Source organism: Dipodomys merriami, unplaced genomic scaffold (genome assembly GCF_024711535.1).
Source record: "Dipodomys merriami isolate MVZ:Mamm:240054 unplaced genomic scaffold, mDipMer1.0.p SCAF_271, whole genome shotgun sequence".
In the NCBI taxonomy this organism is placed as follows: Eukaryota; Metazoa; Chordata; class Mammalia; order Rodentia; family Heteromyidae; genus Dipodomys; species Dipodomys merriami.
In genome coordinates, this window is record NW_027204171.1 from 737,365 (window position 1) to 877,640 (window position 140,276).

The window sequence follows — 140,276 nt, forward strand, 5'->3', positions numbered from 1 at the left end:
GTTTTGTCAGTTGTTTTCATTCTTGCTAATACATGTGCAGTGAGAGTGTTATTTTGCCATTCCTTCTTTCCTTTTTTTTCCCTCCCTCCATCCCTTCTTTTTCTTTTTTTTGTGCCAGATCTGGGGCTTGAGTTCTGTTTCTTAGATTCTTTGCTCAAGGCTAGCCCTCTACCAGTTGAGCCATAGTTTTCCTTCTGGCTTTTTGCTGGTTAATTGGAGATGAGAGTCTCATAGACTTCCCTACTCAGGCTGGCTTCAAATTGAGACCCTTAGATCTCAAACTCCTGATTAGCTAGGTTACAGGTGTGAGATAACAGGGCATGGCTTATATACTTTTAATATTGATTTTGCATGTTACTTTCTAACATATGTTATATGTTATATGTTTTCTTGCAGGTTAAACTCTGACAGGCATGAGCTACCAGCATCTGGCACTATTGTGTAGAATCTTAATGTTTGGAATAGCAAAATAGCACATAGTTATTAGTTCAAAGTTTATAAAAATCAATTAGAATCATAAACAAGTCTAGTTAAGGTCAAAATTTGGCAATTGAATTCTTATGCCAGAATAAACACATTCTTTTAACTGGTTATTTTGGCATAATTTTAGATTTTCATTAAGGTTGACAGATCAACATAAAGAATTCATATATACCCTTTGTCCAGAAATGGACAATGTTCTGGAAATGAAAATTTCCAGGTTTCTAATTTACTCCATTAGCTTAATATTTTGTTATGTTTCACGTCTCATGTAGATGCAGTTTTTTTAGTCATTTGAGATCAAGTTGCAGACAAGATGCCACTTTGCCAGCTGAAGACATCAATGTTTTAAAAACAAGGCCGGGGCTGGAAATGTAGCTAAGTGGTAGAGTGTTTGCCTAGCATGCATGAAGCCCTAGGCTCAATTCCTCAGTACCCATATACACAGAAAAAGCCAGAAGTGGTGCTGTGGCTCAAGTGGTAGAGCGCTAGCCTTGAGCAGGCCCTGAGATGAAGCCACAGAACTGGCAAAAAACAAATAAACAAGGACGTTTCTGTGAGACTTATCTCCAACAAACTACTCGGAAAAGACAAGAAGTGGTGGTGTGGCTCAACTGGTAGAGCACTAGCCTTGAGTAAAAAGAACTTAAGGACAGTGCTCAGCTCGAGTTCAAGCCCCAGGACTGGCCAAAAAAAAAAAAAAAGGACATTTGCATAGACAATTATCAGAGAAAAAATTATAATTGATACATTATTAATTAATCTGTTGACCTTATCCAAATAGTTTGTTATGTGTCTCTATAGTGTCTTTTTAGAGAAAGAGCTGGGGAGTGTAGCTCAGGGGTGGAGCAATTGCGTAGCATGCTGTAGGCCCTGGATTCATTGCCCACCATTTCAAATAAAAACAAAACATCCTACAAAAGAAAATTCTACGAGCTGGCACCACATAAGCAGAAAAAGCTGGAAGTGGCGCTGTGGCTCAAATGGTAGAGCGCTAGCCTTGAGCTGAAGAGCTGAAGGACAGCGCCCAGGCCCAGAGTTCAAGCCCCACAACCAACTGAAAAAAAAAAAAAAGAAAATTCTAGACCATATTATCTTGCATTCAGTTGTTTTGGCTCTTTCTTGAATTTTTCTCATTTTTTGCCTTTCACAATATTGATGCAAAGAGTGCAGGTTTTTTTTTTTTTTTTTTTTCAGTCCTGGAGCTTGAAATCAGGGTCTGGGCACTGTCCCTAAGAGCTTCGTTTGCTCAAGGCTAGCACTCTTCCACTTGCGTGAAAGTGCCACTCCAGCCTTTTCTGTTTATTGAGACTGAGGAATCGAACCCAGGTCTTCATGCAGGCTAGACAAGCACTCAACCACTAAGCCACATTCCCAGCCCAAAGAGTGCATATTTTATAGACTATCAATTTGAATTGCTGTGTGTATGTGTGTGTGTGTACACACATATAGCCAGTCTTGGGGCTTGAACTCAGGGCCTGGGCGTTGTCCCTGAGCTTCTTTTACTCAAGGCTAGCACTCGACCACTTGAGCCACAGCGCCACTTCTGGCTTTTTCTGTGTGTGTGGTACTGAGGAATCGAACCCAGGGCTTCATGCGTGCTAGGCACCGAGCCACCTTCCGAATCAAATTTCTATTTTGCCATGATTAGATTTGACAGGAGAAATATTCTGAGAGGTCTCCATTTTAACGAAAAGCCTGGAGCATGGAAGGCCTCGGGAGAAATCTCAAGCCAGGAAGACCACCACGTCAGGTTTCTTTTCTTGTTTGGTCCGTTGTGGGGCTCTGGGCCTGGGTGCTGTCCTCTTCAGCTCAAGGCCAGCGCTCCACCACTTGAGCCACAGCACCACTTCCGGTTTTCTGGTGGTTCATGGAAGATCAGAGTCTCACGGACCTTCCTGCCTGGGCTGGCTTTGAACCGCGATCCTCAGATCTCAGCCTCCTGAGTAGCTAGGGTGACAGGCAGGAGCCGCCAGCGCCTGGCCGTGCGTGTGTGTGTGTGCGTGTTACTCAGTGTAGGGCTTGAACTCAGGACTTCACGCTCTCTTTGGGCCTCTTCTGCCCCCGGGGTTGGTGCTCGGCCGCTTGAACCGCGCCTCCCGTCGGGCTTTTTGTCGGTTGGCTATAGATCAGCGTCTCCAAGACGTTGCTCGCAGGCTGGCTTCGAACTGCGATCGGCCCTCAGACCTCGGCCGGCCAGGCTAAGGATTACCGGCGTGAACGGGGGGGGGGGGGCGGAGGGGGCACACGGTTTGCGGTGATAACCGTGGTCAGGACGGCGTCCACCGGGCCTTCCCGCACCGACGCTCGCGTTTCCGGTCCGGGAGCCTCCGGGAGGCCGAGCCGACCCAGGCCCCCGCCGTGACCCCGGAGGGGCCTCGTAGCGGTCGCTGGGCTTCTCCCCCCCTAACGGTCGAGCGGGCTCAGCCCACCGTTGGCCCGGCGCGTGCCCCGCGACGGCCGGAGGCCCCGCCCCCCGCGCGCATGCGCAGTTGGTACGTCCCGGCGGCGGCCCACCCCCTCTGTCTCCTCCCCCCCCTCCCGCAGCGCCGCTTGGTTCCGCCCACCGCGTGCTGCGCAGGCGCCGGTCGCGGTCGCGTCTCCGCCCCGGGGAGCTTCGGTTGCGCGCGCGCCCGGCTTCCCTCACTTCTGACGTTGCAACCGCTCGCGGCCCTCGGCGCGCCGGGACACGGGGGTTCAGCGGAGCGGCCGGCGGAGTGACCCGGTGAGTACCGGCGGGTCCCCTAGACCCTCCGCCCGGCCGTCCGTCCGTCCGTCCGCCCGCCCGCGGGGCCGCGGCCCGTTCCCGACGCCTCGGGGGACGGGGGAGGCTTCCGGCCGGTCCCCGCCGCGCTCTCCGGGACGGACTCGACTGGTGGGGTCGCACCGGCCCCCAGGCGGGCCCGGGCCGCACACGTGGGCCCCGGCGGCGGCCCCGTCCCCCTGTCCGCCCGGCCTCGTCAGAGCCGTTTGCCTCCGCGGGACCGGGGAGGCCCGGCCGCCCCGCGGCGCCGTCCTGTGCGTGTGCGCCGGGCCTGGGGCTTGAACTTGAACCCAGGGCCTGGGGGGCGGGGCCGGGGCCTGGGGGGCGGGGCCGGGGCGGGGCCAAGGCTGGCGCTCCGCCCCCTCCAGCCACACCTCCGCTCCTGGCCTGGCGGGGAGGAGTTACAGACCCGGTCCTGGCCCGGGGTGACTGGCAGACCCGGGGCGGGGGGGGGGGGGGGGGGGGGCGGGCTGCCCCTCGGATATGCTCATCCTCAGGTTCTCAACGGCTCTCTCGTAACCCAGCGAGCCCGCCAGGCCGTCGGGACGGGTGCCCCGTGGTGGTTAGCACCCACCACCTGTTGAGGATTGGGGAACGGTCTGTCTGTCTGTCTGTCTGACTGAGTGATGGAGCTGGAGTGGCCGGCGGTGTGTGTGGTCTTTCGTGCCTTTGAGCCCCGGTGGTACTGAAGCGGAGGAAGACTCAGGAGACCGTGAGAAAGTTAGGGACCCCCTCACCTCACCTCCCCCCTCCAACTTTCCACTGGCCGTGGAGCCTGTGCCTCGGGATTGCATTCATGCCTGTCCCGCGTGTGTCAGCGGTGTAGCACTTCGCCGATTGTGTGTGTGTGTGTGTGTGTGTGTGTGTGTGCGCATGTGTTTGCCAGGCGGTACTGGGGCTTGAACTCAGGGCCTGGGTGCTGCTGTCTTAGATGATGTTCCCGTAAGGCTGGCACTGTGCCAGCTCCACTTGCGGCTTTTTTGCCTGTTACTTGGAGTTAAGAGTCGCGGAATTTTGAACCGCGATCCTCAGATCTCGGACTCTTGAGTAGCTCGGATTAAGTGAATCACCAGTGCCCAGCCGTCGCCTTCGACGTGACATAGTGCCATGAGGCGTGCCACTTGGGGTTGTTGAAAGGAATAACCTGGAGTGCGCCTGAGGTACCTGGACACAGTCATTACTGTTATTCAGGGTATGTTGGCATTTTGTCCTCACGTACTTGTAAATGGAGCTGAGCATGAGCTAGGAAGTGAAGTTTCTGGAGTGTGTGTGATTGTGTGTGAGTGTAGGTAGCTGTGTAAGTTGCCAGTTTCAGCCTTTTTTTCTTAGAGTCAAACTCATTAACTTCCCCCCCCCCCCCCCCCCCCCCCCCCCCCCCCCCCCCCCCCCCCGTTACACGGAGTCAGACTCCTTGTAATCAGTTAATGAAGAGCTTTGCACCAGGTTTCTCAAATTCTGACTTGTTTGGTGTCAAAGACATTCACAAAGGATTGTTCTGAAGGTCTCTATGCCCCCAGGCTTTGAAAACTGTTTTGACAGGCTTGATTCCTAGAATGTTGAAGTTTTAAATTAACTTGTCAGTGATTGTTCTTCAGATAGATTAAGGTGATGGAAGTGCTGTAAGAAAATGACAGTATACCAAATTGGGGTTTTTTGAGGACTCCACTGGAAATATGACTGTGAAATAAACAACTTGCATTACTGAGGTCACTTTTCTTGCTTGTTCATTCTTAGAGAGTTATTTTTTCCCTCACTGCCTTGATCTCTGTGCCATCTAAATTTAATTGTCTTTCACAGGCAGGGATAATGCCTTCTGTAATCTTAGTCCAAGTAAGGTCTAGCCATCATTTAATGAGATGTTCGTCTTGAAGGGTAGCAGCTTTAAAACTGGTTGGGTGCGGGGAGGAGGGTGAGAAGGTGGCTCAGTGGTAGAGCGCTTTCCTTGCATGCATGAGGCCCTGGGTTTGATTTCTCAGCACCACAGAAGCAGAAAAAGCCAGAAGTGGTGCTATGGCTCATGTGGTAGAGCGTAAGCCTTGAGCTGAAGAGAGGAGGGAAAGTGCCCAGGCCCAGAGTTCAGGCACCACGACTGACAAAAAGAAAAACAAAAAACTGGTTGAGGACTAGAGGCCTGGCTCAAGTGGTAGAGAGCCTAAGTTCAAACCCTAATACTACCACCCCTCCCCCCCCATAAAAAAAGGACAGTGTCTTGGCTTGCTTATTTAAATTACCTAGAAAGTGACTTCACTCAGAATTATTGTGGAAACATAATTTAGTGTGGCTAAATCTCTTTTTGTGCGGGTATTGGTGCTTGAACTTTGAGCCTATGTGTTGTGTTCCCCTTAGCTTTTTTGCTGAAGGCTGGTGTTCTTCCACTAGAGTCTAGTGCCACTTATGACTTTTTGGTAGTTAGCTGGAGATGAGACTCACAGATTTACCTGTCCAGGTTGGCTTTGAATACTACCCTTAGATCTCAGCCTCTTAATTAGCTAGGATTACAAGGCATGAGCCACTAGTGCCTGGCTACAAAGCCATCTTTATTTAGCTCAGGAAGAATAAAGGAGGTCTTAGATTAATTACATTAATGCCTACCTTGTATGGACTCCTGACAATCAGATGTAGCTACTCCCAGGAATAGTTGAATGATTTGAGAAGTTTATATGGAGTTAAGATGTCTCTCTTGACTATTTTGAGGCAGGGATCCTCTGTTTTGGCTATAAAGTAAACTTAATTGGAGAACCCTCCTGCATTTAAAAATTGAAGTGAGGGAGGCTGGGAAGGTGGCTCAGTGGTAGAGCACTTGCCTTGCATGCTCGAGGCCCTGGGTTTGATTCCTCAGCACCACATAAGAAAAAAAGCCGGAAGTTGCGCTGTGGCTCAAGTGGTAGAGTGCTAGCCTTGAGCTGAAGAGCTGAGGGACAGCGCCCAGGCCCAGAGTTCAGGCCCCACGACCGGACCCCCCAAAAAAAAAATTGAAGTGAGGGGCTGGGAAGGTGGCTCAGTGGTAGAGCGCTTGCTTTGCATGCAGGAGGCCCTGGGTTCGATCAGCACCACATAAGAAAAAAGAAAAAAGCCAGAAGTGGCGCTGTGGCTCAAGTGGTAGAGCGCTAGCCTTGAGCTGAAGAGCTGAAGGACAGCGCCCAGGCAGGCCCAGAGTTCAGGCCCCATGACTGCAAAAAAAAAAAAAAAAAAAATTGAAGTGAAAGTTACAGCATAAAATCTACTATTTGTATTTAAGTAGCTTTCAGTAAGTTCACAAGGTTGTATAAGCTGTTATTATTTTCTAAGTCCAGAATATTTTCATTACCTCCCAAAGGAGCCCCAATGTACATTTCTCTTCTCCAGCCTGTGGCAATTACTCATCTACTTTCTGTCTCAGTGGCATGATCTATTCTGGATGTTTCATACAAATTGATTATAAAGTGTGTCTTTTTGTCTTTTGGGTCTGGCTTCTTTGATTTAGCATGTTTACAAGTTTTATCCATGTTGTAGCATAAATTATTATGGAGAAAAGACGCAAACCTTTAAAGAATAATCACCAAGTGAGAGCGCAAGGCCCTGAGTTCAAGACTCATTACCTACACGACAATTAATTTAGTAGCTATGGCTTTTTTTTTTTTTTTTTTTTTTCTTTTTGGTTGGTCTCAGTGCTGTCCCTGAGTTCTTTTGTTCAAGGATAGCACTCTACTACTTAGAGCCAGAGTGCCACTTCTGGTTTTCTGGTAGTTAATTGGAGATAAGTCTCACAGACTTTCATGCCCTAGCTGGCTTTGAACTATGATCCTCAGATCTCAGCCTCTTGGGTAGCTTTCATTGATTGTTTAAATCAGATGGGCAGGAATTTCCTGCCTGCCTGCCTTGTTCCCCTCTCCTTCCCCCCCTCTTTCTTCTCCTCACCCTCCCTGCTTCCCTTCCCTCTCCCCTTTCTCCCATCCTCCTCAGGAGGTCCCCCTGGAGCTCTACTCCCTTCTCTTCCACTCTCCCTCCCTTCCTCTTCCCTCTGTCTCCCCCCCCCCCATAATCCCTGTGCCTCAAGAGCTCTTGAGCATCTGGAGCCTCAGTGCTTGGCTGAAGGCATTGATATTAAAAAACAAACACAAAAACAACCACTCCCCCAAAACAAACAGGTTAGGCCCAGAGTGCTGGTGGTTTATACTTATAATCTTAGCTATTCTGGAGGCTGAGATCTGAGGATTGCAATTCTAACCACAAAAAGCCAGAAGTGAAGGGATGGGAAGGGGAAACAAAAGAGGAAGCTACAATGCTTGATAAGAAATGTACTCATTATCTTGCCCATGTAATTGTAACCCTTCTGTACAGTATTTTCACACACACACACACAAAAGCCAGAAGTAGAGGTATGGCTCAAGTGGTAGAATGCTAGCCTTGAGCAGAAGAATGACAGGGACAGGAGCAGAGGTCCTGTGTTCAAGCCTCAGGACACACACACACACACACACACACACACACACACACACACACACACACACACACACACACACACACACACACACACACACACACACACACACACACACACACACACACACACGCTACACACACACACACACGGGCTATCAAGAAAACTAGTTATCAGGACCAGTGCGCCGCGCGCGCGCACACACACACACACACACACATTAATGGGCTATCAAGAAAACTAGTTATATATAACTCAATGTATGAGGAACCAGGATAAGTTGTTATATTATTGCTTTAAAGTATCTCCACAGAGATTATACATATAATATGTATATATATTCTTTATAGAAATAGAAAAATAGAAAAAAATATAGTTTTAGTGAGTAGTAGAAAAGTTCCAAAGTCCAGATTTACTTCCCTTAGATTAGTAACTTTTTCATTTAAATCACCAAATCGAATAGTTTCTAAAATCATCTGTGTGTGTGTATGTGTGTGTGTATGTGTGTGTGTGTGTGTGTGTGTGTGTGTGTGTGTGTGTGTGTGTGTGTGTGTGCGCGCGCGCTGGTCCTGGGGCTTGAACTCTGGGCCTGAGTGTGTCCCTGACCTTTGTGCTTCAGGTTAACCTTCTACCTTGAGTCACAGCGCCATTTCCAGCCTTTTCTGAATAGTTTATTGGAGATAAGAGTCTCATGGACTTTTCTTCAGGTCTGGCTTGGAACTGCAATACTCTGATCTCAGCCTTCTGAGTAGCTAGGATGACAGGTGTGAACCACTTAGCTTTTTTTTTTTTCCCCAGTTCTGGGGCTTGAACTGAGGGCCTGGCTACTATCCCTGAGTCTCTTGTGCTCAAGGCTAGTGCTCTTCCACTTGAGTCACAACGCCACTTCCTCTAAAATCTTATATTTTGAGTAAATTATTTGCCTTTGTATTTCAGGTGAAAAGATGGCACGGAGAAAGAAAAAAATTAAAGAAGCTCCAGAATCTCAGAACCTGGAGAAGGAGAATGCTGAAACTCCCAGTTCTGTCAGTGGCAGGAGGAAGCGTAAACTTGAGGATGCTTTCATTGTGATATCTGACAGTGATGGAGAGGTCAGTGTTCTGAAAAGTAGAGCCATGGGTCTCAAACTTGGCTCTATCCATGAATGGCTTGTTTTGTGACTACCTTCATGCTACCAAGACAGTGCAGTTTTTACTCAGTTTCATTTTGATTTGTAACTGGATTGTAAATTATTTGGCTGTAAGTAAACATGCTGTTTGGCTGAAGATGGATTATAATTCTTCTGTTTTTTTAAAAATATTAACATAGCCATGATATTTTAGAACTGGTGGAATAGTAATTTTTCTGTCCTGGGGCTTGACCTCTGGGCTTGGGCGCTGTCCCTGTGCTCTTCAGCTCAAGGCGAGCACTCTACTGCTTGAGCCACAGCGTCACTTCCAGTTTTCTAGTGGTTTATTGGAGATAGGAGTCTCACATGGACTTTCCTGCCCGGGCTGGCTTTGAACCTCTATCCTTAGGTCTCAGTCTCCTAAGTAGCTAGGATTATAGGCACGAGCCACTAGTGTCCAGCACAAATAATAACTTTTGTGTTTCTGAAAAGTGAGAAAAAGTAAACAGAAATGTTTGGTTGGTAATGAGTCAAGTTACTGTTTTCCTCTGTATCTCATTTGGCCTGTATACTTAGTGTTTTTTGTTTCTTTGTTTTTTTTTTCTGCCAGTTCTGGGGCTTGAACTGAGGTCCTGGTGCTGTTTCTGAGTTTCTTTTGCTCAAGACTGGCTCTCTACCACTTGAGCCACAGCTCCAGCTTTTTTTGGAAGTTTATTGAAGATAAGAGTCTCATGGACTTTCCTGCCCTCGCTGGCTTTGAACCTCGATCCTCACCTAGATCTCAGCTTCCTGAGCAGCTAGGATTACAGATGTGAGCACTGGCACCTGGCTTCCTCAGTGTCTTTTTTTTTGTTGTTGTTGGTCATGGAGCCTGAACTCTGGGCGTGGGCGCTGTCCCTCATCTCTTCAGCTCAAGGCGAGCGCTCTACCCCTTGAGCCACAGTGCTACGTCTGGCTTTTTCTGCTTCTGTGGTGCTGAGGAATCAAACCCAGGGCCTCATGCATGCAAGGCAAGCACTCTACCACGGAGCCACCTTCCCCAGCCCTCTTTTTTCCTTTTACCAGTCCTAGGGCTTGAACTCACAGCTTGAGCATCCATGAGCTTCTTTTTGTACAAGGCTAGTACTCTACTACTTGAGCCACAAAGTCACTTCTGGCTTTTTCTGTTATGTGGTGCTGAGGAATGGAACCTAGGGCTAGTGCTAGGTAAGCACTCTATCACTAAGCCACATTCCCAGCCCTATGACTTAATTTTTTTTTTTGCTCATTGTGGGGCTTGAACTCCCCCCCCTTTTTTTTTTGTGGGACTTAGGGCCTGAACTCTGGGCCTGGGCGCTGTCCCTGAGCTCTTCAGCTCAAGGCGAGTATTCTGCCACTCTACCACTTGAACCAGGGTGCCACTTTCAATTTTCTGGTAGTTAATTGGAGAAAAGAATCTCGGGGACTTTCCTGTCCAGGCTAACTTTGAACCACAATCCTCACATCTGAGCCTCCTGAGTAGCTAGGATTACAGGCATGAGCCACTGGTACCTGCTCCTCAGTCTTTTTTAATAGAACTACTCATTGGTTTCAAGCTATAAAGCTTAGTCATATTGGAATTTAGAGACTGGCCTATTACTACTACTACTACTACTACTACTACTACTATTATTATTATTATTATTAAATTTTTGTGGTCATCCTGCAGTTTGAACTTAGGGTCTGTACTCAGCTATGAGTTGAGAAATCATTGCAAACTTTTCAACCTGTATTGGCCTTCTGATCTTAGCCTCTCAAGAGGCTACAATTATAGGTTTAAGCCACCAGTTCCCAGCTTGGATTGGGTAGTTTTAAATTAGACTATGTGCATGTGACAGATAATCATGTCATGTTAGTATATTTTAGCTACCACGCTCCCTACCCCACCCCCTTTTTTTTTTTTTTTTTTGGTCTTAGGGCCTGAACTCTGGGCCTGGGCGCTCGCTGTCCCTCAGCTCTTCAGCTCAAGGCTAGTGCTCTACTACTTGAGACACAGCACCACTTCCAGCTTTTTTACTTATGTGGTGCTGAGGATTTGAATCCAGGGCTTCATGTATGCAAGTACTGTGGAGCCACCTTCCCAGCCCAAAATAATTTTTTGTTGTTGTTGTTGGTCATGGGGCTTGAACTCTGGGCCTGAGCACTGTCCCTGATCTCTTCAGCTCAAGGTGAGCACTCTACCACTTGATCTACAACACCACTTCTTTTTTTTTTTTTTTGGTACTGAGATTTAACTCAGGGCCTTGTATTTACCAGGAAGTCATTTGATCCATGCCTCCTATTCCTTTTTATATTGGCTACTTTTTAAAATTTTTAATTTAAATATTATTTATTTTTTTGGTTGGTTGTGGGGCCTGAACTCTGGGCCTAGGCACTGTCCCTGAACTTTTTAGCTCAAGGCTAGTGCTCTACCACTTGAGCCGCAGTGCCACTTCCGGCTTTTTCTGCTCATGTGGTGCTGAGGAATGGAACCCAGGGCCTCATGCATGCAAGGCAGGCATTCTACCACTATGCCACCTTCCCAGCCCTATGGCTACTTTTGAGGTAGGGTCTTGTTTTATTTCAGGTTGGCCTGGGCTTCGATTCTTCTACTTGTTCTTTTCCATTTTGTTGGAACTGAAAGATACACTCCATTGTGCCCAGCCATTGGTTGAGATGGAGTCTTACAAACTTCCATGGTTGGACTGGCCTTGAGTTGTTATCGCCTGTTCTCTGCCTCCTAAGTACCTGAGATTACAGGCTTAAGCCACTACGGGCTGCCAGTTTCAGCTGCCTGTTTCATGTCGTATATGTACATCTGTAACAATCACTGATTCTTTGTTAGCCATAAGGAGATAGAGAGGAGATAAAGGAATTACTACTTTCAGTGGCAGCCATCCTGATCATAATTCTTGTTTTGTAACAGGAACCAAAGGAGGAGAATGGATTGCAGAACATGGAGACAAAGCAGTCGAATAGAGCAAATTGTTTGGCTAAAAGAAAAATTGCACGTATGTTTTCAGTTTGGGGCTGAATTGATAGTACTGTTTTTATTAGGAAAAGAAGATTAAATAAGGATGTGTATGCATCCTTATGCCTGATTTTGTTAAAATTTTAGAAGTTGCTTAAAGAGGTATAACTTACTCATTTTGACTTGTTAGAGTGTTGACACTAAAAATGTGATCTTCGGGGATAGACTCTTATGAACTTGAATCCTTGATTTACCCTTACCATGTAGATCGTGGATATCCATTGCTTTTAGCTAACCTCTATTTTCTCATCAATAAAATGCAGAGAATAACATTTACCTAGAAACTCACCTGTTAGATGATCACATAATGGTACTGTTACTATTTTCACCATTAGAATTCTTTTTTTTTTTTTTTTTAATTTTATTTTATTTTATTTGAGAACATACTGTACAGAGGGGCTACAATTACATGGGCAGGATAATGCATACATTTCTTACCAAGCATTGCAGCCTCCTCCTTTGTTTACCCTTCACCTCCCTTCCCCGCCTCCCCCCTCCCCCCACCCACCATTAGAATTCTTTTTGGAAGTTTTGCTCTTCTATTTGTTACTCAATTATGAAGTTATTTAATCATTATCATGTTTTTACATTTTAATGTACTAACAGTGTTCAAGTATTTCAGTTAACATTTCAGGTAACTAGTTAAAATTATGGCTAACTGATTTAAGATAAAGCTTTTCTTTCATTGTTAATTTGAATTGTGATTTAAGATAAGATTTCTAAACTTGTAAAATTAAGTATAAACAATTTTTGTTAAATCATCATATTTTACATAGTTTACAGTTATCTTTATGGCTAGGTCTATTTAATGCCTCTCCCCCTCCCCCCCCCCCCACACACACTCAAGTTAGTTACTTTCTGTCTTGAGAATTATTGGCAATAATTACTTTTCCTTTTTTGCCTGAGACCTGATTTCAAACTTGGTATCTGATGCTTTTGCTCATATTGACTGGTGCTCTGCCATTTGAGCCATGCCTCCAGACCCACATTTTTTTGTGTGCTGGTCCTGTGCTTGAACTCAGGGCCTGGGGTGCTATCTTTTAGTTTAGTTTTTTTTTTTTTTTTTGGTCTGGTCGTGGGCCTGAACTCTGGGCGCTGTCCCTCAGCTCTTCAGCTCAAGTCTAGCACTCTACCACTTGAGCCACAGTGCCACTTCCAGCTTTTTTTTTTTTTTTTTTCTGCTTATGTGGTGCTGAGGAATCGAACCCAGGGCCTCATGCATGCAAGGCAAGCACTCTACCACTGAGTCATCTTCCCAGTCCCTCTTTTAGTTTTTTTACTCAAGGTCAGCACTCTACCACTAGAGCCACAGCTTCACTTCTGGCTTTTTTGTGGCTAATTGGAGATAAGAGTCTTCATGGGTTTTCCTTCCTGGGTAGCTTTGAACTTCAATCCTTAAGAGTTCAGCCTCCTGAGTAGGATTACAGGATTGAGCCATTGGTGCCTGGCTATAGGTTTTTTTCTCTTGGTTGTGGAGCTTGAACTCTGGGCCTGGGCGCTTGTTCCTCAGCTCTTCAGCTTAAGGCTGGCACTCTACCACTTGAACCATAGTACTACTTCTAGTTTTTTGGTGGTTATTTGGAGATAAGAGTCTCACAGACTTTCCTGCCTGGGATTGGCTTTTTGAACTGTGATCCTTAGATCTCAGTCTCATGAGTAGCCAGGATTATAGGCATGAACCACTGGCGCCTGGCAGGTTTATTTTTAAAATTTAATTATACCATGCTTTTATTAAACCTGGTGAGACAGCTTCTGTCTTTTTACGGTGTTTAGACCATTTACATTTAGTATAATTTTAGTGATGGATTCAAGATTTTAGAGGATGTTTGTTTAAATTACTTTTTCTGTTCATTTTTATATTTGTTGATCATTATTTTGATTTTGTTTTATTTCTATTATTGGCTGATTATTCCTATCAAACTATGTTGTGTTTGCTGTAGGGCTTATAGAAGGTGTGTGTGTGTGTGTGTGTGTGTGTGTGTGTGTGTGTGTGTGTGTGTGTGTGTGTGTGTGTGTGTGTGTGTGTGTGTGTGTGTGTGTGTGTGTGTGTGTGTGTGTTTAAAGTCAGCCTAGCTTCCTTATAGAAGGTGTGTGTGTGTGTGTGTGTGTGTGTGTGTGTGTATTTAAAGTCAGCCTAGCTTCCTTATCTACAGTATAGACCATAACAGTATCTTCCCTAGGCTGAGATCAGGAGGATCATGACTTGAGGTCTTTTGAAACAACAAGTTCATGAGAAACCTCCATCTCAACAGAAAAAGCTGGGCATGATGGTGTATACCTATCATCCAGTCTTCTGGGGAAAGCAGAAGTAGGAGGATCACAGTCTAGGTGTGAACTTAGCGAAAAAGCAAGACTTTCTCTCAAAATCACTAACTAGAGGCAAGGCTTAGTGTAGAGCACCCATGTAGCAAGTGTGAGGCCCTGACTACAAACCCTAGTACCACCCCAAAAACACAAATGGAGTGGTTAGTATAGACTTACGGTGAGAATATGGTGAGGTGAATATGATGAGACTAGTATTGCTACTATTAAGATGAAGGGCCTCAGGAAAAAATAAAACTGAGCAGCCAATGACTTATAGTTAAACTTTGCTTTTCCTTGAGATAAAGGAAAGATTTAGGGAAGTCTATGGAAAAGACAGGAAAGTTTCCTGAGAAACATAAGGCATGCCATGTAGTGTGGCCAAGACGTCATAAATAAACTTTATGCAGGAATAAACTTGGGGAAGATGGCTACTGTGGATTTTCTGTTTTTAGGCTCACCACAGCCTACCTGCAGCTTTTACAACTAGAATAAATGGGATAATAAATGTCTTCACTTGGGTCTGGGAAGGTGGCTCAGTGGTAGAGCGCTTGCCTTGCATGCATGAGGCCCTGGGTTCTATTCTTCAGCACTACATAAGCAGAAAAAGTCAGAAGTGGCGCTGTGGCTCAAGTAGTAGAGCACTAGCCTTGAGCTGAAGAGCTGAGGGACAGCGTCCAGGCCCAGAGTTCAAGCCCCATGACTGGCAAAAAAAAAAAGTCTTTTATGTAGCCAGTTTAGAGAGAGTCTCACATAGTCACAATAAGCCCAGCATAAATACTAGTGGTGCACACCACTAGCGGGTGCACACCCGCTTTATCCAGGTATTTATCCTCAGATGAAAAAGATCAGTTTCCTTGTTTTTTTGGGTGGAGGTATAACTAATGACCCCATCTGAGGTTTTATTTATTTAAGAATTTTATTGTGAACTAGTTATACAAAGAGGTTCCAATTCCGTAGATCAGGTTGTGAGTACAATATCTGTTGACCAGTGTGGCTCCTTCCATTGTTCTTCCCTGTTTCCCCCCTTATTATGTAGACAGGGTGACCTTTCGTTGGATTCTCTTGCCTCTCAGCCAGGATTATAGGCATGTATCCCCAAACTCAGCTTTATTCTGGGGGCTTACATAGTAGTAAACTTAGTCTTTTTTTTTTTTTTTTTTGTGGTACTGGGGTTTGAACTAAGTACCATGAAGTTCAAATGGTACCATTTGATCCATGTCCTAGCCCTGGCAGTGAACTTCTTGTTTTATGCTTCCTTGTACGTTAGGTATTGGTGGCTCATATCTGTAATCCTGGCTTCTTAGTAGGCTGAGATCTGAGGATAGTTTAAAGCCAGCTTGGGCAGGAAAGTCCACGAGACTTTTTTTGGATTTGTTATTTCTTTTCCATTTTGTTCATTTTTCTTTTTGAGATAGTACTGCTCTGAAGCCCAGGCAGGGACTGAACTCAGCGATTCTCCTGCTTTAGTCTCCTGAGTGTGGGTTTACAAGTGTGGACCATCCTACCTGGCTCGGTGTTTTGATTTTTCTCTTGTTTTTGTGTTTTCTTTATATCTTAACAGTACTAGGGTATGGACTCAAGTGCTCTACCACTTGAGTCCCTACCCATTTTTGTTTATTTATTTAGGTAAGAGCTTGCATTTTTTATTTGGGCCAGGCTTGACCATGATCCTTCTGCTTAGGCCTCCCATATAACATGGATGACAGGCATTCACTGTCACACTAGCTTTTTGGTTGAGATGGGGGCGTTTTGCCAGAGTTAGCTGAAATCTTCCCTATCTGCTTTCTGAGTAGCTAGGTTTAAAGGTATGAGCCATAACTGGGTGCCGGTGGCTCACGCCTATCATCCTAGCTACTCAGAAGGCTGAGATCTGAGGATCACAGTTAAAAGCCAGCCTGGGCAGGAAAGTCTGTGAGACTCTTAGCTCCAAAAAACCACTAGAAAACTGGAAGTGGCGCTGTGGTTCAAGTGGTAGAGTGCTCGCCTTGAGCTGAAGAGCACAGGGATAGCGCCCATGCCCAGAGTTCAAGCCCCACGACCAAAAAAAAAAAAAAAAATATGAGCCATAATGCTTGGCTGTTAACCTTCTCCCCCCACCCTCTGCTTTGTAGCTTTTTTTTTTTTTTTTTTGACACATAGTCTCTCTATGCATCCTATACCTTGAACTCGCCATCTTCTTGCCATAGCTTCTTAAGTACTTACCAAGTATACCAGATCCAGTCTTGACTTTTTTTTTTATGCCTGTACTTGGGCTTGAACTTGGACTGGGCACTGTTACTTAGCTCTTTTGCTCAAGGCTGGAAATCTACCACTTGCACCAAAGCTCTACTCTTGGCTTTTTGGTGGTAAATTGGAGTCTCATGAACTTTTCTGCTCTGCCTGGCTTCAAACCACAATCCTCAGATCTTCTGAGTAGCTAGGACTACAGGCATGAGCCACTGGGGCTGTTTTTGAAGGAATTTCTCAGTTTAGTATTTTGATCTACTGGGGATGGTCAGATTCCTAAGAGGAGACATCTCCAATCTAACAGGGGCTTTCTTAGAAAGCCGTATAAACAGCTCAGGTTTTACAGGAAAAAAGCTATTGCTGTTGTTTGGGTCTTAAATATCTGGTCCCCAGTGTGGTATATTTGGAAGGTGTTGGAAACTTTAGGAAGTAGGATGGCCTGGTGGGAGGTCTTTGAGTCATTGTAACACACTCTCAAAGGGAATTTTGGAACCCATCTTCTCCATTTCGCTTTGTGGCTATGAGAAATTTTACTTTGCCATGTGTTCTCACAATGGTAACATACTGTATCACACCTAGCAAGGAGTCCGTGGACTGTCACCTTGGAAACATGAGCCAACATAACCCTTTTCCATTTATGAGCTGATCATCTCATATTTATTTAAAGAGAAAGTGAACTCAGGAAGCTGAGATCTGCGGCTCACAATTTGAAGCCAGCCCAGGCAAGAAAGTCTATGAGACTCTTATCTCCAGTAAACTACCCCTAAAAAGCTGGAAGTAGAGCTGTGGCTCAAGTGGAGGAGCACTAGCCTTTAGCAAAAGAAGCCCAGGGACAGCACCTAGCCCCTGAATTCAGTCCCCAAGACCAGCACAAACAAAAATAATTAGTACCAGGATTGAAATCTTGGCTGCTATCCTACACTGGGAAAAGTTTGGCAAAATAGTAAAGAGAGGGGCTGGGAAGGTGGCTGAGTGGTAGAGTCCTTGCCTTGCATGCATGAGGCCCTGGGTTCGATTCCTCAGCACCACATAAGCAAAAAGAAAAAAAAAATGGAAGTGGCACTGTGGCTTAAGTGGTAGAGCACTAGCCTTGAGCTGAAGAGCTGAGGGACAGCACCCAGGCCCAGAGTTCACCCCACAACCATACCCCCCCCCCAAAAAAAAAGGTCTAACTATCTAGAATGATGTACACATAGCTCAGCAGTTTACTAGGCTAGATGTTAGTAGGAGTGAAGATGTAGATTATGCTGGTGAGATTTCACATGAAAGTGAGGATTCTGTTTTCTGTGCTGACAGGCTTCCTGCTATCATGGTAGGACCTTGGCTTAGGGCCTATTATCATTGAGCTTGATACTTAACCTTGATCCTTAGGGCCCTGTCCTTATGTGCCCTGTTGTACCTAAGAAGTGTGATATTGGCAAAGGCTATCCTGAAGGAACCCGTCTGGGGAAGGGATTGAGTGGTAAGATTAAAGAGGTTCATGTTTCTAAAACCTGCCAGGCTTGGTATAAAAAAAGTAGTAAGCTAGGAAATATGGCACAATACAAGAAGGACATTGATTGTTTGCAGGCCTAAGGATCATGGCATAGTAACAGGAAGCTTAGTGGCTCTGGTGGGGACATTAAGCCAGTTTTCCAGAAAGAAAGATTGTGCTGAGGCTTGAGTGTGTTGAGCTCAACTTCCCATTTTAAGAGATGCAAGCATTTGAAGTGGATGGAGGTAAAAGGAGAAAGGGGCAAGTGCTCTCAATTCTGAGTTCCAGCATTTAACATTAATTAGATAAGTAATTAAGTTTTTTTTTTTCTGGGGTGGGAGTGTGGGCTTGAACAGTGTCTGGATGCTATTCCTGAGCTTTTTTTTGCCCAAGGCTGGTGCTTTACCACCCACAATTCCACTTCCACCTTTTTTTTTTTGGTGGGGGGTAGTATATTGAGATGAGTCTCACAGACTTTCCTGCCTGCACTCGCTTCAGACTGTGAGCCTCAGATCTCAGGCTCCTGAGTAGCTAGGATTACATGTGTGAGCCACCAGTGCCTGATTTCTAGCCTTTTTTTTTTTTTTTTTTTCCTTTCTAAGACCAAAATCATGAGACCAAATTAAAATGTCAAAGCAGTATATATAGCACTTAGGCAGTGAGTGGCGTGGATACTGCTGGCTACTTTTAGTTAATGTACAGCGAGAAATGAGAGCAAAAAGGAGCAGTATGAAAAAAATCTTAAAAATTTGCAGCTTGGCCTGAAAAGAAGTCCACGTAAGTTTTCAGCTAAGGAGAGTGTTTTTAATAAAACTTTAGTGCTTTGCATCAGTACCATGGGAAATGGCACCTTCCCATATCTAAGGAATGGCAAGACCCGCTCATCACAGGCTAGAGAGATAGCAACTTGTATTTATTTCAAAGACTTTTCAGGATGAAAGTATTTTGAGACTAGAGCCCTGAGAGGCACTATTAGCCAAGGTGTACCCTGCTAGCTCAGGACCACCTAGGAAATTGTTTCCCAACATTCAACAAGCAAGGCATTCTCGCAGCTACTTTAAGAACAAAAGTGTTAGCAGGTTGTGGAGACTTCTACCAAAATTTCATTCAAAGAAAAGCCCGAGAGGCCAGGCCATGTGTGATAGGGTTGTAATCCCTGCAAACAGTGCTTAGAAGAGCAGTTTGTGGAGCTGTCAGAGTGAAGCCAGAGTCGTAAGACAGAACTCAAGAGAGATGTCAATAATGCACATCTGCCAAGTGAAGCTGCAGGCAGCCAGCAAAGCCAGTCTGAGAGCAGCTATGTGGGCTGCAGCCAGCAAAGCCATAGGGGCAGGGCTGCCAAGCCTCTGGGAGCTTACTTCCCACCACAGCACGTTAGTGTGTTCCTAAGGTTGGGTAGGAAGCTGTCAGTCAGATCTAGCATTACCCTGCTGGGTTTCAGCCTTGCTTTGGTCCAATTCCTCTTTGCTATTCTTTAGTTTTTCCGTTTTAGGATAGAAATGTTTTCCCTGCATTGTATCTTGGGAGCAAGGAATTTGTTCTTCAGGTTTTCACAGAGTTTTGCTACTCATCTTTTTTGCTGCTAACCTTGACATTGTTAGAATTAAAATGCTTATTAAACTTTGTTCCATACTCTTCATTTCTCCCTATCACATTGTTTTTTTCAGCTGCTATGTAACTCGTTTTTCCATTGCTTAATTATTTCAGTTTGCCTTTTGGCTTTTTTGAAGTATATCATTTTTTTTTCTTTTTGTAAAATACACATAGGATGAATTTTACTATTTAAAGTATGCAATTCAGCTGGGTGCTGGTGGCTTATGCCTATAATCCTAGCTACTCAGGAAGTTTAGATCTGAGAATTACAGTTCAAAGCCAGCCTGGAGAAGGAAAGTCTGTGAGACTCTTGATCTCCAATTAACAAGGAAAAAGCCAGAAGTAGAGCTGTGGCTCCAGTGGTAGAGTGCCAGCCTTGAGTGAAAAAGCTAAGGGTTAGCTGCCAGGCCCTGAGTTCAAGCCCAGTACTGGCATACATACATACACAGAAGTGCCCAATTCAGTGGTATATCCACAGTGTTTTGCATTCTTAGAATAGAGAAGATTTTCATTCCCTGGAAAGGAAACCCTGTGCCCATTCAGTAGTCACGTCTTCTCCAACTCCCAGTTCCCTGACTCTCTAATCTACTTCTCTATGGGTTGCCTGTTTTGGACATTGCATATAAATGTAGCATAAAATGTGTGCCATTTTGTGTCCGATTTCTATCACTTAGCGTAAAATCGTTATAGTTCATTGGTGTAAATCAGCATTTCTTGTGTCTTACATATTCTCCATAGTTAAACTACATTTTGTTTATTATTTAGTGATAAATAATAACTATTTATTTGACTAAATAGCTTTAAAATCACTGGTGAAAAAATTTACAAAATGAAGCTGGGCACCAATGACTCATGCCTATAATCCTAGTTATTTAGGAGGCTGGGGTCTGATGATTGAAGTTTGAAACCAGACAGGGCAGACAAATCAAAAGTGGTTTTTTGTTTGTTTGTTTTTTGTTTTGTTGGTTGTGAGGCTTGAACTCAGGGCCTGAGCACTGTCCCTGAGCTCTTTTGCTCAAGGCTAGCACTCTGCCTCTGAGCAGCAGCTCCACTTCTGGTTTCTGAGTGGTTAATTGGAGATAAGAGTCTCACTGGGACTTTTCTGCCCTGGCTGTCTTCAAACTGTGATCCTCAGATGTCAGCCTCCTGAGTAGCTAGGATTTACAGGCATGAGCCACCACCTGGCTGATGTTCTATTATTTTTAATTCTAGAAGATTTCCGGTTGTAGCTTTAGTATTTAGATATATACTTAATTTCCGGTGTGTTTTGAGACAGTAGCCAAAGTTTTATGTTTTCTGTACAGATTTCCAGTTGTTCTAGCTTGTTTATTGAAAAGACTCCTTTGTGTTTTGACGTTGGCCTGCATGGTTGGGGTATTTGTGTCAATAAGCAATCTCACTCTTGTTATTTAGGCCACTGTTACACAACTTTGGCTATTTCTGTAAGTTTCCCAAGTTTCAGTGTCAGTTAAGGCAATTTCTACGTTTTTGTTTTTGTTTTTTTCTTTCCAGGCTTAAAATGTAGTTTAGGCTGGGTGCCAGTGGCTCATGCCTAGCTGCTCAGGAGGCTGAGATCTGTGAATATCTGCCTGAATTCTCACCAGGAAGACTAGAGGAAGGGGATTGATTGGGTGATAGGAGGGATGTTTGTTTTCCATGGGATATGTGGCAGCATCTCTGGGGTTGAGGGATGTAGGGATGAGAAAGCAAATCATGATTGAAAAAAAAAATGAAATGATTGAGATTAATGGGGCTCTGACTGCATCCAGTTTGCTGTGGTTCCCTAGGCCTTCAACAGTCACATTGGAGAATTCAGGAATGCCTCACACAGAAGCGATTATATTTCGTACAGAACTGATCTGTTAAAAGACACCCCTGTCCAGCCCTCTGCCTCCAGGCTACTCCCTGGAGTGACACAAGCGAGAAGACCCGTGTATTGATTCCAGGGAGAATTCTGGCTAGTCCCAAAAGGATTCTTTTACAGGTTTTGGGAAACTAATTAATATTAACAATGTTTGTTTGGAACAAATTGGGCTCCAAGAGCTGCATGGTTGAACGCAGAGAAATGTAGGATGTTTTACAAATTTACATGTCCTCCTTACACAGGAGACTTGCTAATCTTCTCTGTATTGTTTCATTTTTAGTATATGTGTTGTCATAGATTGCTTTGGTTATTCTGGATCCTGTGTACTTCCATACAAATTTTAGAATTGATTCCCCCCCCCCCCCCCCCCCAGTCTTGTGGCCTGGGCACTGCCCCTGAGCCAGATTCAGTGCCACTTCTGGCTTTTTCTGAGTAGTTTATTGGAGGTAAGAGTCTCATGGACTTTCCTGCCTAGGCTGGCTTGGAACTGTGATTCCTCCTGAGTAGCTAGGATTATAGACATGAGCCACCAATACTCCAGCTTTATTTATTTATTTTGTAAGTCGTGGGGCTTGAACTCAGTGCCTTGGGTGCTGTCCCTGAGCTTTTTTACTCAAGGCTAGTGCTCTACCACTTTGAGTCACCACGCTATTTCTTGTTTTCTAAGGTGGTTAATTGGAAATAAGAGTCTCATGAACTTTCCTGCCCGGGTTGGCTTTGAACCATGATCCTCAGATCTCAGCCTCCTGAGTAACTAGAATTATAAGCATTAGCTACCAAAGCCCGGCTTGATGCACGTGTGCTAAAAAAGCACACTTGAACCACAGTTCCACTTCTGGTTTTCTGGTGATTAATTGGAGATAAGAGTCTCCTGGGGCTGGGCACTGGTGGCTTCATGCCTGTAATCCTAGCAGTTTAGGAGGCTGAGACTTGAGGATTGTGCTTCAAAGCCAGCCCAAGCAGGAAAGTTCATGAGACTCTTATCTCAAACCACCAGAAAACTAGAGTGGTATTGTGGCTCAAGTGGTAGAGCGCTTGCCTTGAGCTGAAGAGATGAGAGATAGCATCTAGGCTCAGAGTTCAAGTCCCATGACCGACCAAAAAAAAAAATGTCTCATGGACTTCCTTGTCTGGCCTGGCTGGGATCCTTAGATCTCAGCTTCCTGAGTAGCTAGGATTACAGGTATGAGCCATGTGTGCTCTGGGCTCTGGGCGCTGTCCCTCAGCTTTTCAGCTCAAGGCTAGTGCTCTACCACTTGAGCCACAGCGCCACTTCCAGCTTTTTTCTTTTTGCTTATGTGGTACTGAGGAATAGAACCCAGGGCCTCAGGCATGCAAGGCAAGCACTCTACCACTGAGCCACCTTCCCAGCCCCTCCTGAGTTCTTTTGAAATGACCCTTGTAGTTTCTGATAGATTACTTGTTCATAGCAATGACAGATAGTCTACTTTGTCCTGTATGTATCATGCTACAGACTTGAATCAACCATTTCTCCAGTGACTTCAGTTGATTTATTTATTTTTAATTTTGTTACTGTTATTATAATGGTGATGTAGAGAGGAGTTAAAGTTACATAAGTCAAGTAAAGAGTACATTTCTTTTTGAACAATGTCTCTCCTTACCTTGTACTCTCCCAGTTTTTTTCTCCCATTCCTACCCATAAGTTATAGAGTTTATTGTCTAGTGAGTGCCACTGCTGCATTTATTTACCCTTTGCAACCTCCATTTCTGTGCCTTCCCTTTCCCTTCCAAAGATAGAAACTAACAAGACAAAAAGAAAAGAAAATGAAAACAGCAACAGAGAAAACTTTTTGTTTCCATTTCCTAGAATGATTTTTTTTTTTCGTTCTTGTACCAATCCTAGAGTTTGAATTTAGGACCTCAGCTCTATCCCTGAGCTTTAGTCCTCTGGGACTCTTACCACTTGAACCACAGATCCACTTCTGGCTTTTTGGTGATTAATTGGAGATAAGAGTGCCATGGACTTTTCCTGCCCCAGCTAGCTTTGAACCAGAATCCTCAGATCCTAGCCTTCTAAGTAGCTAGGATTACAAGTGTTAGCCATTGGTACTTGGCCTTTTAGTTGCTTTTATTTTATTTTTATTTTATTTTTTTGGTTAGTCATGGGGCTTGACCTCAGAGCTTGGGCGCTATCCCTCAGCTCTTCAGCGCAAGGCAAGCGCTCGACCACTTGAGTCACAGTGCCACTTCTGGTTTTCTAGTGGTTTATTAGAGATAAGAGTCTCACAGACTTTCCTGCCTGGGCTGGCTTTGAACGGTGATCTTCAGATCTCAGCCTCCTGAGTAGCTAGGATTACAGGTGTGAGCCACTGGCACTCGGCTTTTCAGTTGCTTTTAATAGAATAGGTACCCACCCCTACCCTAGGGCTTGAACTCAGAGCCTGGGCACTGTCCATGAGCTTATTCTTTTTTTTTTTCTCAAGGCTAGCACTTTACCACTTGAGCCACAGTGCCACTTCCAGCTTTTTCTGCTTATGTGGTACCGAGGAATCAAACCCAGGGCTTCATGTGTGCTAGGTAAGCACTGTACCACTAAGCTACATTCCCAGCCCCAAAAGGTTGTTTCAAAGAAACAGATCACATTCTGGTTACTAAGGAATGTTTTGTTATGTTTTTTTTTTTTTTGGTTGGTCGTGGGGCTTGAACTCTGGGCCTGGGCGCTGTCCCTCAGTTCTTCAGCTCAAGGCGAGCGCTCTACCGCTTGAGTCACAGCACTGCTTCCGGTTTTCTAGTGATTTATTGGAGATAAGAGTCTCAGGACTTCCTGCCTGGGCTGGCTTTGAACCGTGATCTTCAGATCTCAGCCTTCTGAGTAGCTAGGATTACAGGTGTGGAGGAATGTATTTTTTTAGTTTTTAAAAGATAAATCAGCTGGGCACCTGTGGCTCATACCTGTGAGCCACAGAAAGACCGTGAGACTCCTATCTCCAATAAACCACTGGAAAACTGGAAGTGGTGCTGTAGCTCAAGTGGTAGAGCATTCACCTTGAGCTGAAGAGCTGAGGGACAGCGCCCAGGCCCAGAGTTCAAGCCCCACGACCAACCAAAAAAAAAAAAAAAATCAGGGCTGAGAAGGTGGCTTAGTGGTAGAATGCTTGCCTAGCATGCATGAAACCCTGGATTCAATTCTTCAGTACCACATAAACAGAAAAAGCTGGAAGTGGCACTGTGGCTCAAGTGGTAGATTGCTAGCTTTGAGCACAGAGAGGCTTAGAGACAGTGCCCAGACCCTGAGTTCAATCCCCAGGACTTGGGGTTATTTATTTATATTTATTTATTTTTTGGTCATGGGTCTTGAACTCTGGGCCTGGGCTCTGTCCCTCAGCTCTTCAGCTCAAGGCTTGCGCTCTACCACTTGAGTCACAGCACCACTTCTGTTTTTCTGGTGGTTAGTTGGAGATAAGAGTTTCACAGACTTTCTTACCTGGGCTGGCTTTGAACCACGATCCTCAGATCTCAGCCTCCTGAGTAGCTAGGATTACAGACGTGAGCCACCAGTGCTCGGCTTATTTACTTTTTTTATTTGTGTGTTTGTTTTGAGTTAGGGTCTTGCCATATAACCCAGGCTGGCTTTAAACTCTGTAACTCATATGATCCTCCTACCTTAACTTCTCTAGTGCTGGGATTATGGATATGTACCACTGCATCCAACTTCATAGTTGGTATTTTTGCTTTAGCTTATTTTTCAGGTAGAGTTTTGTGTGTGTGCGTGTGTGTGTTGTGTGTGTGTGTGTGTGTGTGTGTGTGGTGTGTGTGTGTGTGTGTGTGTGTGTGTGTGTCTGTCTGTCTGTCTTACTAATGCCTTGCTCAGGTGGCCTAGAACCACAATCTTTCCAATCTTTGTTCCATGTAGCTAGTTAGAGGTTTGAGCCACTTTGTCTAGCTTGAGATGATTCTTCAGCATAGATATTATAGTTAAATTGTTAAACCTAAAGCAGTATGGTATTTAGCAAAAGCTGTCGAGTGTTAGTTTATTTACTCATCAGATACTTATTGACTGTATACCATGTGCCAGGTACTCTTTTGTGCTTGAGATTTAAGCAACAATATGGGTTAAAAAGCACTTATGGTCTGGATAATCCAAGTCCTTGTTCTAACTTCTGCTGTCTTGACCATCACCTATCTTCTGGAACTTTCTTTAGTTTTGAGATGATAAAACTTCATTTGAGAAGTTTATAGTATGTTTTTTGCCTCTGTACAATTTAATCGTTTATGATGTCCTTGCCTCTTTTCTCTATCCTGTTACAGAGATGACCGAAGAAGAACAGTTTGCTCTGGCTCTCAAAATGAGTGAGCAGGAAGCTAGGGAGGTGAACTGCCAGGAGGAGGAGGAAGAAGAGCTCTTGAGGAAAGCCATTGCTGAAAGCCTCAATGTAAATATTGCTATGTTGAAAAGTTTGTAGGATTTGGCAGAAATGTGCTTTGACTATGATAATTGTTGTAGTTTCATTAAGAACTAGTTATGGGCTGGGAAGGTGGCTCAGTGGTAGAGTGCTTGCCTAGCATGCATGAAGCCCTGGGTTCGATTCCTCAGTACCACATAAACAGAAAAGTTTGGAAGTGGTGTGGTTACCTTTGAGCACAGAGAAGGTTAGTGACAGTGCCCAGGCCCTGAGTTCAAGCCCCAGGTCCAGCAAAAAACAAAAACAAAAAAAACTAGTTATGATATCTTTTAGGGTTTCCAGTAACAATATTTTCTATAGTATTATTTTCAAGTCCATGCTAATTTTTTTATTAATCCAATTTGAAGTGTTTTGTTAATTTTCTTCTGCCCCACAGAATTTTCACTTTGTAGCTTAAAGGAACTCTAGTAAGGGGCTGGGAAGGTGGCTCAGTGGTAGAGTACATGCCTTACATGAGGCCCTGGGTTCGATTCCTCAGCACCACATAAGCAGAAAAAGCGGGAAGTGGCGCTGTGGCTTAAGTGGTAGAGCGCTAGCCTTGATCTGAAGCGCTGAGGGACAGTGCCCAGCCCCAGAGTTCAGGCCCCACAACCGATGCGCGCGCGCGCGCATGTACGCGCGCGCACACACACACACGAACTCTAATAAGGGGCTGGGAAGGTGGCTCAGTGGTAGAGCGCTTGCCTTGCGTGCATGAGGCCCTGGGTTCGATTCCTCAGCACCACATTAAGCAGAAAAAACTGGAAGTAGCGTTGTGGCTCAAGTGGTAGAGTGCTAGCCTTGAGCTGAAGAGCTGAGGGATGGAGCCCAGGCCCAGAGTTCAGGCCCCACGACCGGACCCAAAAAACCCCAAAACTCTAGTAAGTTGTCAGTATCTGAAAAGTTAAGACACCAAGAATCCCAAAGCAAGCAGGACTAGGTGTTTACTTCCCCTATTTTGTGGGGAGAGCAAAGAAAATGAGAGAGAATGGGTAGTTTCAAAAGTAAATAATACTGTTTTTAACATAAGTAATAAATTATTATTAGATACTAATTTATAATATTGACATAATATTGAGGTTTGAATATGTGCAATTGAAATGTTTGAATGTTAGAATGTTAGTAATACTTGATAGTGGCTGGTTCTGAGCTATACTTGATTTGGTAGGAGTCTTTATTATTTTGAGATAGGGGGTCTTTACAGTATTGTCCAGGCTGGCCTTTAACTTGTTCAAGCAATCTTCCCATCTCAGTCTTCCAAGTAGCTGGGAATATAAGCATGTACCACATGCCAAATCTGAGCTATCCTTTATGTCATCATTCCTCTACGTTAGGAAACAATGTGGTTTGCTGGGCGCTGGTGGCTCACGCCTGTAATCCTAGCTACTCAGGAGGCTGAGATCTGAGGATCGTGGTTCAAAGCCAGCCCGGGCTTTGAGTCCATGAGACTCTTTCTCCAATAAACCACCAGAAGACCGGAAGTAGCGCTGTGGCTCAAGTGGTAGAGCACTCGCCTTGAGCTGAAGAGCTTAGGGACAGCGCCCAGGCCCAGAGTTCAAGCCCCATGACCAACAAAAAAAAAAAAGAGAGAAAACAATGTGGTATTATAACCTAGTACAGCACTTTGCACAGGACATTCAGTACACACCATGGAACTCACTGGAACTGAGCACCTACGTTTTGGAGAGGAGAAATTCCTAGGAACACTGGCCTCCTGTTTTTGTCCCTCCTGTAACTCTTCATATCTAGCTGTTTTAATAATAAACATGGTTGGGTGTGGGATCACTTGTTTCAGAGTTGCCGGCCTTCAGATGCTTCTGCTACCAGACCTCCACCTCTGGCCACTGGACCATCTTCACATACCCACCAAGAGAAAACTGCAGACTCTGGGACCACTGAAGGCATGTCTCCCTGTTCTGACTTCTTCCACGGATCAAGTATATAACCGTATTACAGGGATCTCATGCTGAGAGTAGATAGACAGAAATACCCGAAGTTCCTTTGGTGACAATACTAAAGAAGTTAAAAATGAAAGTAGTTGAGATTTCACTAATATCCGAATTTTTTTTTTTTTAAATCTCCAAGGAAAAGCCAACCTTTGCTTAAACCCAAAGAAGGGCTTTTCTTAATCACATTTTGTAGTTCTTGGTAATCAATAGCTTACCAAACCCTCTTAATGAAGAAGTTTGTCCTTAGCCCTACTTTTTCTCAAATACCTACAGGCGTATGGCAGCTGGCACCTCCATCACTGTGTAAAGGCTCACATATCAGTCAGGGAAACGAGGCTGAGGAAAGAAAGGAGCCTTGGGACCACACTGAAAACTCTGAAGAGGAGCCGGTCTCTGTCAGCTCAGGAAGTTGGGACCAGTCAAACCAGCCAGTGTTTGAGGATCAGAGTGTTAAATGTTTTGGCCACCTAGCTGAGCACACACAGTGTGAGAAGCCACAGGAAAGTACTGGGAGGGATTGTGCTTCTCTCAAAGCTCTCCATGGCAGGGGGGATGCACCTAGGCACTGTTTACCCACCCCAGTAGATGCCAAAGGGCTCCAGGTCATGGGGAGCACTGTGAACTATTTCTGGGGTATTCCATTCTGCCCTGCCGGAGTAGACCCTAACCAGTATACCAAGGTCATTCTCTGCCAATTGGAGGTTTATCAAAAGAGCCTAAAAATGGCCCAAAGGCAACTTTTGAAAAAAAAAGTGTTTGGGGAACCAGTGTTACCTAGCCCCCCTTCTCTGATCCAGAATGAATATGGCCAAAGAGATCAGGCTAGTGACAGAAATGAAGGCATCTCAGAAGATGTGGGAGATGAAGACAAAGAGGAAAGGCAGGAGTCTAGGGCATCTGTCTGGCACTCAAAAACCAAGGATTTCCAAGAAAACTCAATTAAAAGCTTGAAACAGAAACTTTTGTTGGAGGAAGAACCAACAACCAGTCATGGTCAGGTAAGGGTCAGTGATGCTGTAATAAAGGATGGTTTATCCATAGATTAAAGAGGAATTATTGTAGCCTTTTGTTCTTTCTGTGGTCTTTTTTCCTTCCTTGCTTATTAAAGTGTAACACATGCACACTATAGAAAATTAGGAGAGTACACAAGAATATAAAGAAAAAAGCTGGGTATGGTGGTGCATACCTGCTATCCCAGCACTTTGGAGGCTGAAGCAGATAAGATCTCGAATTTGAGGCTTTGAGGCCAAACGTGCTACATGGTAACCACCTCCCCCGAAAAAAGGGAAAGAATTAGCTATAACCCCTTCACCAAGAGGCAGTTAGCATTTTTGTATATATAAAAATACATTTTTAAAAGTTTTTGAGCAAAATGAAGCCTCTTCTGTATAAGCTTTTCCCCCAGCTTTATAATTATCCTATTATCCTCTTTCTTTCTTTCTTTCTTTCTTTCTTTCTTTCTTTCTTTCTTTCTTTCTTTCTTTCTTTCTTTCTTTCTTTCTTTCTTTCTTTCCCTCTCTCCCTCTCTCCCTCTTTCCCTCTCTCCCTCTCTCCCTCTCTGTCTCCAGTCTTGGGGCTTGAACTCAGGGCCTAAGCTTCTTTTGCTCAAGGCTAGCACTCTACCACTTGAGCCACAGCGCCACTTCTGGCCTTTTCTGTGTATGTGGTACTGAGGAATTGACCCCAGGGCTTCATACATGCTAGGCAAGCACTCTACCACTGAGCCACATTCCCAGCCATCTTTTCTTTCTTTTTTTTGGTTGGTTGTGGGCTTGGGTACTGTCCCTGAGCTCCCCCCCCCCCCCCCCCCTCAAAGCTAGAGGTCTATCACTTTGAGCTACAGCTCTACTTCCATTTCCTGGTGGTTAATTGGAGATAAAAATTCATGGACTTTCCTGCCTTGACTGGCTTTGAACTGCCATCCTCAGATTTTTCAGCCTTTTTTTTTTTTTTGCCAGTTCTGGGGCTGGCCACCAAAGCTTGGGCGCTGTCCCTTTTCTTTTGCTCAAGGCTAGCACTCTACCAATTGAGTCACAGCGCCACTTCCCACCTTTTCTGTGTATGTAGTACTGGGGAATTGAACCCAGGGTTTCATGCATGCTACTAGGCAGGCACTCTACCACTGAGCCACATTCCCAGCCCCAGACATCGGCCTCTTGAGTAACTAGGATTACAGGCATGAACCACTGGCACGTGGACATAAAAAAAGTCCTAATTTTTTTTCTTGATGTAGAATACAATGTTGGATGAATCATAGTTTACCCAGTGGCCTATTGGTAAACATGTAGGTTTGTTTGCAGTATTTTCCTATTACAAGTAGCATTATAGGCAGTACTTCTTGAACAGAGGACGTTTTATCCACTTGGGAGGTATTTGTAGGATAATTTGCTATAAGATACAGCTAATGGATCAAAGGATATCTGCATTTACAGCTTACGTTAGCTATTATCAAATTGCCCTCTGTAGAGGTTGAGTACATGTATATTATCAGCAATGTATAATTACTGGTCTTCTCAAACCCCTTCCATCACAGTGTTCTCAGACTTCTCAATATCTACCAAGATGAAAGATGATAGTCTTAATTTGTATTCCTCTTACCATTTGTGAGGTTGAACTTTTCCCCACATTCTAAGCCTATTTGCATTTTCTTTTCTGTCTCTTGAGATTTTATGGTCATTTTTCTTTTTAAATCTCTTTCCTGTCTCTCTCCTGAAGTGGTTTGTAGGTAACTTTTACATATCCGGGGAAGTGATCCTTTGTGGTAAGAAGTGCAGATGATTTCTCTCTTTATTCCTCCTTGCATAAAAGTTAAGTTTCTGCTTTTGCTTGTGGTGATTTTTTTCTAATTTATTAAAAGCAGTTTCCATTTTATATTTGAATTACTTTTATAGTCTATTTCTCTTGACATAGCTAGATTAGAGTTTTTGTCTTCTGAAAGTTATAACAGCAATCATATTATACAATATTATTTTTAGTTGTGAAAGAATATCTGTGTTTATGGCTATTCAGGGTTTTGTTTTGTTTTGTTTTGTTGATTGTGTGGCTTGAACAGAGCCACAGCACCACTTCTGGTGTTTCGTGGTTAATTGGAGATAAGAGTCTTAGCCTTTCCTGCTCAGGCTGGCTTCAAACCATGGATCTTCAAGAGTAGCTAGGGATTATAAGTATGAGCTACTGTTGCCCAGCTGTTTTTTTGTTGTTTGTTTGGGGTGGTGTGTGTGTGTGTGTGTGTGTGTGTGTGTGTGTGTGTGTGTGTGTGTGTGTGTGTGTGTGTGTGTGTGTGTGTGTGTGTGTGTGTGTGTGTGTGTGTGTGTGTGTGTGTGTGTGTGTGTGTGTGTGTGTGTGTGTGTGTGTGTGTGTGTGTGTGTGTGTGTGTGTGTGTGTGTGGTATTTCTGCTGTTAGCCTCATGGACTTTCCTGATGGGGCTGGCTTTGAACCGTGATCCTCAGATCTCATTCTCCTGAGTAGTTAGGATTATAGGCGGGAGCCACAGAAGCCTGCCTTGTTTATTTTATTTTTATCGTACTTATGTGGCTTCTCATGAGAAAAACCTAAGAGATAGTAGATCTGAGAAACTTCCTATCATGGTACAGAGAGCATGGATTATTTAGAGAGAGGAGTTTGGCATTTGTGTTTCAATAATTCTATGTATTTGAGAAAGCTATTTTACTTCTCTGAATCTTACTTTTATCTCTGTAAAATAAGAATAGTAATTCCTATCATTAGTTATTTTTCTGGTTAAAGCAGATTTGTATGAAAAGCCTAGCATGATGCTTAGGAGATTATAGGTAACCAAAAATGGTAGTTCTGTCCTAGAAAAATCATTCATTGAGGTTACCTGCAGAGGTCATTCCCCCTCCCCCTCCCCACCCCACCGCTAGTCCTGGGGTTTGAACTCAGTTCTTGGACAGTGTCCCTGAACTTCTTTTGCTTAAGGCTAGCACTCTACCACCTGAGCCACAACACCACTTCCAGCTTTTTCGGTTTATGTGATTACTGAGGAATCAAACCCAGGGCTTCATGTATGCTAGGCAAGCACTCTACCACTAAGCCATATTTCTAGCCCCAGAGATCATTCTTTTCTAGTAGCTGTCTTCCTCCACAGTCTGGAAAGATTGGTATATGGAAAAAGAAGGCATTTTTCTTACCAGTTCTTCTAGTACCTGGCTTTTTTCTAAGGCAGAGTTTTCAGTGAATGCTTTTGCATTTCAGAGATGATGATTCTTAGAAGAAAACTCCAAAGACTGACATTTAGTGATTGAAAGATCCCAGTGGCTAGAGTTCTAGAGCATAAGCTATGAAGTTCTGTGTTGTGTCAAGCATACTTGAAGCAATGCTTTTCAGGACACTCCTGAAGTGGCCAAGGTCTAGTGGCTGATCTTACTGGTTAGAAGTTCTCCTAACATATGGACATGTCATTAAATACAATAGTTGATACTGTCAAAGTAATTCAAAACAGGACTTTATTGTATAGAGAAGCTAGTGTTTCATAAATTGTAAAGCAGCAGTGTAATCAAACCTGAAGATATTGAGACTAGAACACCAACTAATTTTTCTGTATCTCATACTGTAATGTATATGCTTCATTTTTCTCCCTGAAGACTGGCTTCCCTTGCTTTATTTCTCACTGTAGGTTGCAGAAACTTGATTCTATAAGCTTTGGAACTTGAATGTTACAGATTTCATTTCTCCATTTTCCAGAAAAAAAATTATGCTCCCATTTGGTCTTGACTCCTCTTACCAGCCTTTTTGGCTGTGGCCTGAAGGGATGGATATATGTGTCAAACTAGTAATGGGATAAGAGAGATGAGATGCAGTCCTTAATTTCAAGGAGACCAGGATGCCTCCATATATATATGAGCATAATTTTTAGAAATTACATAAAGCCGGGCGCCCGTGGCTCAAGCCTGTCATCCTAGCTACTCAGGAGGCTGAGATCTGAGGATCGTGGTTCAAAGCCAGCCTGGGCAGGAAAGTTCGTGAGACTCTTATCTCCAATAAACCGCCAGAAAACCAGAAATGGTGCTGTGGTTCAAGTGGTAGAGTGCTCACCTTGAGCTGAAGAGCACAAGGACAGCGCCCAAGCCCAGAGTTCAAGCCCCACGACCGACAAAAAAAATTACATAAAAATATTAAAAATAATTAAAAGTTTTAAAAAATAAAGGCCAGGGCTGGAAATGTGACTCACTGGTAGAGTGTTCGCCTAGCTTAGCATGCATGAAGCCCTGCATTCAATTCCTCAGTATCACATAAACAGAAAAAAGCCTGAAGTGGCACTGTGGCTCAAGTGGTAGAGCACTAGCCTTGAGCCAGACATGACAGGCAAAAAAAAAAAAAAAAAAAAAAAAAAAGTCCAGTATCCACATGAAGTAGGACTTTTTAGTTCATTTATTTTTTGTACGGTTCAGATCATATTAATGTATTTTTTTCCCTGATACTGGGAACCAGTTTTGCAAGTACTGCACTACTATTCCCATAACTCATATTGGTATACTGTTGTATTTTAAAGTTAACATTATGAATCATTTTCTTACATTAAAATGATGTGTAGATTTCACCTTTAATGTCATTTTGGCCTGCAAATTTGCCGTAATATTAAAACATTTTCCTGCTGTGTATTTCGGTTGTGATCAGTATCTTTCGACATGGAATGTTTTAAATTTCAAATCTATGTCCTTAGGAATAGAGAGCTAGAGAAATGCTATGTTGGAGAGTTATGAGCATGCTTACTGTTTGTTGCCATATTGCCGTATTTCAGAAAGATTGTTCAAATGTGTACTTGCTCCCTCTAGCGTAGTTCACTACAACTTTGCCAACTCAGAATAATATCTTTACAAAACAAAACAAACAGAAACAAGATTACTGCTTTTATAGGCAAGTCATGAAAACCTTTAGCATTGTAATTTTACTTCTTCATCTTTTGCTTTCAATAACTGGATGGAAAGAATTTACAGAATTTATGGAAACTTTTTTTTTTTTTTTTTTTTGGTCAGTTGTGGGGCTTGAACTCTCAGCCTAGGCTCTGTCTCTGAGCCTTTTTGTGCTCAAGGCTAGTACTCTACCACTTGAGCCACGTGCCCCTTCTGGTTTTGAGTGGTTAATTGGAGATAAGAGTTTCATGGGTACTTTTCTGCTTAGACTAGGCTGGCTTCAAACCCCCATCCTCAGATCTCAGCCTCCTGAGTAGCTAGGATTACAGGCATGAGCCACTGGTGCCCAGCTTGGGAACATTTTCTGTTGAACATGGCTTTGCTCAAGTTGCTGGGGTTTGAGACTCTTGAGTTGCTATAGAAAGCAAGAGTTTCAGAAATTGGGATAACAACAACAAAAAAATTCTCCTTGGGGCAAATGGCTTAGTCTGTAAGTGAAGGTTATTAAAGCTTTTCAATCAGTTGATAACTGGTCTCTGGCATCACTGAGAGTCGGAAGGCTGTTACTGAAGTCTGAGAGGTCTTAATGGTTTTACGAGGCAGAGGTGTTGATGTGCTTACTTACTACTTTTTTCTTTTTGGTAATGGTACTGAAGCTTGGACCCAGGGTTCACAGTCTGATCCCTAATTTTTCAGTCCAGTTGCTAGAGCTTCATTCTTAGAAATGACCAGATTGTATAGATTTACTACCAAACTTCATGCTGATGAATATACAACAAATGACAGTTTGGTCATTATGGGATAGGAACACTTTTGATGACCAAAATACTCTTGATTTACTGTACCCTGTACCTCCTTCTAGTATAAATAGATCTGGATCAGCAAAAGGGAGTTTCAAAGGAATAGCTTAACTGGATGTGGAAAAGCCTGAGAAGCCATCACTGCCTCCCAACAGAGCTGTTGCTAGGGTAACCAGCAGGCGATCAGACTACAATGTTGAAGATAGTATTTGAGTCTAGACTTTTAGACTTTCCCTTAAAACATTTTTTAAAAAGTTTTCATCAGTACTGGGGTTTGAATTCAATCTGGTGTGACAAGTGTTCCGGCCATTAAGCCAGGCCTCCATCCTATTTAACTTCAGTGAATTTTTCAGATAGGGTCCCATGCTTTTTCACAAAGCCAGCTTCAGACCATGATCTTCCTGATTTTGCCTCACAGTTAGCTGGGATAGACGTGTGACTATTATGGCTCTTTTGAGGGAAGGCCTCACTTTTTTTTTTTTTTTTGCCTATTCTGGTTTCAAATTGAATTGCAGTCCTCCTGTTTTTGCCTCCTAAATAGCAGGCATGTGCCATCACACTTGGCTTAATATTTTTCATTTTAAGACCCAGTACAGACTATCCTCTTTTTACTTACCATTTCTTCAGGCACAGTGTAACATCGAGATTTGGCCATAGCTTCCTAAGGTTTCATTTTTCTCCTAAATTTTCCTCTTTACTTGATTTATGTTTAGGTAGTTTTACTGTCATGTTTTTACATTCTGAATGAAACTTACTTTATCCCTAAATCCAGATGACTACCATTGAGGGGTGTAAATTGAGGAATTAATGTAGTTCATTAGAATGAGGATATATGTAAAAACACAACAGTAGTGGTTAGAGCATGGGCTTTGGAGTTAGGTAGGTTCCAGCTCATTGCTGATCAGCTGTGTGGTTCTGTGTTATTTAACCTTTTGAGGTTTCATTTTGCTAATTTTCTAAAATGCTTTAACAGCTAGTGCCTTACACGATTCTTGTGAAGATTAAAGGAAGTAATGGATGTGGCAGAAGCTTGGTGCCTAATATATGCACAATAACTTTTATTTTTATTTATTTATTTATTTTTGTCCAGTCGTGGAGCCTGAACTCTGGGCCTGGGCACTGTCCCTTAGCTCTTCAGCTCAAGGCTAGTGCTCTGCCACTTGAGCCACAGCGCCACTTCCGGCTTTTTTCTTTTTGCTTATGTGGTGCTGAGGAATCGAACCCAGGGCCTTGAGCATGCAAGACAAGCGCTCTACCACTGAGCCACCTTCCCAGCCCGCACAATAACTTTTAAAGTATTACACTGGTATAGTTTGAGATATGTTTCAGCCTAAGGTAGAAATAGAGGTGCCTTGATTGCTTTTGAAGTCCTAAACTTAGTCAGCTCATGATTCTAAATCATAATTTTATTTAATGGACACTAGGTGTCAGTGTTTTACTTTTTTTATCTAGTGTTTTACTTTTTTTTTTTATAAGATTTTTTTAACTGCTGAGTTCAGTCAAGTGCAGTTTACTGCTGTTGTATTTTAGCCCTTTTGAGAATTCTGTTCAACTCTTAGTTTTTCATGGTGACTGCATTCCCACTCAGTGTATAACGTTACCTTCTTTTTCACAATAGAGTCAATTTAGCTATTCCTTTTTTTTTTGGTAGTGTATTTCATCATTTACCTGAATAGTAGAGAGATGTCTAATTTGTTGAAGGTATTTATATCCTGTTAGGAAACCCTGGAAACTTTGTTCAGTAGCTTTACTTCTCCTGGAAGAAGCTTCACAGTCAGTGCTTTTCTTAGAAGAGCCTCTAGGGCAGCAGTAGCTAATAGTTTCTGTGCTCTTGTACATGTAGTGAGTTGACATTGACCAGCTTTCATGAGTAAGTGGAAATGCTCTTTTTCTTTAGCAGTCTATATCATTGCTTTTCTTAAAAGATATCCCTGCAGTGGAATAGCAAAACCATAATGACAGTTTTGAAGCAACAGACCTTGACTTTGGGGATAATCCTGTGTTATGTCTTGGTTGTGCTCAGAGAGATCTCCTGTGGATGCAGTGTATATACCAACTCACTGTTTCTGTTGAAAACTGGACTTTTTTCTGTCCATTCCCTTCTTAAATATTAAAAGCTTTATAACTGCTTTTCTGAAATTGTAATTCATTTGACTTACTTTTTTTTTTTTTTTTTGTGCTAGTCTTGGAGCTTGAACTCAGGGCCTGGGACCTCTGCCTGAGATATTTTGAACTCAAGGCTAATGATCTAGCACTTTGAGCCACAGCACCATTTCTGGCTTTTTAGCAGTTAATTGGAAATGACTCTCACATACTTTCCTGCCTGGGTTGGCTTTGAACCATGATCCTTAGAGCTCAGCTTCCTGAGTAGGATAAGCGGGCAGGAGCCATTGGCACTGCTTTTTATTTTATTTTTTATTTTATTAATGGTCCTTGAGTTTGAACTCAGGGCCTCTCTTCTTCTTTGTGTTTGCTAGGATTGCACTCTACTGCTGAGCCATACCTACACAGCTGTGTAGGTATGTGTCTGTGTAGTGTCCGTGTAGCCCAGCCTAGCCTGTAACTAGAAGTAGGCTGGCCTTGAACTTGAGATCCTCTTGCCTCAGTCTTAGGAGTGCTGGGATTACAGATATGTGCTACCATGCTGTGCTCTGGTCTGATTTGGTCTTTTAGATATGCTCTTTTACTGAAACTAACTTATGTTACTGCTGGGTTATAACATTGAACAATACATTTTTTTTTTTAAGGGAAGGAACTTCTAGGCATTTATACACAGACCAAAGGAAGTTACGCTTAGGGGATGAACACAAAGGCACAGTGCCTATGTGCTTTTTATTTTATATTACATAAGCCTATATAAAATAATACTTATTGAAATGAAAAAACAAAAACAAGAAACCTTTATCTTAAAATAAAAGGAAGAAACCAGTTCATGTGAGATTGTATATTTAGGATGTTTCCTATTTCTTTGCAGTCTTTTCAAGGGCTGTTTGTTGAAGAACCCTCTGAAGAAAAAAATGCTGCACCTGTTTCACAAAGGTTAGATCATTTGCTGTGAGTTTCAGTTCCTCTCTGATGATAGCCGAGTAAGGAAGGTGAATTGCAGGAGTGAGAGGGACTCCATGGACAGTCTGCCTAGGAATATTGAAGTCCTTTGTAAGCACAGATTAGCACAGCAGCTCCAACTTCTCAGATAAGCTTAGAAAGGTTATCTTGTCTACTGGAGTCATCTTGGCATAAATTCTATATATAGTACTTTTGAGAAATAGTCATTTCCTGTTATTCTGTGTGTGCACACCACATGCATGCATGTTATTAGTACTGGGACTTGAACTCAGGACGTGGGCGCTATTCCTTGTTTTTATGCTTAAGGCTGGTATTCTACTACTTAAACCACAGCTCCCTTCTAGCTTTGTGTTAATTGGAGATAAAAGCCTCAAAGACTTTTTGTCTGAGCTGGCTTTGAACCCAGACCCTTAGATACCAGCCTTCTGAGGAGCAAGGAGCACAAATGCAAGCCACTGGTGTCCATCTCTGCTATTCTCCTAACTACCGTAGCTTTCTGTGCCAATTTGAAGTCTCTAGTGTGATTATTTAGGCCACACAGACACTGTGTGGTTCTCTTCCCTATGTCTCATCTTTCCTATAAGTGGTTACATTTGCATTGTCTCCTCTATTATTGTTAATTGCCTGATAGGGTTATCTTCTAAGTCCTTTTACTTTAACAGTAGGTAACAAGTAATAGGCTATTTGTTATAAACTCTTCTACTAACTGGATCATGTTTCCAACCATTTTTCCACTTTGTGTGATAGTTGAGATTCAGGGATTTTTCAAGAGCATGATTTTGCATTGAGTGACCACTATTTCCCATATGGAAGTTGAGGCTTAGTGGCTGGCCATTGGATGTAATTTAAACGGGTGTTTGTCTTAACTTTTTGTGGATAGTACTGGGCATTTTTTTCCTAGGCTTTGGTTTGATATTTGTGTATTAGGACAGTTTTGGAAGTGTTTTTAACTGGCGTGGGTCTTCTGCTCCCTGTAGGCCTCTCTGCTTTATTGTGGTGAGTCTGTGCAGAGCAGATGTAGCTTTTAATAAATGATTATATGCTTTGTCACCAGGAGAGAGTTGAAATTGCAAGCAATGTGGTTTGACTTCAAATTGATTAGTCCATTTTATAAATGTCAGCAAATTGTTTTGTGATGGACCCTTTGAATAGAGTCCTAATGTTACATGCAGAGTAAACTGTGTCTGGCTTGGTTTATAACAAATGCTATGAGATGTTTTATTTAGAGAGAGAAATCACTTGTGGTTTCCTGTCAGGATTTACTTATTTATCATGAGTCAGTGGTGGCTATTCTCTCTTCTCTGTGGTTCTTGGTTGATGTGAGGATTTGTGTTTTTAAGTGTCTTCTTGCATACTTGATCAAACTAATCATAGAGCTCTGTGAAGCATGAGGGGGCTAGTTCAAATGCTCAAATCTCAGCCGTGTGTTCCTGTGTCAGGAAGAAATCATACCAGATGAATAGGCAGAGAAACCAGAAGGTTGGATGAGGGAAGCCATTCATAATTAAATTTTTCTTGAATGAGGTGTACAACTTGTGTGGGCAGATTTTTGTTGTAGGACAGTTTGGAACTGTATTTTATTTTTGTTGTTTATGTCTTGAGAAAAAGAGGAAATTTAACTGCAAGCTAAAGGAGAAGCTAGTGCTGTCAGTAGACTCTGTTTTCTGAGTTTACATGTACCTAGTTTTCAGAAGGCTGAGTCAAAAGCATCTTTGTGTTAAGAGTGGAGTTGGTGTCTTCTGTCATATTCACAAGCACTTCTTACCCTTTATCTTTCCTTTATGAACATTCCAAAAGGGATCTTCTTTTCATTCAGTGATTTTGGTGTAAGCATGTTTATGTTCCCTGTGTCTAGCCTAGAGTTTTACTACTGATTCCTTGCTTTCCTGTTGTGCTTTTGTGTTAGTGGACAGCAGGTATCAGATTACCTGTGGCTTTGTGAATGACTCACCATTGCTTTTGGCGCTGTGTTCTGATTTATTTTACTGAAAATTCACTTGGGATTTGGTTCTTTTTCAGCACGGCTGCTTTGACCAGTAAGAAAAGCTTAGTCCTTATGCCAGAGAGTTCTGCAGAAGAAATCACTGTTTGTCCTGGTAAGCATCTCTGCTGATTTTACTGAGATACTAGATTTTACTAGATACCTAGCTGTCTACTGTTTTTTATTTTGTTGGTTTCTTTGTTTGTTTGTTTTTAATTTAGGTTGTGAGGTTTGAACTGGGAGCTGTCCCTGAGCTTTTTCACTCAAGGCTAGTCCTTTATCACTCTGATCCACAGTGCCACTTCAGTTTTCTGGTGGTTAACTAAAGATAAGAGTCTCAAGATCTTTCCTGCCTAGGCTGGCTTCAAACCATGATCCTCAGATCCTCAGCCTCCTGAGTAGCTAGGATTACAGGCCACTGGTGCTCAGCCTGTTTTATTCTTATAATTTTTTTTGTTCAAAACACTCTCAAGGGGCTGGGAAGGTGGCTCAGTGGTAGAGCGCTTGCCTTGCATGCCTGAGGCCCTGGGTTCAATTCTCAGCACCACATAAGCAAAAAGAAAAAAGCCGGAAGTGGCGCTGTGACTCTAGTGGTAGAGCACTAGCCTTGAGCTGAAGAGCTGAGGGACAGCGCCCAGGCCTAGAGTTCAGGCCCCAAGACCGGACCCAAAACAAAACAAAACAAAAAAACACTCTCAAGAGGTTTATGTGTGGTTGATATAAATATGCATGTTTATGTGTGTATGAATTCCTATACACAATCACATACAGATACACATACACATACATACTTATTTTTAGTGGACTTTGACTAATTCTCAACCTTTTTCCCTTCTTAGGGCTAATTTAGTTTTGAAATTAACATGGCTCCTCCCCTGCTTGTTGTTTCCACTCTCATCAGAGATGACAACAAAACAACTGTTAGTGCCCACGGCTCACACTTATAATCCTAGCTACTCAGGAGGCTGAGATCTGAGGATCTCAGTTCAGAGCCAGCCCAGGCAGGAAAGTCTGTGAGATTTTTATGTGGATTTTTTTTTTTTTTTTTTGCCAGTCCTGGGGCTTGAACTCAAGGCCTGGCACTGTTCCTGAGCTTCTTTGTACTACTTGAGCCATAGTATCACTTCCACCATTTTTTGAGTAGTTTAGTGAAGATAAGAGTCTCACTGCCCTTTTCTGGGTTGGCTTTGAACTGTGATTCTTAAATCTTAGCCTCCTGAGTACCTAGTATTACAGGTATGAGCCACCAGGCCCAGCCTCTATAACTTACTTTTTTTTTTTTTGCCAGTACTGGGGCTTGAATTCAAGGCCTAGACACTGTCCCTCAGCTTTTATTGTTCAAGGCTATGTTACTCTAACAGATGAGACACAGCACTTTCTGTTTTTCCGGTGGTTAATTGAAGATAAGAGTCTGGCAGACTTTCCTGTCCAGAGTAGCTTTGAACTTCAATCCTTCTATAGCATTTTTTTCCCTCACATTGCTGAGTACTGAACTCAGGGCTTTGCACTCACCAGGCAAGCGCTCTTCCACTGAGCTGAATTCCCAGCCCCTGAACTTCGATCAGGGGGACACACACACACAGTGCACAGGCCCAGAGTTCAAGCCCCACGACTGATTAAAAAAAAAAAAGCTGGGCGCTGGTGGCTCACGCCTGTAATCCTAGCTACTCAGGAGGCTGAGATCTGAGGATCGCGGTTCAAAGCCAGCCCGGGCAGGAGAGACCGTGAGACTCCTATCTCCAATAAAGTACCAGAAAACCGGAAGTGGCGCTGTAGCTCAAGTGGTAGAGCGCTCGCCTTGAGCTGAAGAGCTGAGGGACAGCGCCCAGGCCCAGAGTTCAAGCCCCACGACTGATTTAAAAAAAAAAAAAAAAAAAGCTGGTGCACGCCAGTAATCAACAAGGAGGATGAGGCCAGAGGATCACGAGTTCGAGACCAGCCTGGGCTACACCTTGGGCTGGGAAGGTGGCTCAGTGGTAGAGAGTTGCCTTGCATGCATGAGGTCCTGGGTTCGATTCCTCAGCACCACATAAGCAAAAAGAAAAAAAGCCAGAAGTGGCACTGTGGCTCAAGTGGTAGAGTGCTAGCCTTGAGCTGAAGAGCTGAGGGACAATGCCCAGGCCCAGAGTTCAGGCCCCATGATTGGACCCCCCAAAAAACAACTCTTGGGCTGGCTTTGAACCTTGATCCTCAGATCTCAGCCTCCTGAGTAGCTAGGATTATAGGTGTGAGCCACTGGTGCTCAGCTCAGTTTTCTTTCGTTTTTGGGGCGGGGGAGGGGCTTTTTAAAAAGCAGAGCCTATTATATTTATCAGTAACTTCGTTCATGTTAGATTGAGGAACTTTTGGGATGGCAAGTAGTTACAAATGTTGTTAAAAGTCCTATCTTGAGTTTTCAGGTTTCTGCTTGTCAGATATATTCATAGTTTCCTAGTTTTGGTTTCTTTTCAATTTTTTCTACATAGACTGCAAGCCATAGTTAATGTACAATCTAGAAAAGTTGTGTAAATATTTTCAAGCACTTGGCAGCCTATCGTGAAATCTTTTAAAATATTATTTTAAGAGTATAATTATGTTGGTTTTCATTGAAAGTGGTTCCCTAATTCATTTGAAATGTTTTTGGATTATTGCCTAATTATGCCCACCAAGAGACCTCACTACCAAGTGCTCTGATTTTGGCAGGAACTCTCAAGACTGAAATACTGTCTTTGTGAGAAGAAAGCAATTTTTTTTCTGGGAAAGTCCCAGGCTGCGTCTTTTATCTGGAACTGTGCACTTGGCCCTCTTTTGCAAAGTCTCTCAGTATACCTGTTAGATAATGGCATAGGATATCATCCTGGGATCTTGCAGGAAGAACTTGAAAGTCCTTGTTAGTGAGGACTGATTGAGGTTAGGTAGCTTTATGATCTGACTTTCTGTCATTAGCCTGCAGATTAAGTCTGCTTGTAGACAAAACCACTTCTAAATGAGATTGTAGAGAGGTTTTTTTTTTTTTTACAGTTTCAGGGATTTTATACTAAAAACTAGGCTAGCTGGGCACCAGTGACTCATGCTTGTCATCCCAGCTACTCAGAAGGCTGAGATCTGAGGATCCCAGTTCAAAGCCAGCCCAGGCAAGAAAGTCCATGAGATTCTTACCTCCAGTAAACTACCAGAAAACCAGAAGTGGCGCTGTGGCTCAAGTGGTAGAGCACTTGCCTTGAGCTTAAGAGCTGAGGGATGGCGCCCAGGTCCAGAGTTCAAGCCCCATGACTGACAAAACAAAACAAACACCAACTAGGCTTTTTTGGTTGGGCCTGGGGCTTGAACTGAGGGCCTGGCACTGTTCCTAAGGCTAGCTAGTGATTACCACTTGAACCACAGCTCCATTTCTGGCTTTTTGTGGTTAATTGGAGATAAGTCTTATGAACTTTCCTGCCTGGGCTGGCTTTGAACTATGATCCTCAGATCTCAGTCTCCTGAGTAGTTAGGATTACTTCGGATTGAGCCACTGGTACCAGGCGAGGCTATCTTTTAGGGTTACTTTGTTTTTTTTTTTTTTGGTCCGGTCGTGGGGCCTGAACTCTGGGCCTGGGTGCTGTCCCTCAGCTCTTCAGCTCAAGGCTAGCGCTCTACCACTTGAGCCACAGCGCCACTTCCGGCTTTTTTCTTTTTGTTTATGTGGTGCTGAGGAATCGAACCCAGGGCCTCGAGCATGCAAGGCAAGTGCTCTACCACTGAGCCACCTTCCCAGCCCCAGGGTTACTTTGTTAAAGAAGCAGAATATGACCATATTATGTCCTTATTGTGCCTTGTGCTAGCACTGTTTACTTCTGAGGCATTAGTATCTCTTTAAGTTGTCTTTATAGTTGGACATTTCAGTCATTCACACAGGGCCTAGTATATGACTTTTATTATTGTACAGTAGTCCAGGTAGTGAGTGCTCTTATATTTGAACAGACTGTCTGGTGATGCTATGCCTGATATTAACTTGCAAAGAAGATTTTGAGGCTTATGTGCTTTCCTATCAAGGGGATAAAATCTGTGTGTGTGTGTGTGTGTGTGTGTGTGTGTGTGTGTGTGTGTGTGTGTGTGTGTGTGTGTGTGTGTGTGTGTGTGTGTGTGTGTGTGTGTGTGTGTGTGTGTGTGTGTGTGTGTGTGTGTGTGTATGTATCCACTTTCCAAGAAATTGTGATGTATTAAAATACAATTAATTCTAGAAATGTATTCTTTAATGAGTTAGAAGCTATTTAGAATCTTGCACATTGTATTTGTAAAGCACACAAATGCCATTAGAGGTATAATAAGTACTGTCAAACTTGCAGGATTTGCCTTCTGAGACAAATTTCTCATCTTCAACAGACTTCAGAATGCTGTTTTTTCATATATGCTTGCAGTGAGCTTCAAACTTACTCATCCTTTATGTTTTTCCCTCATCCTCTTCTCCTCCTAGGTAGTCTCTTAATTACACTCTTGTTCTGTATTTACTCATATAAGTAATTGTGTGTGTGTCTATCTAATTATCTATCTGAGCACATGTCTATGAATATGCATGTCTTCCACGTGTGAGTGAAAACATATGATACATTGTTTTTTGAGTTTGGTTTGTCTTGTTCAATATGATGTCCTCTAATTTTTCTGCAAATGACATGGTTTCATTTTTCTTTGTGGCTGTGTATTTCATAACTACGAAAAACCAAAATTAAGTTAATGTTATTTAAATTTTTTAAATTACAGAGACACAGCTAAGTTCCCCTGAAACTCTTGACCTTGAGAAAGAAGCATTTCCAAATAGCAGAGAGACCCCGGATGCAGTAAGAACGAGAGATGAGGAGGTGAATATTCTCCTTTATAATTTTTCTTCAGTCATTTATTTCAGTTGTTTTCTCTTTTAAAATAATGTTAACCTTGGGGGCTGGGAAGGTGGCTCAGTGGTAGAGCGCTTGCCTTGCATGCATGAGGCCCTGGGTTCGATTCCTCAGCACCACATAAGCAAAAAGAAAAAAGCCGGAAGTGGCGCTGTAGCTCAAGTGGTAGAGCGCTCACCTTGAGCTGAAGAGCTGAGGGACAGCGCCTAGGCCCAGAGTTCAGGCCCCACGACTGGACCCCAAAAAAAAAAAAAAAATAATGTTAACCTTGGATGAAAAGATTTAGGTGGCATAGGGTTTTAATTTTTTGACACATTTATTCCAGAGAAATTTTTATTAAGATTATTTCAAGCTGGATACTGGTGGCTCATATCTGTAATGCTAGTTAACTTAATAGGCTGATATCTGAGGATCAAGGTTCAAGGCTAGCCCAGGCAGGAAAGTCTGTAAGGCTTATCTTCAGTTAACCACCAAAAATCCAAAAGTAGAGCTGTGGTTTAAGTGGTAGAGTGCTAGACCTACAAAAGTTCTGGGACCATGCCTAGGCCTTGAGTTAAAGCCCTAGATCTGACACACAAAAAAAGGCCAAAAAAGCTGGGTACCAGTGGCTCACGCCTGTCATCCTAGCTACTCAGGAGGCTGAGAGCTGAGGATTATGGTTCAAAGCCAGCCTGGGCAGGAAACTCCATGAGCTTCTAACTGCCAATAAACCACTAGAAAACCGGAAGTGGTGCTGTGGCTCAAGCAGTTCAGTGCTCACCTTGAGCTGAAGAGTGCAGGGAAAGTGAATAGGCCCAGAATTCAAGCCCCACAACTGACAAAAAAAAAAGTCTTTTCAAAACCCTTACTGTTTCTTTTATACTTTTATTACATTTCTGGTACAGATGAGGAAACTGAGGCTTAGGATGTTTGAGTAATTTTTACTAATTTCTACTGCTTACTGATAGAACTAGAATTTGAACATAGATTTGTCTTTAAAGTTATAGGGCATGAACAATCTTGGGAAAAAAATCCCCATATTCTTTAGCCCTCATTTCTAAATGTTATCAGAAATACAAAGACAAAATAAGTGAATCACGTTATCTTTCCTAGCTCATTTCACATATCTGGTGATAGTCATAAAACTGATTGGTAGAAATTTATGCCTTTTTTTTGTATGTGTGGTATTGGGATTTGAACTCAGGGCTCCCTTCTGGGAGGTGCTGTACCAACAGAGCCATGTCTCCAGCTGAAATTCATACTTCTGAATTAAGACTCTTCGTGTGGAACTGAGTCTAGTGGTATATATCTATAAAGCTAGCACTCAGAGGCTAGCACAAGCTGCTTCTCAGTATCTGTTTTCCTGTTGAGCCTGACGAAACAAATTACAAAATTCTTTTACAAAGAATTTAAACTTTTTTTTTTTTTTTTTTTTGGTTGGTCATGGGGCATGAGCTCTGGGCCTGGGCGCTGTCCCTCAGCTCTTCACTCAAGATGAGCGATCTACCACTTGAGCCACAGCGCCACTTCCAAGAATTTAAACTTTTGTCTTTAATCTATTGTCATGTAAAGCAGCTTGGAAACTGAACACATTTTTTTTTTAAAATAAAGATTTTGTTTGTATTTGTATTAACTTTCCTCCTCCTCTTCCTCTTCCTCCTCCTCTTCTTCTTCTATGTAATTTTTTTTTAATTGTAAAGATACTGTACAGAGGGGTTACAGTTACATGAGTAAGGTAATGAATACATTTCCTATGGAACATTGTTACCCTCTCCTTTGTTTTTCCCCTACTATCCCTTCCTTCTCCACCCCAACTCCTTCCTCCTCCCCCCCCAAGTTGTAAAGTTCATTTTCAACATAGTGTCTTATACATCTCATTGTTGCAGTGGGTCAACCTATATCCTTATTTCAGCATTTTATTATTTCTCTTCCCCTCCTCAAATTAGAACAATGTATATACAAGATGCAGGGTACCAGAATCAAATACAGTGACAACAGGGGTTATACCATGAGGGAAGAACATACAAAGAAACAAAAAAAAAAATCACATTGTACATTAAAAACAACAGTAACAAAGAAAAAACCACTTGTGTCCCTATCTTGGGGTTCATTTCCCTTAACATCATCTTTTTTTTTTGCTGGTTCTGGGGCTTGAACTCAGGGCCTGGGCACTGTCCCTGAGCTGCTTTTTTTTTTTTTTTGGCGTAGGGCTAGTGCTCTACCACTTGCAGCACAGCACCACTTCTGGCTTTTTCTGTTTATGTGGTGCTGAGGAATCGAACCCAGGGTCTCATACACCCAAGGCAAGCATACTACCACTGAGCCACATTCTCAGTCCCTTAACATCATCTTATATGGTCATATGTATTTAGCTTTTGACCTTTTCTGCTTGTCTGGTAAGATTATCCTAGACTTATCTAGTTATTGCAAATAAGGGAAATATTTTTTATTTTTTTGCCTGTCTTGGGCTTGAACTCAGGGTCTAGGCTCTGTCCCTGAGCTAATTCTCTACCACTTGAGCCATAGTTCCACTTTTGGCTTTTGTCTGAGTAGTTTATTGGAGGTAAGAGTCTCATGGACTTTCCTGCCCAGGCTGGCTTTGAATTGGGATCCTCAGATCTCAGCCTCTTGAGTAGCTAGGATTACTGGCATGAGCCACCAGCACTGGCCATATTTACTTTCTTATCCTATAATGGAGACTTAATTCTGATTCCCTTTTATACTTTAAGGTGTGTGTGTGTGTGTATGTGTGTGTGTGTGTGTGTGTGTGTGTGTGTGTGTGTATGTGTACAAAAGAGTGTGTGTGTTTATGTGTACAAGAGTGTGTGTGTGTGTGTGTGTGTGTGTGTTTATGTGTACAAAAGAGTGCATATACCTGAATCAGAACTTGAACTAAGGGCCTCATTCTCTTGTTTAGCTTGTTTATTCACAGCTGGTTCTCTACCACTTGAGTCACACCTCCACTTACAGATTTTTTGCAGCTTATTTTGGAGATGGGATCTTGCAAGCTTTTTTGCTTAGACTGACTTTGAAGCTCAATCCTCAGATCTCAGCCACCAGCCCTTGATGTAGGTTTTTTTGGTGGGGGGCAGTTGTGGGGCTTGAACCTATGACTGGACACTGTCCCTGAGCTCTTTTGCTCAAGGCTAGTCTTCTACCACTTTGAGCCACAGCTCTTCTGGTTTTTTAGTGGTTAACTGGAGATAAGAATCTCATGAACTTTGAGAATCATGAACCATGTTTCTCAAATCTCACCTCCTGAGTAGCTATCATTATAGGGTTAGCCACCAGTGTTTGGCTTAGTTTTTTCCCCTAAACAGCTTTTACCATAGAAGTTCGATTCCCTCCCAGCCTTTCCACTGCAGGTGCTGGGTGCCTGGTTTCCTGAAACCTACTGTGCCACTACTGATAAGACTCCTAGTGTGGGGCTGGGAAGGTAGTTCAGTGGTAGAGTGCTTGTCTTGCATGCCTGAGGTCCTGGGTTCGATTCCTCAGCACCACATAAGCAGAAAAAAGCTGGAAGTGGTACTGTGGCTCAAGTGGTAGAGCGCTAGCCTTGAGCTGAAGAGCTGAGGGACAGCGCCCAGGCCCAGAGTTCAGGCCCCACGACCAGACCCCCCCCCAAAAAAAAAAAAAAAAAAAGACTCTTAATGCCAGTGGTGGTTGTGAAGATGGACATAGGTGCTTCACATCAAAACTTGTTCATTTTGACATCCTGTCAAAATGGGATTGGAGTGGCCTACGGCTATACTACCCCCAAAATGTCTAATCTCACACAAATGGGAATAGGGGAACCGATATTGTTATCACAGTCATCCTTACACAAAGAAGCATCCCTACAAGCCATTTAGTTCATCAAGGTCGATTTCCTAGCTATCTATGACTACAAAGGCTTGGGTTCTTTGTTTGGGTCAAAGAACCTGAGTCCTGTTTAGAATTTATAATGTACTTGTCTGCACTACTCCATATCAAATAATTTGTTGGCTTCCTCATACTGAGTATCCTTTTTTCCACTGGTTCTGTTTGCAGATATCTGTGGATATCCTGAAGTGCTCTTAGAAGTTAAGACAGGGCTAGGACTGGCTCACGAGGTAGAGCACTTGCCTGTCAGCATGAGTCTTTGTGTTCATCACTAGTACCACTTGAAAAAAAACAGTAAAGGAATTCAGAGATAGCGCAGTATAACCACACTGCAGAATCGTATCATCCTCTGGTTATGAACAGATGAACCTGGATATGTGAGAAGCTTGGTGACTAAGCTTAGAATAGTAGTAGCACCTCAAACTTCCAAGTTTTAATGTGAAGCAGGCCTGGATTAGAAGCTTATTAACTTTTGGATCAGCAGGTTACTTTCTAGAGCTGGTGATACCTCTACTATAGGTTCTTTTTTTTTTTTGGCCAGTCATGAGGCCTGAACTCTGGGCCTGGGCGCTGTCCCTCCGCTCTTCAGCTCAAGGCAAGCGCTCTACCACTGGAGCCACAGCGCCACTTCCAGCTTTTTCTGCTTATGTGGTGCTGAGGAATCGAACCCAGGGCCTCATGCATGCGAGGCAAGCGCTCTACCACTGAGCCACCTTCCCAGCCCCTACTATAGGTTCTTGTAAGGGATATACATATGGAAAACATTTAGCAGAGCTTGGTACAGGACAAGAACTCAACTGTTGCCAGTTCCTTTCTCATCTTCCTCTTGTGACTTTTTAGCAAAAGGCAATTGTGTTAAAAATGGAATATTTTCTGGCAGTTGTAGAAATTGACTTGGTATTTGTTTGTTTGTTTTGTTTTATGCCAGTCCTGGGGCTTGAACTCAGGGCCTGGTCACACTGTCTCTGAGTTTTGCTGCTCAAAGCTATTTCACTACCAATGGAGCCATAGCTTAAGTATACTTCCAGCTATTTGTGGTTCATTGGAGGTAAGAGTCATTTAGACTTTTCCTGCCTGGGCTGGCTTTGAAGTGCAGTCATTAGACCTCAGCCTTCTGAATAGCTCGGATTATAGGCATGAGCTACTGGTGTGCACCTGGCCTCAGAATTTATTTAGATGGCCTCTTTGCATCTCTGCTGGCTCAGTAGATTTTTAGGGATGACCTAAACCTAGCAAAACAACAAACAAAACAATATTCCTAATTAACAGAGAAGTTCACTTGTATACTTGTAATTTTGATTGTGTTTGTCCTTGTACCAGAGAGGGCTTCTTTCCCTCTGTAGTAAGGTGCAGTGATGATAGCACAAGTGTTCCTTGCACTAAGTGAAAGCAGAGCAGCTCCACAGTGATTGGGTAGGACACACTGCCCTTTAAAGCACGTGCTAGCAGTAGTGCTGCAGTGCTCACACACGCCGCTGAACTCATCGCCGTAGAGCTCTTGGCTCTGACCGACCCCGACAAGTGACATAAAATTCCTCTGCGAGAGACACAGGAAAAATGCTGACTGTGAAACCTCGCTGAGAGGAGCAACAGAGAAAAGCTTGAAGCATGGCTTTGCAGAATTGATTGTCTGAACTAATGACTTTTCTTTGGATCTTTCAATATTTGGGTCTTGTTTCCTCTTTCAATCCAAAAAGTCACAAATAAAGCCCAAGAGGTTATATCTTTGGTCCAAACACAAACTTATCTTAAATCCTACTTGTACTTAATCTGACTACAAGCTCTTTTGTTTTTAAGTTTCTTATGACTTAAAATCTCACTAATCTGAATTTTATTGTGAGACTGAAAGTGTCTTTTTTAAAAAATATTTTTTATTGTAAAAATACTGTACAGAGGGGTTACAGTTACATGAGTAAGGTCATGAGTACATTCCCATTATTGCCTCCTCCATTGCTTTTCCCCTACCATCCCTTCCCTCTCCACCTCCCCAGCTTCTCCCCCCCCCCCCCCCCCAGTTGTAAAGTTCATTTTCAACATAGTGTCTTGTACATCTCATTGTTTCAGTGGGTCAACCTCTATACCTTACTTCAGCATTTTGTTATTTCTCCTTCCCTCCCCAAATTAGAAAAATGTATATACAAGATTCAGGGCTCTGGAATCACCTACAGTGACAATGGGTTATACCATGGGGGAAGAACGTGCATTAAAAAACAACAGCAACAAAGATGAAACCTCTTTTGTCTCTATCTTGGGGTTTATTTTGCTTAGAATCATGAAGGTGCCTTTTAAGATGCTGCTGCTCTTGGGCACTGGTGGTGCACACTGTCATCCTTGCTATTCAGGAACCCAAGATGAGGATTGGGGTTCGAAGCCAGCCTGGGTAGGAAAGCCCATGAGACTCTGACCTCTCATTAACCAACAAAAAGCCAGAAGTGGAGGTGTGACTCAAGTGGTAGAATGGTAGCCTTGAGTAAAAGAAGTTCAGGGACAGTGCCTAGGCCCTGAGTTCAAGTCCCCCTCCCCCTCCCCCTAAAAAATGATACTGCTGCTACACAAAGTGTGAAATTAGTACAAACACACTCACTCAATGAGACTTGTCCCTGCAGTGTGGAGAGGTCGGTGCTCTCAGGTTTTGGAACCAGATAGTCCTTGGTTTGAATATCAACCTGCCACTTACTTGTGACTTGGTGCAAATTGCCTTCCTATTTCGGATCAGACTTTTCTCATGTGGAAAAGGATATGTCAGTACCCTTGTCAGGCTTTGGATAAGTGAGTAATGTGTAGTGTTTAGTATACATTGAAAGCTCACCTTATTTGTAGATTGTCACATGCAGTTTTGGCCAAGTGCAGTAAAAAAAAAAAAAAAAATCAATCAATCAATAAGGCCAAGTGCCAGTGGTTCCCACTTGTGATCCAAACCACTCAGGAGGATTGAGGCTTGAAACTGCTGTAGTCAAAAAGTTCATGAGATTTCCATCTCAACCAGTAGCTAGGTACGGTGGCACATACCTCTCGTCCCAACTACTTGGGAAGCAGCAAAAGACCCTGTCCCCAAAATAAATAAGCAAGATCTGGCTGGGCACCGGTGGCTCACGCCTGTAAATCCTAGCTACTCAGGAGGCTGAGATCTGAGGATCACGGTTCAAAGCTAGCCAGGGCAGGAAAGTCTGTGGGACTCTTAATCTCCAATAAACCATCAGAAAACCAGAAGTGGCGCTGTGGCTCAAGTGGTAGAGCGGGAGCTGGGGAGGTGGCTCAGTGGTAGAGTGCTTGCCTTGCATGCATGGGGCTCTGGGTTCAATTCCTCAGGGAAGTGGCGCTGTGGCTCAAGTGGTAGAGCACCAGCCTTAAGCTGAAGAGCTGAGGGACAGTGCCCAGGCCCAGAGTACAAGCCCCATGACCAACGACAAAAAAAAAAAAAGTCTAGATAGAAGGTGGCTCAGGTGGTAGAGCATCTGCTTAGCCAAGCACAAAGCTGTAAGTTCAAATTCCAGTACCACCAGTCATGTAGTACATACATGCATGCATGCTATATATATATATATATATATATATATATATATATATTCAAATTTGAGAAACAAAAACACATTAATTCTGAGCGTTAGTGAGTGCATTATATAGCTCAGTGGATGTGGAGATGCTCTCATCTAGCCCTGTATTTTTGTCTGCTGTTTAAATTGTTGTGCGATCTGTAAGTATTTCCTCCCTTAATTTTGTGAAATTAAGGACATGGTCTCAAAAAGCAAGGCAAAGGTTATTGTGCTTAATTTAGGTGATAAAGTGAAAACGTTAGATTTGTTGAAGGGTGCCAGTGTCTTCAACAGAAGCTGGGCAGTGTTATGGGAAAATGAATCCACAGTGCAGCACTGAACTCTGAGCACTGAGCATGCACCGTTCGTCTTCTGTAGTGTTCTCCTTGGGACAGAGGCCCACAGATACCAATGGTCTACTGTAGTTGGAAAGTCTTGAACAAATATTACCTATAACTAGCTTCTTTTCCCTGATTCTGAGTTTGACTCATTGGTATTGTCTCTTTAGAAATAATTGAAATATGAGGTGGAGCCTCCTGCAGTTCTGGGGGGGTAAAGATACTAAACTAAGATAGCCACTTCTCATGTTGTTCAGGTTGATAACAGGGACAATGCTAAGAAGAAGACACCTGCTTCTGCCTTCACATCTAATAACCAAGTGTCCTGCCCACTGTGTGACCGCAGCTTCCCACGTTCAAAGATCGAGCAGCATGCCATGTACTGCAATGGTCTGTTGGATGAAGACAAAGATAATAATTCACCAGGTAAGCAGACTCTTACTTTCTTTGTGTAGTAGTTTGCAATCCTGTACAGTATGATGCAGGGGAAACCGACTGCTCTCTTCAAAATTAAAAGTTATTTTATTTTGTTTTGCTTTTTTCTTTTCCCTAGGATTTGAATACAGAGCCTTATACTTTGTAACTAGGCACTCTACTTCTTGCTTTTTTGCTTTAGGTAGTTTTTGTTTTTTTGCTCAAGGCTGGCCTTGGACCACAATCTTTTTACCTATACTGGGATTATAGGTACCCACTGCAACATCCAACTTTGTTGTTGAGATGAAGTTTTGCAAACTTCTGTCCTAAATGAGATCCTTCCAGTCTTAGCCTTCTAAGTTGTTGGAATTACAAGCAGGCATCATCATGCCTGGCGTATTGTTTTCTATCCAGTATTGTTTGTGTTTGTGTATTTGTTGTTTTTTTGTGCCACTGCTGGGGCTTGAACTCATGGCCTGGGTGCTGCCATGGCCTTGAGCTGGTTTGCTCATGGCTAGCAGTCTTAACACTTAACACCAGATCTACTTTCCGCTTTTTGGTGGTTAATTGGAGATAAGAGTCTCACAGGGCTGGCTATGAGCTCTGATCCTCAGATCTCAACTTCCTGAGCATGAGCAACAGCACACAGGGCTGGTTTTTGTGTTCTTTATTACTTCTAGTAAATGTACCATTTGGCTTATGTATGTCTCAGGAGAAAGTGTGTATGTATATGTGTGTGTAGGTATTGAGGCTTGAACTCAGGACTTTGAGCTGTCTCTCTTTTCTGCTCAGGGCTGATGCTCTGCCACTTGGCCACATGTTCAGTTCCACCTTTTTGCTAATTAATTGGAAATAAGAGCCTTAAGAATTTGTCTTCCTGGCTGGTTCTGAATGGCAGTACTCAGATCCCTGTCTCCTCAGCAGCTAGGATTAAATGTGTGAGCCACCAAAATCGGGCTGTTTCCTCTTAACATTTAACTTACTCACTGCTATCTGACCATCAAAGCCAGTACAATCCAATGTGGCTCAAATTTCAACTTGCTTATTCAAATATTGAGGCTGTGTCCTAGACTTGCCCAATTTTTCATTAAAAGTAAGTTGTTATTGTTTTGTTGTTGTTGTTTTTTAAACCAATATTGAGGTTTGAACTCAAGGCCTCACACTTGCTCAGTTTGCTTACTCAGCCGGTGCCTTGTCACTTAAGCCAGGCCTCCAGCCTATCTTTTTGCTGGTTTGTTGGAGATAGAATCTCTCAGACTTTTCTGCCTGGATTTGACTTTAAACTACAGTCCTCCAGATCTCACCCTCCTGAGTAGCTAGGATTACAGGTGTTAGTCCCTAATCTGGGTTTCTTGTGGTTTTATTTTAGTAGAAATTTTACCCACAGACAGCAGCTGGAAAATATCCCTAGTTTATATTCATGTCCTACATGTCTGCTGAGTTACCCTGGAGCTATTGGTTTATCTCTGTAGAGGTTAGAACCAGTGTAAGATACTGACCAAGAAAAACTTATTAGGGGGCTGGGAAGGTGGCTCAGTGGTAGAGCACTTGCCTTGCATGCTCAAGGCCCTGGGTTCGATTCCTCAGCACCACATAAGAAAAAAAGCCGGAAGTTGAGCTGTGGCTCAAGTGGTAGAGCACTAGCCTTGAGCTGAAGAGCTGAGGGACAGCGCCCAGGTCCAGAGTTCAGGCCCCACTACCGGACCCAAAAAAAAAAAGAAAAGAAAAAGAAAAACTTACTAATCACATCCTTGACTCCCACCTGGATCCTACCTATCTATTCTCCTTCCTTTCTTCCCTCCCTCCCTCCCTCCTTCCCTCCTCCTCCCCCTCTCTCTTCAGTTCACTGTTTTCACTGGATCCTTTATCTATCTATCTATCTATCTATCTATCTATCTATCTATCTATCTATCTATCTATCTATCGCTTGAACTCTGGGCCTGGGTGCTGTCCCTGAGCTCTTCAGCTCAAGGCTAGCATTCTACCACTTGAGTCTCCGTGCTACTTCCTGTTTTCTGGTGGTTTATTGGAAATAAGAGTCTCACAGACTTCCCTGCCCTGGCTGGCTTTGAACCGTGATCCTCAGATCTTAGCCTCCTGAGTAGCTAGGATGACAGGCGTGAGCCACCGGCAGATCCTGCCTTTCTATGATTTTAACCTCTAAATACAATTGTGTCATTAGAGCTAGCTGACTATGGTCCAGCTCTTAGATAGCTCTTAGGTAATTAGAAGTGTTAAGGCATTCTTAGTGTTGCTTACTTTCCATAACTTAGATGTATTTACATATGCAATTAGTAGTTGTGAAATTTTGAATGTTAAAATTGCCAGAGGCAGGCAGGCATGGTATTGCATCTTGTAATCCTAGATACATGAAGGAGGATCAAGGTCTGAGGCCATGCTTGCATAGAAACATAAAACCTTACCTGAAAAACACTAAAGCAAAAAAAGGGCTAGAGTTTATGTGTAACTCAGATGGTACAGTACCTGCCTCATTAGCATGAGGTCCTGAGTTCAAACCCTAGTACTGCCAAAATAAAAAGTTAAAATTGCCAGAAAGGTATATGTTCCTTCATTTTCCTAAAGTAGTGTATGTCTTAGTGTTCTCTGTTTGTTTCTTTGGGTATTTTTTGCTTTTTGTTTTTTGTTTTTTTTTGGTCAGTGGTGGGGCTTGAACTCTGGGCCTGGGCGCTGTCCCTCAGCTCTTCAGCTCAAGGTGAGTGCTCTACCACTTGAGCTACTTGCCACTTCCATTTTCTGGTGGTTAATTGGAGATAAGAGCTCAGATGAGCACTGGTGGCTCATGCCTGTCATCCTAGCTACTCAGGAGACTGAGATCTGAGGATTGCAGTTCAAAACCAGCCTAGGCAGGAAAGTCCATGAGACTCTTGTCTCCAGTGAACCACCAGAAAACCAGAAGTGGCACTGTAGCTTAAATGGTAGAGTACTAGCCTTGAGCTGAAGAGCTGAAGGACAGCGCTCAGGCCCAGAATTCAAGCCCCGTGACGACAAAAAAAAAAAAAAAAAGAGAGAAAGTCCCATGGCCTTTGCTGCCCAGGCTGGCTTTGGGCTTTGGACCGTGATCCTCAGATCTCAGCCTCCTGAGTAGCTAGGATTACAGGCCTGAGCCACCAGCATTGGGAAGCATTTTTTCTCTTGTGCCAGTCCTGGGGTTTTGAATTTAGGGCCTGGGCCTTGTCCTGGGCCTTTTTTTTTTTTTTTTTTTTTTAGTTGCAGGGCTTGAACTCAGGGTCTGGACACTATCCCTGAGCTCTTTTGCTCAAGGCTAGCACTTTTATCACTTTGAACCACAGTGCCACTTGTTTTCTGGTGGTTCATTGGAGATAAGAGACTTACAGAGACTTTTCAGCTTGAGCTAGCTTCAAACTACAATCATCAGATCTCTCTCAGCCTCTTGAGTAGTTAGGATTAGTGGCCTGAGCCACTGGCATGCAGTTTAGCATTACAATTTTTAGAAAAATAAAGTTGAGGACCAAAATCTGGTAATCAATTCTGTGTATTGAGAGAGTATTGAAAGTCTGGGTTCTTTATGTTTGTTTGTTTTTATTTTGGCAGTATTAGTATTTGAATGTAGGATCTTGGTGCTTACCGAGCAGGTGCTCTACCACTTGAGCCATACCACCAGCCCTTTTTGCTTTAGTTATTTTTTCCAGTAGGGTCTGGCTCATGTTTATGCCTGGATAACGTTGAACTGTGATCCTCTTATTTATGCTCCTTGCATAGCTTGGGTTGATAAGCATATGCCACCATACCCTGCTTTTTACTAATTGAAATGTGGACTTTTAAGGACTTCTTTGTCCAGGTTCACCTTGAACTGCTGTCTTTCCAATCTTTACCTCCCAATTAGCTAGGATTACAGTTATGAGCCAACATGCTTCGCTTTAGTGTTTTGGGTTTTTTTTTTTCTTTCTTCTTCTTTTTTTGGTCATGTCTCGCTTTTGCCTGAACTAACCTTGGATCTTAGTCTTCCCTATCTTCATCTCCCCAATAGCTAGGATTACAGATGTGAACCACCAAGCCTGGCTAGATGGCAGTTTTTTGTGCCAGTACCAAAGCTTTGGCTTGGGACCTTGCCTTCTTACTTGGCTTACTCACTCATGGCTGGTTCTCTACCACTTGAGTCATGCCTCCAATCCTGCCTTTTGCTGGTTAATTTGAGATGATGTCTCAGATTTTCTGCTGGAGCTAGCTTTGAACCAGAATCCTCCAGAGCTCATCTTCCTGAGTAGCTAGGATTATAAGTATGAGTCACTGGTACCCAGCTTAGATGCAGTTTTAATTTGACATAGCTCTTATTCTGTATTTTTTTTTTTTTTTCTGTTGAGAATTCCGGTGACTAAAAAGAATTTTGAGACGGAGCATTTGACCAGAGTGAGAAGAGACTACCTCACCAAGCATACTTACACAGCTGGTATTAGTCATCGGAGTCATTTTCAGCCCTTAGGTCCAGAAATAAATGAGTTCTAAAAGCTGAATGTCCCTTTAATGTCCCTTTGAGCTGTAGAAGCAGTTGACCTCTTTGAGGGCAGAATTAATAGGTAAGAAGTAACACAGGGTAACTGGTACTGACACTTCCCATACTGAACTATGCTTGCTTGTGTCTAAATAGGAAACTTTGTTATTTGTTATTGTCAGATATCTTTCAGTTACATGATACTTGCTTTTGAACTATTTCTTTTCTTTTTTGGGGGGGGGTGGGGTCCGGTTGTGGGGCCTGAACTCTGGGCCTGGGCGCTGTCCCTCAGCTCTTCAGCTCAAGGCTAGCACTCTACCACTTGAGCCATAGCGCCACTTCCGGCTTTTTTCTTTTTGCTTATGTGGTGCTGAGGAATCGAACCCAGGGCCTCAGGTATGCAAGGCAAGCACTCTACCACTGAGCCACCTTCCCAGCCCTGAACTATTTCTTACTAGAATGTAGTGCAGAAACTCACAGCCGCAAATACTTGCTATTGAAATGATTTGGGTTTGCTTCTGAATTTTCTCAGACTAGATATAAACATATGTTATCAGAATCAGATTGTTCTTCTGGAACTTGTTAAGCTGAGAGACACACTACTATCATCATGTGTTCATGTTCTCCCTATTTTGTGGTATCCAGGACCAACAGTGACCTTGCCAGCAGTGACCTTGTCTAATGCTGCTGTAATGGATTTGCATTCAGGATCTGTGGACTTTTCATATGTTATAGATGTAAATGTCTTTTCTGTTATAATGGGAAGTCCTATTTTTTTTGGTACCATATGTCTTATAGTTCTGATCCTAATTTCTCAGACCTCTGGAAAGATCAGCTGTATCCTGAATAACACTTTTTTTTGTTGCTGTTGGTTGTGGGTCTGGGCACTGTCCCTGAGCTCTTCAGTTCAAGGCTAGCATTCTACCACTTGATCCACAGTGCCACTACTGGTTTTCTGGTGGTTTATTGGAGATAAGAGTCTCAAGGTCTTGCCTGCCCTGGCTAGCTTTGAACTGCGATCCTCAGCCTCCTGAGTAGCTAGGATGACAGGCGTGAGCCACCAGCACCTGGCCGGTCACACTTTTTATTAGGACATTTGCTTTATACTATCTAGACTATTACATGCTTTTCTTTTTTTTTTGGTCGTGGGCTTGAACTCTGGGCCTGGGTGCTGTCCCTCAGCTATTCAGCTCAAGACGAGTGCTCTACCACTTGAGCCACTGCGCCATTTCCCATTTTCTGGTGGTTTATTGGGGATAGGAGTCTCACAGACTTTCCTGCCTGGGCTGGCTTTGAACCACAGTCCTCAGATCTCAGCCTCCCAAGTAGCTAGGATTACAGGCATGAGCCACCGGCGCCTGGCTAGAATATTACATTCTTTTCAATGACATCTTGTCCACCTAGAACCAGATTTCTTTTCTCTATAAGTGATTCTTATAGACCTTTAATTTATGCAAATATGTACCGAACACTGTTTTGTCTTTTAATGCTGGTGGTAAGCTGAATGTGGATTACTAAAGAAATTTAAGACAAGATTTCTGCCATAAAGGAGCTTGCAGAAAATAAACATCAGGGAAATAAACATTCAAGTTAGAAATTTATTACAAAAAATGCAAAATGAATATCCCTGAAGAAGAGGTACAAAGGGAGAGAGAAGGCAGTTCGGGGGTGTTTTGTGGAGGGTGGGCTTTGCTGGACTGTTAAAACTGTGGCTTGATAAACTCACAGGGGTGCAGAGGGCCTTGTAGGTCCTAATGAACAGCTTTCTCTAAGAACATTAACTTGTTCACCTAGATCACCCTCTCTGACCACATGTTAAGCCCTTTGATAACGTAGACCACCCTCTCTAATGATCTTAGGCCCTATGAGAGTGTGGAGCAATGACTTCTCACTGGAGCCATCCCATAATCTACTACTCATTCATGTTACGTTGGGAACAGAGTTTGAAGGTATGGGTAGGCTTGGGAAGTAGAGGAATTATGAGAATACCTGTTATGTATGTGTGTATAGTTGGTCCTCATTAAATCTTTTTTTTTTTTTTGCTGGTCCTGGAGCTTGAACTCAGGGCCTGGGCATTGTCTTTGAGCCTCTCTCTGCTCAAGGCTAGTGCTCTACCACTTGAGCTACAGTGCCACTTCCTACTTTTTCTGTTTATTTTGTACTGAGGAAATCGAATCCAGGGCTTCGTGCATGCTAGGTAAGCACTCTACCACTAAACAATATTCCTAGCCCTATCTTTTTTATTTTTTGGTTACCAGTACTGGGGTTTGAACTTAGGGCCTGGGCACTGTCCCTTAGTTTTTGCACTCAAGTATGGCAATCTACCACTTGATCCACAGCTTCACTTCTAGCTTTTTGGTGGTTAATTGACAATAAGAATCTCAGACTTTCTTGCTTGGGTTGACTTCAAACCTTGGTACTTATATTTCAGTTTACAAGTATCTAGATTTCAGGTGTGAACTACTCAGCCTCTGGCTAAACCTAGTCTCTTTTACTTGGTTTCCCCCTCAGCTTGCTTATGGTCATCTTTCTTGTCAAAGACAGTTAACTGATTATTTCTTATTCTTCTCAGCTCTATGACTGGAGACAGAGGCCAGATCCACAGCCTAATTTCTAAACCTTTTGTTGAAGGAGTCTTATACTACAAGAAGGGAAAGTTATTCTTTTTTGTTGTTGTCATTGTTGGTGGTGGGGCTTGAACTGTAGGCCTGAACACTGTCCCTAAGCTCTTCAGCTCAAGCCTAGCACTCTACCACTTGAGCCACAGTGCCATTTCCAGCTTTTTCTGTTTTAAGTGGTGATATGGAATCAAACCCAGGGCCCTCATGCATCTGAGGCAAACACTCTACCACTGAGCCATATCAGCCCCCGAAAAGTTATTCTTGAAGCCACATAACCTAGTCTGAAGACTATGAATCCACTTCCTAAGGGTAGAATAGGAGAGGTTTTCCCTCTCAGTTAAGTATCCAGCTTTCCCCTCCTTCCTCTTTTCCCCTGAAGCTGATCCTAGACATGCTTGGTTTGACTGTGTAAAAGAAATAGTAATTAGAGTCATTTACATGAAGTGTCTCCCATTTATGCCTAGTTACCGTGCAGCACAATAACAATTATGCATATCATTAAATATGTGTCTGATTAACTTTGCTGTAAGTTTTATTTGATTATAATACTACACTGTGGTTAAGTTGGCTTGTCTGCTCAGTTTGCTCAATGATATGGCTAATCAGAACTCTGAAAAAAAAAAAACAGAAGGAATGTTCTTTTAAGACATTGTTGGAGGGGCTAAGAATTGGAAAGTTGGTTTAGACTGGAACCAAAAGCAAGATGCCTTTAAACTTTGTTGAAGTTGAACAAAATAAATGTCAGGAAATAGGTACTTGAAGGGAGTGGGGCAAGGAGAGAAGAGCAGACAATGAAGAGAAGAAGTGGGGAGAATGTAGTTAATGTCTATCCCACAAATTTAAGAACAGTGAGGAAAGGGGTGGACCGGGAGGGATAGATGGGTGAGCATGATGAAAGGGTGTAGTATAGATGAGATGTAGTTATAGACTGCTTTGTTAAATGGTAGCTCCTTTTTATCACCACTTAAAGATAATAATAAAATAAGAATATTAATGTAAAAAAAACCCCACACTCCAAACCCCTTTTTTCCTGGGAACTGCATTTTTATTCAGACATTTAGAAAGACTATAAAGCTTCCCATTTTCCCACTCAATACATATTGACTGATAGCTCCTATGTATCAGAAACAGTAAAGAGAATGTATATCAAGTCCCTATTGTTGCATGGGCTCACATTCTAATAGTGGTGGGCAGATAATGAAAAAATAAATAAACACCGTGTTAAGTTGTAATAAGTATATTGGAGGAAAAAAATAAAACAGAAAGAGAATTGAAGTAGCAGTTTAAAATAGGTGGTCAGGAAATTCACATTAAGAAGCTGGTATTTGAGCAGGGACCTAAAGGACGTGAGAGAATTTCAATGTGGGGAAGGAAAAAAAAAAAAAAAAAAACAGGCCTCAGAGAACGCAAATTCAAAGATGTAGGAGTGAGAGCAGGCAAAGGGTAGCTGGAGTGGATGGAGAATGAGAGAATCCGGGAGACCAGAGAGATAATTGGATATAGGACGTTGGCTCTTCCTCTGAGCAAGGACACAGCCATTAGAGGTATTTGAGCAAAGACTATTTAAGCAGAGGATCACACTAGCTACTGCATAAGACAGGAGATTATTGGGCTGGGCACCAGGGTGAAAGCCAGAAGAACAGTGAACATTTCATTCCTGGCAATATGATAGAGTGGAAGAAGTATGGGCTTGGGAACACATGGTCTGAAGTTTCAGCTGTAATATTTGCCAGTTAAGTAATAAGTTATCACTTCCAAGATCAGATTCCTCATTTATAAAATTATTCTGATAATATCAGGATGGTTGCAATTCTGAGACATTTCTGTAAGGTATAGAGTGCTGCAGTGTACCTAGATGTTCAGTAAATGGCAGCTGCTATTATTACTGACTACTTTTTCCTCTCTACTTTTTCTGAGGTCTGTATATCTTTGGTGCTGATACATAAGGGATAAACTGTCAGCTGGGTAGCAAGGGGAAGATGAAAGGCAGAGAATAAGAGTCAAAGTGAGAAGAATGAGTTAGAGCTAGATCCCAGAGTTAGGGAAATTGTGGGCATTAACTGTGTACACTTTGGGCCTTGATGGAAGGTTGTGTCTTAGACATGGTATCACTTGCTGTACTTACCTTTCCAGGAAAATAATGACGAGTGGGTAGGTGAGTCTGAAGTAGAGAATCTTTTTAGCAATATGCCTGGAAGGTAATAAAAAACTAAGCCTAGAGTAGGCTCAATTTAGGTGATTCTACAAAGATCTGGTAAGGCCCCAGCATCTGCAGACAAGACTCATTTCTCACATTAGAAGCAGTTGGGCCTTTTCTGTTTTATATACCTCTATTTGCCTATCTGAAAGTAATTTGTACAACTATTCTGTCTTCTTGCTTGTATTAATGTGGCTTTTGTGGTACCCTGGATGATTAGATTAAGCATATTGCTATTGGCACCTAGCTGCTGAAGCGTTAACAATTGTGAAATAGAATAGGTTTAATAAAAATAACATGGATTTTGGCGACAGACTGACCTGGGGGGAGATATACAAGCACAGGCTTTGATCTCATTGAGATCATGCTTCAGTTGGGTAGATAAGATGTGCACATGAATAACTGTGATACAAGGTCACAGCGACTAAGGGATATACAAATAAAATCCCATGCTGTTTTGCAGGAAAATGTGATTAGACATTGAGAAAGAAGGGCATTCATAGAACAGAACAGTAGGCAGAAATAGAAAAATGGGAAGGGTGTACAGGAAATAGCAAGCAGTTCATTGTGGCTGTAGGACGAAACTTTGATTGATATTCGCTGCTTCTTTAGACCTCACATCTGTGATCCAGGAAGGAAGAAGGAGAAAGGGTAAATGGGTATGACTGCTGAGTTTGACTACTTTGAGCTGTTAGACTATAGATATAAAGTGCCTTTCAAAAGGCTTATATGTTGAAGGCTTGCTCCTCAGTTGGTAGATCCAGTTGTGATACTCCTTGGATCAAGGCGGGCGGGGGGGGGGGGTCTGTCCTAATCAGTGGATTCATCCACTGATGAATTCCTAATTTGAAGGCATTATTGGGAGGTGGAAGAGGTCTGGGCCTGAGTAGGGGCATGCCTTTGAAGGGGTTCTGTTCCCCGGCTCCTCCTGTTTCTCTCTATGTGTTTTCTGGCTGCCCATCAGTGAGCAATTATGCTCACCACACACACTCTTCTTCCCTGATGTTCTCTTCAACCCAGACCCAGAAATAATGGAGCTGGCTAGCCATGGATTATAACCTCTGAAGCTAAAGTCAAAATAAAGTTGTTTCTCTCAGGTATCTTTCCCTGAGGCCAAAGGCTGACTGACATACTCTCCTGAAATCTCATGGATTTGGGCTTATTCTAAATTGTGGTTGAGTTAAGTTACTTCTAAATTATTGCTTGTTTGGTTCTTATATATATGTTTATCTTTTTGTCTATAAAAATTGTTCTGTCTCAAGGTTATTGACTTATTACTTGTATAGTGATTCAACTTAAGTTTTTTCATATCTTGCTATTTGGGAAGTATACTCAATGATAGGAGTGAGGAGGGGAACCTTCCGGCGCGGGGGTGGAGGGGCGAGGGGGTATCTCACTCTTCAGCCCAAGGCGAGCGCTGTACCGCTTGAGCCACAGCGCCACTTCTGGTTTTCTAGTGGTTTTATTGGAGATAAGAGTCTCACGGACTTTCCTGCCTAGGCTGGCTTTGAACCGTGATCCTCAGATCTCAGCCTCCTGAATAGCTAGGATGACAGACTTGAGCCACTGGCGCCTGGCTAAGTTATAAATTATTTGCTTTTTGCCTCAAAGGTGCTTTCCAGGATATTTCTATTCACCCATCAGTTCTCTGCACATTTCCAGATTTATGCAGCTTGGGGCAGCAGTCCTCTTCTTATGTGAACACTGTCAAAGCTTTATTTCTTGAAGCAGAAGCAGTGCTGATCCTGCAGAAAGATCTAATCAGTGTGAACAGAAGTGGTACTGATACAGGAAAAAGAGCATTAGAATCCATGCAGTTAAAGGGGGAGGGTGGGCAGCAAGTAGAAAGAAGGAATTCATCACTATTGTGATAAGTGGAGGAAACTATAAAGTTGGGGGGAAGAGGAGGAGGAAGATGGGGAAGAGATGGAGGCCTGTTCCAGAGGTCAGTAGTTGCTAGATGCTCAAAGTGGTACGTTTAAAGGAATGAGACGTAGCTCCACAGCAACTGGGAATTTAAAACATGCATTTCTTTCCTGGATAGAAACGTAACAAATGAAAACAACGAGTGAAACCACCATATATATTCTAGTGTGCTTATATGTGATGGTGGTAGATAAACTCTGGAGCCCCATCTCCAAATATTGGGTTCTGCTATACATACAGATTTGATGTCCCCACTTTAAACTCTAAAATCTGACAAGCTCCAAAATCTGAAATTTTTTGAGCATCTAGATGATGCCACAAGTGGAAAATTCCACATCTGATCTCATAAGATGGGTCCCAGTCTAACCTCAGGCATATTAATGTGTTACATGAAATCACTCAGACTATGTGTATATGAAACACAAAGTCATTTCATATTTAGACTTGGGTCCTTTTTAAAAATTATCATATGCAAACAGTCCAAAATCTGAAATATTTTAAGATCTGAAACACTTCTGGTATCAAGCATTTGGCAAAAAGATACTCAGTGTGTGTGTCTGTGCATGGGTCTATCCATCCACCCACATCCTGTTTTATATTTGGCTCCTCCCCCAAGTTATAAGCATTTATCTAACATCTCGTACTATTAGAAATTCTTTATATTCACAGAAATACATATAATTTTACTTTATTTTTATATTTTAGTTGTGGGGCTTGAACTCTGGGCCCTGGGCGCTGTCCCTCAGCTCTTCAGCTTAAGGCTAGTGCTCTACCACTTGAGCCACAGCGCCACTTCCAGCTTTTTCTGTTTATGTGGTACTGAGGAACCCAGGGCCTCATGCATGCAAGGCAAGCACTCTACCACTGAGCCAACTTCCCAGCCCCTGCATATAATTTTAAGCTCCCAACATATTTTACTAATTGTACTTAATTCTTTGTTTTCATTATGGAAACTTGTTTTTTTTTTTTTTTTTTGTCGGTCGTGGGGCTTGAACTCTGGGCCTGGGCGCTGTCCCTCAGCTCTTCAGCTCAAGGCGAACACTCTACCACTTGAACTACAGCGCCACTTCCGGTTTTCTGGTGGTTTATTGGAGATAGGAGTCTCACGGTCTCTCCTGCCCGGGCTGGCTTTGAACCGCGATCCTTATATCTCAGCCTCCTAAGTAGCTAGGATTACAGGCGTGAGCCACCAGCGCCCAGCTTGGAAACTTGTTTTTTGACAGAGGAAACCAAAGTGATAGAAGCAACTTACAAAGCGAAATGCAGACATTCAAGAGAAGGCTGTGTTGATCATAGCATGGTACTGGGTCTCTTTTGTGTGTGTGCTGATACTGGAGCTTGAACTTAGGCCTTCAGGCTCTCGCTTCCATTTTTCACTCATAACTGATACTCTACAACTTGAGCCAGATCTCCAGTCTAGCATTTTTTTTTTGCTGGTTAATTAAAGATATGAGTGTCTTGGATTTTTCTGCCAGTGTTGGCTTTAAACCTCAATCCTCAGATCTCAGCCTCCTGAGTAGCTAGGCTTATAGACTTGAGTCACTGGTGCTCAGCTGGGCACTAGGTATTGTTAACCATAGAGATTTCTTCTAAGGGACTCTCCCTCCGCCTGCTCCCCCCTCCCCAAACTATTACATGATTTCTAGAAAGGCCATTATGTTGATTGAGTGCCAATGTTACCAGGTATAGAAATACGTCCTATCTTCTAACTAGTGAGTGAACTCTTAGGCTTTCCCTCCAGCCTTGAACTCTCTTCTTGGATGAATAATGTGGAAGCAGCTCTCCTCTCATCCACATGGTCTTAGATGTCTTCTAACAACTTTGAATCATTCGGTGGGACATTTCCTCGTGTCCGCTCCACTCTGGTGCATTAATAAAGGCACCGTTTGATGTGCCGTATGAAATGGTTGTCTCACTGCAGTCTGTGTCTTTGCTCTTCCTACCTTGTTCCTTTTATCACTGACCACTTTTACTTCAGCTACTCTGCTCCTGTGCCTTGATGTTGAAGAGTTAGGCTCTCACTGTCTCACTCTCAGTCTCGCTCTCTCTCTCTCCTCTCTCTCTCTTCCCACCCCTTCTCTGTCCTCTTCCCTCTCTCTTGTCGGTCTCTCCTAGAGTTTGAACTCAAGGCCTTCTCCTTGTAGGTACGGAACCACTTGAGCCATGCCCCTAAGCCTTTTGGTAAAAGGTCTTATTATCTGTGCTGATGTAGACCCTACTCCTCCTGTGTAGCTGGATGATAGGCATGCATTACTGAGCCCAACTGTTTATTGGTTAAGATGAAATCTTGGGAACTGTAGGTGTGAGCCACCAAGCCTGGCTTTACTCAGGATTTCTTTTTAGCAGTTTTCCTCTGTCACATATGCTTACTTCTTCCTTGAAAAATAAAATAGCTCATTTTAACACCTGAGTTAATACCCAAAGCATTATGTGTAAGAGGAATATTAGGAGCTGAAAACCATTTTAGAGAAATTCTCACCTCAGAATCTAGGTACACTTTTTAATTCAGGCTTCTAGAGCAGTTTAAGAAAGAAAAAAGTTCAAGGAGTTAATATTAGATCAGTGATACCCATTAGAATTATCTTAGAATCACGAAAGATGCTATAATTATCTAGAGTATAAGTATTGTTATCTTCATTTTACCATTGATAATGCCAGGCTGTTAGTAAGCCACAGAGCTGGGGCCTGAGCCCAAGTCACAGGATCAGAGTCAGCATTCTTTATTGCGCTGTTCCCTCTGCTTTGTCTGTATAGAGGTGAACATATGTGGGAAAGTTTGAGAGGACCATGAAGCCTCTCTCGGTTTCAGGAAGGCAGAGTACTAGAATCTTTGACCTCTAAGTGTAGACTTAGATAAGAGTCTCACAGACTTTCCTTGCTCAAGCTAGCTTCAAATCTCAATTCTCAGATCTCAGCCTTCTGAGAGGCTAGGATTTATTATTATTATTATTATTATTAATTGTTTTATTATTTGCCAGTCCTGGGTCTTGAACTCAGGCCCTGGGCACTGTTCCTGAGCTTCTTTTGCTCAAGGCTAGCACTCTACCACTTGAGCCACAGCGCCACTTCCAGCTTTTTCTGTGTATGTGGTACTGAGGAATGGAACCCAGGGCTTCATGCATGTTAGGCAAGAACTCTACCACTCAGCCACCTTCCCAGACCAAGAGGCTAGAATTATAGACATGCACCACCAGTGCCTGGCTAAGGTATTATTTTTATATTAAGTAAAAGATTTCATTTGTTCAATCTTCCCTGAATCATACCTAACATTAATCAACAGTGGTCACCACTTATAAGCACCTGCTATATATCAGGGCTATATTTTTGTTAGTTTTGTTTTCATCCTTGCAGGTTTTTTTGTTTTTTGTTTTTTGTTTGCCAGTCCTGGGACTTGAGCCCAGGGCCTGAGCACTGTCCCTGAGCTGCTTTTGCTCAAGGCTAATGCTCTACCACTTGACCCACAGCGCCATTTCCAACTTTTTATGTGTATGTGGTACTGAAGAATCAAACCCAGGGCTTTATGCGTGCTAGGCGAGCACTCCACCACTAAGCCACCTTCCTAGACCCTTTGCACAGTTGTTGTTGTTGTTGTTTTTAAGCAGATATTATTCCATCTTTGTAGAAGAGGAAACAGGCTTGACAGGGAAATGACTTTTCTATGATCACATCCTTGGAGAGAGTCAAGAGCTGAAATATAACTTGATTTAACTAAAAATGAATGCTCTGTACTCGAAAGCATCTTGCATTGAACAGATTTTAAAAACCAAAACAGTTTCAGAATATTAAATCTATGGTAGTCAATATATTGCTTATTGTGTACAGGGAGCATGGTAGCTCGCACTTACGATTCCCATACTAGGGGGAGGAGGCAGGCAGAGAGTTCAAGGCCAGCCTTAGCTACATAAGTGAGACCCTGTCTCAAACAAAACAAAACAATAATCTGTGGTAAAACTGTAAGTAAGAATAAAATAAAGCCAATCTGATTTGGAGAATGAAGGCTTTCCTGGGTGGGGTGGAAGTAGAAGACCACCATCAGAAAAGAAGCATAGCTAATCAGTGTTGGTAACGCTCTAGTTCTTAAATGAGTTCACACATTAGAGTCTTTTGTATGTATTACATTGTAAAGGTGTTTAAGGGATTTGCATGTTGTTTTATGTACTACTATCATCTGTTATATTTTCAGAAAAGCCTTGGCAATGCTTTTATTAGTAGAATTCAGACAAGTTTTTTTTTTTCTATATGAACCTCCTTTAGCATTGTCTACATTTAGGCTTTTGTGACAGTATATGATTTTGACTTGATTATCATTAATGATTCTTTAGAAAAAGACCTCTTAGGGATTTTTCCCCCCTAGATCCTTGTGTATTTGCCATGTGGCTTTCATGCCACTTTCTTTGGAAGACAGGTGGCAGTATAACTTGGATTATTATCTTGCAGAGGGACTTTTTTTTTTTTTGCCAGTCATCAAGGCTAGCGCTCTACCACTTGAGCCATAGTGCCATCTCTGGCTTTTTTTGTGTGTGGTACTGAGGAATCAAACCCAGGGCTTCATGCATGTGAGGCAAGCACTCTACCACTGAGCCAAATTCCCAGCCCTTGTACCTTTTTGTACCTTTTTAAAAAAATTTAATATTGAGAATTGAATCCAAGGCCTTGCAAGTGCTAGGTAAGCACTCTGCCACTGAGCTAGTGTCTCCTATTAGATTTTTACTTACAGAAAATTTCAAATTGAAATTTTGAATGGATTGGATTGAAAATTGAATGGATTGATAGCATCTTGATGACTTCTGTGTTTCAGCCAGTCAGCACATCTTTGCTCCATCTGCAGAGTCTCCATCCCAACCCTCTCCATTCAAATAGCTCATTATTTTACTGGGTAACCTCCCCCCCCCCCAATAGTAATAATACTATTATACCTAAAGAGTATCATCCTAATAGCTGCTCTGCTCAACTCTCCTTGAGCCTCATTTTTTTTCATAGTTATTGAATAAAGAAACAAGTTTCACATATTTTTGATGCTGAAGATTTGATGCTAAAACCAGGCACCGATGGCTCGCTCATGCCTGTAATCCTAACTACTACTTGGAGGCTGAGATCTGAGGACTGAGATTCAAAGCCAGCCTGGGCAGGAACATCCGTGAGACTCTTATCTCCAATGAACCACTGGAAAACCAGAAGTGGTGCTGTGGCTTAAGTGATAAGAGTGCTAGCCTTGAGTTGAAGAGCTGAGGGACAGCATCCAGGCCCAGAGTTCAAGCCCCACAACCGACGAAAAAAAAAAAAAAAAGATTTTGATGCTAATATCTTAGGCTGTCATAATTTATAGAAGAGCTAAACCCCAACAAAGTGTTTTTATGGTACTAGGGGTTGAACCAGGGCCTCACACTAGGGAGGTGCTTTACTATTTGAGCCACTCCCCCAGTTCAACAAGATTTTTTTTTCTCCTAAGACTAAGCCATTCATGATTTGTACATATATGTTTAAGACTCTTGGTGATGGGCATCTTTTCCTTTCTTTCTTTTTGTGCTGGTTGTGGGGCTTGAACTCAGGGCCTAGGCATTGTCCTGAAACTTTTCCACTCAAGGCTAGCACTGTACCACTTAAATTGCAGCTCCACTTCTGGCTTTTTTGGTGCTTGGTTGGGGATAAGAGTCTCACGGACTTTCTGCTTTGTCTGGCTTTGAACTTCAGTCTTCAGATCTCTGCCTCCTCCTCTAAGTAGCTAGAATTATAGGCATGAGTCACAAGTACCAAATTCTGCTCGAAGTCATTATGTAACCATAATTCTCCCTACCTCTCCATCTCTCAGATTACTGAAATTATAGGTGTGAGCCACCATGCCTGGCCTTAATTTTTTGTGTGTGGTACTAGAATTTTGAACTCAGAGCCTGTGCTTTTTAGGCAAACATTCTATCACTTGATCTACGTCCTCAAAACACCTTGAGTTTTGTAACTGGTGAGAGATTGGGGCAGTATATGTCATCTTTTACATAATGTTTCTTCCACTTAACATATGGTTTAGAGATTTATCCATGCTATTATACGTGTTAGTAGTTTTTTCCTGGCTAGAGATGAGTTCAGTAATATAGTACTTGCTAGCATGCACACTTCCAAAAATAAAAACATAAATAAGTAAATAAAATGTGTGTGCAGTTCCTTATATGAATATTCTAGTTCCTTTATTCTTTTTCATATCCGTAGATTTTTTTTTTCCTGTTAGGAAGAAAACTGCTTGAACATTCCTGTGCCAGTTGTATAGTGCACATGTATCTCTTGGATAGATAGCTAGGAATGAAATTGCAAGTTTAGATGACATGCCAAGCTTTCTTCCAGAATGATTGTACCATTTACATCCCTGCACAGCAGTATGTGAGCTAGTTGCTCAACATTGGTTCTTTGGGTTTCTACCCCACTAAAGCCTAGCCAATCAGCTAGGTACAGGTCATATAAATTTGTATTTCTCTGATAAGTAAGGGCATTTGAATACTGTTTTCCACATGACTGTTGAATTATTTGTGTATCGTTTTTGGAGCGTTGGTTCAAATATTTTGTCATTTAAAATATTGGATTGTTTGACTTTTATTATTGAGATGGAGGTTACTCCTATGTCCTGAATGCCAGATGTTATCAAATATGTATGCTGTACTAATATTTTCTTGTATACTGGGGCCTTCCTGTTACATTTCTTTTTTTTTTTGTCGGTCGTGGGGTGTGAACTCTGGGCCTGGGCACTGTCCCTCAGCTCTTCAGCTCAAGGCGAGCGCTCTACCACTTGAGCTACAGCGCCACTTCCGGTTTTCTTGTGGTTTATTGGAGATAGGAATCTCACGGTCTTTCCTGCCCCGGCTGGCTTTGAACCTCGATCCTCAGATCTCAGCCTCCTGAGTAGCTAGGATTACAGGCGTGAGCCACCAGCGCCCGGCTCCTGTTACATTTCTTAATGTCTCTATGAGCTCAAGTTTTAAGATAGCCTTTTTTTTTGGGGGGGGGGGTAGGTTGTGGGGCTTGAACTCTGGGCCTGGGCACTGTTCTGCCTGGGATCTTTTAACCATAATCCTCAGATTTCAGCCTCCTAAGTAGCTAGAATTACAGTCATAAGCCACCATAGTGCCTGGCTTATTTTATTTTTTAATTTATTTTTATTATCTTTAAGTAGTTGTACAAAGGTGTTATCAGTTTATAAGTATAGCGCATCATGATGGATGTCACCCTTTCATTGTTCTCCCCCTTCCCTTCCTTTCTTCTTTCCTTCCCCCCTCCCCCACCCCCTCCCCCTCCCCCTCCCTTTTTCCCTCTTCTTTCTTTCTTTCTTTCTTTCTTTCTTTCTTTCTTTCTTTCTTTCTTTCTTTCTTTCTTTCTTTCTTTCTTTCTTTCCTCTTTTCTTTCTTTTCTTTCTTTCTCTCTCTCTTTCCTTCCTTTATCTCTCTTTCTTTCTTTCTTTCTTTCTTTCTTTCTTTCTTTCTTTCTTTCTTTCTTTCTTTCCTCCCCTTCCCTCCCCTCCCCTCCCCTCCTCTCCCCTCCCTTCTCCTCCCCTCCCCTCCCCTCCCTTCTCCTCCCCTCCCCTCCCCTCCCTTCTCCTCCCCTCCCCTCCCCTCTCCGTTGGTCGTGGGACTTGAACTCTGGGCCTGGGCGCTGTCTCTCAGCTCTTCAGCTCAAGGCTAGCGCTCTACCACTTGAGACACAGCGCCACTTCCAGTTTTTTCTGCTTATGTGGTGCTGAGGAATCAAACCCAGGGCCTCATGAATGCAAGGCTACCACTCTACCACTAAGCCAGCTTCCCAGCCCTCTTTCTTTTCTCCTTTCCTTTCCTTATTTTTTCTCTTTTTTCTTTCTTTTCCCCTTCCCTCTCTTTCTCCCTCCCTTCTCCCTTCCCTCCTCCTTTCCCTCTTCCTTACCTCCTTCTTCCCTCTCCTTCCCCTCCCTTCCCTTCCGTTTCTTTCCCTTTCCTCCCCTCCTCTTTCCCCTTCCTTCCTTCCTTCCTTCCTTCCTTCCTTCCTTCCTTCCTTCCTTCCTTCCTTCCTTCCTTCCTTCCTCTCTTTCTCTTTCTTTCTCTATTTCTTTCTTTCTTTCCTTCCTTCCTTCCCTCCCTCCCTCCCTCCTCCCTGCCTGCCTGCCTGCCTTCCTTCCTCTCTTTCGTTCTTTCTTGTCCTGGGGCTTGAACTCAGGGCCTGGGTACTATCCCTGAGCTTCTTTTTGCTCAAGGATGGTGCTCTACCACTTGAGCCACAGCTCCACTTCCATCTTTTTTGGTGGATAAGAGTCTTACAGACTTAGCTGCCTAGGGTTGGCTTCCAACTGCGATCCTTAGATCTCAGCCTTCTGAGTAGCTAGGATTACAGGTGTGAGCCATCAGCACCTGCATCCCTCTCAGATCCTCAGGTCTCAGCCTCCTGATTAGCTAGCTTTATAAGCAGCAGCCACTGGCTCTGGCTTCTATCAGATTTTTTTTTTTAAACAAAATTCTTCAATCTATAATGTACTGAATAATTTAGTAGTCTCAGAAGTCACTTATCTAGATCATACTAGTACTTATATATTTATAGCTCAGTCAGTTTCTTTAGCAGCTGTAGTTTTTATTTAAGTAATTTGTCAGTATATCTAGAATTTTAAAATCATTTGTATCCTCTGACCCTTGAATTATAGTTTGGAGGTTGATTCTGAAGTAATTATCTATATTTAGATGGGGCTATGAAAAAGATGTTTCGTCAAAGCATCATTAATAACTATGAAAAATTTAAACAACCAGTATTCAAAAACAAGATGAAATACTATGCAAGAATAAAAGATAAATACAAAAAGAAACATAGCAAAGTGTTTGCCATAATTTAAGGAAAAGGAGGTTAGATTTAGAGTGCTTGTTTCTTCTTTATACCTTTTTATGTTACTGTTTTTTAAAATGAGCATGTACCACTTTTATAATTTAAAAAATTACTTACATATGTTGATACCCTAATCAAATACTGTATCTAGGTGATGAACAAAGCTAGTATGGAGCTTCCTAATGGGTTAGATCCACCTTAAAATCATGACAAGAATCAAGTCAGGCTATCATGATTCACATCTGTAAATCCTACCTACTCAGGAGGCTGAGGTCTGCAGGGTTATAATTTGGGTCCAGGCTGCAAAATAAACAGCAAAGAGCTGGGTTGGAGGCATGGCTCAAGTAGTAGAGCATCAACCAAGTAAGTAGCCTAGGTCCTAGTAAAAAGGAAAAAAGAAAAGAAAGGGAGGGAGGAAGAAAAAAGACAATCAGGTATGATGTACCTCCCAGTTGTATGAAATATGCAGTACCATCTATAATATGCAATACTCCTTTATATGTCAGTCTCGGCCTAGGTCCTCTCCCTGAGCATTTGTGCTCAAGGCTAATGCTTTATCACGTTAAACCACAGCAGCATTCCTGGCTTTTTAGTAGTTAATTGGAGAAAAGAATATCTTGGACTTTGCTGCCCAGGCTGGCTTTGAACTGCAATCAATCCTAAGTAGCTAGGATTACAGGTGTCAGCCACCAATGTTCAGCTATAATGTACTTGTGAAAAAAGTTTTGCTTTTTTTTTTTTTTTTTGGGTCAGTCGTGGGGCTTGAACTCTGGGCCTGGGTGCTGTCCCTCAGCTACTTCAGCTCAAGGCGAGCACTGAACCACTTGAGCCACAGCGCCACTTCCGGTTTTCTGGTGGTTTATTAGAGATAGGAGTCTCACAGTCTTTCCTGCCCAGGCTGGCTTTGAACTTCGATCCTCAGATCTCAGCCTCCTGAGTAGCTAGGATGACAGGCGTGAGCCACCAGCGCCCGGCTACTTTTTTTTTTTTTTTTTTTTAACTAAACTGAATCTCATCAAGTCTCAAATAGTATTAACAGTTTTCAGAAATTATTCAAGAACAGGGAAACATGTTAAAGATAGAAAAGGGTAAGATCTGAAAAATATAGAAAGGAATTTTCTGAAAAGAAAAAAAATCTCTTTAACAAAACATAATGGAAGAAAGGCAAGGTAATAACTGAAAAATTAAAAGATAATTAAGAGAGATATTAATCAAAATAATGCATAAACCTTGTTTGGACCCTGACTTAAGCAAACCTAATATGGATCCTGGTTTAATTTTCTAAAAACAAGAAAAATTAGCTCGATGCCAGTGGCTCATGTCTGTAATTCTAGCGAGTTAAGATTTGGGGATCTTAGTTCTGGGACAGTGCTCAGGCCCTGAGTTCAAGCCTCTACACACACACAGACACACACACAGACACACACAGACACACACAGACACACACACACACACACACACACACACACACACACACACACACACACACACACACACGGAAAGGAGGTTGCTGACTAGTATGAACAATGATACTGGCAAAAAACAGTGGATCTATTTTGTAAAAGCCCTTACCTTTTAGATATGTACATAGATGAAACTATGCCTAAAACTCCTTCAAAATGATCTGTGGTAGGGGATGAGACATAGAATATTTCATAAAATATATTTCTTTTTTTTTTTTTGTCGGTCGTGGGGCTTGAACTCTGGGCCTGAGCGCTGTCCCTCAGCTCTTCAGCTCAAGGCGAGCACTCTACCACTTGAGCTACAGCGCCACTTCCATTTCATAAAATATAAACAAAAACAGAACAAAACAAAAAACAAGCCTGTGAAAAGCAAACATTGAACTGTTACAGAGGCCTACATTGGGCTGAATCATAAGTGAATTTCTAAGTCCCTAAAATTCTCCTGAGTTCAGTCTCCAGTGCCGGCACACAAAACAACGTAGTGGTTCTTGATCTTTTGCTTCTATTTCACAAATAAGAATAGTGTGTTGTCTGGGAAGGTAGCCTAGTGGTAGATGCTTGCCTTGCATGCATGAAGCCGTGGGTTCGATTCCTCAGTACCACATGTACAGAAAAAGCCAGAAGTGGTGTTGTGGCTCAAGTGGTAGACTATTATCCCTGAGCAAATGAAGCTCAGGGACAGTGCCCGGGGCCTGAGTTCAAGCCCCAGGACTGGCAAAAAAAGAAAAAAGAAAAGAATAGTGTGTTTTTAGGAGCTTCATTTGTATGAACCCTTTTTCTTTTCTTTGAGATAGAAGCACTGCTAAACATCCATATATATATAGTATATGTGTATACAACACGTATATATGCTTATATATGCACACACACACACACACACACACACACACACACACACACAAAATTTTTCTTGTGTCTGTGTGTGTGTAAACTGGTCCGGGGGTTTGAATTCAGGGCCTGGACACTGTCCCTTAACTTTTAGCTCAAGGCGAGCGCTCTACCATTTGAGCCACTGCTTTACTTCCAGCTTTCTGGAGATAGAGTCTCATAGACTTTAACTGCCTGGGCTGGCTTTGAATTGTGATCCTCAGATCTTCTGAGTAGCTAGGATTACAGGCATGAGCCATTGGTGCTAACCATTGTATTGTTCTTACCGTCCCATTTGTCCTTTCTCTTTCCCCTTTCCCTTTTCATTTAGTTTTTCTTTTCTTTTCTTTTTTTCCTTCCTTCCTTCCTTCCTTCCTTCCTTCCTTCCTTCCTTCCTTCCTTCCTTCCTTCCTTCCTTCCTTTCCCTCCCTCCCTCCCTCCCTCCCTCCCTCCCTCCCTCCCCCCCTCCCTCCCTCCCTCCCTTCCTTCCTTCCTTCCTTCCTTCCTTCCTTCCTTCCTCTCTCTTTCTTTCTTCCTTTGTTTCTTTCTTTCCCTCCCTTCCTCCTTCCCTCCCTCCCTCCCTTCCCCCTTCCCCCTTTCCTCCCCCCCTCCCCATCCCCCTCCTCTTCCTCCTTCCCCCCTTTCCTCCCCCCTCCCTCTCCTCCTCCTCCTCCTCCTCCTCCTCCTCCTCCTCCTCCTCCTCCTCCTCCCCTCCCCCCTCCCTTTTTTTGTTCCTCTCCTGGGATTTGAATCAAAGCCTGGGCACTATCCCTGAGCTTTTGTGCTCAATGTTGGCATTCTACCAGTTGAGCCACAGCTTCACTTTTACTGGGGGGTGGGTGTTAATTAGAGATAAGAGTCTCACGGATTTCCTACCCAGGCTGGCTCCAAACTATGGTCTTCAGATCTCAGCCTCCTGAAGTAGCTAGGATTAGAGTTATGAGTCACTGGCACCTGGCCATCTGAGCTTCTTTACTAACAACCTAACTATTCAGCATCTGCTACAACCCAGGAACTATAGGACATAGCATAGAATGAAAGGGAAGTGTTTTGTGAGCTTACATTTTGTGAGAGAAAAATAAATAAATGAGAAAAATGAGGCAAGAATAGGGGGTATAAATTGACTGGAACAGAGAAGTGGCGATTTTTTAAAATTAAAAATGAGAGACTTTTGGAGATATTTAATGGAGTCACTTTAGGCAAAGAGAATAAATATGAAAGCAAGATTTTATATAGTTTTTTTAAAGACTATTTATTTATTTTTATTTTTTGCCAATCCTGAGGCTTGAACTCAGGGCCTGGACATCGTCCCAGCTTCTTTTGCTCAAGGCTAGTACTCTGCCACTTGAGCCTCAGCACCATTACTGACTTTTTCTGTTTATGTGGTACTGAGGAATCAAACCCAGGGCTTCATGCATGCTAGGCAAGCACTCTACCACTTCCCAGCCCAAGATTTTGTATGTTTTTGAAGTTGCAGAGAGCCACAATAACTGAATTAGAGCTGCAGAGCTGGAAGGAGGGCAGCAGTGGCTAAGTCAAGTGTTTCGTACTTTATTCTAAATACCACGAAATGACATGGAGAAGTAGAAAATAAGCAGGTGATGCAATCTGACGGGCTACTATGTGGAAAATAAGTCTGTAGAGAAATAGAAACAAAAATTGTGACTGAGGAGGAAGCTCTTGAACTATTCCTGGCAAGATGTAAAAAGATGTAATGTTGGCCTGGATTGTCATGGGGCTTGAACTCTGGGCCTGGGCGCTGTCCCTCAGCTCTTCAGCTCAAGGCCAGCACTCTACCACTTGAGCCATAGCACCACTTCCAGTTTTCTGGTGGTTTATTGGAGATAGGAGTCTCACAGTCTTTCCTGCCCTGGCTGGCTTTGAACCGCGATCCTCAGATCTCAGCCTCCTGAGTAGCTAGGATTACAGGCGTGAGCCACCAGCGCCCGGCTATGATTTCATTTTTTGAGAATGGAAACATGGGCAGAATCAGGTTTGGAGGAGAAAACTAAGAGTTTGGTGTCACACATCATTTAGGGTGGTAGAGAATGACAAGTGGGGATGCAGAGTAGATAGTAAGAGATGAAGTTACAAATAACCAGGTGAGAATGAGGGCCACATACCTGATGCTGATAGAAATTATCTGAAAAAGAGGGAAAACATAATCATTCAGGAGAGATGATGGCAGGAAGGTGATTGTTGATTAATCAAGAGGTACTAGGAGCCAGGGCCACATGGAAAAGTTAGTGTGTCAGCCCAAGGGGCAGTTCATCTCATGTAATAAAAAGGCAGACCCACAGTAGGTGGCTATGGATGGAAGTAGATTAAACATTTTAGTAGTAGAGTAATGTAGAAGTTCTTCTGGTGCTCTTCCATCATCAAAAAGTTACCTGAAAGGCTTAACATTAGGAAGTCAATTAACATAATACACTGTATGATAGAAGAAAGGACAAAAAACTATGTGATATCTAAAAGCATTTGGCAAAACTCAATACACTTTCCTGATAAGATATTTGAAAAACTAGAAATAGAAATAGACAGGAACTTCTTAACCTGAGAGGGGACACTTAGGAAAAACCCATAGTTACCATTTACTTAGTTAATGGTGAAAGGCTGAAAGCTTTCTTAACCAGGAACAAGGAAAGATGTCCTCTCCACTTTTGACATGGTACTAAAGGTTCTAGCCAGGGCAATTAGAAATGGAATAAAGGTCATTTCTTCCTTTCAGATTTGAAAGGAAGGGAAAAAAGAAACCTCTTATCAGACTACATCTCGTATACACAAAACTATAGAGTTCACTAAAATGGACCTTTAGATTCAGAGAAAGTTGGAATCCCTACCCCTCCCCTCCCCTCCCCTCCCCTCTCCTCCCCTCTCCTCCCCTCCCCTCCCCTCCCCTCCCCTTCCTTCTCCTTATGGGGTGTCTCTCTTAGCCACCCTAGTGTTGGAACTAGATGTGTGAACCACCCTGCTAGGCCTGGAAGCTTGGATTTCTTGTGGCTCCCCAGGTAAACAGATTTGAGGCATGACAGCATTAGTGCTGTTTATCTCTTAGAGGAAAAGCACCGCCGTGATGGAAAATGTCTTACTTGTGCTGTCAAATACAGTAGTCACTTGTGGCTGATGAGCATTTGAAATGTGGCTCAGGAGACAGAGCAGCTGAATTTGAAATTATACCTAATTGTAATTAAGATGTAAACAGAAGTAGCCATGCATTTCAGAGGGAATGAGTTAGTTCTTTGGTAGTTTTAGTCTCAGCCCTAGGCAGACAGCATGGGGTGCTGGGGTCAGGAGGAAGTTCTGTGCTTCCTGTTCCTTCAAACATGTGTACTGAGTGAGGGCTTCGAGTCTGGGGAAGACAACCTGAGGAGACAACCACTGTCATTCTGTGAAATCGCTTTTCTTTGTGCAATTTCCACTCTCCTCCAGGAGCCCTTGTCTTTACTGTATACAGTAGTACTCAGCCATACGGTTTATTTTTGACTGCTTATCTTTGAATTTTGAAAGCAAATGTGCTGATGTTTATATGGCATTAAGAACTATTCTGTAATGCTTTGGCTATTTACTTGTCCATTCTGTGTAGAATTTAGCGTGGAAACCATTTTAAACAGACTGAAATTGTACACAGATAGGCTCTGGTTTCAAGCATGGCTTTTAAGCCCTCGAATAAAGTTATGAAATAGGATCTGGGAAGGTGGCTCAGTGGTAGAGCGCTTGCCTTGCATGCCTGAGGCCCCGGGTTCGATTCCCAGCACCACATAAGCAAAAAGAAAAAGGCCGGAAGTGGCGCTGTGGCTCGTACAACTTTATTTGTGGTTTCCCATATGACCTTTTTTTTTTCTTTTAAGATAAACTGATATTCAGAGGTTACAGAACATGCCTAAGGCCACACAGGTAGTAGTAGCACAAATTGGGTGCATTCTGACTCCAGTGCTATTTATCAGTAGACTACACTCTTTATTTTTGGATGCATCATGACATTGCTGAGCCACCGTCCTACGTGTATTCCTGGTGGATGGAGTCCACACAGCTGAGGTAGTGTTGCGTGATTGTAGTTGTGTCTCTTAGCTTTCAAGTGCCTTTTAGTCCTGGCCATCTGAGGGGTCCCTCAAATACTTTTACCTGCCTACTCACTCACTTTTACCTCTTTCTCTCTTCCCATCCTTTGCCTTCCCAGGAGAGATGGTCTGCTCTTGTAGAAGAAGGCGCACTCCTTGTAGTCAGACATGGATTGCCTTCCTTGCGTTGGGTTTGTTTGGCTTTGTGACCTTGGTCAGGTTAATATTTCATCATCTATAAAATACAAATAATGATATGTGCTTTGCAGGGACTTGGTCACGGGGCTTGAACTCTGGGCCTGGGCGCTGTACCTCTGCTCTTCAGCTCAAGGCGAGCGCTCCACCACTTGAGCCACAGCGCCACTTCCAGTTTTCTGGTGGTTCATTGGGGATAAGAGTCTCATAGACTGGGCTGGGAAGGTGGCTCAGTGGGAGAGCGCTTGCCTTGCATGCATGAGGCCCTGGGTTCGATTCCTCAGCACCACATAAGCAGGGGGAAAAAAAGGCCGGAAGTGGCACTGTGGCTCAAGTGGTAGAGTGCTAGCCTTGAGCTGAAGAGCTGAGGGATAGTGCCCAGGCCCTGAGTTCAAGCCCCACAACCAGACACCCCCCCCCCCCAAAAAAAAAAAAAAAAAGAATCTCATAAACTTTCCTGCCACGGCTGGTGTTGAACTGGGATCCTCAGATCTAAGCCTCCTGAGTAGCTAGGATTACAGGTGTCAGCCACCATCGCCTGTCTTGAGCCTGTCTTTTGATGAGAGCTTTGCAGGGACTTTAGTGTATTTTTTAATTTTTTATTTTGAGACAGGGTCCTGTTATGTGGTCCAGGCTAGCTTAAATTTTACTATCCATTCTGCTTCAGCCTCCCAAGTGGTGGGATTACGGTCATGTACCATTATGCCTGGCTTATCAAATATAGACTTTTTTTTTCTGTTATGGACCTGGGCCTTGAACTCAGGACCTGGGTATTATCCCTAAGCTCTTTTGCTCAAGACCAGCACTCTACCACTTTGAGCCACAGCACCACTTCTGGTTTTGGGTTTTGTTTTGAGTACAGTTAACTGGAGATAAGAGTCTCAAGAGGACTTTTCTGCCCAGACTGGCCTCAAACTGTGATCTTCAGTTCTCAGTCTGCTGAGTAGCTAGGATTACAGTGAGCTACTGGCATCTGGCTACCAATATAGAATTTAATCATCCAGATTTTTATTAATATCCGTGCTGAACTCTGCTGAGAACACTGATCAGATTTTTTTTTTAACTTCTGAATTCAGAATTTGCATGGTATAGAAAGGAGAATGACATAAATGGTTAAGAACAAAAATGTACTAAGTTCAGTAGAGCTGGACATAAAGTGGTAGAAGCAAGTAATTCCTTTTCCAGCTCTGTCTGTGGAGTGGTTTCCAAGTTGTTTTTTTTTTTCCCTCTTTATTTTTATGCTTGTTAGTCAATATGAGGGACCAATAGGAGAGGGGGAAAAGAAAACTTAAAGGAATCAGTAATCTTGAGGCACTGACCCTTTAATTGATTTCAACAAAGCACTTGATTAAATTTCTCATGAAATCACCATTCATAAGATGAAGAAATATAAGTTGTAGATTGATAGATTGGAAGTTGGGTCTGTTGCTGTGTCCTGGACGATTTTCTCCTGTAGTACTTTAATTTTTCTTATAAAATCTGACTTGGCCAGAAGCTTAGAAATAGGTCTTCAGTTTCTAACTGGTGCCTGGATATTTGTAATGTAGTTCTACCTTCCCTCCCCCCTGATCTTGTTTTAGCAGTATCCGGTTGGGCCTGAGAGTCCTGTGCTTGCTGGGTAACTGTTTGACTACTTGAGCCACACCACCCCTTCCCTACTCCTTTGGGATTGGGCTATTTTTCACACAGGGTCTCAGGCCAGCCTCAGACCACAATCTTCCTATGTTTCCTGCTTAACCTAAAATTACACACCTATGCCACCCACCACTTCTAGCTTGTTTGTTGAGATAGGGCCTTACTAACTTTTTGCTCAGCTGTCCGCAAAAGATGGTCCTCCTTACTGTACCTCTGGATTAGAAGATTATAGGCATGAATCACTGCAGCTACCTATCTACCTTCTCCAGCCCTTTAAAAAAAAATTAACTCAACATTACAAAGAAGTATATAGTGGCCAGGCACTGTTGACTCATGCCTAGAATCCTTGCTACTTAGGAGGCTGAGATGTAAGGATCTTGTTGTTGTTGTTGTTGTTGTTTGTTGGTGGTGGGGCCTGAACTCGGGGCCTGGGCGTTGTCCCTCAGCTCTTTGGCTGTAGACTAGCGCTCTACCACTTGAGCCACAGCCCCACTTCCGGCTTTTTCTGCTTATGTGGTGCTGAGGAATCAAACCGAGGGCCTCATGCATGCAAGGCAAGCACTATGCCACTGAGCCACCTTCCCAGCCCCAAGGATCTTGTTTTGAAGCCAACCTAGGTAGACAAATTCAAGATGCTTATCTCCAATTAACCAACAAACAGTTGGAAGTGGAGGCCTGGCTCAAATAGTAGAGAACTAGCCATGAGTGACAAAGCCTAGTGAGAATGTGAGACCCTGAGTTCAGATTATTAGTACTGGCATGCACTCACAAAAGTGCACAGTGGAAAACCATGCTTTCTTCCTTTTCCAGGTCTTCCATATCATACTCCCAGAGGCAAATACACATTATTAGTGTGGCTCCCAGTAAATGCAAATTGAGCCAGATTGCAGTGTAGCAACAGAAGGCATTTCCCTTGGAGGAGGTGAATTCCCCTAGCAGTCAAAAGGAGACCATACTATTGCTTACCAGTGGTATTTATGGAAGGCTGGATGCAAAGGGTTGGCAAACTGCAGCCAGTCCTGGGCCAAATCCAGTCAGATACAAGTTATTATAAGTAAACTTTGATTGGAACACAGGTGTACTCAGGTGTCTGTGGCTGGTTTTCTACTGCAATGCAGAGTAGTTGTGGTAGAGACCACACAGCCTACTCAGCGTCACATGTTTATCATGTGACACACTGGGTAAAGAATTAACACCTGCTGGGCACTGGTGGCTCATGCCTATAATCCTAGCTACCCTGGAGGCTGAGATCTGAGCATCACAGTTCAAAGCCAGCCTGTGTAGGAAAGTCTGTGAGACTCTTATCTCCAGTAAACCACTCAGAAAAGCTGGAAGTGGCATTGTGGCTCAAGTTGTAGAGCCCTAGCCTTGAGCAAAAGAAGGTCAGGGACAGTGCCCAGGCACTGAGTTCAAGCCCCAGACCAGCAAAAAAAGAAAAAAGAAAAAGTCATGAACTGTCATCTTTCTGAATTCTCTGTTGTGGGGGTTTCAGGTGTTAAGAGGAAGGAAGATATGGTTAAAAATAAAATTGTCCAGCTAGGTAAGAGTGCTTGCCTAGCATGCATGAAGCCTTGGGTTCCATTCCTTAGTACCACATAAACCGAAAAAGCCAGAAGTGGCGCTGTGGCTCAAGTGGTAGAGTGCTAGCCTTGAGCAAAAGAAGCTCAGAACAGTGCCCAGGCCCTGAGTTCAAGCCCCAGGACTGACAAAAAATAAAATTGTCAGTTTTTTTTTATAGCAAAGAATAAAGACTGAAAAACACTTGATTGATGGTCAAGACCACTTAAGATGGTATGCTTTTATAAACAAGTATCTTTCGGTGTGAAACAAAGTATTTATAGATCAATCTAGGCCAAAGCATTTATACATCCCGGAAGTAGGGAAGAGGTCTTAATGTAGTGGAAGAGGCTGGTTGTGTAACTGTTTGGAGAAGCAGTTTCCATGTTTATAAGCGGAACATACTGCGGAGTTTTGTAAATATTAGACTTTGGTAGATACTGAGCTAGAACGGTCAGTACTATGTTTCATGGAATGCCTTATTGGCCATGTATCATACCAGACCAAATTCTGACTGGGAAAGAGTAACTCCTAGCCAGGCACCGGTGGCTCACACCTGTCATCCTAGCTCCTCAGGAGGTTGAGATCTAAGAATTGGGGTTCAAAGCCAGCCTGAGCAGGAAAGTTTGTAAGACTCTTATCTCCAACCAAAAAGCCAGAAGTGGAATTGTGGCTCAGGTGGTAGAGTGCCAGCCCTGAGCAAAATAAAGCTCAGGGACAGCGCCCAGGCAAATGAGTTCAAGCTCCCAATGTTCCAGTGTTGATACACAACACACACACACACACACACACACACACACACACACAATGAATTCAAGCTCCCAATGTTCCAGTGTTGATACACACACACACACAACACACACACTACTAAATCCCCCTAAATCTCATGATTTCTGCTCGTTGGTATAGCACATAAAAACCTTTCATGGAGTAAATGAGGGCGTTAAATCTCATTGTTTTGCAGAAAGGCAGTCTTGGTACACATTTGTCTTCAGTATGGGAAAAGTTGACACTTCAAAGACCACGGACTTTCTTCCCCACCGAATGGGGTTTTAGGCATTGCCAACTAACAATGTTTTCTTTTCAGTGTTGACTCGGAGACAAAAAGAAGCCAGGAAGAAGAGTAGCAGCGGGACAGCTGTGCGGACTTCTCTAGATCTTGACAAGTAAGTGTCGTGTTGCGGTCGCAGGCTTCTTCCTCAGCATAGCATGGGTTGCATTGAGCAGAGACCATTTTCTCTCACCCTGTCTTTCTCTGGCCAGATGATCACTTCATTGTCGGGATGCCTGAGCTTCCTGTGCTTATTTCTAGCTTATGTCAGTGTATCTCTTTCCTGACGTTCATTCTGCGTCCATATTGCTCTTAGGTTTCTGTTTCCTTTAAACGTGTGCTCCACGGGAGTGAACAGATGCTCTCTGCTGTCATAGCACAGAAGTTGAATTGTGGGCTGAGAGTGTGGCTAGAATAGTAGAGCACACAGCCCTGGGTTCAAACCCCCGGACTCCAACACATCCCATTCCTCAAATAAGAAGTTGCGTGGCAAAAGGCTTCGAGTTGCTTAGGGACTTCTTGCATTACTGGTTGCATCTGAGCTAGGAAAGGCTTTTTCCTTGAACTCAGAACCTTGCGCTCTCTGCTTTTTCACTGATAGCTGGTGCTCTGCCCTTTGAGCCACACCTCCACTTCTTGCAGGTTAATTGGGTGTGATAAGAGGCTTGTAGATTGTCTGCTTTGGACTGTGATTCTCTTATCTCAGCTTCCTGAGTAGCTAAGATTATAGGTGTGAGTCACTGGTGTCTGGCCAAAAGCCTGTTCTCAAAGGGGTGAGGTGCTGGTATTGCAGAGGTTACTTACATACAATGTATTAAGAGTAGTGAGTCTCTATGCAGCAACTGTTCAGGCTCTTCTTTTTTTCTTTGGTTTTAATTGGTATATGAAAATACAAAAATTATGTGATATTTTGATACATGTATGTATTATATAATGTTTAAATCAGGTTTAATGCATCTGTTCAAGTGTTCATCATTGTTTATAGTAAACACATTTAAATCTATTTCTTCTAGCTTTTTGAAATATTAGTACATTATCTACTGGAGTCATAATACTGTATAATAGGACCTACTGTATAATAAGACACCAGAACTTCCAACTCCTATTTATAACTTTATACACACTGATCAACCTGTCCTCAACCTCCTCCTCCTCTGGCATCTACTACCCTAATCTCAACTTTTTTTTGGGGGGGGGGTATGGCCATGGGGAGGTGCTCCTCTGGAGATTACCCTTATTTTTTATTTTTTGGCCAGTCCTGGGACTTGAACTCAGGGCCTGGACACTGTCCCCGCGCTTCTTTTGCTCAAGGCCAGCACTCAACCACTTGAGCCACAGTGCCACTTCTGATTTTTTGGTGCTTAATTGGAGATAAGAGTCTCATGGACTTTCCTACCCCAGCTGGCTTTGAACCATGATCCTCAGATCTCGGTCTCCTGAGGAGCTAAGTTTCTTTTTTTTTTTGGGGGGGGGGGGTCTGGTCGTGGGGCCTGAACTCTGGGCCTGGGCGCTGCCCCTCAGCTCTTCAGCTCAAGGCTAGCGCTCTACCACTTGAGCCATAGCACCACTTCCGGCTTTTTTCTTTTTGCTTATGTGGTGCTGAGGAATCGAACCCAGGGCCTCAGGCATGCAAGGCAAGCGCTCAACCACTGAGCCACCTTCCCAGCCCGTGAGGAGCTAAGTTTCTTAAGTTTCTTAAATTTCTTAAGTTTTTAAGCAGTGGCTGAACTGGGGCTTGACTCAGGGTATCACACTCTAGCTTTACTTTTTCTGCTCACAGTGCTCTATTATTTTTGCCATGTCTATAGTTCCAGCATTTTGTTGGTTGTCTGGTGATAAGAATCTCAGATTTGTCTGCCCGGGCTGACTCAGCCTCCTGGGTAGCCAGGAATAAAGGTGAAAGCCAGCTTAGGTTTCAGGATTGTTTTGTTTTGTTTTTTGTTTTTTTTTGTTGGTGGTGGGGCTTGAACTCTGGGCCTGGGTGCTGTCCCTCTGCTCTTCAGCTCCAGGCGAGCGCTCTACCACTTGAGCCACAGCACCACTTCCAATTGTTTTGTTTTATGTTTAACATTTCTGTGTCCCTGACAAGACTGTCATACGCTTGCATTCATGTTGAAATCCCTAGCATTCATAAAGTATGTTTGAGGTAGCATTAACAATATTAGCTAATGGCCTCTCATAGTCATTGTTCTAGGAATATTAGTTACTTTATAACTCACAGTGACTAAAGATAATGTTTGTTTTTGTTTCTGATGGTACTACAGTTTGAAATCAGAACCTTGTGCTCACTTGGCAGGCACCATACCCCTTGACCAGTCTCCCAACTCCCTCCCACACCCTTTTTTTTTTTGGCCAGTCTTGGGGATTGAACTCTAAGCCTGGGCACTATCCCTGTGCTTCGTTGGCTTAAGGCTAGCACTCTGCCACTTGAGCCACAGAGCCACTTCCAGCTTTTTCTAAGTAGTTTATTGGAGATAAGAGTCTCACAGGGGCTGGGAAGGTGGCTCAGTGGTAGAGCGCTTGCCTTGCATGCATGAGGCCCTGGGTTCGATTCCTCAGTACCACATAAGCAAAAAGAAAAAAGCCGGAAGTGGTGCTGTGGCTCAAGTGGTAGAGCGCTAACCTTGAGCTGAAGAGCTGAGGGACAGCGCCCAGGCCCAGAGTTCAGACCCCACAACCGGACACCCCCCCCCCCAAAAAAAAAAAAAAAAAAAAAAGAGTCTCACAGACTTTCCTGTCCAGGCTGGCTTTGAACTATGATTCTTAGATCTCAGACTCCTGAGAAGCTAGGATGATAAGAGTGAACTACCGGGCCCATCCTTTTTTTTTTTTTTTTTGAGAAATTATATGTAACGAAGGTGATGAAGCCTGCCTAACCCAAGTCTACAGGTCCTATTCCTTTCACGACTGTCTCACGTATGTGGAATTAGCAAATGCTTTTTGCATTAATTGGTAAACTTTGAAAGGTATACTAGTCTAGCTCTCTCACAAGGCAGCAGCATTTTGTTTGAGAGGCTTTTTCTCTTATTTTAATGACTTCCAGAGAAATCCTTCCTTAGAGATAATCTCTTGTTGTTAGTTACTGAGTAGTAATGGCTAGAAAGAGAAGTCTAAGACAGCCTTGTTCTTAGCTTCTTAAAGCTAAGATGATCTTAAGAATCAGGCATAAGAGGCATCTGATAATTATTAGCTATAAGACCTTGGGGAGGATAGTTGTTTCCTAATAGGACTAAAGAATTAATTGAGAAATTTTATTTAAAGGGCCTTCCACGAGGAAGTAATTAATGTTCACTTGTTTTCCCTTTTCCCCAACATTTCCATTTTCATTGATACCCAGTAAACTTCAAGGACTCTTTCCCCAAACTACGTATAATTAAAAGATAAAAATTACTATGTGTATGAAATTACGCAGAAGCCTTTAGCAGAACCATGTGCTTTAGTAACTTCTTAGGTGATGTTGCACGTTGTAGAATTAAGGGAGTTAGCATCCAGACAGACTAGATTTACTAATCAGACAAGTTCATCCGCCATGGTAAAAATGTCATCTTGATTTAATGCTCTTGGTGCTCCCTTTTCTGTGGAAATTTTAACTTCTCCTTGAAAAACCTATCACACTTAATTTCAGAAGAGTTTGACGGAATATTTTATGTGTGAGGCGCAATCAGCATTGTTTGAGATAGTTAGAAGAGCTGATTTCATTACCATCCCACTGCTGCAGCAGCAGGGTACGGAGAAACAGCCAGGGAAAACTGCTAATCACTCAGTCCTTTTGATTGGCATCAGGTTAGTTTTATTGGCGATCCCGCTGAGCAAATCTGCACTGGTTGGCATATCTCTCCTGTAGAAGAACTTTGAGACACATGCAGGAGCCCAGAGGCAGAAGCAAATCTTAAAACAGCCTCTTCTCCCTCTCTTCTGGTTGGCCAGGAATGAGAAGTGTTATGTCTGCAAATCCCTGGTCCCATTCAGAGAGTATCAAAGTCACGTAGACTCCTGTCTCCAGCTTGCAATGGGCGACCCAAAAGATCGGCCTGAAAAGAGTGCGAGAGCGCATTCACCTGTGGAAGGGAAGCCACAGCTGCAGCTGAGGAACCCAAAGGTATGCTGAGCACGGGGCGTGTGGGGCGGGGCCACCTGACTGACCACAGCTCTGTTCTGGCGTGTTTCTCCCCTCTCCCCTCTCCCCTCCCTTCCTGTTTGACTTCATATGGGACAGACTTGTATTAGTCTTTTCAATTTGTACTTTTTAAAAATTACATTTTCTCTTAAAAGTAATACATGCTTATTGCAGAACATAATAGAAAGTCCAAAAACAGTATGAAGAATCAGAGGAAATGGTCACCTGTAATTTAGCTGCCAGTCAGTGACAACTTTTTTTTTTTTTTTTTTAATTGTATTTTATTTTATTTGACAACATACTGTACAGAGGGGCTACAATTACATGGGCAGGATAATGCATACATTTCTTACCAAGCATTGCAGCCTCCTCCTTTGTTTACACTTCACTTCCCTTCCCTGCTCAGTGACAACTTTTAATAGCCTGTTCTCCAGTTTTTTCTATGCAGTTTTAGTGTGATTATCTCTCTCTGATTCTCCATGTATACACACACACACACATACACTGTTGCTATACTATAGAAGTATAATTTTCTGTCTTGGATGTAAATGCTTATTACTGTGTAGTATAAAGTTCTTAGTTTATTCTTAGACCTTAAAAATGTTAATTTTAGACTTTTAACATGTTGATTTTAGACTTTAAAAGATGTTATTTTTGCTGGGTGCTGGTAGCCTCACACCTGTAATCCTAGCTACTCAGGAGGCTGAGGATTGTGGTTTGAAGCCAGCATGGGCAGGAAAGTCCATGGGACTTATCTCCAACTAACTTCCTGAAAACCAGAAGTGGTGTTGTGGCTCAAAGTGGTAGCACTCTAGCCTTGAGCAAAAGAGCTCAGAGACAGTGCCCAGACCTGGAGTTAAAGCCCCAGCACCAACAAATGTTAACATTTGTATCCTGTAGATGGTTGCTTAACCATTGTCATATTATTGGGCATTTATGCTTCTCTAATCCTTCTGGATCGTCAGACTGTTTAAAACATTAATATGTCTGTACCAGCAATTATTTCCTTAGAATTGACTGAATATAGCGCAGCTATTAGGCTGATAGATACGAACATTTTAAGGTCTCGAAACATCATCAAATGGTTTTTTTAAAAAAGACTCTTGACTCCCTTGTGTGGCCAGCCCTAGGGATTACAGGTTCTGGACCTTGATCACTTCGAGGATGGAGGGGCTCTAGGCCTTATGATTAGAGATAGAGAAGGGCAAGACTTAGTTTAGGGAGCAGTGATAAAGCAGCAGCTCTGTATTCTAGGGCTGCTGACTTAGCAGTCAGTGCATACACTAAGACAGGAAGGCCATTTCGGTTAATGGTTTGGAAATGATGATTTGGAGTTAGGTTTATAGGTGAGTGCCTACTTAAACCAAGGAGACAGTTTATTCATAGAAACCACCCTGAAACAGTTCTTTTGTATCTTAAATCTCCCCAGACCCATAGATCAGAAGCCTTGAGAGGCTTTTGGTGGACTGGCTTAGCTTGATAGTAAAATCCATCTTTGGAGTCTATTCTTGGCATAGAGCTGTATTCTCCTCACGACAGTTTGCTTTTTTCCCTTGTCTGCCCTCATTTATTAGAAAGCAAAAGACTTCCCTAGATCTCTGCCACCACACCTCTTTTCTTGTGGAATAAAAAAGGTGTGATCTGGCTACGGCAGTTGTGTTTTAGAGCCTTCCATGAGGTAACCTTTTCATCTATTTATCTCTGTCACAGGAAAAAGGCCAAAATGAAGGCCGACTCCTCACTCTTTTGGAACAGTCTGAGCACAAGACTGCAGGTGAGGACTCCAGGACCAATGTTCGGGCTTCTGCTAGCTCCCCACTGTTTGTTGGGGCTGTGTGAATGTACTTTTGTACAAATCAGCCAGCTTTGGGGACTCAATCTAGGTCACCTCTCCCTGCGGAAGATGGGGAAATACCTTGTCTTATTCATCATGTTTTTCATTTCAGGCTTTATAAAGTAAGTCTAGGATCAGGGCTGCCTATTGAAGTGGGGAAAATATCTCTAAATCACTGGGAAATAACACAGACCCTAGGTGAACCCTTGCCGGGATGGGGTGCCTCAGGCCTTCAGGCCATGTAAGGCCCATGAAATCATTTGGCACGTGAAGGAACAAATACGCTACTCATGGCTACCTGGCCGTGTTGATAATTGTCTATGGCCCGTGAGTGATCTTGTAAGGTGCCCTACCCCCACCCCCAGAAGAAGCAGGCATGGAAAACCAGGCGTGTAGAGATTACTGCCACCTCCTGACCTTTAGTGCCTCCCCTGTACTCCTGAGGGATTGTAGGTGAGTCTAGTGTTTAGAGAACATGAAAGCAGGTTGGTGAAGACCATACACCAGCGTTATGCATCGCAAGGGTGTGTTCAGTAAAGCCCTCAACATATTCCTTTGCATAGGTAAGCTCTTGATAGATGCCAGCTGCTATTACTATTGTTGCTTTGTTAAAATTTACTACCTGCAAATGGAAGAGGAGCACTCTCTGGAGCCTGGTGAGATTTTTCTTACCATCTCATTCTCCTAGATCATCTCCACCAAGTAGATCTGTGGTGCCTTCTGATGACTGCTAACAGACAGCCTCTCTAAGCCCACGTCCTGCCCACTCTAGATCACTGTGCCGTGAATCCCTGTGGGTGGCAGATTTCCTCTGGCAACTCCTTGATGCTCAAATCCAGATTTATTCAGAAGTGGCTCGTTCAGAAGCCTTCATCTTGGCTTTTCTGTAGCCAAGCCTGTTGGATGCTAACGCTCACATCCCTTTGCTCTGAGGGTCAGGGCTCTTAGCTACTTGCACGGGCCTGATGAAAAGCAATGTCGATCAGCGAGAAGTGGTATGATTACCAGCATTATTACTATTCTCTCCTGACACAGATGCAGAGATGAATACCAAGTCTTCAGAAACAGGAACCTTGCGGTGAGTAGGGACATGCACTGAAATACAGCTGTCAGCATTTCTGAAAAGTAAGGCTTGATCCGGGCTCTGTTAGAATGTAGTAAACATAGAAACACAGCGACACTGGGGTTGGGAAGGTGGCTCAGTGGTAGAGCACTTGCCTTGCATGCCTGAGGCCCTGGGTTCAATTCCTCAGCAGCACATAAGCAAAAAGAAAAAAGCTGGAAGTGGCACTGTGGCTCAAGTGGTAGAGCGCTCGCCTTGAGCCGAAGAGCTGAGGGACAGTGCCCAGGCCCAGAGTTCAGGCCCCATGACCGGACCCCCCCCCCAAAAAAAAAAAAAAAAGAAAAAGAAAAACACAACGGCACTAATGTGGCCTCTCTCCCCTTTAAGTCCAGTGTATCTGGGTTGAGAACAGGATGGGTGACTCCATTCACTCTCCGTGTTAAAACATGCAGAGCAGAAGCTAAGTCTTACTCCTCTGAACTTCTCCATCCCCATTCAACCCTGATCTTCTGACCTGGATTTCAAGCCACTTGAGTCCTTGTTGTCAGTCCATACTGTGCAGCTTTAAGTTATGTGATCATGCCCAGTGCTCACCTCAGCAAAGGCAAAATGGTAGTACATATTGGTGGGAGTATTCTCGAGCTTATGTGGAGTGCTAATGTATTCTGAGCACGCGGTGCCGAGTAGGTGGGTGGTGAACTGAATTCTTCCCTTTCTTTTAGGTCGTCCTCCGTCAGAGTGGCAGAGGCAGGCTGCAGTGGAGAGCTGCAGCATTCCCTCACCCAGCTCGGCTTCTCTGAGTCTCCCATCAAGTCCTTTGTTGCCATCTCAGAAACCACAGATTGCTTAGTGGACTTCAAAAATCAAGTTACTGTCCAGCCAAGTAGTCGGACACGAGCCAAAGCAGGCAGAGGAAAAAGGAGAAAAACCTGAATTTCTAGGGGTGGGCCGTGTTCGTTAAGCCATAGCAGCTTCCAGTTCATTGTTGAGCAAGTTTTGACCCTTCTGTTTTTACCAGCAGCACCCACTCGGCATCCTGGTTTTTATGTTTTATATTATCTATACAGACAACTGTGTATAGTCTTCTGTTTTATAACAATCTGTTTGAATTTACGTATAAAGAACAGTATATTTATTTATGTTTGTATGAGATCTTATTTCCATAGACAGAGGTTGTCCGTTTTCCTTCCTCTGTGTTGTGGTGTTTGGGGTGGGAATATTTCACTGGCAGAGGCTCATCAGTCACATGTTTCTGCTCAGTTTGCACAACCCTTGTATTCACTTCATCTGTAGTCCACACTCCTGAACACCGTGTGGTCACTCTCTTGAGTATGGTTGTGACATCATATGTAAGTGCATCAGGGGCATTGAAGTCCAGTACTTGTTCTGCCGTCCCTTCCATTCAGTGGCCTGCAGTTTCATCTTGCTGTCCTCGCCCAGTTAAGAATTCTCAGCCAGATCCTAAGGCCTTTGAGACTTGTGTCCTGCCATTCTTCCCACGAATTTGTAAGTGAGCAGGCTGCTATTACTAATTTCGCTGCAGTTATTTGTTTTTCAAAATGGATTAAGCCAACAGTCATCTATTCAGACCGAGATTGATTCTCTTGCCAACAACGTTGTAACAGCAACTTCTGTTTCTGCAACATTACTAGAGTCCTGCACATCCACTCCATTGCCTAAGATCTTCCCGCACAGAGCGATCTGAGCACACTCCAGAGACCAGAGGCTCTGAGATGGCAGAAGTAACTGCCACTGACCAAACAAGGGTACTCCGAAAGCTAGCTTTGGCCCCAGCTGATGGAAGTTTTAATGAACTACGATGGGAGATGACTGTTGACCTGGTAAGGATTTTGGTCCAGAGTAAATCAACACACCCCTCAGTCACCCCTGACTTCCGACCTATCCTGTCTAGGTGTGTTAGGCTGGGGGAGCTCAGAGGATGCAGCGGAGGAAGACGCAGCACTGGCACTAAGACACCCTGTCCTTCCTGCTCACGGCTCATTGCACACCAGCTGTCACAGTTCAGAGTAAGAAGGCTGCTCACTGCCTGTTTCTTCTACAGACAGTGTCTTGCTGTTGGATGGCACGGATACGGTGCCAACATCACTATATATATCACCATATTTAACAGCTGGGTTTTTGGTGTGGTTTTTTTTTTCTTGTGCTGGTACTAGGGCTTGAATGTAGGGCTCAGCTTTTTTGCTGTCTCGCTTGACCATACTCTCACTTCCAGCTTTTTTTTTTTGTTGGTTATTTGAAGATGAGAATCTCCAGATTTGTCTGCCCAGCTAACTTGTGAACTGAGATTCTCAGATCTCAGCTTCCTGAATAGCTAGTATTACAGGCCTGCACCACCAGTGCCTGGTTATAGTTGTTATGTTTTTAAACAACTACTGTGGTCCAGCCAATGTTCGTCCCATTGTTCCCAAGGCAATCCTGAGAAGTAGGTGCTATGATCAATTTCAAATATGAAAACAAAGGCTCAGAAGAACAAATAAAGTAGTGATACCACTCTGCCTGTAGACAGGTAGAAGGGAGGTGTTAGGTTTTGACTCTAGTACTATTTTCCTGGTTTTCCTTCTAAGGAAATGTTTAACAGGTATCAGCTTAATGCACACGTCTGCCTCATTACATGGCAGTTTATTGAAAGTAGAGCTCTATAGTTCTATAAGCAGGGAATCTTGGGTGGTGTTTTTGATTTGGGTTTTTTTTTTTATGGTATTGGGGGCTGAATTCATGGCTTTGCACTTGCTACGCGGGTACCCTACCACTTGAGCCATGCCGTAGTTTTTTGTTTTTGTTTTTGCCTAGGGTCTCACATCCATGCCTAGGCCTGCCTTGAACTGAGAGCTGCCTCTTTACGCTTCATAAATCGCTAGGATGACAGGTGTATGCTACTATGCTACTGTGTCCAACTATTGGACACTTGTTCCGTGGACTGGCTTCAAATTGTGATCATCCTGGTTGCTGTGAGCTACTCACAAGGACCAGCCAAGTGTGTTCATTTCTGTGTGAAGATACACAGAGGCAAAGGGCTACCACTAAAAGGTGAATTAGTTGGCTTAAAGTTGAGCCGTCTCTAGAAAACACAGGTCCATGGTAGGAGCTAGACCACAAACCACAGATGGAATTAGGAGCTAAAAACAAGCCAAATGAGGAGCCATGCTCCCCACACCCCCTCCGCCATCTTCAATGAAGGTTGCTTATCTGTTCACAGTAGTCTTACGCTGCAGCCCTATGGGAGTGTGTTAGTAAGACAGTGTAAAGTGTCTCTGGTCAGCCCACGTGTGCACGCTGCTTCAGATTCAAGCTTCCTCACCCATTTAATGAGAGGAGCCACACAGAAAAGACTTCCGAGGATGAACGTAATGTGTACAAAGCACTATTATCTGGCACACGAAGTGTTCAGCTAGTGGCAGCAGTTGCGGGTAATGCGACAAGTTTTGAGTGTCGCAGGCAGCCTGGCAGTGAGTGGTAAAAGGGCTGGAGAGTAGAGGAAGGGGGTGCAGCTGTAAGGGGGGGAGCATTTTTCCAAGGAGCGAGTACTCAGGAGGAGCAGCCTTACTACCCTACCACCAGCCTTCCACGGAGAGCTTTGAGTCCTGGGCCTGTGATGCTCTGCCGGCACCCTTGGGTGCTTCTGCCGACTCATGGCGATCTTGGGAGCGCCATGAACTTCACGAGCTTTCCCTCAGCCTTGTGGCTGTGTTATTTCATCCTTACGACAGTCATCCAGTGGAGGCTGTGTGGGGTCCGCTTCCCTGGCCAGTGACGCATTCATACTTCATACCCACGGGGTCCCAGGCAAGCACCCGTGACTTTGCCACCCCTCCCTGTATTGTTTTAGTTCCAAGACTGAGACTCAAACTCAGTACCTGACACTTGCTCATTGGCTAGTGCTCTACCAACTGAGCCATGCCTCTGACCCCCAGGGTTGGTTATTTCTTTTCTTTTAGAACCTGAGGCCTTCTCTTAGCTTATATTGGCACAAGCTAGATGTGCCAAGGAGATAGTGCCCTGGGGAAGCTGGGGAATGGTAGCTGGGGGATGATAAGTACCTGTTTTTACCCCTCAGTAGAATAGTGAGGTGCATTCTCTTTTTTTGGGGGGGGGTCGGTCGTGGGGCTTGAACTCTGGGCCTGGGCGCTGTCCCTCAGCTCTTCAGCTCAAGACGAGCGCTCTACCACTTGAGCCACAGCGCCACTTTCGATTTTCTGGTGGTTCATTGGAGATAAGAGTCTCACAGACTTTCCTTGCCCAGGCTGGCTTTGAACCACAATCTTCAGATCTCAGCCTCCTGAGTAGCTAGGATGACAGGCGTGCTTTTTACTCTTCTCTGAAGTATCCCCTGTTGGGCTCCCAGCAACAGCTGAATTATGCATATTGTATTGGCTTGCTATTTGTTTCCAAGTCCCCTGCTCAGGACGAGTGCTAGGACTAGGTAAGAACTGGACTCTTGGAAGTAGTTACCACTTGCGAAACTCAAGAACCTGAGACGTTCTTCCTGCCTTCCACCGCCTAGGCCAGGCATTGTACTCACATCACCCTGCTCCCGGCTCTGTCCTTGGCCCAACTCAAAAGTCAACTCCTTGAATCGCCTTAAAAGCATAACTAAAGGCTCGAGTCTCTTGAGAAATTTAGACCCAGGGAGTCCTAGAAATGCTTGTTGGGAGATATCTTCATCCTGGCACGGGACAGCAGAGGCTGGCATCAGTGTGGGATGGTTGGCACCCAGTAAACTACATCAGGACGGATGTCTGCTCTGTTTTCAGGCCCAAAGCAAATCTTATGGAGAAGTAATGGCCATGACTTAGACATGGAAAACCAAAGCTCAAGAAGTGAAGAATGGGGCTGGGAAGGTGGCTCAGTGGTAGAGTGCTTGCCTAGCATGCATGAAGCCCGGGATTTGATTCCTCAGTGCCACACACACAGAAAAAAGCCAGAAGTGATGCTGTGGCTCAAGTGGTAGTATACTGGCCTTGAGCACAAGAAGCTCAGGGACAGTGCCTAAGCCCTGAGTTCAAGCCCCAGGACCAGCACGTGCACGCACACACACACACAATGAAGAACGGTGCTCAAATCACTGGAAAATGGGATGGGATTTGAACCTGTGTCTGACACCAGAGCTTATGCCCTGAGGATCTCAGGCTGGGGTGTGGCTCAAGTAATAGAGCACTTGCCTAGCAAGCTCTAGGCCCTGGGTTCAATCCCCCTGTACCATGGGAAGAAAACAAACTGAGGACCCCATGTCAACGGGAGGGTTGTGTGGGCTTGTTCCTGCCTGTGAAACAGGGAGGCTTTGGCCTTTGGTTGATTGTGGCCAGTGGGAAGCTAGAAGGGAAGACAGGCAGCAAGTAGATTGCTGAGTTCATCGTCCCAGGGAGAAGGTGGATGAGTGGACACATCTGAGCAGAGTGCTGAAAGCGAATGTATCAGGAAGGCAGGAAGAGGTTACTTATTTCCTGTCTTACAAAAGTCCCCAACTGTTGGAGCTTGTGGAAGGGCTCTCGCTGAACCAAAACCTAAATAAATAACCGATCACCTATGCCATGTCAGGCTAGAACCTGGGCCTGAGGCTTCAAAGGTGAATAAGAAGCATTATCCACTGGCCCTGCTGTAGATACACAGACACAGATGAGCTTTTAATGAACTTGTAAATGCAGCCGGTGCAGCAAACCCAAGATCCTGGGGGGTGGGGGGCTGAGTTGTGTAAACCCAAGATACTGGGCTTCCAGCTGTGGCCAGGGCCGGGAGGACCTTGTCAGAGTTGGGCTTCCTACTGCTGCCACTGACCGAGCTGTAATTTAACAGATTGAGGACAAATTAGATGAAAAGGCTAGAGAGGCCAAAGGGAGAATCATTCCAGATAAATCAGCATGAGTGAAGACAGCCCCGTGTCTGTGGGAAGCCTGCAAGATGTACCCAGCGTCTAAAGGACATGGAAGACTTGGGGATTGCTGACTGAGGGCCTCGCACATCTGGCTGTGGCTATAGGAAGTTGCTCAGAGCCCGGAGGGTCTGGCTGCCCAGCCCCACGGTGGTCGATGTTAGCTCCTATCCGGGTGCCATCTTGTGGGCTCTGTCATATTTGGATGATGGCCTGGTGATCTCTGGATATATTTGATCATCCAGTCACTGCCACTGATGAAGCCTAAAGTTTGAAGACTCTGCCCAACGTGACAATTGTTGGTGTGCCTAGACTGTGCTTTCCATCCGGTCTGGAAGTTGCACCTTCTTCTGTGTGTGAGCCCTGCTGGTGCATGTGCTGACCTCTTTAGTCTCGGCCTCTCAGCTCGCCCTGTCCACTGGCCTGCAGAATCACCTTTTCCTCTCTCGTTTTTTTTTGGGGGGGAGGTGTTGGTGGTGGGACTTGAACTCTGGGCCTGGGCGCCGTCCCTCAGGGTTACCACTTGAGCCACAGCACCACTTCCAGTCTTCTGAGTGGTTCATGGGAGATCAGAGTCTCATGGATGTTCCTGCCCAGGCTGGCTTTGAACTGGGATCCTCAGATCTCAGCCAGGATGACAGGCGTGAGCCACAGGTGCCCGGCATCTCTTCCTCTTGTGCTCCTACGTTGCCTCTTTCTTGCTCACGGGCCCCATTTCAGAAAGTTGTCTGTGACCCCTCTGCGTTTCCCAGTCTCCCACCCCTTTCCAGGGGGGCCAGGCGCCTCCTCCAAGCTCTCCAAGTGATTGTGAAACCCACAGAGCTGCCAGCCTCACAGAGGACCCTTGACCTCCGAGGTCGGGCCTCCAGTCCCCAGCGGCCAACTTACACCATGGTCCCCGGCCTCCCCTGGGCTCCTTACAGCAAACCTGGAAGGAAGTGCATCTTCCTGCATCAGTGGGAGGAGGAAGCTGTGGGGGAGGAGGAAGGTGGGGCCTGGGGAGGTTTTTCACTCAAGGCATGCCTGAGTTTCACTTTTGGGGTACAAACCAGGATCGCTGTGGAACTTCAGCTCTGGAGAGAAGAGCTCAGGCCTTAGGATAGAGACATCTGTCACACCTAAATAAGACTTTCTTCTGTCTTGATCCCTGCATTTACTGTCCCCAGCCTCCTCCCTTCCTCTTCCTCCTCTTCTCCCTTCCCCCTCCTCCTCCCTCTCTCCTCTTCTGCTCCTCCTCCCCTCCTCTCCTCTTCCCCTACTCCTCTCCTCCTCTTCCTCTCCTCTTCCTCCTCTTCTTCCTTTCCCCCTCCTCCTCCTTTTTCTTCTTTTTTTACTTTTTGGTGCCAGTGCTGGGGCTTGAACTCACGGCCTGGGGACTGTCTCTTCCTGTTTTCACTCAAGGCTAGCACCCACTTTATTCTTAGCTTCATGTCTAGCTTTATGGTGGTTAAATGGAGACAAGAGTCTCATGGAGGGCTGGGAAGGTGGCTCAGTGGTAGAGTGCTTGCCTTGCATGCAGGAGACCCTGGGTTCCATTCCTCAGCACCATATAAGTGGAAAAAGCTGGAAGTGGTGCTGTGGCTCAAGTGGTAGCGTGCTCGTCTTGAGCTGAAGAGCTGAGAGACAGAGCCCAGGCCCAGAGTTCAAGCCCCACGAATGACAAAAAAAAAGTCTCATGGACTTTCATGCCTAGGCTATTTTTGAACCATGATCCTCAGATCTCAGCCTCTGAAGTAGCTAGGGTTATAGGCATGAGCCACTGCATGCAGCTGATCTTCCTTCCTTCCTTCCTTCCTTCCTTCCTACCTTCCTTCCTTTTTCTTTCTCTCTTCTTTTCAGGCAGGGTCTTGGGTATGTAGCCCAGACTAGCCTCAAACTCATGATCTTCCTGTGTCAGCAGTCCAAGTGCTGGGATTACAGGCATGCCCCACTACACCCTCCGCTTTGAATTTCACCAAACTATTAGCATGTACCTATGCTAAGAGTTACCATAGAGGATGCACTGGTGACTCAGACATGTCCAGGTTATGGGGTTAGCCCTTCAGATTTGGGGAACAACTTAAACAGAGACCAGAAAGCCGGAGGCTAGCCTCACAAGAGGAAACTAGGGTGGAGGACTTGGCCACTGTGAAGAGCGCTGGACTTTTTGTAGGTGGAACCATCATACTTGAAATTTGCTTCCTTCTTTTAGGGAAGATAGAGGTTAAGAATCACATGACAGGGCTGGGAAGGTGGCTCAGTGGTAGAGCGCTTGCCTAGCATGCATGAAGCCCTGGGTTCGATTCCTCAGCACCACATGAACAGAAAGAGCAAGAAATGGAGCTGTGGCCCAAGTGCTAGGGCGCTAGCTTTGAGCAAAAGAAGCTCAGGACAGTGCCTAGGCCGAGTTCAAGCCCCAGGACAGGAGGAGGAGGAGGAGGAGAAGGAGGAGGAAGAGGAGGAGGAAGAGGAGGAGGAAGAGGAGGAGGAGGAGGAGGAGGAGGAGGAGGAGGAGGACCACATGATAAAGTCTTATTTTGGCAGACACTGGAATCAGAAGGGATAGGAGATGAACAGTATGAACATGAGCTGTTAGAAAAATCAGGCAGCAGTGGGGAGGGAGTGGAGGGTGGAAAGGTCACACAAGAGAGCTCTTGCCAGGGTCATAGGAAGCTGATTTCTCCCAAATTGTAGTCACATGGACTATAAGCTCTCTAGTTCCTACTTCCTCTTTTCTTTTTGGTTGGTCATGGGTCTTGAACTCCTGGCCTGGGCGCTGTCCCTCAGCTCTTCAGCTCAAGGCGAGTGCTCTACTGCTTAAGCCAATGCACCGCTTCTGGCTTTCTAGTGGTTTTTATTGGAGATAAGAGTCTCACGGACTTTCCTGCCCTGGCTGGCTTTGAACCGTGATCCTCAGAACTCAGCCTCCTGAGTAGCTAGGATGACAGGCGTGAGCCACCCTACCCAGCCGAGCCCAGCATCTGGTAGACATTGAATGAGGCTAAGGCCATCTGAGCAGGTTTTGCTTCTCCTGATCTCATCGGTCCCCTGCTCCTCTCCCAGCCCTTTGACATGGATGTTCCCATTTCATAGATGAAGAAAGTAAGGTCTCCATGTTGGGAGACCGTGCAGCTGCATGAAGACAAGATCGCTGGCCCAGCATACTGCCTATGAACTGCACCTTCTCTACACTATTCTATACAGCATCTCCTAAGCTTGGTTCTGTTGAGCGCTCCCAGAAGCCTTCTGAGAGCTCCTATTCTTTCCTTCTTTCTACGTGACGAACGTGGAATTCAAAGTCACCAATGACTCACCCAAAGTCTTGCTCTGGAGCCACGTGCTGGTGACTCACGCCTGTCATCCTAGCTACTCAAGAGGCTGAGATCTGCGGATCATGGTTCAAAGCCAGCCCGGGCAGGAAAGTCCCAAAAGACTCTGATCTCCAATGAGCCAGCAAAAAGCTAGAAATGGAGCTATGGCTCAAGTGCTAGAGCACCAGCTTTGAGCGAAAGACCCAAGCGGGAAGTGGGGGGTTTGGGGGGAGGAGGCTTACGTTCAGACTCCAATACTGGCACCCAAATGAAATGAAATTTCGAAAACCAATGGATGTGAATACCTGACCGAAGGAATGAACATTGGAACGTGACGTCAGCCTTCCCACAGCTCCCCCCCGCCCTCCCAGGGCATGCATTCTTCTAGAAACCCACTGCCTCTTTCATGATTACGAAAGGGTCCTCAGTGGTCAGCAGTTGTGAATTCTGTCACCAACTTCCTTGTTATCCCCTTCAGAAGGAAGTTGTGGGTCTGGCTTAGGGCCGATAGATTTAAGAGGTTGACCCGGCTGTCCCTTTTCTCCTACAGGTTGTCAGCTGCTTTCTGTGGAACGGATGGAGGCCACACTGCAGCCTGGGCTGGAGGCCCGGGGCTGTCCCCAAGTCGCCTCTCCACACCCTGCAGATAGCTGGGAGCTGGTAAGTTTGGGTTCCTGTTCTGTGCTGACTCAAAGCTATGGAGGACAGGGTTTCTGGGGGTCTCACCCATGTGGTCCCTTTCCAACTTCATCTCAGATCGGGTTCACCTCTCTCCTGAGGAATCCCCAGGATCTACCACTTGAGCCACAGCACCACTTCTAGTTTTCTAGCAGCTCATTGGAGATAAGAGTCTTATAGACTTTCCTGCCTAGGCCTGGCTTTGAACTCAGATCTCAGCCTCCTGAGTAGCTAGGATGACAGGTGTGAGCCCACCAATGTCCAGCTTCCTGGAGTTTTCTTATCCAATGCTATGCTTTGTTTGTGGTTTTGATTTGGGGAAGGCTTGTTTTGTTTTGGCTGAGAGTTCGGGGCACACGATCCCCTGAGCCATAGCTCCAGCCCTGCTCTCTTTGCTGATGAATTACAGGGCTAGATTCTTGGGTACCTTTCTCTACCCAGGCCGGCCTCCAACTGTGATCCTTCTACTCACAGCCTCTTCAGTGAGCCCCAGTGGGCCAGAGCTGTGTTCCTGAGCCTCTTCCTTTCCGCTTTTAGCCCTTCCTGCACCGGTGTCCTCACGTGATTACTGCAGTCAGACTCCAGCAATGACTGCTAGGCTGAACTCCTTTTTGGAGTTATTATGCAGCATAAACCATATGGTGGAGGCTGTTTAGAAGTGAGTCAGAATCTCTCCCTCTCCTTCCCTCCCTTCCTCCCCTTCTTTCATTTTGACTAAGATTTAGAAACTTACCGCATGCTCAGTCAGGAGGTGCTTATATACGATGTTCTGTATGTCTCGGTCTCTGTTTCCTCATCAGTAAAATGGAAGGAACTGGATTGGAATGCTCTCCATCCCCTGGAGGGCCCAATAAGTGTCAAGAGATCAAGGTTGTGCATGGGGGAGACCATGGGGGGGGGATCTGCCCCCTCTCACTTGTTCTAACACTTGCTCCCTAGCCTTGCTGACCAACTAGGAGGATGATCTCACCTTCAGAGTCTGCAAGACAGTCAAGAAGACATACTGGAACATGTGTGTGTGTGTGTGTGTGTGTGTGTTTGAACTCAGGGTCTGGGTGCTGTCTCTTAGCTTGATCACTCAAGGTTGATGCTTTACCATTGGAGCCACAGCTCCACCTCCAGCTTTTTGGAGATGACTTCAGTCTGGCTTTGAACCTTGGTCCTCAGATCTCAGCTTCCTGACTGGTACTTGAAATTTATTCTTGTGCTTGTGTATTCGCTTGGAGGTTTCTGCTCTGGGGACTGCAGAGCCAATCATAGTGATAAGAGGAAGGCCTCACCAGACCTGAGTGTAAATAAGTGAATGAACTGGGTGCGGGTGGCTCATGCCTATAACCCCATCTACTCAGGAGGCTGAGATCTGAGGATCGAGGTTCAATGCCAGCCTGGGCAGGAACATCCGTGAGACTCTGATCTCCAATAAACCACCAGAAAACCGGAAGTGGTGCTGTGGCTCAAGTGGTAGAGCGCTCACCTTGAGCTGAAGAGCTGGGGGACAGCGCCCAGGCCCAGAGTTCAAGTCCCACGACCAACAAAGAAAAATTTTAAAAAATAAATAAAAAATAAGCAAATGAGCAGGAGAGAGGATATAGAGGCTGGGGTAGGGGGTGTGGCTCAGTACAGCGCTAGCCAATGAGCGAAAGCAGCAGGTACTGAGTTCAAATCCCGGTCTTGTACCTGAAAAAAAGAAAGAGAAGAAAAAGGATGTAAGGGCTAAGAAGGAGCCATTGGAAGAAGGGGGAAAGTGGCATTTATCCCCCTGGATGTGGCTGCCGCTGTACCTGCCAATGGGCAGGTACCAGGGGTTCAAGGAGGCTTACTTGGGAGGCTGAAGGACTTGGGAGGACTTGGGAATCTGCCCAGCCCCGACAGGGCTGCTTTGCGGGTGCTGACTTGCTTGTTGTCCCTAGGTCCAGGAGTGTCTTCAGCAATTCAAGGTGACAAGGACACAGCTGCAGCAGATTCAGGCCAGCCTCCTGGGCTCCATGGAGCAGGCGCTCAGGGGACAGGCCGGCCCGGCCCCTAGTGTTCGGATGCTGCCCACCTACGTGAGCTCCACGCCACACGGCACTGGTGAGTGGCATAGACAAGGATGGGTGGCCCGGCCTGGAGGAGGGGTGGAATTCTCCCAGAGAGGAGGAGAAAGATCCTTGTCCCTTGTCTATCATTTCTTTTCTCTTTTGTGGTGGATCATGGGGCTTGAACTCAGGGCCTGGGCACTGTCCCTGAGCTCTTTACCACTTGAGCCACAGCGCCACTTCCTGTTTTCTGGTGGTTCCTTGGAGATCAGTCTCACAGACTTTCCCGCTCAGGCTGGCTTTGAACTGGGATCCTCAGATCTCAGCCTCCTGAGCCGCTGGGGTGACAGGCCTGAGCCTTCAGTGGCCAGCTCTTATCCACCATTTCTGAAGTTCCTTTAAGCAGACTTTCTCCAGCTTTGGGGAATCTTTTTCCTCTTTTTCTCTGGAGTGGCTTAGCTGTGTGCCTTTGTATACCCCACCTGCCCTCTCTAGAGCAAGGAGATTTCTTGGTGCTGGAGCTGGGGGCCACAGGGGCCTCCCTGCGTGTCTTGTGGGTGACGCTGACGGGCACCGAAGGGCACAGAGTAGAGCCCAGAACACAGGAGTTTGCAATCCCCCAAGAGGTGGTGCTGGGCCCTGGGCAGCAGGTGAGCCATCACCCAGGGCCTCTGGGGCCTAGGGCGGAGCTGGGCCAATGTGGGTGGAGCTAAGCATTTCCCTTGTCCCTTTGGTGCCAGGGGGCTGGGGGGGGGGCTAGGCAGAGGTGGGCGGAGCTAAGCACTTCTGGTCTCTTTGGGGCCTGGGTCTGGGTGGGCGGAGTTAAGTGCTCCCCTTGTCCCTTTGGGGCCTGAGGCTGGGTGGGCAGAGCTGGGCAGAGGTGGGAGGAGCCAAGCACTCCTCCTGCCCCTTTGGGGCGGGGCTGGGTGGAGCTAAGTGCCCCACCCTGTCCCTTTGGGGCGGGGCTGGGTGGGTGGAGCTTGGTGAGTCTGGGCGGAGCTAGGTACTCCCTATCCCTTTGGGGAGGGGCTGGGTAGATAGAGCTTGGTGAATGTGGGTGGGGCTAAGCACTCCCCCTGTCCCTTTGGGGCAGGGCTGGGTGGGCGGAGCTTGGCGAGTGTGGGCGGGGCTAGGCACTCCCCTGTCCCTTTGGGGCAGGGCTGGGTGGGCAGAGCTGGGCGGGGCTTGGTGAATGTGGGCGGGGCTGGGCACTCCCCTATCCCTTTGGGGCGGGGCTGGGTAGGCGGAGCTTGGCAACTGTGGGCGGGGCTAGGCACTCCCCTATCCCTTTGGGGTGGGGCTGGGTGGGCGGGGCTGGGTGGGCGGAGCTTGGCGACTGTGGGCGGGGCTGGGCACTCCCCTGTCCCTTTGGGGCAGGGCTGGGTGGGCGGAGCTTGGCGACTGTGGGCGGGGCTGGGCACTCCCCTGTCCCTTTGGGGCAGGGATGGGTGGGCGGAGCTTGGCGACTGTGGGTGGGGCGGGGCACTCCCCTGTCCCTTTGGGGCGGGGCTGGGTGGGCGGAGCTTGGCGAGTGTGGGCGGGGCTGGGCACTCCCCTATCCCTTTGGGGCGGGGCTGGGTGGGCGGAGCTTGGCGACTGTGGGCGGGGCTGGGCACTCCCCTGACCCTTTGGGGCAGGGCTGGGTGGGCGGAGCTTGGCGACTGTGGGCGGGGCTGGGCACTCCCCTGTCCCTTTGGGGCGGGGCTGGGTGGGCGGAGCTGGGCGGCACTGGGCGGGGCTGGGCACTCCCCTGTCCCTTTGAGGCGGGGCTGGGTGGGCGGAGCTTGGCGACTGTGGGCGGGGCTGGGCACTCCCCTGTCCCTTTGGGGCGGGGCTGGGTGGGCGGAGCTGGGCGGCACTGGGCGGAGCTAAGCCCCCCCCCCCCATGTCCCGCAGCTCTTCGATTTTGCCGCCCGCTGCCTGAGTGAGTTCCTGGACACGCAGCCCGTGGGCAGTCAGCGTCTACAGCTCGGCTTCAGCTTCTCTTTCCCTTGTCACCAGACTGGCCTGGACAGGGTACGATGGAGGGGACCTGGGGACGGGGAGCGACCGAGGCCCTTCAGAGGTGACCCTGTTTTCTGTCCGCAGAGCACCCTCATCTCCTGGACCAAAGGCTTTCGGTGCAGTGGCGTGGAAGGGCAGGACGTGGTCCAGCTGCTGAGGGAGGCCATTGGGAGGCAGGGGGTGAGCGCAGGGCTGGGTGGGATGGGGCAGCCTCGGATGGCCTGGGCTTCTGCCCCAGGTTAGCTCAAGCTGAGCTTCTCGGAGGTCCTGCTTTTCTTGGCGATTTCCCCTTCCGGCAAATGGAGCTACCATCCCAAGTGATTTATCTATTTAGTGACAGTCCCTAGGGCTTGAACTCAGGGCCTGGGTGCTGTCCTAAGCCCTGTACCACTTGAGCCGCAGCCCCACTTCCAGATTTCTGGTGGTTCATTGAAGATAAGCGTCCCACAGACTTTCCAGCCTGGGCTGGCTTCGAACTGTGATCCTCAGATCTCAGCCTCCGCAGTTGCTAGGAATTCAGATGTGAGCCACCGGCCAAGGAAAGTTTCTGGAGAGTGGGGTGCAGTGTACATGGTGGGGGGGGCAGCGGGGGGTGGGGTGGGGGATGCAGATAATATGTTCCATGGGCTCTGAATGTCGCCATCAAAGCTGAAGCCCACTGGGGACCCATGGCCCACGCCTGTCATTCTCGCTACCCAAGAGGCTGAGATCTGAGCATCACTGCTTGAAGCTGGTGGTGTAGGCAGGAAAGTGCATGAGACTCTGATCTCCAATGAGCCAGCAAAAACCTTGAAGTGGTGCTGTGGATCAAGTGGTAGAGCACTAGCCATGAGTGAAAAAGCTCAGGGGCAGTGCCCAGGCCCTGAGATCAAGCCCTAGGCCTGGCACACACACACACACACACACACACACACACACACACACACACGAGGCCCCAGGCCTGCCCCCATCCCCGGACTCCTTACCCCGGTGGTTCCCCTCTCTGGTGATGGCCCCCACCTTCTCCACCCACCAGGCCTACAGCATTGATGTGGTTGCAGTCGTGAACGACACCGTGGGTACCATGATGGGCTGTGAGCTGGGCGCGGGGCCGTGTGAGATCGGGCTGATTGTGGGTGAGCCATGGGCCATTTGTGGTGACGGAGGGGTGGGGGCTCAGCCTCCCGGTGGGCAGACCCTGAGAAAACCCTCCCTTGCCAGACACGGGCACCAATGCCTGCTACATGGAGGAGGCGCGGCACGTGGCGGTGCTGGATGAGGACCGGGGCCGCAGCTGCGTGAGCGTGGAGTGGGGCTCCTTCGATGATCACGCGGCTCTAGGCCCAGTGCTGACCACCTTTGACCTTACCCTGGACCGCGAGTCTCTGAATCCTGGTGCCCAGAGGTGCCCTGCCTAGGGGGGTGTTTGGAGGCTCTGGTGTTGCTCTGATCCACCCCCCTGTGTAAAGGCTCCAGGGTCCCTTCCTCCCACGTGGAGGGTCAGACCACTTGAGCCACAGCTCCACTTCCGGCTTTTTGCTGGTTCACTGGAGATAAAGAGTCTCAGGGACTTTCCTGCCTGGGCTGGCTTTGAACCTCGATCCTCAGATCTCAGCCTCCTGAGTAGCTAGGATGACAGGCGTGAGCCACCCATGCCTGGCTAGAACCCAGAGTATTTAACTCTTGCCCTTCTGTATTCCTGACTAGTCAGCCCTGACAAGTTGTGAGTTGGGGGGGCCAGGGGGGGGTGAGTCAAATGTCTCCAGCTTTCCTGGGGTTCGGCTGCTCCTCTTGGAGCTCCCTGAAATCTCCGGGGAGGCCTGTGGTGTGGGGGCCCTGAAGGGAAGGATGATTTCTCTTTGGGGGAGTTCTTAGGGGCAGAGCTGGGCAGGCCGAGGGCTGGGCAGGGCCCCATGTCCAGCCATGTCTCCCTGCAGGTTTGAGAAGATGATTGGGGGGTTGTACCTGGGGGAGCTGGTGCGGCTGGTGCTGCTCCATCTGGCCCAGCGTGGCGTGCTCTTTGGCGGTTCTACTTCTCCTGCCTTACTGACCCCAGGCAGCATCGACCTGGAGCACGTGGCTTGCATGGAGGAGTGAGTGGGGATGGGCAGGAGGCAGAGATGGGGGCGGGGGATAGATACTATGTCCCCAAGGATCCAAACCAACACCCCCCATTATTCTCCCCTCACTGCAGCCCTTCCACCGGGGCCGCCTGTGCCCAGGACATCCTGAAGGGTTTGGGCCTGAGCCCCAGGGCCCGGGATGCAGAGCTGGTGCAGCGTGTGTGCACGGCCGTGAGCACCCGAGCCGCCCAGCTCTGCGCCGCCGCCCTGGCTGCAGTCTTGGTTCGTCTCCAGCGCAGCCGAGAACAGCAGGAGCTCCGAGTGGCGGTGGCCGTGGGAGGCCGCGTGTTCGAGCAGCACCCCAGGTACGGTGTTCAACTCGATCCGAGACTCCCAAGACACTGTTGGAGATGATCGTTACCCCCTGGGGATGGGGGAGGGGAGGGGAAGTGTGGGGGGGGAAACAAGGCTCGTGACCTTCCTTAGGTAACTGTGACCCCCTGTGACGTCACCGCTGCAATTAAATTAAGTAGCAGGATGTGGGGTGGAGGTGGGGGGCAGGGAGCCTGTACACGTGTGAGACACACTCACAGGATGGGCTGGGCTGACTTGTGTCAGCTGGTGGGCACAATCAGCCATCCAAGCCAGGCGCTGATGGCCGTCATCCTAGCTTCTCAGGAGGCTGAGATCTGGAAGATCACGGTTCAAAGCCAGCCGAGACTGGAAAGTCTGTGGAACTCTTATCTCCAATGAGCCACCCAAAACAAAACAAAACAGGAATAGAGCTGTGATTTAAGTGGTAGGGTACTCCCCTCAGGCAAAACCAATTCAGGGAATGGTGCTCAGACCCTGAGTTCAAGTCCCAGGACCACCTACTAACCCCCTTCCCCCCTCACCCCCCCCCCCAAAAAAAATATAGCAATCCAAGCAGAGTGTGGAATCCTCAGAGGACCCTGTAGGAGGTCAGGAGACAGTCAAGGAAAAATAAAATGCTGTGGGGGCTGGGAAGGTGGCTCAGTGGTAGAGCGCTTGCCTTGCATGCCTGAGGCCCTGGGTTCGATTCCTCAGCACCACATAAGCAAAAAGAAAAAAGCCGGAAGTGGCGCTGTGGCTCAAGTGGTAGAGCGCTAGCCTTGAGCTGAAGAGCTGAGGGACAGTGCCCAGGCCCAGAGTTCAGGCCTCACGACTGGACCCCCCCAAAAAAATGAAAAAAAAATAAATAAAGTGCTGCTTTCTATTTGTGGAGTGGAAAACTTCGAGTAGTAGATGCACAGTGTACAGAACACATTCAGGTTTGGGTTGATTTACAGAGCTGAGGCCTAGGGGTCAGGTGCCCTGATATCAAGCTTAGCATATTATTATTATTATTATTATTAATTATTATTATTGTCGGTCGTGGGGCTTGATCTCTGGGCCTGGACGCTGTCCCTCAGCTCTTCAGCTCAAGGTGAGCACTCTACCGCTTGAGCCACAGCGCCACTTCCAGTTTTCTGGTGGTTCACTGGAGATCAGAGTCTCATGGACTTTCCTGCTGGGGCTGGCTTTGAACCACGATCCTCCAATCTCAGCCTCCTGAGTAGCTAGGATGACAGGCGTGAGCCATCAGCGCCTGGCCAAGCGTGGCGTATTCTTGGTGTGTGTCTGTGTAGGTTCCACGGCATCCTCCGGGACATGGTGGTGCTCTTGGCTCCCGAATGTGACGTGTCCTTCGTTCCCTCTGTGGATGGAGGGGGCCGGGGCGTCGCCATGGTGACCGCTGTGGCTGCCCGTCTGGCTGCCCAGCGCCACCTGCTGGAGGAGACGCTGACACCCTTCCGGTTGAGCCGGGAGCAGCTGGTGGCGGTGCAGGCGCAGATGCGGGAGGCCATGGCCAGAGGCCTGAAGGGAGAGGCCTCTTCTCTCCGAATGTTGCCCACCTATGTCCGGGCCACCCCGGATGGCAGCGGTGAGCCGGGAATGGAGCCCTGCGGGGTGGAGCGATGCGGGGCCTGGTGTGTGCTGTGTCCTGACCTGTAGGGCCTTTTGCCCTGCAGAGCGAGGGGACTTCCTGGCCTTGGATCTGGGGGGCACCAACTTCCGGGTCCTCCTGGTCCGTGTGACCGAGGGGGGCGTACAGATCACCAGCCACATCTACTCCATCCCTGAGTGTGTGGCCCAGGGCTCGGGGCAGCAGGTATGCAATGGCTCAGGCCTGGAAGTCAGAGGCGGGGTATAGCTACAGGTACAGTCACCTGACCTGTGTGCACCCTCCCCTTCTTCTCTCCCCCCCTACAGCTGTTTGATCACATCGTGGACTGCATCGTGGACTTCCAACAGCAGCAGGGCCTGAGTGGGCGGAGCCTGCCTCTGGGCTTTACCTTCTCCTTCCCTTGCAAGCAGCTGGGCCTGGACCAGGTGAGAGGCCAGGGCTTCCACCAAGGGGATTGATTCCTTAAGGAGTGAGGGATGGGCAGCCTGGTGGTGGACCTGGCTGCAGCCAGCCTCAGTTTCCCTCCAGCATGGTGTGCCTTCCATTAGGTTCTGGGAATGCCCAAACAGCATAGGCACACCCAAGGTAGTATTGGCCCGAGGATTTCTGTGGCGAGCAACCTTTCTTCCCGCCTCAGAGAAGGGGCTGGAAAGCCAAGCGCTGGTGGCTCACGCCTGTCATCCTGGCAACTCAGGAGGCTGAGATCTAAGGATCATGGTTCAAAGCCAGCCTGGGCAGGAAAGTCTGTGAGACTCTGATCCCCAATGAACCACAGCACAGCCAGAAGCAGAGCTGTGGTTCAAGTGGTAGAGTGCTTGAGTAAAAAAGCTAAGGGATAGTGCTCAGGCCCTGAGTTCAAAGCCCCCCCCCACACTCATATTCCACACCAAAAGGTAGCTTCAGATCAAACCCTGTGTGGGGATCTGTATAGCTCCCTTGCTGCGTACACATACATGGGAATATTAGAGGGGCGGGGGGAGGGGAAGTTGATTGCCGTTTTTAAACTCTCCTGCTCTAGCCAGGTATAACGGTGCATGCCTGTAGTCTAAGCTACTCAAGAGAGTGAGCATTGATTGAACTCAGGAATCCAAGAGTATTCTAGGCAACCCATCAAACACCTCCATCTCAAAAGCAAAAGCAAAATTAACAACCACCACCCAAAAACCCAAACCAATTAAACCTCCGAACATTTCCAGACCTCTAAGTGTGGGCCCAGTTGTCATTTTCCTTTGACAGCGGCGGCCTCTCTCCCGCAGAGACACACAAAGAAAAAAAAATAACAGATCTGTCTTCCCAGGCCTGACCACTAAGTCCAGTCGCTCACAATAGAGGCGTGTCTCTTCCTCTCATCCTGTCTGGGTGTCTGGATTCCCACGTGTCCTTCACCTGCCCCTGGAACAAATAAGTCCATGTTGTTTGGGAAAGGCTCTAGTGCCGGAAAATTCCTCTCTTTGAAGTTACTCTTGCCGTTTTTTTTCCTGGGAAAAGATGGGGTGTTGTTGGCATAATACCCTCATTTTACTAGCTCTGTTTGTTCCTAATGATGAAGGGCTGAATCTTCCAGAAAAAAATGATGTCTCACAGTCACCAGACCCTCCTCTTATGAGCATTTGAGAACTAATAATAGAAGATGTAGGTTGAATCTTTTTCTTTTAGTGCTGGTACTGGAACTTGAACTTAGAGCCTGGGTCTTGCCCTTTATTTAGCTTTTTCCCTCCAGGCTTGGCACTTGACCGCTTGAGCCACACCTCTACTTCTGCCTTTTTGCTGGTTCATTGGAGATAACAATCCCACAGACTTTTCTGCCCAGGCTGGCCTCCAACTGCGATCCTCAGATCTCAGCCTCCAGAGTAGCTGGGAGGACAGGTGTGAACTAGGAGCTTAAATCATCCTTAATAGGTTTCTTCACACTGAGTGTCTGGGGGGGGCGGGGGGGGGGGGAGAAGACAAGGCGCCGTGGACCAGGGCCAGTAACCCAGGGACCATTTCTCCACCCAGGGCGTTCTCTTGAACTGGACTAAGGGTTTCAACGCATCGGACTGTGAGGGCCGAGATGTCGTGTGTCTGTTGCGGGAAGCCATCAGCCGCAGACAGGTAGGAGCTTGCTTCCAAGGCTGCTGTGGGGTTGGTTTTTTCGGCATGCCCAGAGGGGAACCAAGTGTCATGTGTTTCCTGAGCTGGGGGCTCTTTCTAATAGAGACCTCTGGGTCCAGCGCTGGTTGCCATGACGACCGCGTTGCCCGGCAACTAACAGCATCTTTGTGTGTGTGTGTGTGTGTGTGTGCAGGCGGTGGAGCTGAATGTGGTCGCCATTGTCAATGACACAGTAGGGACCATGATGTCCTGCGGCTATGAAGATCCCCGTTGCGAGATGGGCCTCATTGTGGGTGAGGGGGGGCGCTCAGCCCTTTCGTACCCCCACTGTCTGATAATTCACTGCTTCCTGTCGATTCCATAGGGCGGGAGGTTCCTCTGGCTGTGTGTGTGTGTGTGTGTGTGTGGCATTGTTCCTGTCAGAGCCAACACTGTATTGGGCTGGCAGTACCTGGAGGTGGGGCAGGGGGAGAGCTTTGTCTAGTTCAGCTACCGACTCACAGCCATTGAGTCTTTCTGAGCCTCAGTTTACCCATCTGATGAATGCATGTCTGTGGTGGAATCCCAGGGCAATGCTAGCTTGGTTGTTTTTACCTGAGTGGCAAATCACGAGAGCCTCAACTTCCCCATCTTAGATACAGGGAGTAGCCATGTCTGTCCCCGGGTCCCTAGGGCAGGGTGGACAAAGCAAGGCGTGGTGCCAGACTGCTGGCACATCACAGGGTTTGAAATTGAGGGTGGAGCAATGCCATTTGAGAGTTCTTCAGCCAGTCTAAGATTCGAAGTCTTTATTAAGCCTGTACTCTGGGGCCAGCTGGCAGCTGGAGGAAGGGACAGGAAGGCACACGAGAGAAGGGGAGGGGCTGGATGGATCTTGGGGATCAGGGGAGGGAGAAGAGGGGGGCGGCCCTTAAGGGAGCTGAGTCTGAGCTGGGTGCTGGTGTTCACGCCTGTCATCCTAGCTCCTTAGGAGGCTGAAATCTGAGGACTGAGGTTTGAAGCCAGGCTGGGCAGACAGAACTGTGAGATCCTTATAACCAGTTAACCAGCAAAGAGCAGAAATGGAGCTGAGGCTCCAAGAGGTAGAGTTAACAGAGAGAGAGAGAGACAGAGACAGAGACAGAGAGACAGAGAGAGACAGAGGCAGAGACAGAGACAGACACACAGAGATAGAATGACAGAATGACAGAGACAGAACTGACTTTGACTCCACATGTAGGCCAAAATTTGAAACAGAATCCCTGAAGGACAGGGTTTAGCGAGACTAAATAAGGCTCCTACACATCTCGAACCTGAGTTTAGTGGTCTAGGTACATGGCAGCCTTCCAGGGACAAGAATTTCTTGAACCTAGGGCCTGGCACAGGTAGGTGTGTCGATAAACTATGGGATGGAGGAATTTCAGGTGGTATGGGGGGGGGAGGAGGGGTGGGCAGCCTGCCAAGAAGAGCTATGTACAGAGGAAAGGAGAAAATACATTTTATTGTGAGTTTTTCTTTTTTTTCTGGTGCTGGTACTAGCTCTTGGACTCAGGGCCTTAATTTTTCAGTCAAGGCCGGTGCTTTACCACTTGGGCCACAGCTCCACTTCTGTCTTTTTGGTGGTTAATCAGGGATAAGAGTCTCATGGACTTTCCCGCCTGGGCTGGCTTTGAACTTCAATCCTCAGATCTCAGCCTCCTGAATAGCTAGGCTGACAGGCGTGAGCCACCGTTGCCTGGCAACAGAGGCAGGGTTTTTATCATTCTGGTGGGGGAAGGGCTTGGGAGAGGGCGTTGTCTGCATCAGCAAATGGCGTCCACCCCGTCTGGCCTTTCTGTAGGGACGGGAACAAATGCTTGCTATATGGAAGAGCTCCAGAACGTTCCAGGCGTGCCTGGGGATCAAGGCCGCATGTGTATCAACATGGAGTGGGGTGCCTTTGGAGATGACGGTTCACTGGGCATGCTTGGCACTTGCTTCGACGAGAGGGTGGACCAAGCATCCATCAATCCCGGCAAGCAGAGGTGTTCTGGGGCACCCGGGCAGGGGTGGTGGGCACTGGGGACCTGACTTGTGTTGAGACTCACAGGCACCCGTACAGGTTTGAGAAGATGATCAGCGGGATGTACCTGGGAGAGATCGTCCGCCATATTCTCTTGCATTTGACCAGCCTGGGAGTTCTCTTCCGGGGTCAGGTGACCCAGCGCCTTCAGACCAGAGACATCTTCAAGACCAAGTTTCTGTCTGAGATCGAAAGGTACCCCAAGGCTTCACTGAAAAGGAGTCCATCTGTAGGTGGAGGGGGGGTGCCCATTCTGGAGGGTAAATGGGGGGGGTAGATCACCCTGTCATCCTGGCTGCTCAGGAGGCTGAGATCCTAGGATGGCAGTTCAAAGCCAGCCCAGCAGGAAAAGTCTGTGAGACTCTGATCTCCCACGAAAAAGCTGGAAGTGGAGCTGTGGCTCAAGTGGTAGAGCGCTAGCCTTGAGTGAAAAACACACAAAAGGACGGAACCCGGGCCCTGGGTTCAAGTTCCAGTGCTGTTACCAACAAAGCAAAACAGAACTAGATGTGTTGAGAGGAAGTGAGCGCATGCCCGGACCCACTCGTCTGTATTCTCTTCCTTCCTGGCCCGCAGCGACAGCCTGGCCCTGCGGCAGGTCCGAGCCATCCTGGAGGCCCTGGGCCTGCCCCTAACGTCTGACGATGCTCTGATGGTCCTGGAGGTGTGCCAGGCGGTGTCCCGCAGGGCTGCCCAACTCTGCGGGGCGGGGGTGGCTGCTGTGGTGGAGAAGATCCGGGAGAACCGGGGCCTGGACGAGCTGGCCGTGTCTGTGGGGGTGGACGGGACCCTTTACAAGCTGCATCCGCAGTGAGTTCCGCCCATGGGCCCCGGGAGGGCGGGATCGGGCCCTGGAGGCGTGGCCGAGGCTCAGGAGGTGTGGCCAGAGCCTGGGAGGCGTGGCAGGAGCCAGGGAGGTGTGGCCAAGGCCCAGGAGGCGTGGCCATCTGTGAAGCCTGGCTAATCAGGGACCCTGGAGGCGTGACCAGAGCCCAGAAGGCGTGGCGAGAGCCAGGGAGGTGTGGCCAAGGCCCAGGAGGCGTGGCCATCTGTGAAGCCCGGCTAATCAGGGGCCCTGGAGGCGTGACCAGATCCCAGAAGGCGTGGCCAGAGCCAGGGAGGCTCGGCCAGATTCGGGGAGGTGGGGCCAGAGGAAGCCTGACTGGTCATGGGTCTGGGGGCGTGGCCAGGACCTAGGAGGTGTGGCCAAGGCCCGGGAGGCGTGGTCAGAGCCCAGAAGGCATAACAGGAGCCAGGGAGGCGTGGCCAAGGCTCAGGAGGAGGGGCCAGATCCTGGGTGGTGTGGCCAGACGAGGCCTGACTGGTCATGGGCCTGGGGGCGTGGCCAGGGCCCGGGGGCGTGGCCAGGGCCCGGGAGGCGTGGCCAGTGTGAGGCCTGGCTGGCCACAGGCTCATCTAGTCCCTTCCCCTCCCAGCTTCTCTAGCTTGGTGGCAGCTACAGTGCGGGAGCTGGCTCCGCGTTGTGCGGTCACCTTCCTACAGTCGGAGGACGGGTCTGGCAAAGGTGCAGCTCTAGTCACCGCCGTTGCCTGTCGCCTGGCCCAGGAGGCCCAAGTCTGAGGAAGTCTCTGGGAACGACAGGACAAAGATCTGCGGTTCAAGCTGTCCCTGAGCCAGGCCCAGCCCACCCGGGACTCCCAGACAAGCCTGTGTGTGTGTGACCATCTGCCCCTTGTGCCCTGACTTTTTTTCTTTCCCCAAAGAAGAGCAGGGCACTGGGGTTAGCAATATATATATATAATTTATTTACATTCACGTCCGCTAAAATCCCTATGCGCCCCGGCGGCTGGGCAAGGCTGTGTACATAAGGCCAAGTATAAGTGCACGGATGCACTTAAGACAGAGTCAGGACACAAGCTCCACATGACAGGCCCCCACACGTGGGGGGGGGCCACCAGCCAGCCCCCCCAGGAACGGCACACACACTCTCGCCATTGTACAGCCCGGGACTCTCATTTGCATATTCACACGCCCTCCCGCCGGGCAGGGCACCTCAAGGCTGGGGACAGAGGAGAACCGGGGAAGGAAGCCATTGGGTGTCCCTGAATGGATGTGGACCAACACTGGGTGTGAGAGACGTGAGTGTCCTCTGGGTGCACAGCATGAGATGTGTGGTGGTGTCGGGGAGAGAGACAGGGGGTGCATGGGAGATGAGCACACAAGCGTGTGCTTGTGTGGTGATCGTGTGCCTGAATTGAGGGGCCACCCCCCTCCCCTGTCTGGCTGAGGCCCTTGATCCCTCAGGCTTGAGGCTGGGCCCCTCAGATACGCACCCCCTGCCCCTTTACCCAGCAGGCACAGAAATGTTTGCATAAGGCCCGGCTTAGGCAGGAGTCCGGGGTAGGGCTGCGCCTCAAGCCCAGGGTGTGCGTGCATGCCCGTGCGTATGTGGGGACAGGAGAGGTAGCAACACACATACACACACACACACATACACACACACACACGCACACGCACACACAGATGGGCTGAACCCCGGCCCAGGCTCCAGACATTGGTCTACCCTGGGCCCTTGGGCTGGGGCAGATTGTGAGAAGGTGGCCATACCAGGCAGGCCGTGAAAAGGATGGGAATTCGGGCAGGATTTGGTGGCACCATGAAAGGATAACTTTGGCCAGGAAGGGGCCTGTCCAAGAAGCTCTCCTCAGCATGGGGGTTTTGGGGGCTCCTGCCGGACTTGTTTTTTTGTTGTGTTTTTTTTTTTTTTTTTTTGCCTGTCCCTGGCAGGTGCCAAAGCTGGTGAGAGTGTAGGCGCTCCAGGCCTGACTGTCCTCAGCACTCGGCCTCGGAGACGGTGAAGAGGCCTGCGTCTGGCTGGCCCAGGCCGGCCACGGCCGCGGCGAGCTGGCTGAGGTTACCGTTGGGGAAGTGCCGGGCCTCCCACAAATTGAGGATCATGGCTGTGGGGCTGGGCTTGGAGGCAAAGAAGCTGAGATGGCTGTGGAGAGAAGAGGAGGCCAACCATCAGCCCAGCCTCCACCCAGGCTGCCACCTCTTGGTCCCAAAGAGAACCCCCCGCTCCTCCCTCCCAACCCCCTAGCTGCTAGTGGACATGGTCCAGGCTCTCTGCAGTGTCTTCCTGTCTTCTCCATTGTCCTAACTGCCCAGGCTGGACAGGAGGTGGCCCTTGAACCCCCTGCCCCCCCTTACCTGTCCAGGTGGAGTTTCTGGGCTAGAGTCTGCCAGTCGGCGCCCCGACTGCAGGGCGGGTCTAAGCTGCTAATGATCTTCTGTCGAATGAGGAAGGGGATCTTGAAGGCACTGGGCCCCACCAGGGCTGGGACCCCCCCTTCGCTCTCCAGGGCCAGCAGTTCAGAAAACCTCGTGTCCTGGGGCGGGGGGGGGAGGCGGGGAAGAGGGGTGGCTGTTAGAATTTCGTCTCCTGCTGCATCCTTCTGGGGGGGGGAGCCCAGAGACCATTTCAGAACATGGGGGGGGGATAGGGTGGGTGGGAAGACAGGGGACGCCCCTGTTATCTGCAGAGATGGAGCCCCTTGTCCAAGGTCACAGCCAATGAGCAAGGAGGCCCCCAAGTTCCTCGCCTTCCCCTCTCACTCCGCCCCCAGTGCCAACCACCCACTCTGCTCTCCTCCACTGCCTGCAAACTGGCCAGAAGGCTGGTGCTTCTAGAAGGGGAGGGGTGGGAGGGGAGAGCCTCACAGGCAAGGTAGACGGGGGTGGGGTCCAAGGCATTTCCTGTCCATCTTGGTGATTTTTTTTGGGGGGGGGTCTTGGGGCTTGAACTCTGGGCCTGGGCGTTGTCCCTCAGCTCTTCAGCTCAAGGCGAGCGCTCTACCACTTGAGCCATAGCACCACTTCTGCCTTTTTCCTGTGTCTGTGGTACTGAGGAATCGAACCCAGGGCTTCATGCATGCTAGGCGAGCGCTCTCCCGCTGAGCCACCTTCCCAGCCCCACCTTGGTGATGTTGAAGTTGATGTTGAAGCTCTGACCTTCGCCCTCCACCTGCCACACCCACACCTTGCAGGCCAGGTCGCTGGTGCTGGGGTGGACGCGCTCCAAGGTGAAGGTGCAGTGCAGGTACTGCTGTGTGCCGTTCCAGATGTGGTAGAAGGGGATCTCCTGGGGAAGGGAAGAGAGTTGGGATTACGTGTGTCCCGCACCAGTGCCTTGGGCCCACGGGCCGCGTGCCCAGACCTCACCTGGTAGCTGACCAGGAGCTTGCTCTTCCACAGCGAGCTGGCCACGTCGTGGATGGATAGGCGCAGGTTGTGGTAACTGTCCTTGAAATGCAGGACGCGTGGCTCCTGGATTAACTGGCCACCCAGCTGTTTTTCCAGCTGTACCACCTCCTGCGGGGATCGGGCGGTCAGCAAGGGGGGACCGGAACCCAGAAGCCTCCCTGGGCCCCTACCCCAGGCCTCGGGGTGGAGATCAAGGTCAGGGATGCTGGGAGGGGCTACCTTGAGGGCATCATGGGTGTCCTGCAGGCAGTAGACCCGGATGTTGTACTCCAGGGAGGTGCAGGCCAGCGGGGCGAAGAGGAGCAGCTTGAGGCGCTTGGCAGCGGTCACGCTCAGGGCCTCCCCGACCAGGGCGAAGCGGCCCAGCTGCTCCGTGAACACATAGCAGGCACCCGCCTCCAGCTGGCAGTAGTAGAGGTGTGAAAGCGACTCTTCACCCAGGTGCAGCACATCCTGGCGGGAGGGAGAGGAGGGGACAGGACCCCAGGGGTCAGCGCCCAGCCTGGGCCAACAACGTGAGGCTCTTAGAAATAGCCAGAAAGAGCCGGGGCGCTGGTGACTCCCACCTGGCATCCTAGCTACTCAGGAGGCTGAGATCGGAGGAGGGAGGCTCCAAGTCAACCCGGGCCAGGAAAAGTCTGTAATAAGACTCACCTCCCGTGAACCAGCCAAAAGAAAAAAGCTGGAGGTGGAGGTGTGGCTCAAATGGTAGAACACCAGTCTTGAGTGAAAAAATCAAGAGCGGACGTCCCAGTACACACACACACACACACACACACACACAGATGCCAGAGCCTGGTGGGAAGATGGCCTCTGGGCCTGGCCCCCCCCCTCACCTCCCATGTGCCCTCGCACGATTGCTTCTTGAGGTGCAGGCTCCAGCTGTCCAGGCTGGGCTCTCCACAGTGGTCCATGGCGAGGATGACCGGCCGGGTCAGCAGCACACCCGGGGGGCCACAGCTAACGATGGGACTCAGCAGGGTCTGACAGCCGGCTAGGGGCAACCTCAAGTGAGGAAATATGGGTGGGGAGAGAAAGGCATTAGAGGCCAATCCTGAAGCTGAGGGGCAGGGGGGAGGGGCGTGGGGGAGGCGGGCCCAGGTATGGCTCCTCCCTCCCTCTGCCCTCCCTCCAGCCAGCTCCCCCCTCGCTCCCCATGGTCCCCAGCCACACCTCACATCCTCGGGCTTGTGCAGCGTCAGGTAGATCTCGTAGATCTTGCCTCGGGGGATGGCATCCGGGGGGATGAGGAGGCTGATGCCTGGAAAGGTAGGAGAGGCTGATCCGCTGGGGACACGGGGCCCAACCCCCACACGGGTGCCACGCCGCATGGAAGCAGCGGAGGGGGTCCCAGAAATCTAGGATGGAAGGTGTCAGATGCACTGTCCCTCCCTGCCCTGTTGCCCAGCCGGGCATTCACACCTGTCATCCTAGCTACTCAGGAGGCTGAGATTGGAGGATCGCGGTTCAAAGCCAGCCCGGGCAGGAAAGTCCGTGAGACTCTGATCTCCAATGAACCACCAGAAAACCAGAAGTGGCGCTGTGGCTCATGTAGTAGAGTGCTCACCTTGAGCTGAAGAGTTCAGGGACAGCGCCCAGGCCCTGAGTTCAAGACCCCACAGCTGACCAAAGAACAAAACCAAAAAACTATGGCTGCCTCTGTGAACGGGTCCAGCTCCCTGGCTTGGTATCTAAGGCCGTTTATCTCTTGCTTCTCAGGACCCTCTAGTCCAGTCCAGCCCAGCCCAGGGCTCACGGCCAGCAGTTCTGGGTCCTCTGCCCTCTGTCCATTCCCAAGATGCCCCTTCTCCATCAGCCTGGCCCTCTGGGGTTGGGCCACTCCCTACTGCTGTCTCTCGGTCTCTGCACATGGGGCCCGGTCTTTACCAGCCGGAGACCTCGCATCAAGCGGGGGCTCCAAGCGCATGGGAGCAGCAGCTGTGGGGTGGGCGGGCTGGAATATCACGACAGCCATGTGGCACATAAGGACAATTCACTTGATGATGAGCCACAATACAATGAGGGTCTCGTTAAATCTTATCTCCTGCTGGGTGCTGGGTGGCTCATGCCTGTAATCTCAGCCATTCTGGAGGCTGAGATCTAAGAATCACAGTTCGAAGTCAGCCCTGGGCAGAATAGACCATGAGACTCTGCCTCTTTTTTAAGGGGTCCTGGGGCTTGAACTCAGGGCTGGCCGCTGCCCCTGAGCTTTTTCCCTCAAAGCTAGCCCTCTGCCACTTGGATTCACAGCTCCATTTCCGGTTTTCTGAGAGGTTTATTGGAGAGAAGAGTCTCACGGACATTCCTGCTCGGGCTGGCTTTGAACTGCGATCCTCAGATCTCAGCCTCCTGGGTAGCTAGGATGACAGGTGTGAGCCACCAGTGCCTGACCTATGAGATTCTTATCTCCAGCTAACCAGCACAAAGCTGGACAGGTAAGCATGGCTCAGGTGGTAGAGCAGCACCAGGCTTGAATGCAAAAGTTAACAAGAGTGCAAGGCTCTGAGTTCAAGTTTCCAGTACTGGCGCGTGTGCACATGCGCACACACACACACACACACACACACACACACACACACACACACACACACACACACGAGACTGAGGACCAGCTTCAGCCTGGCAGAGTCAGAGGACAGTGAAGCCACAGATCAGGCCAGAGACAAGTACCACCCCGCCAGGGGACAACAGCCCAAGTGTTACTGTCTGCCTGTCTCTTCATTACAGCTGACAGCTGCCACCACATTTTACTCCCCAAGAGCCCCAGGAGGCGGGGCAGGAGGCCCAGCCAGCAGAGCTGTCAAGCCAAGACCCCAAAGGAGACGACGCAGAGGAGCTGGAGGAACAGCGGCGGGAATCCGTCTACGAGCAAGGCGGGGAGCATGGTACATCTTGGGGTGGTGGTGGCGGGGGTGGGTGGGTGGGTGGGTATGGAGGCTTCACAGCGGCTGGGCAGCAGGGTCATCGGCCTGGTCACGTGGGCTTTGCAGGGAGCCCGGATGGGGCTGGAGCAGGGGAAGAGACAGGGATTTCAGCAAATGCATGGAGGTCAGACAAGATGCGGGACCGGTGGCGGGGGGCGGGGGGGGCAGAGGAGGAGAATGCACGGTCAAGGTGACCCTGGGAGGCCTTGTTCTGACTCATGGCGGGTGCTGTGTGGGGAAAGCCAGGAAGGAGGCAGCTTTGGGGGACGGGGGGGGGGAGGTGGGGGGGGACGTGGAAGACAGTTCTGTTTTAAGCCCTGGAATCTGGGGTGCTGTGAGACATCCAGATGGCGGTGCCCGAGAGGCAGCTGGGTGAGTGGTTGTGGCACGGGGAGGTGCGGTCTGGGGCTGCAGGGCGGGACAGCTGGGTACAGATGCGGCCATGAACGCCATGTGTGACCCCTGACGTGGGTGGGTGAGTTCGGGGGGGGGAAAGGAGGGAGATTTGGGGGAACACCATGGAGGTACATGGAGCAGCCTGATGGGGGGGCCAGGAAGCGCATGGGGGTCCACCCAAAGTGGAGGGCATCATAGAAAATTCCAGGGCACTGGACCTGGGAGGGTGGGCAGGGCCAGGAGGCAGTGGGAAATCCCAGGAGGTCTAGGCCGTGCTGTGTGGGTCTCTGCAGTTGTTTAGAAGTTCTTCAGACAGGTCTGGCATTCTCCCCGCCCCCCCCCCCCCCAATCCCCGACTCGCCCTCAAGAGCCCAGCAGGGAATAAACGTCTCCAGGAATAAATGAATAAAAGCCAGGCGCTGGTGGCTCACGCCTGTCATCCTAGCTACTCAGGAGGCTGAGATCTGAGGATCGTGGTTCGAGGCCAGACTGGGCAGGAAAGCTTATGAGACTCTTCCTGCACCCCGCCCCCCCAGACCCCACCCCAAGTTGTGGGGCTTGACTTCACAGCCTGGCTGCCTGTCCCTGAGCTCTCTTTTTGTTCCGGGCTAGCTCTCTACCACCTTGAGCTACAGCACCACTTCTGGTTTTCTAGTGGTTCATTAGAGATCAGAGTCTCACAGACTTTCCTGCCCAGGCTGGCTTTGAACTGCGATCCTCCGATCTCAGCCTCCTGAGTAGCTAGGATGACAGGCGTGAGCCACCAGCGCCTGGCCCCATGAGACTCATCTCCAATTAACCACCAAAACAAAAGTGGAGTTCAAGCTCCAGGCCCATCAATCCATCAATAGGAAATGAATAAAGCATCTGTCCAGGGGCAGCAGAGAGAAAGTCAGCTCTGGTCACCATCCTACAGCCAGCCCTCATTGGGTTCCATTGCCCCCCACCATGGCTGGCCATTCGGGGTACCCAGGGGAACCCCCTACGAAGGGAAGTGGAGGCAGTCTGGGGAGGGAGGTCTCTCCCACCTGTATTCGGGAGCATCAGCCGGCCTCCCAGGAAGTTGAAGGTCCCGTAGGCCATGTTGCTGGTCCCCCGGGGGAGGGAGCGGAAGTAGTTTTGGGTGGAGAGGCGGGACACGAACTCTTCGGCCTCCGAGGTGGGCGAGCTGTGGTGTAGCGTGTGGCGACCGCTGCCCAGTGGACTGAGCAGGTGTCCGTTGGTGAGCTGGAACTTGGGGCTGGTCCCGTCCTGCCGGGGACACAGGCTGCTCTGGTAGGTGGTGGTGCTCAGGTCTGGTTGGATGGTGAGCAGGTGGGGATTATCTACAGGGATGAAGACACAGGCTCAGGGGTGGCATTTTCTAGTTCTTCTTTGCCAGCCATTGTATGGTTCTTTTGGTTGGTCAGTGGTGGGGCTTGAACTCAGGGCCCAGAGATTATCCTTGAGCTAGTTAGTGCTCTACCACTTGAACCACACCTCCACTTCTGGTCTTTGTTGTTGTGGTGGTGGTTTTGGTGATTAACTCAGGATGTCTCAGGGACTTTCCTGCTCCTGGCTGGCTTCGAACCACGATCCTCAGATCTCAGCCTCCCCGAGGAGCTAGGCGGACAGGCATGAGCCACAGGCACCCAGCCTGGGAGTGATCCTTTGGTGTGGGGGGGTCTTGGGCAGGGGGGCTGGGACTGAGGGGGCCCCCCCCTCACCAGTTTTGCTGGGTTTGATGCTGACGGGTTGGAAGCCTGAGGTAAGAATAGAAGAGTCGGCCACGTCTGAGTCCAGTCCCTCCTTCTTCCGGCAATACACGAGGATGAGAACCAGCAGGAGCAGGACAAGGCACACGGCCACGGCAATGAGACCCACGTAGAGGGCCACGTCCTCAGGGCCGGAAGCAGCTGTGGGAGAGGAGGGGTCTTGAGAGAGGCAGGGGGCAGGGGGCGGAGCCCACTGCCTTCCCAGGCATGCCTAGAGGGGCAGGCTCCCAGAATTCCCTAAATGAGAGTGTTCTGCAAAGATCCGGACGTTGAAGACTCCGCACCCAGTGTGGCAAGCTCAGAGGTGGTGGGATTTCCTAGGTCACCGAGAAGAGATTAAGGGAGTTCTTGTGGGACTCAGGAAGGTCCTGGTGAGAGGGTTCTTATAAAAGAGCGAGATGAAGCCAGGTACCTATAGCTCACACCTGTAATCCCAGCTACTCAGGAGGCTGAGATGGGAGAAGTTCTGTTTGAAGCCAACCCAGGCAAGAAAGGCTGTGAGATTCTTATCTCCAATTAACCACAAAAAAAGCAAAAAGTAGCTAGGCGCCGGTGGCTCACGCCTGTCATCCTAGCTTCTCAGGAGGCTGAGATCTGAGGATCACGGTTCAAAACCAGCCTGGGCAGGAAAGTCCATGAGGCTCTTATCTCCTATGAAACACTCAGAAAACTGGAAGTGGCGCTGTGGCTCAAGGGGTAGAGCGCTCGCCTTGAGCTGAAGAGCTGAGGGACAGTGCCCAGGCCCTGAGTTCAAGCCCCACGACTGACCAAAAAACAACAACAACAAAAACTCCTGTGAGCTAAACAAACCTCTTTTCTTTAGCAAATTCCCAACTTCAGGTATTTTGTGATAGTAATGGCATGCTGATGCATATACCAGGGGTGCTTACAGGTCAGTATCTCTTCGCCTGCCGAAGCAGGTGGGGTGGGATGGGGAAATCGCCCACTCGTTGGAGGCCATATTGATTTTAGAGGGCTTTTTACATCACAGAAGAAATGTCCATCAGAAAAGAATTGACACAGATAATTGGGTTTTTAATTGAAAGAATGGAGGAGGGTGTGTTTGAGAGAAAGACAAAACCGCCCCACAGAGATCGTTGTTAGTGATGGCCTTGGAATTAACAGCCCCACAAGGCTGGCATACAAACCCCCCAATCAGGGATGAGGGATGGAGGAGGGAGCTGGGGGGACCAGCAGATGGTTGTGTAAGAGTCTGTCTTAGGAGGGGGAGGAGGGGTGGGCAGGTGTGAGCACACGCGTGGGCAGGGCCGGGTGGCTCACGCCTGTCATCTTAGCTACTCAGGGAGGCTGAGATCTGAGGATCGAGGTTTGAGGCCAGCTGGGGGAGCAGGAGAGTCGTCAGACTCTAATCTCCCATTTACCACCCAAAAGCCGGAAGTGGCTCAGGTGTGGCTCAGGTGGTAGAGCATTAACCTTGTGCAAAACCAAAACCAAAACATCTAACCAAGAGCAAAAGGCCTTGAGTTTAGGCCTCAGTACTGCCCCTTCCCGCCCTCCATCCCCCCAATAAAAGTGAACCCCAGAGGCAGAGAGGACTCACTGTGCACGCAGAGATCGCTGGTACAGTTGCGGGTGTCCAGATCCACCCCCTGGCAGTCCTCACCCCCGTTGCGGGGCGCGGGGTCTGAGCATTCGCGTCTCCGCCAGTGCGTGCAGTCCAGCCCGCAGGCTGACCACTTACTCCACGGACTCCAGTTGCCGTCCACTAGATGAGACACAGACACAGAGGCAGAGAGGAGGCGGCGGTCAGCCATCAGGAAGTCAAGTCTGCCAGGGTGGCCTCACTGGACCAAGCAGGATGAGCTGGACAGGGACCTGGGTTCGAGGCCAGACCCATCTTGTTTGCACGTCCTCGGGCGTCCACTAGCGCCCCCTTGTGTCCACTGGCCTCGATGACGCATGCTAATGGCGAGGAGGCTTGAGGATGCCGGGGCCCTTCTTGTCTCAGGGCCCGGGCAGTGTCTGCAGCTCATGCCCAGCCCTACACCCTGTCCTCAACTCCACTTCAGACCCTGTGACTGGGTCCCTCCTGGGGGGCGGGAGGGTGGGCCGAGCAGGTGTGATGGAGCCATGGCGGGGTGGGGACAGGCTGGTGGGCACGGAGATGGCACGTGGTGAGGAACGAGGCGGGAGGCAGAGGCCGCCGGTACCTGGGCACAGGGTGGCGCAGGCTGTTTTCTGGACATTCTGTCCCTCACAGAAGGCGCCCCCGTTGAGAGGCGCCGGGTTGGTGCAGCTTCGGCTCCGTTTCTGCCAGCCGCGCCCGCAGCTGATACTGCAGACGGACCACTCGGTCCACGTCGACCACCCACCGTTCACTGGCCGGATAGAGAAGGACTGGGGTCAGGCAGTGGGGGCTCTGGAGGACGGGGATCGAGAGCCCGGAGCTGGGGGTGTGGGGCGGAGCGGGGGGCCTGGCAGCGTCTGCCCCTTCTCCTAGCAGATGCCCAGGGTGGCCGGGCTGGGCCTAAGCGCACAGGCACGCCATTTGGAGCCACAGCGCCACTTCCGGCTTCTCCTGGAGGTGAGAGTCTCCCACGGACTTTCCTACCGAGGCTGGCTTCGAACCCTGATTCTCAGATCTCAGCCTCCTGAATAGCTGGGATGACAGGCGTAGCCACCAGCGCCCAGCCCTCCCTGTTTTGGAGGGATCCTTTGGCCTTGCCTTCCATTCGGGGAACTCAGGAGTTGTGTGTGTGTGTGTGTGTGTGTGTGTGTGTGTGTGTGTGTGTGTGTGTGTGCAATCACGTGTCCTACATCACACCCCGTCCGCCACCAGCCCATACCCACCCTCCGTGTCCCCCCCGATTTATGGTCCCCCCCAGAATCATTGTGTTCCCTTTGCTGGCCCTTGCTACTCAGGCCACAGCGGGTGAGCCTGGCCTTTGTTCCACGCCCCCCCCCAACCCCTGGCCCCTCAGTTTTTGTGGGGTCACCTCAGGTCTCACCGTAGACGATGACGGCGGCCGAGGCGCTCCGGCGACGGGCTACGATGTTCTTGGCGACGCAGGTGTAGTTGGCCGTGTCGGCCAGGCGGGCCTGGCGCACCACCAGGCTGTGCTCCCGGGTGATGTACACGTTGGGGTCCAGCGACGGGTCCACCGGGTCCTCGTTCCGCAGCCATTCCACCTGGGGGCGGGGACAAGCCAGGCCACTGCGAGGCAGGCCCCGCCCAGAGCAGAGCAAGCTCTACCCCCCTCAGGGGAGACCTGAGGCCTAGGATCTCCCTCCCCCCACCGTCCGTGGAGTGGGCACTGCAGCACCCCTCCTTACCTCAGCAGGGGGGATCCCCTCGGGTGGACGGCAGGGCAGCACGATGCCCTGCTCCAGAGACACCTCCTTGGCGAGTGGCTCTTGCTCGAAGTTCTTGCGTAAATCTGGAAGAACACGAGTTCCCGGATGAGCCTGGCCAGCTGCTTCCCCCTCCCCTCCGCCTACCCTGCCCCCCCTCCCATCCTTCAGGGGCTGTGACCCACGGGCAGTGTCCCTAGTTTCTCTGCCCATCAATTCTAGACTTTTTTTGTTTTGGTTGGTTGTGAGGCTTGAACTTGGGGCCTGGGCGTTGTCCCTCAGCTCTTCCACTCAAGGCAAGCGCTCTACCCCTTGAACCACAGCTCCACTTCCGTGTTTCTGGTGGTTCATCGGAGATGAGAGTCTCAGGGACTTTGCTGCCCGGGCTGGCTTTGAACCACGATCCTCAGATCTCAGCCTCCCGAGGAGCTGGGATGACAGGCGTGAGCCACGGCGCCCGGCTAACTATGGGAGTTTTTCTGACCAGCCCCTCTCTTTTTTTTTCCCCTGGGGCAAGCGTGCTGCCCCTCCCCAGGGCTACCTCCACCCCCCCTGCTCCCCCCAGAGCGGCCTGGCCTGGGACTCACAGGCGATGCGGATGTAGGCCTTCTGGCTCTTGGTGGTGCCTGATGAGCTCCACGCCACGCACTGGCACCAGTATTCCTCCAGCCCGAACACCTTCTCCACCTGCTGCCTGGACACGTTGATGCGAACCTCCATGGCCGGCAGTCCTGGGGCGGGGTGCGGGGAAGGCTGTCTAGCAGGAGGCGGATGATACCCAAAGCCTCCCCAACCCAGACCTCAACCCCCCCCCCCCCCCACAGACCCAGGGCAGTACAGGGACCTCCAGCAAGCTGGAGGTGGTGCTGATTTGTGTGGGGCCTGGGGTCCAGCGCTATTTACTCTGTCACTGGAGGCTTGGAGTCACAGAATGCAACAGAAATGTCCTCAAAGGGGATTTTCAATTGCTTATGTATTTATTTGGTGCCGGTCCTGGGGCTTGAACTCAGGGCCTCAGTGTCGATGTTTAGCTTTTTGTTGTTGTTGGTCGTGGGGCTTGAACTCTGTTCCTGGGCGCTGTCCCTCAGCTCTTCAGCTCAAGGCTGGCGCTCTACCACTTGAGCCACAGCACCACTTCCAGTTTTCTGGTGGTTCATGGGAGATAAAGAGTCTCCTGGGGACTTTCCTGCCCTGGCTGGCTTTGAACCGTGCTCCTCAGCTCCTGAGTAGCTAGGATGCCAGTAACAGGTGTTCAGTAACAGGTGCTGGCCTTTAAGGACCCCAGCTAGAAAGGATGGGGGCAGACAAGCTGAGCTCTGGAGCTTTTTTTGGGGGGGTCCTAGATGGTGGGGGAGGGTCTTCTGCCCGCCCACCTCCCCAGAGACCCCTTGGTGGGTCCTGCCAGGCTGTAAGAGAATCAGCCATTCACCATGTAATGACAGTCATTATGTCAGATGATAGACCCTGGAGATTTCTGGCGGCTTCCGACATGCGGGGGGGGGGGGAGACATCTTACTTGGGGGACCCCGTTTTTTCCTGCTCTTGTTTCTAAGCACAGCTGGCTGGTGATCTGGGCTGGGAGGAAGAGGTCCTAGGACCCCATTGGGCCCGACCAGAGTGTCCTAGAGGGACCCCCCTCTAGGGGCAGCCCGGCCCCAGATCCCCACCCCCCTCCCCACCCCCCATCCAGACAGCAGGGCCTGCTCCTTCTGATGATGCTCACGGGGGAGGGGGGGCCGGGGCTACCAGGCTTAGCTCTCCTCTCCTGGGCTGGAGCCAAACCCAGTGTCCCCAGCAGTGAGTGAACACTGTTTGCTTCCAATTCCTCCTCCTTCTGACCCCAATTTCTCTCGGGTCACTGGCTTATCAGAAAGAGAGAGGAGGCCCGCTGCCAATGTGTTTCCATTGTGAACAGAGAAATTCAATTAGGGCTGCGCGGTAGAGGAAGAAGCCAGCGCAGCTGCGCAGCGGCTGTTTTCTCTTCATTTCTCCGATGCCCCCCTCTTCCTAGACCCCCCCCCTGCACCCCAGATCTCACGATGGGCCCGAGACACCTCTCTCTCATTCATCCTGCCCCCCAAGAACCAGTGGGGGCCCCTCAGACTGGGGAGTTGGGAGTGATCAGTGCTGGGACTGGTGTCCATAGTTCTGGAACATTCTCCTGCCCCTGTACTCTCTTAAGGCACTGTCCGAGCATGCCCCTCAGCGCTGGGCACCGAGGAGTTTCTCACCAGAGTGGGTTTAGCAGAGAGGGGCAGTTACTGATGAAGGGAGATTCTAGAACATTCTCCACCAGGTACTTAATCTTCCTCAGGGTAGACTGGGCTGTGGACAGTCCTTCTGTCCTCTGCAGTGTTTGGTGGCATTTGGCCTTCGCTTGGTCCTCCCTTGATCATCACACACACCAGCCAGGCCACTCAACTTGGGGACAGAAGCTCTAAGTTTTTCTTTCATTTTTCTTTAGTGGTTGGTTGTGGGGCTTGAACTCTGGGCCTGGGCGCTGTCCCTCAGCTCTTCAGCTCAAGGTGAGCGCTCTACCACTTGAGCCACAGCGCCACTTCCGGTTTTCTGGTGGTTTATTGGAGATAAGAGTGCCATGGCCTTTCCTGCCCAGGCTGGCTTTGAACTGCGATCCTCAGATCTCAGCTAGGATCTGAGTAGCTAGGATGACAGGCGTGAGCCACTGGCACACGGCTCTAAAGTGTTCTTTTGATTTCCCTTTGTTTCTCCCCTTCTTCTGTCCCAGTGGCCACCTCTTCCCACAGCCAAGGTCAGGGCCAGGTTCATCTAGGACACTGGTGCTCCAAGCAGGCCCTGGAGGTCATCAGGGACTGACCCCAGCCTGCCTGGAGCATGCGCGCGCACCAATGCACAGGGCATGTGGGTGTGCCACGGTGGGGGATGGGGGGGCTGCTGGGTGTTTCTGGAAGGCGGGAGGTTGACGGGGGAAAGGGGGGCGCTCTGGGACCAAGCTGCACCTCCGGTTCTCACCTCAATCTGATTTGAATAACTAATTGAGTTAGTTTAATACACAATAAATTATCCTCCCGGACCAGACGCTAATGCCAGCTTTCATGCATCTCAAGCTTCTGTGGCTTTTCCAGCCTCCAGGATGGGGAATGAAGTAAGAGGGGGTGCTTGTCTTCTGGGGGTGTCTTTTCTGCTCCCCCCTTACCCTTCACCAACAGGCAGATGCGGGCGGATCTCTGCAGATCTCCGTGCCTCAAAGCTCAATGTGGCTCTGGGGCAGGAAATCAGGGCCATTGTGCTGGCCCTGGAGGCCGAAGGATGGAGGCCCAGGGCGGGGGAGGCCCAGGGACACCGCACGTCTGTGGGTGACTTCTCTGCTTGCGGGGAGCAGGGTGGAGCACCCTCAGGGAGTATGGGTTAAGGAGCCGCTCAGGCAGACCAGGCACAGGACAAGGAAGGTTAGACTGGAGCCTTCTGGAAGGTTCCAGGGTTAGGTCTTCAAAGTCACAGGCTTCAAGCAACAGTTGCCTCTTTATCTGTCCTTCCTTCCCCAGTGGGAGATGACTTCTGAGGTGTCAAAAGTGGCTCTAACCCCCCCCCCCGACAGTCATTGGGTGGGAAATAGAGGCACAAATGAAGCTCAGCTGGGCCTGGGCCATCTCCGGGCTTCCGGCCTGCAGGGGATCTAACCTCCACTCCTTTATGATTATTACTTTTGGTACCAGTCCTGGGGCTTGAACTCAGGGCCTAGGCGCTGTCCCTGAACTTGTTCACGCAAGGCGAAGCGCTCTACCACTCGAGCCACATCTCTGCTTCTGGCTTTTTGGTGGTTCCTTGGAGATCAGAGTCTCCCAGACTTTCCTGCTCGGGCTGGCTTTGAACCACGATCCTCAGATCTCAGCCTCCACCAGGGCCCACCTCTCTCTCCCATGTCCCTGGCCCTGCCCTGCCCAGTTGGGGCCTTTGGTCCCTGTCCGCCGCCCCCCCCCGCCCCCCGCCCCCCCATCCTCACCGCTGCCTCCGTCTGTGCTGCGCTCGATCACGTGATCCACCTGCCGCACCCACTCCCCGTTACACTTGAAGAAGATCTGCGTGGCGGGCAGGGCCTTGCACACCAGCAGCACCGGCTTGTTCTTGACAATGTACACGTCCTCGGGCTCCACCAAGAAGTGAGGAAGCAGATCCAGGCCGGCGCCAGGAACTGGATTGGCCACTGTGGCACTCTGCTGGGCACCTGGAGCGGGGGGCAGAGGCCGGGGGTGAGGAGCAGGCCCTCCCCAGGGGCTGCCAGAGCGGGCGGAGTAAGGAAAGTCCAGCTTGAAGCCGGGTGCCCGTGGCTCACGCCTGTCATCCTAGCCACTCAGGAGGCTGAGATCTGAGGATCGCGGTTCAAAGCCAGCCCGGGCAGGAAAGTCCGTGAGACTCTGATCTCCCCTGATCCATTCAGAAAACCAGAAGTGGGGCTGTGGCTTGAGCCAGGCCCTGACTTTAAACTCTGGTACTGACACGTATGTGCATGTGTGTGCATGTAGTGCTGACACGTATGTGTGTGCATGCACACACACACACACACACACACACACACACACACACATGCACGCATGCACAGGAGGTAAAGCAGCTGCGTGGGTTCCAGGATGGGAGTCCCAGGGGCCCGGATGGCTTTCTCCCTCGTCGAGAGATCTGAACACGGGTTTCCTTCTCATTTTAACCAAAACCCACAACTATCCCACAAAGGCATTTGTTGCTAATTACACAGGTAATTGGCTCTGAGGCACTGGCAGAGGTAAACCCCAGGGCTGTCTGACACGTCTGCCATCTGCCTGCCATCAAGATCCCTGAGGGGGTGGGAGGGCTTAGCTCTGACACTACCCCTCCCCCCTCCCCCCTGCCACACACCAAACAGCCCCCTCCCCCCAGGGCAGCAGTGAGCCCCATCAACTGGCACACAACAAGAAGATGGGCAGAAAGAGGAGAGATGCCTCCAAACAGGGCTTTCTGAGACCCCCCCCCATCTGGTCTGCTCCATAGGGGAGTCCAGAGGTACCCCCTCTTCCTTCTGTCTAAAGCCCATGTGGAGCCAGGCGCCAGGGGCTCACGCCTGTCATCCCAGCTACTCAGGAGGCTGAGATCTGAGGATCGCAGTTCAAAGCCAGCCCGGGCAGGAAAGTCCGCGAGACTCTGATCTCTAATGAACCACGAAAAAACCCAAAAAAGCCAGAAGTGCAGGTATGGTTCAAGTAGGGGAGCACCAGCCTTGGGAGAAAAAGCTCAGGCCACAAGTTCAAGTCCTAGTACCTGCACACACGCACACACACACACGCATGCGCGTGTGGAAGGCCAGCTCTTTGTGGGTACAGAGCGTGTTTGTGCCCAACGGCTCCCTCCCTCCCCCCCCCCCCCGCCTCCAGCTCCCTCCCCTGCAGCTCCTGAGCAGGCTGCATGTTTTCCGTGTCCTGTCTCCTTGCGGGACTTCTCCCCCACAGCTCCAGAAAGGGGTGCCAAGGATGCGCAATGCCTGGGAAAATGGAGGCATCTCTCTCTCTCACCCAGGCTCGCCCACCCTCCCCGGAATCACATCCAGATCGGGAAGACGAAGGAAGGCAAGTGGGGTTGGTGGAGAACCATCTAGAATCTTGCAGCGAGGACGCGTGTGCCCACACAATGCCACGGACTGAACCCAGGGCCTCTGGGGATGCCAGGCACTTATGATCCACTGCAAACCCCCCCATCCACCATATTTGCTCCCCCTCCCTCTCAGGAGCCCCCAGCTCTGGGATCAGGAAAGGTGAGGTTAAATCCTGCTTGCTGGAGAATGAAGGGAGCAGGGCTGGCAGCGGGGCTCTGGCTGGCACAGTCTAGGCTGCTCTGGGCATGCACCTGGGCAAGCCCCAGCCTCCCAGTGGATGCCAGGGCTGCCCAGAGGGGGGGAGGACGGGGGACAGGGCATTTCAGACGCTTCCCCCCTGGCACATGCCAGGCTGCAGAGGGAAGGCTGGGTGTCCCCCCAGCTGGGGGTGGGGTGAGGCAGGGAATAGGGGACCACTCCCCCACCCCGCTATCCATCAGCAACATGGGGCGATGCTCGCGTCCGCCGCCCCGCTGAACCCTGGCCAGCCGCATGTCTGCATTTAACTGCTAATGAAAAAGAAATGTTCTGTGACCAAGGACACAGCTCGCTTCTCCAGGGCCTCAGTCAGGCCACGCTGGTGTGACCCCCCCCAACTATCTGGTGGGGGCACCCCCCCGGGGCCCCCTCCAGGCCGTGCCCTCTAGCAAGGACGACCTATGGCCACGGGGTGGTGGCGATGGTGGCGTTGCTTGGTGGCCTCTGCCCTGCGGTCAGCAGCTGCGCGGCCCGAGCTCGGTCATCCGAACCTGGGGTCTCACCCCGTCCAGGGCACGGGGATGGGCGATCGCCTCGTTGCCATGAGTCCTGGACTCAGCGCCCGATGATCTGAGGTCCCCAAGACACTTGCTCCCCCCTTCTACTCATGTAGCTGTCACTCCGGGAGCTGCAGGGGCGGCCGTGGCGTCCATCTCTACCACCTGATTGCCTTGCTGGACCCCAGCTCCAGGCTGCTTACCCCTGGGCCCTGGGAGTGGGGTGCTTCCCACTCGGGCCTCCGGGCTTCTGAGGGCCACGCTGGGCACTGGCTGCAGATGGTTCCTAGGCCTTGGGGGGCGGGGGACACAGGTGCAGGGCCTGTGAGACCAGTGAGCAAGAGGCTCACTCAACCCCAGGCCCCCAGAGGCTCCTCCCCCAGACCCCAGAGGCTCCTCCCCCGGCCCCAGAGGCTCCACCCCCAGACCCCAGAGGCTCCTCCCCCAGACCCCAGAGGCCCCTCCCCCAGGCCCCCAGAGGCCCCTCCCCAGGCCCCAGAGGCTCCTCCCCCAGGCCCCCAGAGGCCCCTCCCCCAGGCCCCCAGAGGCTCCACCCTCAGGCCCCAGAGGCTCCTCCCCCAGGCCCCCAGAGGCTCCTCCCCCAGACCCCCAGAGGCTCCACCCTCAGGCCCCAGAGGCCCCTCCCCAGGCCCCCAGAGGCTCCACCCTCAGGCCCCAGAGGCTCCACCCCCAGGCCCCAGAGGCTCCTCCCCCAGGCCCCAGAGGCTCCTCCCCCAGGCCCCAGAGGCCCCTCCCCCAGGCCCCCAGAGGCCCCTCCCCCAGGCCCCAGAGGCTCCTCCCCCAGGCCCCCAGAGGCCCCTCCCCCAGGCCCCCAGAGGCCCCTCCCCCAGGCCCCCAGAGGCCCCTCCCCAGGCTCCAGAGGCTCCACCCTCAGGCCCCAGAAGCCCCTCCCCCAGACCCCCAGAGGCTCCTCCCCCAGGCCCCAGAAGCCCCTCCCCAGGCTCCAGAGGCTCCTCCCCCAGGCCCCAGAAGCCCCTCCCCAGGCTCCAGAGGCTCCTCCCCCAGGCCCCAGAGGCCCCTCCCCCAGGCCCCAGAGGCTCCTCCCCCAGGCCCCAGAGGCTCCTCCCCCAGGTCTCCAGAGGCTCCTCCCCCAGGTCCCAGAGGCTCCTCCCCCAGGTCCCAGAGGCTCCACCCTCAGGCTCCAGAGGCCCCTCCCCAGGCCCCAGAGGCTCCACCCCAGGCCCCAGAGGCCCCTCCCCCAGGCCCCAGAGGCTCCTCCCCCAGGCCCCAGAGGCTCCTCCCCCAGGTCTCCAGAGGCTCCTCCCCCAGGCCCCAGAAGCCCCTCCCCAGGCCCCAGAGGCTCCTCCCCCAGACCCCAGAGGCTCCTCCCCCAGGCCCCAGAGGCCCCTCCCCCAGGCCCCAGAGGCCCCTCCCCCAGGCCCCAGAGGCTCCTCCCCAGGTCTCCAGAGGCCCCTCCCCCAGGCCCCAGAGGCTCCTCCCCAGGTCTCAGAGGCCCCTCCCCCAGGCCCCAGAGGCTCCTCCCCAGGTCTCAGAGGCCCCTCCCCCAGGCCCCAGAGGCTCCTCCCCCAGGCCCCCAGAGGCTCCTCCCCCAGGCCCCAGAAGCCCCTCCCCAGGCCCCAGAGGCCCCTCCCCCTGGCCAGGCTTTCCTGTCCCCAGGACAAGGCCTGGCTGCCCCACAGGGACTCAGATTGAGGCTGGGGGTCAGCGGGGTGTCAGCTACAGAGAAGGAGGAGGGCAGAGGGAGGGGACCCCGGACTGTTGGCTGAGTGACTCCTAGAACTCCAGATGGGCCTGAGCCCTGCATTCACCCCAGGCTGTGTGTGTGTGCGTGTGTGTGAGTGTGTGTGTGTGTGTGTGTGTGTGTGAGTGTGTGAGTGTGTGTGTGTGAGTGTGTGTGTGTGAGTGTGTGTGTGAGTGTGTGTGTGTGTGTGTGTGAGTGTGTGTGTGTGTGTGAGTGTGTGTGTGTGTGAGTGTGTGTGTGTGCGTGTGTGTGTGTGAGTGTGTGAGTGTGTGTGTGTGTGTGAGTGTGTGTGTGTGTGTGTGTGTGTGTGAGAGTGTGTGTGCGTGTGTGTGAGTGTGTGTGCGTGTGTGTGAGTGTGTGTGCGTGTGTGTGAGTGTGTGTGTGTGTGTGAGTGTGTGCAGGGGGGGAGAAGAGGCCTGCCCCCCTCAACGCGGAGGCCAGGGCGGGTGTGAACTGTGCCTTCAAATGTTTTATTTTTAAAAGCACCATGAATATATGAGGTGTGATTAATCAGGCTATTAATGAAGCCGCATTTTCCGAGCGGGGCCTCCTGCGTCCCCCCCTCTCCCACCCGGCTGCCTGCCGGGGTGGTGGGGGGCAGGGTGTCACCCCGTTCCTGCTGGCAGTGGGGTGCTAGTATCCCTGCTACCTCCCATCCCCCCCTGCCATCTGCTGCCTGCCCTTCCAGCAGCTGGGGGAGGAGGAGGGGGGAAGGGGGGACAAGCCTCCCAAGCTCAAGAGCTTTGTCCCATCGGCTCCAAACTCCTCTGGACTGTAACAGGAAGCCTGGGTTTGAACTGGGGTTGAAAGAGCACCCCTCAATTCCCACTAGGGGGCGGCGGGCTGACCGATTCCTTCTCAAGGGGAAATTCGGGGAGTTAGAACCCTTTCTTCCTGTCCATCTTCTTGCCCACCTTCTCCCTGCCTGGGTGAGTTCCTTGCCCTGCAGGGCCCTTCCTCCAGGAAGCCCTCCCTGACCACCGCGCAGAGCCCACCGCCCTTCCCCAAGCTCCTAAAAGAAACAAGAGCCGCACCATCACCGGATCCGACTGTGTCCCCCAGGGCCTCGAGAGCTGGGGCGGCTCCCAGTCACCCCCAGCCTGGCCAGTGCCGGACGCAAAACAAGAACCCCGAGAGCTGCTTGTTGAATGAATACTGAACCTCGTTTCTGGAAAAGGAACAGACCCCCTAGCCAGGCACCAGTGGCTGACACCTGTCATCCTAAGAGGCTGAGATCTGAGGATCGTGGTTCAAAGCCAGCCCGGGCAGGAAAGTCTGTGAGACTCTGATCTCCCATGAACCACCAGAAAATCAGAAGTGGCGCTGTGGCTCAAGGGGTAGAGCGCTCACCTTGAGCTGAAGAGCTGAGGGACAGCGCCCAGGCCCTGAGTTCAAGCCATCTGGCTGCCCGAGATGCAGCCTGCATAGTTATGTTAGTTATCTTTGTGCCTGTGCTGGGGCTCGAACTCAGGACTTTGGCCCGTGTCCCTGAGCTTTTGTGCCCCAGGCTGGCTGCTCTACCTACCACTTGAGCCACAACTCCACTTCTGGTTTTCTGGTGGTTCATTGAAGATAAAGAAAGTCTCCTGGAGACTTTCCTAAGGCCCCAGCTGGCTTCAAACCCTGATCCTCAGATCTCAGCCTCCTGAGTAGCTGGGATTACAGGCGTGAGCACCGGCGCCCGGCTTGGGACTTGTTATTTATAAAACATGGCTACCTTTGTGCAGAGGGAGCTAGCACGCTGTAATAGACACAGGAACACAGGACTGGGAGAGAGGAGAGAGAGAAAGAGAGAGAGAGAGAGGGGAGGAGGAGGAGGGAGTGGGGAAACGCGAGTGCGTGGCGTGGGAGCTGGTCAGTGCCTGGTGAGGTGGAAGTCGCCCCAGGTGGAGGCCAGCCATGAAGCCCTGACTTTGTGGTTGTTGTTATTGGTCCTAGGACTTGAACTCAGGGCCTAGAGGCTGTCCCTGAGCTCTTTGATCAAAGTTAGTGCACGTCCACTGTTCTGGTGGTTCACTGAAGACTCTCACGGACTTTCCTGCCCGGGCTGGCTTTGAACCGCGATCCTCAGATCTCAGCCTCCCTCGCTGGGGATCGGGGGTGACCCCTGCTGACCCCACCCCCACAGGACCAAATGTCCGCCTGCCAGCCATCCGTCCCCGCCATGCCCCCTCCCCCCTCCCGGAAGGTGGGCCCCCCCCCCCTTCCCCAGCCGGCCCCGGTGGGCAGGACGCACACGGGCATCTGAAAGACACACAGAGGACGCCGAGTGCAGTGCACGGCCGGGTCACGGTGCTACCAGCTGCTGCCCAGCCCGGCCAGCCGTGTTGTGTGGCGGGTGCTGGGCTTCCTTCCAACCGCCTCTGGCTGTCCGGCGCAGGACCTGCCCACCGAGGACAGCGCGGGCTTCTGCCAAAGAGCTGTCACGTGCCATTCCCCCCCTCCCCCCCCCTCTGCTCCTTCTCCAGGTCCCACCACAGGGCCTTTGCACGTGCTCTGGCCTCCCTCTGCTCCTGCAGATCCCGCAGTCAGAGGGATCTGAGCTCTGAACTCGTCCCCGGACCGCTGTGGCTCGGGGGCTGCCTCTGTCTGTCCAGTACTAGAATCCCAGCACCTGCACGGGCATGTAGTAGGTGCTCAGTGAACGTCCCAGCTGCACCGGCAGACAAACCTGGCTGGACTGCCCCGTCCGGGCATGCGCACCGGGAGCCAGACCTTTGCTGTCACTAACAGTCCCCACGTCTAGCCCTAGAGGTGGCCCAGAGGCTGTCCCAGAGCGAGCTGTGAGTGAGTGTGCGTGGGGGGGAGGGGGGCAGGCTCCTGGGGGGCCCCACGCAGGCCCCTCCTTCCCGCCCAGGGGCTTCACCTCAGGCCACAGAAATAGTTAATAAAGCAGAGGGCTAAATAAGCATTTGATTAACAAACGATAAAATAGCTATTGTGTCCCTGAATTAAGCTGTAATTGTGGCTGATAATTGGCTGGTTAGAATTTAATAAGCTGCAATTAAATAGAATGGAATCCAGGGTAATTATGTGGTCACAGAGCCCAGGGAGAAGTGGGGGGGGGGTGGGAGGAAGGAGGGAAGGAGGGAAGGAAGGAAGGAAGGAAGGAAGGAAGGAAAGAAGGAAGGAAGGAAGGAAGGAAGGAAGGAGGGAAGGAAGGAAGGAAGGAAGGAAGGAAGGAAGGAAGGAAAGAAGGAAGGAAGGAAGGAAAGAGAGAAGGAAGGAAGGAAGGAAAGAGGGAAGGAAGGAAGGAAGGAAGGAAGGAAAGAGGGAAGGAAGGAAGGAAGGAAGGAGGGAAGGAAGGAAAGAAGGAAGGAAGGAAAGAGGGAAGGAAGGAGGGAAGGTGGGAGGGAGGGTAAGAAGGAGGGAGGGAGGGAAGGTGGGAGGGAGGGAAGGAAAGAAGGAGGGTGGGAGGGATGGAAGGAGGGAAGGAGGGAAGGAAGGAGGGAAGGAGGGAAGGAAGGAAGGAGGGAAGGAAGGAAGTAGGGTGGGAGGGAGGGAGGGAAGAATGGAGGGAAGGAGGGAAGAAAGGAAGGATGATGGGAGGGAGAGAGGGAAGGAAAGAAGGAAGGATGGATGGATGGAGGGAAGAAAGGAAGGAGGGAAGGAGGAAGGAGGGTGGGAGGGAAAGAAGGAGGAAGGAGGGAAGAAAGGATGGAGGGAAGGAAGGATGGAGGGGAGGAAAGAAGTAGGGTGGGAGGGAGGGAGGGAAGTAAGGAGGGAAGGAGGAAAGAAAGGAAGGATGGTGGGAGGGAGAGAGGGAGGGAAGGAAGGAATGGAGGGAAGGAAGGAAGTAGGGTGGGAGGGAGGGAGGAAGGAAGGAGGGAAGGAAGGGAAGAAAGGAAGGAAGGAAGGATGGAGGGAAGGAAGGAAGGAGGGAAGGAAGGAGAGTGGGAGAGAGGGAAGGAAGGAAAGAGGGAAGGAGGGAGGGAGGGAGGGAGGAGGGAAGGAAGGGAAGAAAGGAAGGAAGGATGGAGGGAAGGAAGGAAGGGAGGAGGCTGGGATTTTGGTGGTGTGTGTGTGTGTGTGTGTGTGTGCGTGTGCGTGTGTGTGCCCGCGCATGCGCCCTTGCACGTGTCTGCGCCCGTCCCTCCGTCCGCACCTGGCAGGGCTGGGCGGCTGGCGGGGCTGCTCACCACCGCTGCCCACGGCCGGCTCGCAGGCTCAGCCCTGCCAGGGCGGAAAGAGACACAGCAGAATGCCCGGCGCCTGCCCTGCGGGCCGAGGCCTGGGTGGGAGGCAGGGGAGGAGCCCGGGCTCAGAGAGGGCAAGCCGCTGCGCAAGGTCACAGAGCAATCCAGACTCCAGGCCAAGGGATTCCACCCGGGGCTGCAGGAGGGAGGGTGACCCCCCCATGCCATGCCAGATCTTGGGGCTCCCTCCCCTCGTCCACCAGGAGATGGGAGCAGGAGCCTGTGCAGCCCAGCCACTCAGGAGGCTGAGGACGGCGGTTCAAGGCCAGCTGGGACAGGAAAGCGGCTGGGACTCTTAGCTCCAATTACCCACCAAAAAGCCAGAAGGGGAGCTGCGGCTCACGGAGGGCCCCGAGTTCAAGCTCTAGGACTAGTGTGGGCGCATGTGCGGATAGACAGACAGACAGACAGACAGACAGACGCACAGCTGGCCTGCAGCCACGCAGGCCCAGTCCCCCCCCAGCTCCCAGCCCAGGTGTGCCCCCCGCTTTCCCTCCCCCTGACCCCGCCACCCCCCCCCCCCCGGCCTGTACTTGCATGATGGACTGCTGGTGGCCTATGCGATGTTGCTGGCAATTCATTGAATTAAAGCCCCTGTCTCCAATGTGGTGCATTTCCTATCTCACTGGTTTAAGGGGAGCGCAGCGAAGCTCTGGGGTCCCCAGGCTGGTTCAGGGTGGGGCGGGGGGTGAGGAAGGGGGATCCGGGCTGGGGGACAAAAGCAGGTCACCCTGACACCTGCCCTTGGCTAATGGGAGACGTTGCTCACAACCCTGAACACACACACACACACACACACACACACACACACACACACACAGATTCAAAGCAACAGCAGCAGCATACTTCTTCTGGGTTTTCTTTTTTGGGGGCGGTCGGTTGTGGGACTTGAACTCTGGGCCTGGGCGCTGTCCCTCAGCTCTTCAGCTCAAGGCGAGCGCTCTACCGCTTGAACCACAGCGCCACTTCTGGTTTTCTGGTGGTTCGTTGGAGATAAGAGTCTTACCAGCTTTCCTGCCCAGGCTGGCTTTGAACCACGATCCTCAGATCTCAGCCTCCTGAGAAGCTAGGATGACAGGCGGGAGCCACCGGCGCCCTGCTCCTTACAAGGCTAAGAAGCTCTCTGGGCTTCATACACTGTGGTCATGCCAGGATTCTGCCCCAGGACTCTGGCACATGCTGTAGCTCCTGCTCTTCCTGCCCAGGACACTCTAACCCCCCCCCCCCCCGTCTCCTGCAGACCACTCAGGGCTGGGGGGTCTTCTATCTTCATCTGATGCCCTGCCTGCACTCATTCTGCCCATCTGGAAGCTGAGGGATCCCCTAAAAGGCAGACATGCCCCCCCTCCCCAAGAAAATGGTAGAATTCACCAGACGGGAGCAGGGGGGTGGCTGTGGGGGGGATCAGCCTTCCCTGCCACTAGACTGAAGCCCAGATTCAGGCCTGGGTGAGGCGGCAGAAGGCAGCCACTGATGGATGGATTGGGGATGAATGGGGGAACCCCAGCTCCTGGGGGGACCCTCCCCCCTCCGTCGGGATCCAGGCCCTCCTGCCACTTTGGCTGCTGCTTGGGAACGGGGCGTGTTCAGCCCTGCCACACCCTGACGAGACAGTAATAAGCCCTCAGCGCGTTTTAATTACCCGCTGTCCAAATAATTACCAGCTTGTTTATTTCACTCGACGGCACGCGCGCTTTTTCTCTTCCGATATTGATTTCATGTTTTCCTGGTTGGTTCATTATCTGTCCTGCCCCTTTAATGGGCTCCCAGGTCTGCTGGGGGGCGGAGGGAGGCTCACTGGGGCCAGGCCAGGCCAGAGGTGGCCTGGGATCTGCTGTGCTTCTTGAGGAGGGCCACTGCCCTCTCTGGGCTTTGAGGCCTCCCCGAACCTGAGATCCCTGCTTAGCCACTCTGCCTGGATGCAAAAGCAGGAAGAGGGTAGGGTGGGGGACAGAGAAGCTGATGTCTCCCCACCTCCCAATGGTCCCTCAGAAACCCAGACCACGGAATGGAAGGTTCCTAGGGAGAAGTGTTCATGCCCAAAGGAGGCCGAGGGGTGGAGGCTGGGGGGGTGGAGGCTGGAGGGGTGGAGGCTGAGAGGTGGAGGCCGAGGGGCGGAGGCTGAGGGGCGGAAGCTGGGAGGTGGAGGCTGGGGGTGGAGGCCGAGGGGTGGAGGCTGAGAGGTGGAGGCCAAGGGGTGGAGGCTGGGAGGTGGAGGCTGGGGGTGGAGGCCGGGGGGTGGAGGCTGGGAGGTGGAGGCTGTTGGTGAGTCAGGGCATGAAAGGCATGGACAGGTGACTTCCTCTTCCTACTGTTCCTCCCCACCCTGGGGAGACTTTATGCCCCCCCCAAAACCCAGTCCTAGTCCCTAGGCTTCACCATCTTACCTGCTGGCCATCACCATGGTAACGCTGTCTGGTTTGGGCAGGGGGGGGAGGGATGGGAAAAGGGGGAGGGGGGAGCCAGGGCCTCTTTGGGTAAAGATTTAGAGTCTCGGGAAGAGGTCGTTAGCCATCGAATCAATCACTAATAATTGCATGAATATTTAAATCTTTATTAAACAACAAAATAAAGGCGAGGGCCCCACAGCGGGTCTCCCGGGGTGGGTATTTATGGCCAGGGTGAGAATATATAAAAGTTGCGATCGGTCTGATTGAAGCCCTGTTATCAGCGCGGCTAAACCGGTAATTGGGAGTGAGAGGCGCTATCGCCGGATATAAATCACGTACAGTAAACCGGGGGCATTAACCGAGGCTTTATTATCAATTATCTCTGCGCTTGTTCCCTTGAAAACGAACTTAACGTATATTAATGGGGAAATTTACGGATCTTAATGAACTGAGGGGAGCAGGGGGGGAAGGCTGGCAGTCTGGGACCCCCCAGGAGGGGATTGGGGGGGTCCCTGTGGGAGAGGAGGCCCATGGGAGGGAGGATCGGTGGACAGAGGGGCGGCCCCTGTTCACCTCCCCAGATCTCACCCCGGGGCAGGGGGCTGGGGGGCTGGGGAGGGGTGAGTTTCCTTGGGGAACCCTTCATCCAACCCACCCCAGGAGGGCAGAGCCTTTGTGCGGATCCCTGGCGTCCCTGCTCCTGAGCACATCCCCCTCTCCCCCTCCCAGCCACGCTCCAGAACCGCTCAATGGCCTGCGAGCTTCAAGGTCAGCGCGACCTCCTTCCGACCAATTCACCACC

The 140,276-nt window shown here is 48.2% G+C and overlaps 3 protein-coding genes and 1 non-coding gene across 7 annotated transcripts in view; 2 read left to right on the forward strand and 2 right to left on the reverse strand.

Annotated features, from left to right (window-relative positions):
• Positions 1-3,100: 3,100 nt before the first annotated feature.
• Uimc1 (ubiquitin interaction motif containing 1) lies at positions 3,101-91,313 on the forward strand. Of its 3 annotated transcripts, none has more exons than XM_070036504.1 (15): positions 3,101-3,205; positions 8,601-8,755; positions 11,696-11,780; positions 25,531-25,655; positions 27,460-27,565; positions 27,887-28,611; positions 37,259-37,323; positions 39,370-39,446; positions 44,048-44,145; positions 52,147-52,315; positions 83,201-83,279; positions 87,092-87,263; positions 88,992-89,055; positions 90,151-90,193; positions 90,901-91,313. In XM_070036504.1, exons 2-15 carry the CDS (start codon positions 8,609-8,611, stop codon positions 91,109-91,111), a joined length of 2,166 nt encoding a protein of 721 aa, XP_069892605.1. In that variant the 5' UTR covers positions 3,101-3,205; positions 8,601-8,608; the 3' UTR covers positions 91,112-91,313. The 3 variants fall into 3 exon arrangements, with proteins under 3 accessions (XP_069892605.1, XP_069892607.1, XP_069892606.1); XM_070036505.1 differs by lacking the exon at positions 3,101-3,205 and adding an exon at positions 3,408-3,498; XM_070036506.1 differs by lacking the exons at positions 90,151-90,193; positions 90,901-91,313 and adding an exon at positions 89,804-90,140.
• LOC138837615 (U6 spliceosomal RNA) lies at positions 21,459-21,563 on the reverse strand. Its single transcript, XR_011375359.1, has one exon. It is a non-coding gene; the product is annotated as a U6 spliceosomal RNA (small nuclear RNA).
• Positions 91,314-99,884: 8,571 nt separating the features above from the next.
• Positions 99,885-113,965, forward strand: Hk3 (hexokinase 3). Its single transcript, XM_070036507.1, has 18 exons — positions 99,885-100,015; positions 101,944-102,106; positions 102,547-102,701; positions 103,948-104,067; positions 104,140-104,235; positions 105,071-105,170; positions 105,256-105,439; positions 105,972-106,127; positions 106,229-106,462; positions 107,747-108,042; positions 108,131-108,270; positions 108,372-108,491; positions 110,065-110,160; positions 110,354-110,453; positions 111,980-112,163; positions 112,241-112,396; positions 112,778-113,011; positions 113,638-113,965. The coding sequence occupies exons 1-18, from the start codon at positions 99,932-99,934 to the stop codon at positions 113,780-113,782; spliced, it is 2,763 nt and encodes a 920-aa protein (XP_069892608.1). The 5' UTR covers positions 99,885-99,931; the 3' UTR covers positions 113,783-113,965.
• Unc5a (unc-5 netrin receptor A) overlaps positions 113,950-140,276 on the reverse strand; it is a 54,738-nt gene continuing 28,411 nt past the window's right edge. The window contains exons 2-16 of one of the 2 annotated variants that reach the window (XM_070036509.1): positions 128,794-129,015; positions 125,399-125,542; positions 124,794-124,897; positions 124,469-124,649; positions 123,671-123,838; positions 123,061-123,225; positions 121,452-121,640; positions 120,774-121,070; positions 117,599-117,686; positions 117,262-117,430; positions 116,645-116,878; positions 116,384-116,533; positions 116,139-116,303; positions 115,373-115,551; positions 113,950-115,160 (exon numbers count right to left, since the gene is read on the reverse strand). In XM_070036509.1, coding sequence (XP_069892610.1) covers positions 114,995-115,160; positions 115,373-115,551; positions 116,139-116,303; positions 116,384-116,533; positions 116,645-116,878; positions 117,262-117,430; positions 117,599-117,686; positions 120,774-121,070; positions 121,452-121,640; positions 123,061-123,225; positions 123,671-123,838; positions 124,469-124,649; positions 124,794-124,897; positions 125,399-125,542; positions 128,794-129,015 — 2,621 coding nt within the window. In that variant the 3' untranslated portion in view covers positions 113,950-114,994. The remainder of the gene's footprint in view (positions 115,161-115,372; positions 115,552-116,138; positions 116,304-116,383; positions 116,534-116,644; positions 116,879-117,261; positions 117,431-117,598; positions 117,687-120,773; positions 121,071-121,451; positions 121,641-123,060; positions 123,226-123,670; positions 123,839-124,468; positions 124,650-124,793; positions 124,898-125,398; positions 125,543-128,793; positions 129,016-140,276) is intronic. The other variant, XM_070036510.1, reaches the window with a different exon arrangement.

Coding starts and splice junctions, on each gene's coding strand:
- Hk3 (XM_070036507.1), top strand. CDS start 99,932: ATGGAGGCCACACTGCAGCCTGGGCTGGAGGCCCGGGGCTGTCCCCAA. Junction 102,702..103,947: donor TGCTGGGCCCTGGGCAGCAG/GTGAGCCATCAC, acceptor CATGTCCCGCAG/CTCTTCGATTTTGCCGCCCG. Junction 112,397..112,777: donor TTTCTGTCTGAGATCGAAAG/GTACCCCAAGGC, acceptor CCTGGCCCGCAG/CGACAGCCTGGCCCTGCGGC.
- Uimc1 (XM_070036504.1), top strand. CDS start 8,609: ATGGCACGGAGAAAGAAAAAAATTAAAGAAGCTCCAGAATCTCAGAAC. Junction 87,264..88,991: donor TGCAGCTGAGGAACCCAAAG/GTATGCTGAGCA, acceptor TCTCTGTCACAG/GAAAAAGGCCAAAATGAAGG. Junction 90,194..90,900: donor TCAGAAACAGGAACCTTGCG/GTGAGTAGGGAC, acceptor CCTTTCTTTTAG/GTCGTCCTCCGTCAGAGTGG.